At 36.6% G+C, this 119,841-nt stretch overlaps 1 protein-coding gene across 1 annotated transcript; it reads left to right on the top strand.

The window, feature by feature from the left end:
- The first annotated feature begins 14,925 nt into the window (after positions 1-14,925).
- DNAJC13 (DnaJ heat shock protein family (Hsp40) member C13) lies at positions 14,926-115,019 on the top strand. The gene is made up of 56 exons (XM_084902114.1): positions 14,926-15,178; positions 28,570-28,650; positions 36,204-36,279; positions 37,082-37,231; positions 37,614-37,655; positions 41,649-41,849; positions 43,332-43,538; positions 43,631-43,726; positions 44,262-44,353; positions 48,132-48,298; positions 48,407-48,486; positions 48,570-48,739; positions 49,167-49,266; positions 51,113-51,220; positions 52,176-52,331; positions 53,414-53,470; positions 55,462-55,583; positions 57,735-57,810; positions 58,073-58,168; positions 59,364-59,507; positions 62,914-62,996; positions 64,633-64,786; positions 65,508-65,611; positions 66,392-66,551; positions 67,922-67,984; positions 69,108-69,209; positions 70,695-70,799; positions 71,544-71,746; positions 72,805-72,889; positions 74,967-75,121; positions 75,819-75,864; positions 78,141-78,295; positions 79,664-79,865; positions 81,094-81,209; positions 82,182-82,260; positions 82,901-83,036; positions 83,975-84,159; positions 84,576-84,650; positions 87,049-87,168; positions 88,320-88,499; positions 89,188-89,355; positions 91,403-91,516; positions 92,761-92,877; positions 94,647-94,824; positions 96,578-96,669; positions 98,102-98,201; positions 99,348-99,422; positions 99,629-99,741; positions 100,465-100,634; positions 100,789-100,831; positions 101,260-101,433; positions 103,364-103,543; positions 104,021-104,161; positions 105,813-105,956; positions 108,577-108,676; positions 114,173-115,019. The coding sequence occupies exons 2-56, from the start codon at positions 28,583-28,585 to the stop codon at positions 114,277-114,279; spliced, it is 6,732 nt and encodes a 2,243-aa protein (XP_084758240.1). The 5' UTR covers positions 14,926-15,178; positions 28,570-28,582; the 3' UTR covers positions 114,280-115,019.
- Positions 115,020-119,841: the final 4,822 nt, after the last annotated feature.

Below are 119,841 nucleotides of genomic sequence, written 5' to 3'. Positions count from 1 at the left end.
TCGATATTTTTAAAATTCTGATTTCTTTATTTCATTTTAAAATTAAGAGATTTCACTTTGATAAAAGCTATTCATAGCCATGGTGAAATGATAATGTATTTTAATTGCTGCAAGTAGATCTGAATTTCTCAAGTGGTGAGGGAGACAGAAAAGTAGACTGAAGATGATGACCGACTGCCTCAGCTCCACACCAGCTTTAGGCCAAGTTGGAACAAATGTTTTAAAATCTAAAACCTTGGCTTTCATAATCTAGAAATGAGAGTCCCGACTCTTCACAGAAGTCACATCTAGTTCTCATGGTCTATGAGCAATGTGTTTTTTCATTTTGTACTCTGGATTGGTCATTGTCCAAGCAAACACATTAGTGAGCCTGAAATTTAGTCTTAACAATTATATTCTGCATTGAGCTTCAACTATCCAGTTAGTGGAAAACTTGATTTCCTTCATTGGTAGTGTTCTTCACCTCCTCAGGTTCAACTGAAAATCCCAGAGTGTACCTAATGGAAAGAGTCAGGTAAAGGTCCACTAGATTTCTGTCCACACTGGTCTTCAATCAGATCACTTCCATTCCCACATGGTGCTCTGAAGGTAGGCAGAGGGCATCGGTGCCATGACTCCCAAGGTCACACACTTGGAGCTCATCAGCCTGGCATTGTCCATTCTCATACTGGAGTGTTCCCTGCAGGCAGTGCTGGGATCTTCCACCAGCATAGAACCCGCTGCCCCCAGAACCCTACCCCATCTTTTAGTCTTACTCTCAGAAGCCCCCCTCTCCCTTGGATTCCACCTGTTAAACTCCAAGCACTTACCTCTTGTCCTCAATTTCTGCTTAATTCTTACTTAATGATCCCTGTGAATGACCCATGTCCTGTGTGGTTCAGGATTCGGGCTCTGGTGACATAGACAAGAAACAATAATTTGGAAATCGGAGGGGGGGGGGGGGGCAGGAAGAACCCAACCCAAGAGGAAGGACTCCACTAGTGTTCAGGCCTTGCCATCCTTTTATTCAGTTTGGGATACACTTATAGCCCTTAGGCAGGCAGTTCCAGTGACAGACAATCTTATCAGTAAGGACTTACATGACTATCTGGTTGGTAAATTGCTTCAGCTACCATTATCTCTACTACATAGTTAGTGCAGAGCTCTGACCTTTGCCAGGGCTCAAGGTTCACTAGCAGTTCAGGGCTCCTTGTCAACACCTCTCTGCTAGTGAAGACAATGGGAAGCTTCCAACAGCCCCTCAAGTGCAAGAATTTCATGCACGGGGCCTCTAGTACAAATTATAATCTACAAATGAAGAACCTTGTAGGTTAATTGGAATGGCCAGTGTTTGTTTCCCTCTTAGCTCTGTATATCTGTTTCCCCAAGAACACCTTCTTGAATGACTGCTTTAAAATTCTCTAATGCTAACTGCAATATCTTGGTCACCTCAGGACTGGTCTTAATTGTCTTTTCTCCTAAATATGGGCTATGTTTTTCTGTTTCTATGTATATAGGATAATTTTGGATTGTTTTAGACATTGTGATTGAGATATTTTAAGACTGGATTTTATTGTGTTTCTCTAGAAATTTGGGTGTGTTTTTTCTTTTTGTTTGTTTTAAACAGTCAGCCAAGTTGGCTGAACTCAAACTGCAAGCTGTCTCCCCTGCAGAGGGCAGCAGCTCAAATCTCAGTTCAGTTCTTTTAATCTAAATGAGACTGCTTGAAGTCTTCCCTGTGTATGGTTAGTTCAAATTGTGGGGGTCAGCCACAGAGTTTGTATATAGTTTTCCCTTTTTGGCTTTCAATTTTGGGGGATTTTCTTCTCACTTTTAGAGGCTGTATATGCCTTCAAACTCTGTCCTTAGTACTTCAAACTAGTAAAACTATGGATCCCCCTCCCCCCCGCAAAACACACACACACATAAACATTAGCTATTCCACCCCCATTCTCTGTTGTTTCATGACACAACCTTGAACATGACTACAGGCCAAGAGCCAGAAAAAATAAAATTTATTTTGTCCAACTGTTGATTCCCCTCTAGTACCTGCCTGCTTTTGATCCCTTCCAAGTATCTTCAATTAGAAGTATTTTGCCCAGAGTTTATAGTTGTCATCTGTGGAAGTTAGTCTCATAGGAGGCACATAACCATTACTGGAAGAAGATGTTCTCACTTGAATGGGAGGGGCTGATTTGAGGTTCTGTATAAGGGTGGGTTATAGCATCAGGTGCCCAGTGGTGTTTGTGGGCAGGAAGTGGTATGTCAGCAAGGGACATACAAAAAACTGAAGGGACTTTACCCTTGGCTGGAGTGAGTGTTTGAGCGACCTTAACTTTTTAAAACTTTTCCCTTCATGTCTGTGCTGTAAGTCCTGCATTACCTCAGCATCTGCTCTGTTTCTCCAGGGTACAGAGGCCCTGCCAGCCCTGCCTCCTTCCTCCTCCCCTTCTTTTTCAAATACTTGTGAGGTTGTTGGAAGACTCAACCACTAGTTTGTAGTTATAGGCTGACACCTACTGTCCATAAATGGTCTTTGCATGCTTGCTTTCATAATTGAAAAATACGATTCAAAATACAAATTATATTTTAATATTTCCTACGAATGAGAGAAATAGCAAATCTGGATTCTTTTATCCATAATCCAAAGATTTGCCTCCTTTGTTCTAAACCTCATATCTAGCTAAAATGCACTATCGCTATTTCTTTAACATTGGGCCAGGACTTGAGCTTTCATTGATCTAAAGAAAAATGTTGCTGAGGAAGTGGGTTATATCAGTCAAACACTGGTGTTGCTTATTACCTATATACAGTCTGAGGTTCATTAAGGCCTCCAGCTGTTGCCTGGGGGGGAAACACAACTTTTCCTCGTCCAAATTTAAAATCTGTGGTCACAAATGCAGAGGAGAAGGTAGAAAAAAGGTAGACCAAGACTTTGCAATTTCATTTCTCTTTTCCTGGAAACTGTTGTCCCCCATATCTTCCCCAGGTTCCGGCATTCAGATCTTAACTTAAATGTCACTTCCTAGAGAGCCTTTCTGCCCTCCCTCCACCCTATCCTATTTTTATTTCTTTACAGCACTTGTCTGTAACTGAAACTATTTGATTCATTTATTTTTCAAGGTGTCTATTGTCCTCCTCCACCACACCCCACCTTGCCTCCTGCCAAAGGTAAGGGCCATTTCCTTGTTCACTGCTACATTCTCTATACTTAGAACAGGACTTGATACATAATATTGGTTTAAAAATTTAATACATGCAATTATTTTGTGACATCAGTCACCTGCCAGCCTAGAGATTCTGTTTAGTTTGGTCTGCATTATGAATGCTCACCTCAAGCATCCCTGAACTACAGGGACTTCTGAGTTGACAGCACTGAGCTGGGAAGAACTTTATGAGCTGCCTGTCCTGGGAGTCCTCAAGGGTATTTTTTGTTGTTGTAATTGCTGAAGGAAAAGCCTACATAATAAAGAGCTAATATGCAAATTGTCCCCTTGACAGGGAGTTCAGGAGTTCAACCAGGGGGCAGGGGCCAACCAACCGCCTGGGGCCCCTCTCCATAGTTGCTGGCCTGATCATTCTGATTGGGGTGGGCTGGCCGGACCCCACCTATGCAAAAATTCATGCATCAGGCCTCTAGTATTTATATAAATATGTTGGCTTAACAGCAAATTTGATATTCTGAGGTCTAATAGGAACATTAATGTGACTGTCAGAAACTTGGAATCTGAACCCCAGGTTCAGAGGAACTCTGGAAGTAATTATTTCCAGAATTCCAGTTATAGGAAAGATGGTATAAGCACACTCCACACCTTCTCTCCTATTGAATATAATCATGACACCTGGACAGAATGCATGGGGAAACAGAATACTTTTTAGTCTGAAAAGTAAATAACAATAGGCAGATTGGGAAAGAACATCAGAATTCTGAATACCACCAATTTAAACTCAAATATATAAATACTATCCTTAATATATATTATCTGAACATGCTCATTTAAAAACAAGAACTCTCAGAATGGATAAGAAAATATAATCCAACTTCATGCCATCTACAAGAAACTCAGTTCAAGTATGATGTCCATTGATTAAAAGTAAAATGAGAGAAAAGTATATAGGATAGTATGTATCCCATATCAAACAAGTGTCACTTCATTCATCTGCACATTCATCAAATTTGTTGAAAATATTGATATAATAGGCTTAAGACATTATGCTGAACACTTCAAGGAACTAACTCATTGTTCTAAGAGCCATATTTAAGAATGAATTATATTAATCAGGAGAATAGATAATGGTACCTGGATCAGAGGGATAGGTAGAAATGGGGGCGGGGGGGGGGGGGGGGGAGAAATCCTACAATCCAAATCTTGAGGAAGCTTTTGATCCATAAAGGCAAAATTTCCTCCCATTCACCAAGATTTTCAAGCAAAGTAGTTAGTGGAAATAAAATGGGTAGAGCAAAATCAGTTGAATAAAGGATATAATATCTTTTATTGGGCTGCATACCCTTCTTTTAAATAAGCGCAATCAACAAAACCAAAGCAGAATATACACTAACCCACTGTGGTCGCCTGGAAAGTAATATTATAATTGGGAAAGAAGTTAAGACAAGGTTAGAAATTTTAACTGATGGTGGTGGTGGGGTATTATATGTATTTTCTGTTCTGTTTTGGGTTAAAACTAACCTTTTCTTTAATGTAGTATTGATGTTTATCTTTTCTATCCATCCCATGCTGATCCGGGGACCATCATCTGATTTGCTGACTAATATCATGCACTTTTAAATGTGTCTTTCAAGATTATGAGTTAGTTCCTCAAAATGTGCAGAACATAAAATCATACCTTAAACTTAGTAGATTTTCAATAATATTTTATGAATGAATGCATAAATGAATATGATATTTATTTGATGTGAGATACATGCTTCCTTCCCTATTGGGATTTGTAGATTCCAGTAACATTAAGTAATATATTGCTACAATCCTGGAAGAAGAATAGAAAACTCTTTCATAGTACTTTTTAAATGCCATATACTGTTCTAAGTATTTCGTGAATATTAACTGACTTATAATTTCAATCAAACATGAAAGATATTATCACTAGCCATGTTTTTTAGATGAGGAAGCAGAAGCATAAAGAGGTTTCATCACTTGTCAGACTCAAAAGACTGAATATTAAATGATTCCATTTAAATGGAATGTTAGAAAGAACAAATCCATAGAGACAGAAAGCAAATCAGAAGTTGCCTGAGACTGGAGTAGGAACAGTGTTTTCAGAGCAGTGCCTGGAAAAAAAAATAAGTACTCAATAAGCATCAGCTGCTGATATTGTGTAGGATTCTTTCCTGGAAAGGTATACAATTGAACCTAAGCAATGTCCATCATGAATTTACTGTCCTCCATTAAATTTGAGACTTCTCAACCCATATCATGCTCTTTTTCAATGCAACTGAATATAATCTTTTTTCCTATGCGACTTTAAATTTGTGTTTTCAACAGTGATTATATTGAATTCCTCAGGATTCTCTTATGCTGTTGGAAATTCTTTGATCTTTAAAATGTTTTTGAAGTACTTTCTTGCTTTTGGAGAGAGTTAAAAGGAGAAAGAAAAAACAAACAAACCCCATCTCATTTCTGGAGATAAAAAAAACTATAAAATAAAAGGAATGGGAAATGATCAAGTGAGATAGCCAAGTCCAACTCCAAGAGAGCCTGAAGATTTGGGATACAACATGACTAGAGGCTATTGCCATTAAAAGGATAAGAAATTTCAAATAAGATTGAAACGTGAAGACATCAACACCAGGATTGGGGGTAGCTATTCACAGGAAATCTTTCCAGACATTACACACGTGTTTATGTACTTTATTTTTGTTACGTGCTTGGCATATAGAATGTAGACTAATAAATTACACATATTAGACATCCTGTATATGCATATTACAAAATACAACTGTAGAAATACTCTAAACAATAAGGAAGACTACAATTTACTGCAGAATAAGAAACAACTATAGCAAATTGAATAATAAAAAAAAGTCAAGAAATATTCTTGCACATTATTTGAAATGACCTGTATCCAAGGATGTTAATTCCTGCTTTGTTTGTAAAAGTAAAAGATTGGAAAGAACCTAGATGTCTACCTAAATATCTTTTAACAGGAGAAAAGTCTAAGTACATGTTATCTATACAATGAAATAATTTTCAGCCTTCACAAGAATGAGGCAAATTATACAGACCAATTTCAAAGCTATATTGTGAATAAAGAATGTAAGATATTGAACTAGGAAACTATAGTTTACTACCACTTATGTAAAAATCAACTATATATATAGAAACATGTATATATATGTATATAGGTGTATATAGATATATGCATGTGTGTATGTATGTATACTTATATGTATATATATGTTTTTGGTCTGGCTACTTAAAACTTATATCCATATACACCCATATACAAATATATCCATTAACATGCATATATGTTATATATGCATGTAAGATGTTCTGACTAATGGAACAGTTGATGCTTTCTAATTCTCATTCTTGTAACATCAAAGAGTAGCTGGGATTAAAAAAACACAAAGAAAATTTTAAGTGCTATCAGTCTTAAGTGTTATTGGTTAGGGGTCTGAATTTAGCCTTTCTGGCACTTCAATGGAACAAATTATAACTCCAATATTAGTACTAATATTTGCAGCAGCATTTGCTGAGCTATTGCTATGTCCCAGGTACTTTTTCATAGAAGTGCACAGAAATCCTCACCATAACTCTATGAAGTACATAATACTTTTGTTCATTTTAACATGAGGGAACTGAGGCACAGGGAGACTAAGTTACTTGTCTCACTCTCTCCCTCTCTGAAGTGGGGATGGTGACTGTGTTTCACTCATCAAGGACAACGGACAGCCAGTAAGTACCATTTTTATCATCAAAGTTCTTATCTTAAATCAGCAGGACCCCTGCCAGGATAAATTTCTTGGCCATACTGAACACGGCATTTGATATGCCTGCCCCACCCTACCTCAGACAGCTTTACTGAGCCCTGGGAGGAGAACATTTGTGAAATGTGTTAGCATCTCAAAGGAAAATGAAATGCATTCTATGATTCTAAAATACTTAAGGCAGACAAGGTCTTACAATCTCAAAACAGGTGATATTACCGTTTACATGCCTGGTATTTGTATAACAAGAAAAAATCCCTTTTCTATTTGGATCTCATGCATTTTTTAGGAAAGCTAGTTCCCTTTCTACAGTAAGTATAGAGAAAACTCCAGTTGAGGGAAAATTGCAGCAGAAATTCCTAAGAGAGGTCCCAGGCACGAGAAAATAAGGAGTGTCTAAAAAAACAGAAAAAGATGACAAACAATTATAACTCCCCCTGACAACCAACAATCTCTATCTCTATTTCTATCTCTATCTCTATCTCTATCTCCAAGCCAAATTGTTTCATAGCCCCTCTATTCTCTTTTTTTAATTATTATTATTAATCCTTACTCAAGGATATTTTTTCCATGAATTTTTAGAGTGGAAGGGAGGGGGAGAGAGAGAAAAATACTGATGTGAGAGAGACACAACCATAGGTTGCCTTCCACATGCGCCCGGACTGGTGCTGGGGATCGAGCCTGCAACCAAGGTAGGTGCCTTGACAGGAATCAAACCCTGGACCCTTCAGTTCTCAGGCCAATGCTCCAACCACTGAGCCAAACTGGCTAAGGCTCATAGCCCTCTACTTTTCAATAAGGACATGGCTGGTTCAGAACAGGCTTAATTCTGAAAATTATGAAATATCCTAATGCTGGTATGTTTCTTATGGGAGATTATCAAAACATTTTACCCAAAGAGAACAAATTAGCAACCACCCTATTTTCTAGGCAAACTTCTTGCCTAGAGTATTGGAGGTTTTGCCCTTTGTTTTTGGACTCAGACTCCCTCTCCTGTAAAACCTAGACTTGTGAAATATGCAGCATTGATATTTTAGCAAAACATAAGCAAGAAAATGGTAGACTGTTGTGAGAGGGCACTGGGACTGCTCACCGAAGGCCTTTCTCAGCACAGTCAGCTCTGAACCATGAGCCAGAACACTGCTTACGGCAGCAGGAAGGTCCCAAGACATAAACATCTTCCCTCTCTAAATAGTGTGGCTCATGAAGAGAGTTGTATTGAGCAGAACAGAGTCAAAAGTGAAGAGCTGGGATAAAGACATTTATTGTATCTACTGACTTTTATAAATTCTGCTGTTAAGCCTTTACTCAGAGAGATGAGCCATGTTTTTGGCCTGGCTACTTAAAACCTCGTGATGCCTGAAAAAGGTGGAAAAGGGAGAAAACACCTCCCCCTTACCTCTTCTCCCCCCCCCCCCCCTTTTTTTTTGCACTAGCAATAGATATGTCAGCAAAAGGTATTGGTTTGTTTTCTTTGTTCTTTCTATCGGCAAAGTCTGTGTGCAGCTATTGTTTGCTGGCCTAACAAAAATGAAATCAAGGCTTTCACTGAACAGCCTTCTATTCTTCTGCCAAATGCTGAATCAACAGTCCAGCTTCTGCAACAGCTTGCTTTAATGATCCTAGACAGTTTCTGTTGGAGCCTTGCACAGTCACAAAGAGGAAAGAGGAGTAAGAGAAATCAGAAAGGTATAGAAACTGAATTGGCACTTTGAAGGCTATTTGGGCCCGTGTCAAATCAGCTCCTCAGGGAGGCACGAATGGAATTATTTATTAGCTTCCTACTTCATGTTTTGCAGTTATTTCACTTGTTAGCATATAAATTGATGCTTTATAAAATCCCCATCTTCCCATTGCAAAGAATGCATTTGGCCATTCTCCATACATCCTTCATAACCTCTTTGAAAATTTTGACTTGTTGGTTCTTAAGAATGTGATGACTCTGTCTAATAAGTATAGTCAAGGTTTTAAATTAGATAAGCAGCCCTCAATCCAGAGGCATGTTAGGGTCTGGGTATGGTACATGGTTCACTGTGGCCCCTTAAAAAGGCAGAACTGAAGTTCAGCTCTCACAGTCCAAGCTGCTAGAAGCTTGAGTAAACCCCCAGGACTATGAGTTAACAGTGGTGATTCATACTAACCGTGAAAGCATTCTGAGCTGGAGGGAATCAAACTTCCTTTGGGACTTTCAAGTCACACCCATCCTGTCCAGTTTGTGGCACTGGGTTTGCCATCTTCCAGGAAACCTGCAGTGGGAGAGATAATCGAGATCATAGTCACAAAGGGACAGCAGCAAGGAATGGTCGGTTGCCTTTTTCAACAAAAACCACTCTAACAGTCTGAAATTGGATAATCAAAATGCCACTCAAGGCAACAAGACTCTGACAAAAGAAAACATTAATTAGGATGCTTTTGTGATAAATGTTGGGTGAGTAATGAATGGACTATGTATGAGACCTCCTTAATCCTGTTGATGGGTCAATGCCTTTTGGTCATCTTTTATAGAAAAGATTCCTTGAGTAAAGTTGAGGGAATGATAAAAAGTGAAGCAAAAAGAAAAAATTAAAGCTGAAGAGTGAAAGAAAGAGAGAGCCAGTGAGAAAACTGTGCCTTGGGATACAGGTTTTATTTCCCCCTCCCCCTAGTTGAATAAGGGAGGCAACCAATCGATATAAGACATTTGTACTCCCCACCCTATGCAGTTTAATTTCAGTTGACTTCGTATTATTTTGCAGTTTCACTTCCCCCTTGTGATTTATTTGATTTCATAGAAACAGGCTATTTTCTTTCCATTTCTGTTACTCATGATTTAGGCCCCAAATGGGCTGGAAATGAGGGAGGCTGCAGATGAGGCTGTCATATTTCTGTTACTTAAAATTACAGATACATGGTATTTTTGGTGGAGATACTTTATCTTGAGGTCAAATTTTAATGAAAAGATAATCAGTATTATTAAATTGATGTTGATAAGAAAAAAAAAGCAAATTGTAGGCCCTTCCATGTTATTTCATGAAAATGCACTGAAAACAAAGTAAAATTATTTGTTTTTCCTTCATTTAAAAATCTCAATATACATTTTTAGTAGAAGTATAACCAGAAGTGACTCCAGAATAATCAAGGAAAGATAAAATCATGGCTATTAGAGCTTGTGGGTAAAGACCAGGGACTTTGAAATCCAAGAGACCTAGTTTGAATGGTTCTGTGGATTACTATAATAGTAATAAGACACTATGAGATGAATACTTTCTCAAAAGCCTTGGGTTCCTGACCTCTAAAATGGGATAATAACAGTGTGCTCCTTTAAGGGTTATGATGAAAATTAAATGAGACAATACACTGAAGTTCATACACAAAGTTATATTACACAAAATAATTTCTCAATAAATGATAGATATAAGACAGGATGATATATGACATGATATTTCTTTGAAAACTGGTCTGAAATTAACCAGAATTTTGGATTAACTAGAATTTTCCTTGGCTATTTGAGGTAGTTTAGAAAAACTTAATACTTTCTTTTGGAAGGTAATAAATAATGATTTACCGCATGTTGCTTGTTTCAGGACTAAGGCACCATGGAGCTATAATTTATTTTAATTTCTTACTATATTATTTATCAGGAACATTTTGCAAAACCTGAGCTTATTCATGATATATTATTTTTAAATACAGGCAATCTTCCAGTTACGTCAGACTTGACATATGTCGTTTCATGATTATGTCACCATCTCCCATTTACAGTCTACACTAATAACGAATTTGTTTGCTGACAGATTTTAATTTAGGAATAAAAACTACTTCATTTTCATTGGGCATGTGGAGGTATTATTGATATGAGAAAATGCTAAGTAACAGATTTACTATCTGAAAAGGGATTTACTATCGGGGAAAGGGAGGGAGGAAGAGACTGAACATAAACTGTGCACCTATGGATGAGGACAATGGGGGATGGGGAGGGGGCAGAGGGTGGGGTGGGAACCTGGTGGAGGGGGGAAGAAATGAGGAACCTTTGTAATAATATGAACAATAAAGATTGATTTAAAAAAAAAAAAAACAAAAAAAAAACAAAAAAAACTACTTCATTTTAATATCTATACTATTATAATAAAGGGGTAATATGCTAATTAGACCGGATATCTCCCAGAAATCTCCTGGATGTCCTTCTTGACAAAGCCATGGTGGTGGGGCCGAGGCAGAGGAAGTTAGGGGTGTGCAGGGGGGAGCAGTCAGGGGCGATAAGGCTGGCAGGGGAGCAGTTAGAGGCATCAGGCCACCAGACAGAGGTGGTTAGGGACGATCAGGCAGACAGGCAGGCAGGCAAGTGGTTAGGAACCAGCAGACCTGGACTGTTAGAGGAATGTTCGAGGGGTCCCAGATTGGAGGGTACAGGCCAGGCTGAGGGACCCCTCCTGTGTGCATGAATTTCGTGCACTGGGCCTCTAGTTTGTAGATAATCTTGAACTATCCATTTATCATATGTAGAAATAAAAATGACACCTTTTGCCCAGCTGGTGTGGCTCAATGGTTGAGCATCGACCTGTGAAGCAGGAGGACATGGATCAATTCCAGGTCAGGACATATGCAGGGGTTGCTGGCTCTATCCCCAGTAAGGGACATGCAAGAGGCAACCAATCAATGATTCTCTCTCATCATTGATGTTTCTATCTCTCTCTTCCTCTCCTTTACTATCTGAAATCATTAAAAATGTATTTTAAAAAATGACACCTTTGGGCATGAACTATATTACAATTTTTCATGAGTATTTCAGATATGGTTGTCAAGAATGAACACTGAACTTCCTGCTTTTTGGTAACAACAGATAGACTAAAGGATTTTCCAATTCAGATGTTGTTACTGGTTAATCCAAATCTCTCTGTTTACTTTATCATGGTTGTTAGTCCAAGGAAACTCAAGCACAAGGATTATAAAAACCCGCTGGAGACCCTGAGATTAACTATAGCAAAAAAAAAAAAAAAAAAAAAAAAAAAGCAAGTTATTGAGTGCTTAGTAGGCAGGTGCTCCAATAAATTATATTATTTATTTCTCATTATTGTCTCTTAAGGGAAATATAAATACCGTGTTTCCCCGAAAATAAGACATCCTCCGAAAATAAGACCTACTTACAGGTTTCCTTCTGAATGAAATATAAGGCATCCCCTGAAAATAAGGCCCTCCCTAGGCTAAACATGAGAGATTTGGTCCACTGATTCTAAAAGAAATGGAGTCACAAGAAATTTACCAGGAATTGGATTGTTATGATAATGTTCCAGAAGATGATGACATGATTGTCATGGAATAAATGAGTAAATTCTTGATACTGTAGGATTCACAGTTTGTCTGGTTTGTGTTGACAACTACCGTACTACCATACCATATACAGGTAATAAATTTCCTTTTTTTCATTTAACAATAAATGTGTACCGTATTCTTCTTCATGGAGAAACAAGACATCCCCTGAAAATAAGACCTAGCGCATCTTTGGGAGCAAAAATTAATGTAAGACACTGTCTTATTTTCGGGGAAAACAGGGTAGCTAATTTATAGATGAGGAAACTATGGTGCAAAGAGGGATAGCAAGGGGGACATGGGACTGATTTAACAGAATCGGGAAAGAGACAAGTCCTCCTATCCTTCCTGTCTCTTGTTTAATGTTACTGTTTTAAGAAGGGCACTACAAACTTGTGCAAATCTAATTAATGGCAACCAGGGGCTTTGGGAAAAGGCTTGAAACCACATCCTGTAAGCTACAGTTGAAAGCACTAGGAATATGGCTTTGGGGCTTTTGGAGATGAGATGTGGCTGGGTAGTGGGAAGGATAAGCAGAGGAGAGGGAAAGAGATAGGATAATTAGCTGTATTGGCAAATACTTAAAGGGATGTCACATAGAAGAAAAAGCAAACAAAAAAACTATTCATGAAAAAGAGGGCAAACTGAATACAAAGAGAGTGGTTTCTAAAACTGCAAAATGGAAAAAAAATGTCTGGGTTGGCAGGGAATTTCCTACTACAGGAGATGGGCAGGGAGAGGCCATTCATGATGCCTAAGGCTTCTCCCAACTCCCATGGTCAATTTTATCTGTGCCCAGTATTGAACAGGGAGGCAGTGTGGAGGTTTAATAATTCACCGGCCTTGATGTTTCAAGTCCTGTGACTAAATCTCTTCTCAACCGTTAGGAGTTGGGTGGTCTTGGGCAAGTCTTTTGCACACTCTGGGTCTGCTTCATCTATAACATAGAAATAATACACCTCACATCTACTTCTGAGATTATTGGAATGGTTTGCAACCTGTAGGATAAACACAGGCGTCTGTTTCCATGAGATAAGCCAAGAAGACCTCTTAATTTAGCCATCCTGTTTCTTTTTCCTTCTTTCTTTCTGCTCTACTTCTGGTTTTGTCTTCCCACACCCAGCTATTCCTAGTACCACCCCTTAGATGCACCTTATCTTAGGGCTGCAGTACAGGAAAGTCTAATGTAAATGCAGAGTTTTACTACCCCAAGGCAGGGCAAGAGTCAATAAAGCCAAGAAGGAAAGTCTGTAAGAACTACTGTCTACACTTTTCATCCTGCAATCGCCATCTCTGAAATACGAGCCAACCACTGAAAGGGATTCCAAAGAAATCACAACTTCGGGATTGGTCTGCAGAGTATTAAACTGCTATCAGAGACCTTTGCCCTCATAAAATAATGTATCCATGCAAGCCATTCTGTATGAACATATTTTGAAGTCTGCAGCAGAATCATCTTTTTTTTTTTTTTTTTTTTTTCTAATTATTGTCTTTAGAGTTCAGGTCTGAGAGTGGAGACTGAACTTCTTTAATTAAACCTTTACCCACAGGTTAACACACGACATCCTATTATTTCGGTCTCTCCCTCCTTCTCCCCCTCGCTCCCATAGGCTCAGGGAGATGGAATCAAGAGCACTCAGACTCTGGAGTCAGACTGCTTGGTTTCAAACACCAAGCCCACTACCGTGGGGTGGTACATCATTTTACCTGCAAAAAAAACTAGGATAACTATGATATGACAGAGTTGAAGATTAAGTAAGCTCTTGACACGTCACCCGCACACAATTAAATGGAGCTATCGGTATATCTTTCTGGCCCTGACGCCAATAAAAGGCCAAAAAACATCTCCCAAGCTTTGGTTTGGTGACTGCCCAGATCAACCAACGTTTAAATTCTTCTCTAAGGTTCTCTAAGGTTCACTATGAACCTTAGAGAACCTGCTGGCTTGCAATCCGGCCAGACAGGTGAGTAGTAGGCTTCGGCTTCAGACTACCTCCTGGATATAATCCGTGGCATTTGAAGTCAAGGTCCATGCTGCAGAAATGCTTGAACACAGAGGGTCAGCTGAAACCGGTTTGGCTCAGTGGATAGAGCGTCGTCTGCGGACTGAAGGGTCCCAGGTTCCATTCCGGTCAGGGGCATGTACATTGGTTATGGGTACATCCCTGGTGGGGGTGTGCAGGAGGCAGCTGGTCGATGTTTCTCTCTCATGGATGTTTCTGGCTTTCTATCCCTCTCCCTTCCTCGCTGTGAAAAATCAATAAAATTTATTTTAAAAAAGAAAAAACAAAACAAAAACAAAAACAGGGCGTCAGAGAATTAAGGAGTGCAACATCCTGGGCTGGTTCAGCAATAGCCCTCTAGCATCACAGCCACATGCAGAGGGGCGTGGCCATTCTCGCGTGCGTGCGTGCGTGCGCGCGAGCAGGGGAGAGTCCTTCCCAGCACGCGCCGCGGGGCGGGTCCCTTCTCGCGCGGCGTGGACTCCGGAACCCACATCCGGGCTCTCCCTCCATAGCATGTGTGCCTGAGGGCGGGGCCGGGTGGGTGGGCGGGACGGCAGAACCAGACTTTTCGGGGAAAGAGGACGCCCGGGGACTAGGAGGGCGGGGAAAATGCACGAGAGGGGGCGGGGCAGGAGGCGGAAAAGTTGGGGTCAGCTGACCGGGTCCCGTGATAACCGGGGAAGGAGACGCAGGCGCAGTAGAGCGCGGTCGCTCCCAGCCTGGGCGAAGATGGCGGCCTCCAGATTGAGCCTCTGAGAGGCAGAGGGAGGAGGCGGAGGGGGCGGGGAGGCAGCGCCGCCGCGGCACCAGGAACCCGCGGCCGCGGAGCCGCAGAGCCCCAGCGCGGGGAAAGGGGAAGTGGCCAGGGGGAGGAGGCCGGAGGTCGTCTCAGCCCACTCTGGACGCGCAGCCGGTGGCGGGAGGAGCTCGGGCTGGAGCCTCTCCAGCCTCCCGCAAGGTAAACCACTCTGTGGGCACCGGACTCTGGGGCTCTCGTTTACCTTCTCCCCACGCCGCGGGGGTTGGGTGGAGGAGAGGCTAAGGAGGCATGTGTCTTGGCCGCCGCAGCCTCCGGCTGCTCAGGAAAGCAATGACCCTCCCCCGCCAAGCTGCGGATCTGCTGTCTCCATGGGACCCTCGACACCCCCGGATCCCACTGACATTCGCCCCGGGCCATTCGTTCCGGGCGCTCCCTTGGTCAGCCCTACCCCGCCTTTTGTTTTTTATTTTATTTTATTTTATTTTTTTGCTTTGTTTTCTGGTTGTCTCTCCAGCTCGGCCTCTCTGCACATCTTGAACCCCACGCATCCCTTATCCCCTCTGGGCTCCGCCCTCGGGGTTCCCTGCCAGCCTCCTGCCCAGTCTGAGTGCTGTGCCTGACAGATGCTGGCAACTCCTGTTTCCTAGGCCCACCGACCCTCCTCTCTCCTCCCCCCCCCCCCCCAACACTCCCCACCCCACCCCCGTCCCGCATATACTTTGTCTTTCTTTGTTTAGTTTTGTTTCGTTTTGGTAGGAAATGGGAGGGCGCCCACTTCGTTTCTTCTCTAGTCTCCTCCTTTTCCAAAATCAAGTTTCTCCCCAAGGCTTTTTCCCCCCCTTTCTGCAGAGTAGCTTATCCACCCTGGCCTTTCCTTCGCTGCTGTGATTTTTGCCTCCGAATGCGGCCTTTGGAGTGGGTGAAGTAGCTCGGTGAAGTGGCTGTTAAAACACAGATGTGGTTGCTTTAAGTACCCTTAAGGAGAGTGCGTTTCCTTAAATTGTCTCCTTGTTTTTAGGGTGTTCAGTGAGCCACTCATGTCTGGAGATTGTTTCCTTTATCAGTTGCTTAGGGGGAGAAGAAAAGTTAAAAAAAAAAAAAATGTACCCCTGATGTGGCGGTGTCTCCTGAAACCATGCTTTGCTCCCTCTGTTTTTCCCTTTGACCCTGCCCTGAATCCTCTCAAAAAGGAGGGCCCTACCAGGTGCTGTTGCCTCTACCCTGCGAAGGGCTTTATAGGGTTCTGTTGAGCCTCTTGGAGAGTGGTGTCTTTGGGGGGGGAAAAAGTAAAGTTTCAGAATAGTTTTTCAGGACCTGCCCCAGTGATTGTCTTTCTTACTGTATTTTCTTTCTTGATGGCTCTGATAGATTTCTAGGTTTGAAAGTACTGTCTGCAGAGTTTGAGGAAATTGCTCACAGTGGGGTCAGGTTTTGTAGGATATACCTTGTATCCTTTGAGTCTAGGAGAATATGAAACAGGACTTGCCTTTAAAAAAAAGTAAAAAGAAATTTAGAAACTACCTGTCAAAAGTTTGGAATCCTAAGACTTGATTTCACTAATCTTTGGTTTCTGCAAAGTGCTTTATTGCTTGATATAACTTACATAACAGAAAGCCTCATTAACACTTTAAATGTACAATGAAACAATGTTTAAGAGGCTATGTCTCAAATTTGTGCATCTGGGTTGTTTTTTTTTTAATATGGTAATGGAACATTAAGACCTTTTTTAGATAATGTTACATTATACTCCTAGTTTGGAAATAGGAAGTAGAACATATTGAGGGAAGAAAGAGGGAGTCAGAAGGTTATTCAGAGAAATATAAAGAACTTTTATAGTCTAGTTTATGGAAAGTACCACCATTTGTATTCCACTGGGAGGCAATGGATATTCCTCTTTTTCTAAAGTGGTAGTAATAAGTAAAGAGTCCAAAAATTGATTTTTTTTTATATTGTGAAAAAGTTTTGGAGTTATGGATTATCACTGAAGATAATCATGAGTTATTTGTAAGAATTTAATGTTATCCATAAATAAGTAAAAGCTGGTTGCCTAGGTGACTATATTGGTGCCATTACATTTGTTAACAGGTTAATAGTGCAGCTTGGTTCTCAGTATTGTAGATACTAAATTATGGTATAAATAAAAAGGATCAGTTTTAAATAATTTGGCTCCATTCTTCAACCAGGTTTACTTACATGGGTGAATTTGAGGTTTCCATTGCACATAACTTTCACTTGTTTTCCTGATTGAGGTACTTAAGATGAGTAAAATACAGGCAGGCATACCTTGTTTGACAGCACTTCGCTTTACTGCACTTCACAGGTGTTGAGTTTTTTACAAATAGAAGGCAAGTTCCTCCATCAGCAAAAAGATTACTACATACTTTAATGCATACTCAATTGCCTTGGTGTGGAACCAAACCTGCGCTATCTCCGAGTTATGCCAGTAGAAGCAAGGCTATGCAGATAAACTGCAGTAAAAATTTGGTTGTTACTAATAGTTTTAGGTCTAAATGTTGACTGTAATGTTTAGAAGTAATTAAAGAGGACTTGTTTTGAAAGATAACCTGTAAGTCAGTGCTTCTCAATTTTATCAAAACCAATAAAAACCTCCTTTTTATTCCAAGTAATTGTAACACCTCTTTTACTATCCTGAAATCGTTTAGAAATAATATAACCACTGCCTTTGGCTCTGGGACAAGAGGAAGCTTTTAAAACAAAAAAACTGCACTGACTTCAAATTCATGGCTTGTTTTTTGAAATCTGTTAAAGAGCTGAGGCCACAGAACAAACCACTAGCCCCCAATTTAAGGACAGAAAGAGTAGACAGAATTCACATTCACTTTTCTTTTAGAATAGCTGACGGAGTGATGAAGGGTCAGTGTGTCTTCCTCCAATCTCTGTCCCACAAATCTCACTAAGTACTCCTGGAAAAGATTGGGGAGGGCCCTGGGGAGTATTTGTTGTTGTGCTGACATAGAGGAGAGGAACAGCGGCAAAGCTTTCAGGAGGGGCAGAAACTCTGCTTTGATTCTTCCTCTCTGTCCCTTCTATGGCACAAAATCCTTAAATCTTTTGAGGGAAGAGATTGCCCTGTTAATGAGCATTCATTGAGTTGGGGAAGCAAAAAAGGAGAAAGACACTTTTGGAGAAGGAACACTGAGCCCCAAACTGCTGCCAGGGGATCACACCTTTGAGGTCCAGGTACATCGAGTATGTATAAGACTGTTAATGATAGCACAGCAGAGACTGTATCCCCCAATCCCCTGCCACCAAGTTAAGCTTTGAATAACAAGTAAATGCAGAATACTACTAGGAGCAGAACAAGATATACAAAGAGGCACAGCACAAATTATAAGACATTGCTTTAGTAAACCAACCTCCACAGGAGCCACAAGCTATTGTGCAGGTATTTGAAGCTTCTGGCACACTGAAGATAATCACAGCAACAACCAATCATAAACCCAGCCCGACTCCTAAACAGATTAACACCCTGCACTAAAGACCTAGCAAAGAAAAGGCGTGCCCATTTCCATCACAAACATCATTTACCTTAGTCTCTGCTGTCCTTATGCAACATTTTCAGCTTTCAACAAAAAATTACAAGGCATGCAAAAAGCAAAAACATTCCCAAGAGAAAGAATAAATTTCAGAATTATACTTTAATATAGATGCTATCTGATAAGTGAATTTAAAATGATTATAATTAAATATGTAAGGTATAAACTGAAAAGTGGAAAACATGCAAGTTCAGATGGGTAATTTCAGTTGAAAGATGGAAACTATAAAAAATAACCAAAAGAAAACGTTAAAAATTTCATTACACAATAAAGAGATGTAGAAAACTTTTAGGCTCCTCAGTAGATTTGAACAACCAAGGGAAGAATCAATGAACTTTTAGATGTCAGTAGAAATTACCCAACAGAAACACATACACACATGCACACACACAAATTAAAAAAAAATAAAAAATCCAAGAGCTTGGGGGTAATATCACACATTTTAATATGTACATAATTAGAATCCTAGAGGGGAAGAAATATTGAAGTATCTAAGGAAATACAGAATTTTCCAAAATTAATGTCAGGCATCAGACCACAGGATCCAAGAAGCTTAGAGAACATGAAGCATGATAAATATCTGGCCCCTCGAAACACAAGCAAAACACACATAATATACTATATTCAATTTGATATAAACAAAGGACAAAGGAAATCTCGAAGGTAGCCAAAGTAAAGAAAAACATATACAGAGGAGCAAAGATAAACATTACAGCAGAGAAACTAAGCAAAGAAACATTAAATGGTAACTTCAAAGTTTTGAAAGAAAAAAAAAAACTGGAACAAAAATACCATTTAAAAACGAAGACAAAATATAGACACAAACAAAGCCAAGAGAACTCAAAGTATATCTTCATTTACATGATAGGTGCATTTCTGGAAAACATATGTATATTAAACTGGAAAAACATACTTTGTGGGATAGTTAATTATAAATAGGTGTTTTTGTGTGTGTGTTTTTTTAACCTATGTGAATGACCATTTGGATATTTGAAAGTTAATTGAGGACAGTTCTTTGATCTGAGATTGTCTTTACATTGAGGGGTATCTAGACCCATCAACTAAATAGTAGTAGTGTTTTTAATAATAGTGTCTTTTATGGGGCCCCAACCATTACTTTAATTCAAAATTTTAATCTGGTTTTCAGCCCATTTTTCTGCTTCAGCGGTGTTCACATGCTCAGCACATGCCAATCATAGCTCTTAGTCATGAAAATCATAGGAACTCCTTTGAGAATCAGATTTAGGGGATATTTTTGTCCCAAGTAACTTAAGCCAACATAGTTGTGATAATTTCTTCTAATTTAAGACAGTTATCTATGCAAAGGTAAATTTAAGTGGGGTTCATTCAGTAAAGGTAAACATCTAATTTGTTAATAGTTTTTTAAAGATAATCTTAACTTTATTGAACAGGCTACCTATTTGAGTTTTATTTGTACTTTTATGGACTACTTTTGAAAAGAGTGATGTCTTAAGACAGTAAAATCAGTGGGATTTTATAGTTCCAGCACTCTAAGTTGTCCTCAAGTAGATCACACTGCCTAAGCAGTATTCACAATTTGATCTTTTGATGAACAGATTAAAAACAAAACCCCTGAAACAATCTAAAATAATCATTTTAATGCTATTTTTGTCTAGCAGAGTTGTCAGAACATAATTGAAGGATTGATAAAGTTATGAATGTAGAAGACATTCTAATTCTATTCTAATTCTATTAAAATTTAAATTCTTGTACATGGATTTCAGACTTGTATTCTTTAGTCCTTTAGTGTATGGTGTTTCTCTCTCCCACAAACGTCTAGTCAAGATATAGAATGTATTTTGGATGTTTATCAAATCTCAGATTAGGTAAGCCCCACACCCCTCCAACCTTAGAGCTTCTGGGTTTAATTTTTAAAGTGGAATTTTACTTTTTTTTAAGTTAACTGATAGATTTGGGAGTGTTCTGTAAACTGCGAAGCACTGTTGCAGAGATAGGAATTACAGGGCTATTTCTGAGCCAAATTAGAAACCTATACATTGCTACTTTGTAGTGAGTTAAAGGGAAATTGTAACAATGTAAACTATTTGTCTTTTACTAAATATAGAGAACAATGTTTGGTTATTAGGATGCTTAAAACTTTAAGTTGTGTTTGTTATATGCTTAGGGAATTTTGTCCCCCACTGTGCATTTACTATAGTGATAGAAAAGCAGCTACAAGTTAAAATATGGCCATTGAAAACCTCTTTAACCCAAAAGGGTCTGTTTACAATAATAGAACAAGATTATTAAGTAGGTGTTTGTGAGCTGATAAATTTATTGAACTAATATAATTGGCTCTTGCATAAGTCAAGTTTTAAAAATAAATGAAATAGAAATTAGGTCTAAATTATGTAAATTATCAGTACCATTAATTTCATAGCCATGCTCAATTGAACTCGTTTCTTAGTTCTTTTCAGGTGAATATTTTTAAGTTTTGGAAAGGAAAGAGTCATAATTGTGCATATTGGAAATAATGTTATTTTTTTTTACAATCAGATTCATGTCTATTTTGTAATAAATATTCCCTCAGGTGAAATCAGTATACATATGATTAAAATATGAAGAGACATGTCTTTTTTCAATATTTGATGTATATTGAGTAGGTAAAGCCAACAAAATTAACTGTTAAGGTATATATGCTTGCCCTTTCCTCATTAAGATATTATTAACAGTGTTTCTTCAGATCTAGGGTTTGCTTTTGAATTTCTCTTACCCTTTAATTTTATGAACATATATCCAGTTTCTAATAGAAAAGGAATAGATTTTTTAAAAAGTAACATGGGGATCTTAGATAATGTTGTCCTATCCCATGGTGGTAGAAGGATTTTAAAAAATATTTTGATATGACAGATAATGCAAACGTTTCAGTGTTATAACTTCTGAGTAATTATTCGGAGATATGATTGCCACCTTAAATTTGATACTACCACTGGCTTTCTCTCCAACAACCCTATCTCTGGAATTAGGGATTCTTCAGCAAGAGAGCTAAAGTGAAATGTGCTAAAACCTTTGCAATCTATTTTATAGCTGTTTGACATAGGTTATTGTACACATTACATATACTGATTTCTTGTTTATTTAGGAGGAAATGCTTTTGCCTATACTTGAGTTACATATTAAAAATATGAAGCTGAAAATTAAAAACAGGTTAAAGTTTATAGCAGTTTTTCCCCATACACAGCACATTCTATCTAAGACAGACTAGTTGTAGCTTTTAATCTGGGTAAAAATTAATGTTCTGTTAACCATTCATATTTTTTTACCTTTTTTTTTTTTTGAAACTGAAGTAACTTGGTGATATAATTTACTTAGATTTTGAAGCCAGTTGCAAATAAAAGTAGGTCTTTAAGAAGCCAATAATAAGGGAGTCTCTCCTCAGTAATTACTCAAAATTAATCACTCAAAGGAGATTAGCCTTTGCCTTAGCAATGGTTCTTCCCCCTGTATTTTCAATAGGCTATTCCTTTCATGTGAATATCTACCACATTTTCAGATGTAGTTTTACAATGGAGCAGAAAAAGTATTTCTGTTGTAGAGTTAGGTCAGAAAATAAAGGCAAAGGCAATTTCTCCAACAGAAAAGTTTTCAGCTATAGTCAAGTTGGAAGAACTTTACAGTAGATACCCCTATACTCACCTCCAAAATTTTCACATTAACATTTCACTATACTTGCTTAATACATATCCATCTTTCCATCCATCTTAGGGGGATCTAAGTTTTTGATGCATTTCAAGACAAACTCTTGTTTCTAATTCATTACTTGAGAACAAAGTTGATGAAAGAGTTTATTCTTTCACTGGAGGCCCCGTGCAAGAAATTCATGCACTTGGGGGGTCCCTTGGCCTGTCCTGTGTCCTCTCACAGTGTGGGACCCTTTGGGGGATGTCCACCTGCCAGCTTAGGGGGATCAGGCCTAAGCTGGCAGTCAGACATCACTCTTGCAGTCTGAGATCCCTTGCTCCCTACCACCTGCCTGCACTTGCCAGCCGGGAGCCTGGCTCTCCTAGAGGGAGCACATTGACCACCAGGAGGCAGCTCCTGTGTTGAGCATCTGCCCCCTGATGGTCAAAGTGCATCATAGCAACAGTTCATTTGGCTGGTCATTCCTCTGTTCTGTCTATTTGCATATTAGGTTTTTATTATACAGGACAGGATATGTGGACTCAAAGTGGAAAAATTACTATCATACCTGCTTTCAAGAAGTTTTTGTATTTGTGTAAAAATCAGTTCCCGTTGGTCAAGCAAAATATGTTTTAAAGCATATTGCCTTTATTAATGCCAATTCATTCATTCACTAATGTATTATTTTATGAGTACTGTATACTCATTCATTTTTGGCTAAATGACTGTTAACCAACACAAGATACGTATATACACTTAATTTTACTTTTTGTACAAATTCTTTTGTTTAAGCCCAGCTACAATCTGGGTTCCTGTGATGTTAAGTCCTTTCATCTTGCTTTCTGTTCTTAGTGTCAATTTGATGTAGGTTTCTGCTTAGTGGACTCTCAAGTCCTGCAATTTTGTGACAAAATCATCTTCTACAACAGTGTTTCCCAAAGTGTGGTATGTGTACCCTCAGGGATACGGGAAGAGTTTGGTGGGGTACGCGTTGCACCGGAGTTTGGTGGGGATATGCACTGCACCGTGCTTAGCTGCACCTAATTCTACGTTCTCATGAGTACGAGGGGTACTCAGTGTTACAAAAATTATAGAAGGGGTACACATGTCAAAAGTTTGGGAAACGCTGTTCTACAAGATCATTCTCATTTTATTCATAAATGATTTTAAATGGATTCTCAGTTTTACTGCCAGTCATAAATTAGATAATATGAGAAAATTAAATATTGTTGGAAAGTATGATGCAAGGGAGTTCATTGAAAAAAGTGAATGTAGCCAAAATGTTGTATTGCCCTCAATTTGACTTTTTAACCCTTAGTGCAGTTCTCTCAAAAGAATAAACTGAGAAGTTGCAAAAAAGTTCTGTTGGTGTTGTAATCATAGGAAATAGAGTGAAAAGAACGAAAGTCGACTTGCAAAAATTGGAAATACTTTCAATGTGATTTAGTTTAAATAAACATGTGAACTTGAGTTTTTCTCATCAGAAAGATGGGTAGGTCTTTGAGAATTTCAAGTGGGACATTTGCAGAAGTAAAGGAGATGAAATTTAAATGATTAGTTTGAACAGAAAATTCTTGCTTAATTTAAATGGTATCTAAATTGGCAGGATGTCAAATGCTAGTGATATGGCATCTACCAAGGTCTCTTCCAACAATTTTTATCTTTTTTTTTTAGTTAGACAGTTTATTGCTATTTATATAATGTGCCTGTAAGTGATAATTGGCATGATCTGCTTGATGATTGAGCTGCTTGATAATGAAAATAGTGAAGATGTTCATCAATATTAATTGGAATTATGGTTGCTTAAGAGTTTTTGCCTGCAAGAACAACACTTAGAACCACTTTTAGAGTTTGTTAAAGAAATATGAAAGAGAAGATAATGAATAGAAGTTAAATTTTAAAATATTAAGTTGGTTTTATGTAAAGAAACATTTCCAATATTTAAGATTCCAAATGTCTTAAGTGGGGATATTTAAAATGCAGTAAATAAGATTGACTTGCAAAATAGTAGTCCTTTGTAGGGATAAAGTTGAAATAAAGAGACGCTTAAATGTCAGTTATAATTGACAAGGTAATATTTAAAAATTTCACTTATCATGTATTTGATCATATGTATTTTTTTCTTTTAAATGTTTTGGGAAATATAAATTTTAAAGAATAAAATAACAAAGTAATGACACCCTTTGTGTATTCCACCAATTTAAGAAAGATAATACTTTGGTGTATTGTTTAATGACTAAGTAAAAGCCATGAGTACTGATTAAATTGACATAAAACACTGTGCTTTTAAAGGTAGAAATTTTAGGTGATATACATTGATTAGTACAATGATTGAAATTAGTAGATAAAGAAGACTTAGAATCAAGTAATTTAATAATGATAACGTGCCCCCAGAATGCCTTAATATGTCCACAGAGTTCTATAAGTAATATTTTTATTGATGATTTCAGAGAGGAGGGAGAGGGAGAGAGAAAGAGAAACATCAGTGATCAGAGAATCATTGATTGGCTGCCTCCTGCACACCCACAATGGGGCTAGTGCCCACATCCCGGGCATATGTCTGAGTGGGAATTGAACTGTGACCTTCTGGTTCATAGGTCAATAATCAACCACTGTGCCATTCAGCCAGGCTATAAGTAAGCTTGAAAATAAAAGAGGTAATAGAATACTCAAAACAACTATTGCCTATCTGGGGTAATATACACTGAGTGGCCAGATTATTATGATCTCTGAACACATAATAAGCTGACCACTCAGTGTATATCTTATATAATAAAAAGCTAATTTGCAGATTTCCCCTCAACCAGGAGTTTGACCAGCAGGCAGGCTGACCAGTCGCCCATGTCCCCTCCCCCTGGCCAGGCTGGCCAGATCCCACCCATGCATGAATTCATGCACTAGCCAGATTATTATGCATCCAGAGATCATAATAATCTGGCCACTCAGTGCATTTAAAGTACAGTAATGATTATTATGTTGCAGTTAATAGTTTTGAGTGCTTATTCTGAGCCAAGCATCACACTAACTTCCTTTATTCAAGTTATCTCATTTAGTCCTCACCACAGCCCTTTGAGACCGGTATTGTCATCTACATTTTAGGAATTGAATCCGAAACCTTTTTGGTGCATGCACCAAATTTGTTTTAATTTTTCCTAAAAGATCTGATTGAGTTACATATTCTAAATCAGTGATAACCTATAAGGTCATTCTTTAGTTTTTGTTTGTTTTTAATTATTCTTAAATTTGCTTTGTTGTGAGATTATTTTGCTTCTTTCTCAACTCCTTATACCCCATCCCCACCCCTGGTCTCCTCAGGATATATTAGGCATCTCTGTTCTTTCTGGGTCATACCCTAAGTTCCCTGTGGCTGTCATTTAAAAATCTTTATTTTTTCTTCTCATTTTCATTTTAAAGTTTTCCAATGATATCAACCAGTCTTTACTCAAACACATTTTCTTGTTAGTTTTCCCAAGATAGGTCCTTGGTAGAGTCAGTCATTCCGATGTCTTAAGTTATGGACTAGGTATCCAAATTCCACTCTTCGATATCATTCATTACCTTTTCTGTTCTCCTTTTTCTTCCATTGTTCCAAACTTCAGTTACAGTAAAGGAAAAATATCTGTAGACCATTATTTTTTACTTTTTTGGGCATGTTCTCAGAAATCCTGTATTTTATCCAGCAAATGATTCAGAAGGCAGGGATAATGTTTGCTGGTTTAATAAGTTTTGGTTAGCTGACTATGTCATCCCAGATACACGGTTCAGAAAAAAAGAAAACACTCCAACTGGGAGGACTATATTTAGCTGTTTCCATACATACTTAGAAGGAGATGTCAGTTGACTGTTAAGAGAAATTTCCTCTCTGGTAACAATAAAGGTTTCTCTAAACTTGCTGTTACTTGTGGTTCTCTTACTATTCCTCAGAGCATGAATTGATGCTTGTTCAGAAAGTTTGGCAAAACCTTGTTGGGAGGAGTATCTCTTGAGAGAGCATCAGAATTTCCCATAAGTTTGCTGCATTTCACTCAGTCACTCAAATGCTTACTGAGCTCCTGTTTTTTTGTCAGACATTCTTATAGGCTCTGGGGATATATGTGTGATGTGAGATATATATAACGCATACATGCTTAATACAAAAATACCCCTCTCTGGATATTCTAGTAGGAATAGATGAAAGATAAATATAATAAATTGCACACTAAACTATGAAATGAAAGGTGCTATGGAGGAAAAATGAGAGGAGTGAAACGGAATAGAGAGTGTAGAATGAGGAGAATGGTTATAGTTTAAAACAAGATACCCTGTTTTCCCGAAAATAAGACAGTGTCTTATATTAATTTTTGCTCCCAAAGATGCGCTAGGTCTTATTTTCAGGGGATGTCTTGTTTCTCCATGAAGAAGAATACGGTACACACTTATTGTTAAATGAAAATAAAGGAAATTTATTACCTGTATATGGTACGGTAGTACGGTAGTTGTCAACACAAACCAGACAAACTGTGAATCCTACAGTATCAAGAATTTACTCATTTATTCAATGACAATCATGTCATCATCTTCTGGAACATCATCATAACAATCCAATTCCTGAATTTCCTGGTGAATTTCTTGTGACTCCATTTCTTTCAGAATCAGTGGACCAAATCTCTCATGTTTAGCCTAGGGGGGCCTTATTTTTGGGTGATGCCTTATATTTCACTCAGAAGGAAACCTGTAAATAGGTCTTATTTTCGGAGGATGTCTTATTTTTGGGGAAACACGGTAGTTAGGATATGCTCATTCTAAAGATGACATTTGAATACAGATTTGAGGTGAAGATGTGAGACATATAGGTATCTAGAGGAAGAGCATTCTACATAGAGTACAAAAGTCCTCATTAATGTGCTAATACAAAGACAAGTAGGAATGAAGAAAGCAATTTTTAAAACAATATAAACATGTTTTTACCACTCAAGTATATTACCAAGAGAAATGAAACATGTTTATGAAAACAATGTTTAGAGTGGTGTGATTGATAATAGCCAAAAAGTAGAAGCAACACCAATTTTCATCAACTGATAAATGGATAAACAAAAAGTGGTATTTTATATACACTAGAAGGAAACTAATTCATTCCAGAATACAGATAAACTTTGAAAATGTTATGCTAAGGGAAAGAAACCAATCACCACTTAATACATGATTCCAGTTATGTGAAATGTCCAAAATAGCAAACCCATAGCAACAGAAAGTAGATTAGTGGATGCCAGGTGCTGGGAGTAAAGGGGAATGGAGAGGATTTCTTTATGGAGTGATAAAAAAAAAAAAAATGTTCTAAAAATAGTGGTGTTCGTTGTAGAGCTCAATATACCTCCTCCCCCGACCCCCAAATTATACATTTTAAAACGGTGAATGTTATGGTATGTGAATTGTTTCAAAAATAGTTACAAAAATGTTATTTGAAAGAAAATGGTCTTATTCCAATTATTAAAAGAATACTTACTGGTTAAAAAAGTTAAATCAGTGTATAAAGATATAAAAAAAGAAAGCTTAATTGAATCATACAGGCTTGATCGACACCTAACTACTCCCCTGCTGGCCTAGTCGCCCACAAGTATCCTTCCCTGCCGGCCATCTTGTGGTTGCCCTTTGTGGTGACCATCTTGTGACGACGTCCTGCGATGCTATCTAAGCTTTTATTATATAGGATAGCTTGCCTTTAAAGTGACAGCAAAGGGCTGCCACTTAGCACCTCCACAAAAACCTTTCCCATTGGTTTATCAGTTGGCAAACATTTTCAGATGCCTATCATGTGCCAAGGCATTGTTTGGCAATGTGAGATTTAAACATTCATTTACTTGAACATTTTTTATTAGATCACTACACTTGGAATATAGAGGGCAGTTCTTATCCTCAGGAAGCCCAGTGCAGTGGAGGAGAGCAGACAGTCACAATATGGCTGTAATACAGAGGTGAATAGATCATTCCCTCTCCTTTAAAACCTATGGTCTAGTACTGTGGTCAGCAAACTGCGGCTCGAGAGCCACATGTGGCTCATGAGCCGCGGTTTGCCACTCTGTTGACTAATGAGTTTGCCAACCACTGGACTAAACTAAATGTTACTGTGTAAGTTGGAAGCTGTGAGGATTAGGCAGTTGTGGTATATTGTGTGCAAAGAGGTAAAGGGTAGTATATGACAGTGGCGGCAAACTCATTTGTCAATAGAGTGACAAACCGAGGCTCGCAAGCTGAATGTGGCTCGTGAGCCATGGCTTTGCCGACCACTGGTCCAGTAGAAAAAGTTGTGTCTTAAAATCAGTACCATATGGCAGGCTATAAAAGTATGATATGATTCAGGAAAAACTCTAGGGATAACTGTACTAAATTCTCACCCATATTTTTATCTTCCAGGTTTCAGCACAAAATGAACATAATCAGGGAAAATAAGGATCTGGCATGTTTCTACACAACAAAACATTCGTGGAGGGGAAAGTATGTATTTTTGTTGGTTTTATTTTCTTGTACTTCTATAAAGTATTATGTAAACATTATTCTTTCAATATTTTGAGTTGTATGACACAACTTATTAATGCCATTCAGCCCTCTCTTAAAAGCATCTGTGCATATTTCAAACCAAGATGCTACATTTGGAATACTTATTGCTCTTTTTTCTTTTGACATTTCTGGTTTTCTGTGTCTGTCTTGGCAAGGAGCTTGGTAAGAATTAAAAATAACAGAAGGAATAAGCCGGTTATCCAAACTCTTTTGATTGCTATCAGTTAATGTTGAGTTTATGCAGTAGTAACATAGTATTAACTTTATAACTTTGTCACCCATATTAGCCTGCATGTGATCAACAGATTTCCATGTCCATTTGACTGTCAGAGAAAATATATCAATAGTGCATCTTATAATCATTTTTAGGTGTGTAAAGAAATTTAAAAATTGGATTTCATCTTTTCTTTTCCATGGGAGGGAGCAGTGACATTTTTTTATTAGCTTTCCAGGTCAGACTAAGATGTAGTTGCTTTGTTTTCCTTTTATAAAAGAATGCTAATTCCTGCCCCTCAGATTGCTGTAAGGATTAAATGACATGATATGAAGTGTATGAAGGAGTATGCCACATTTTGACAAATAGGTGACTACATTATTCTAGATTAGGCCTCAGATAAAACATGACATATGTACAAAGCCATTAACTTTAGTGTTTGTTCTTAACTTCATTTTTTAGGGAACAGTGTGGTAACTTAGAATGGTGCAACATCTGAATTCTGTAGCGTTTCTGGTTTTCATAGGCAAACTGACTATAATTTTGAAAGATTTGAGTGTTTTATTTTATTTCCTTTTGGTAGTTCAATTGTATGAATGCCTAAAATAAACAGCATAATTGTTATCCTTGTAGAATACTTGTCTTGACTTTTTTATTTTTTCAATTAATTTCATTGAGCAAAGTTAGAAAATTGGCATACTTTGTCTAATTCTGTAAGCAGCCTTAGGTAGTTTGTGTATTTAAACGATCCTTACTTTTTCCTCAAGTGGTAGATTGCAGAGCAATCTAATAAAAGAGTAATATGCAAATTGACCATCACTACAACACACAAGTTGGCTGCCCCCAAGTAGACACAAGATGGCCACCACAAGATGGCCAGCAGGGGAGGGCAGTTGGGAGGCACCAGGCCTGCAAGGTAGGGAAGTTGTGGGTGATCAGGCCAGCAGGGGGGGACAGTTGAGAGGGACCAAGTCTGCAAGGGACAGCAGTTGGGGGCAATCAAGCCTGCAGGGAGGACAGTTAGAGGTGACCAGGCTGGCAGAGGAGGGAAGTTGGGGGTGACTGGGCCTGAAAGGGAGAGCAGTTGGGCAGGACCAGGTCTGCAGAGGAAGGCAGTTAGGGGCAAACAGGCTGGCAGGGGAGCAGGTAGGCATCAATCAGACCGTCAGGGGTGTGGGTAGGGGGTGATCAGGCTGGTAGGCAGAAGTGGTTAGGGGCAATCTGGAAGGCAGGCAGGCGAGCAGTTGGGAGCCAGCAGTCATGGATTGTGAGAGGACACCCCCTCAAGGGATGTCCGATTGCCCATCCGGGCAGTCGGACATCCCTTGAGGGGTCCCAGATTGGAGAAGGCTGGGCTGGACTGAGGGACACAAACCCACGTGCACGAATTTCATGCACCGGGCCTCTAGTCCTATATAATAAAAGGGCAGTATGCAAATTGACCCTAATAGCAGAACGACCGGCCGCTATGATGCACACTGACCACCAAGAGGCAGATGCTCAACACAGGAGCTGCCTCCTGGTGGCAGTGAGCTTCCACAGGGGGAGTGCTATTCAGCCAGAAGCTGGCCATGGCTGGCCAGCGCAGAGGCAGTTGTGGGAGCCTCTCCACAGCAGGGCTAAGGATGTCCAACTAATGGCTTAGGTCTCATCCCCCTGGGAGTGGGACTAAGCCAGTAGGGAAGCATCCCCTGAAGGGTCCTGGACTGTAAGAGGGCACAGGCCGGGCTGAGGCACCCCCTGCCCCGAGTGCATGAATTTTCATGCACCAGGCCTCCAGTCATATGTAACTTCTTTTTAATACAGTTGTATGCTGATGTATTAATTCTAAAGAACAAACTTACTGTGATATTTTTTGCTTTGTGAGCTTGTCGGTAATTGTGATCATCTGGAAAAAAATTTTTAATGTTCTTAGAAAGTAGTGACTAAGACTTTAAGACAATGCTCTTTTCTTCTTTTTTTATAATAATTTGGAACAAAACTATTTCTGTTCGCTAATCACAATTCCTTGCCTTCCTCATTCAAACCTTGAAACCTTTTTTCTTTTTGTATTTATAACAGCTTTATTAAGATATAATTTATGCAAAAAATTCACCCTTTTAAAATGTATAATTTAGTGGTTTTTAGAGTTGTGAACTATCTTCACTATTATCAAAACACCTTCATAAACACCAAAAAAAAAAAAAAAAAAAAGTCCTCCAAAAATATTAGCAATTACTTCCCTTTTCTTCCCAGTATCTGGCAGTTACTAATATACATTCTGTCTCTGGATTTCCTTATTTAGGACATCTCATGTAAATGAAATCATAAAATATGTGGTCTTTTTGAAAGACTATCTTCTTTCACTTAGCATCTTTTCAAGGTTTACCCCTGTTGTAATATGGTCAGTACTTCATTTCTTTTTATTTTCAAATGATACTCTGTTGTATAAATATGCCATATTTTTATCCTTTCATTAGTTAATGGGCATTTGTATGTTGCCGCTTATTTAGTATGAATAATGCTGCTATAAACATTAAGGTACAAGTTTGTGGATGATTCTATATTTCGTTTCCTTGGTATATACCTAGGAGTGGAATTGATGTTACATGGCGTTATATGGTAACGTGATGTTTAACTTTTTGAGGAAGAGCCAAGTGACTACAGCATTTTACTGTCCTATCATCAATGTATGAAGATTCCAATTTCTCCATATCCTTGCCAACACTTGTGATTGTCTTTTTTTATTTTAGCTATCCTACTGGCTATGAAATAGTATCTCATTGTTTATTTCCCTTATGACTAAACATCTTTTCACTACTTATTGGCCTTTTTTGGGTCTGTCATGAAATGTCGTTTATTCAGATAATTTACCCATTTTTAATTGGATTTATTTACCTTTTGAATGTTGTAAGAGTTCTCTATATATTCTGAATACAAATCCCTTATCAGATGCATGATTTGCAAATATTTTCTCCTATTCTGTGGGTTATCTTTTTACTTTCTTGATAGTATCTTTTGAAGCACTGAGTTTATTTTGATGATTTTTCAATTTATCTAATTTTTCTTTTGTCATTTTCACTTTTGTTATCGTATCTAAGAAATAATTACCTAATCTAAGGTCTCAAAGATTGACTCCTATGTTTTCTTAGAGTTTTATAGCTTTGATTTTGGGTTAATTTTTGTATATTATATGAAGTAGGGATCTGGCTTCATTCTTTTACATATGGATATCCAGTTGTTCCAGCACCATTTATTGAAAAGAGTATTCTTTCCCCATTGAATTGTTTAGACATTATTGTCAAAAACCAATTGACCATAGCCCTGGCTGAGTGGAGGATTGTCCCATACACTGAAAGGTTGCAGGTTTGATTCCCGTTCATAGCACATAACTAGGTTGCTGGTTCAATCCCTGGTTGGGGTGTGTACAGGAGGCAACAATTGGTGTTTCTCATATCAATGTTTCTTTTTCTCTCTTTCGTTCCTCTCTTTCTAAAATTAGCATATCCTTAGGTGAGGATTAAAAAAATCATTTTACCATAAATAAAAAATGTAAAGGTTTATTCCTGAACTCTCAGTTCTATTCTGTCGAAATATACCTATCTTTATGCCAGTACCATCCTGTCTTGATTACTGAAGCTTTGTACTAAGTTTGAAACTGGGAAGTTTGAGGTTCCAACTTTATTCATTTTCAAGATTATTTTGGCTGTTCTGGATTTCTTGCATTTCCATATGAATTCTAGAGTCAGCTCATCAACTTTACAAAAAAGGCATCTAGGATTTTGATAGGGATTGCATTACATCTGTAGGTTAATTAGGGAATTATTGCCAACTTAACAGTATTAAGTCTCTGTTCCATGAACAAGGGATGCCTTTCTGTTGTTTGGATCTTTAAAATTTCTTTCAACAGTGTTCAGTTGTTTTCAGAGCTAAAAAGCACTTTTCTTTGCATAAAATAGCAAAGTTTCCTTTTTGGCCTAAGCAAGCTATTTCTGATAGGAGGGAGCAGTGCAGATTCACCATGGAAAACTGGAATGAAGTTCAAAATACAGGTTTTAAATTTATTCTGGATGGAAATTACATCCAGTAAAATTTACCTATGGTCACTTATATTTGCATAGTTTAATTGTAGCAATCAGGGCTCTGAATATAAGAGTAGCATTTTAGTATCGGAACAGGATTTTAACTTCACGTAGGTGATCAGTCCATGAAATTCAATGGCAGAGCGCACTACCCTCATAGGTAGCCTATCCTCATAGATAGTCTGTATAATTGCTAGATAGAGTAAATTTTAAGAGTTCAGGGAGTGAAACTGATTTTTTCAGGTGGAGTTTGAGTAAAATCAGAGTAAAATCAGAGTTTGAGTAAAACTCCTCTGGCTATATTATCCCAATAATATAGCCAGAGGAATTACCAATTTGTCTTTTTTTTTAAAATATATTTTATTTTATTGCCAATTTGTCTTTTTGTTTTGTGTTTTAAATATGAATGTATGAGTCATAACTACTGGAAAGATAATGATACTAATTACAATTAGTTCAGAGACTATTGGAGTTTTGATCCACTTTCCCTATTACTCCATCAGCAGAATAATAGCAATAGGAATGGGTAACATTTATCAATTGTAAACGATAATCGACAAGCACTTTATGTGAATTATTTCTTATAATCTCCTTGTGAGAGATACACACACACACACACACACACACACACACATACACACATACATATAATGCCTATTATCAACATTTTCATGGGGGAAAGTGAAGCTTAGAGAGGTTAATCAAATTATCAGAGGACTTGAGGCCCGGTGCACGAAATTCGTGGTTGGTGGTGTGTGTGTCCTTCAGCCCAGCCTCTCCAATATGGGAAATCCCTCTCAAAATCCAGGACTCCTGGCTCCCAACAGCTCTCCTGCCTGCCTGATTGTCCCTAACCCCTTTTGCCTGCCAGCATGATCACTCCATAACCACTCCCCTGCCAGCCTAATTGACGCCTAACAGCTCCCCTGCTGGCCCAGTCGCCCCCAACTGCCCTCCCCTGCAGGCCTGGTCTCTACCAGTTGCCCTACTCTGCCAGCTCGGTTGTCCCCAACTGCCCTCCCCTACTGGCCTGGTCGTCCCTAACTGCCCTCCCCTGCAGGCCTTTTCGCCCCCAACTTCTCTTCCCTGCAGGTCTGTTTGCCCCCAACTGCCCTCCCCTGCAGGCCCAGTAACCCCCAACTGCCCTCCCTGCAGGCCTGTTCCCCCTCCCCCAATTGCCCTCCCTGCCAGCCCGGTCCCCCCCAACAATCCTCCCCTGCTGGCCCAGTCCTCCCCAACTGCCCTCCCCTGCTGACCCGGTCGCCCCCAACTGCCCTCCCCTGCCAGCCCAATTGCCCCCAACTGCCCTCCACTACAGGCCAGATCCCCCCCACCCCCCTAACTGCTCTCCCCTACAGGCCTGGTCCCAATTAACTGCCCTCCCCTGCAAGCCCAGTCTCCCCCACTGCCCTTCCCTGCAGGCCCAGTTCCACCCCAACTGCCCTCCCCTGCTGGCCTGATCGCCCACAACTACCCTCCCCTGCCAGCCATCTGTGGCAGCCATCTTTGACCACATGGGAGTGGCCATCTTGTGTGAGGGCGTGAGGGTCAATTTGCATATTACCTCTTTATTATATAGAATTTTGGTTTTTTTCCCTTAGATTAATGTTTTGCCTATTTTATTAATATCTCTGGATATTTTATTTCCAGAGAACAAATTCTTCAGTTTTAAATAAGGGTTTCTAATTCAGTTTTACTTTTATCATTATGGATTCCTCTCTTCTAAAGGATTACTGATCCGAACTTTTTTTTTACTTTAGATGTTTGTTATTTTAAATGAAGGAAGTGAATTGAGAAGTGAAAATTGCTTGTGTGTGGTGTATGTTTCCAACTTCTATAAAATTGCAACATTAAAAGTAATAGGTAGTTGCTTAAATAGAAATTATTAGGATTCCAGAATATGACCGTGACTGACCAGTTGCAGGTCATGGCTTTTCCTTTATATATCATGGTTTTGTTAAAAGGATATTTTGAAAGAATTAGTAGTGTACAGTGTTTTATTTTGTTTTTAATAAAGTTTTTCCATTTAAATCTTTTGGCCTCATCAGGTGATACTTTGCTAACTTTATGTATGCTAACAAAACAAGATTACTTGTATATATCATATTTTCCTACTTCAGGATCTCACAAGTTCACAGTAAAATGAGTGGTGGGTGAGTTTTAATACTAATAACATTAAAAAATATTTTATTAATTTTTTACAGAGAGGAAGGGAGAGTGATAGAGAGTTAGAAACATTGATGAGAGAGAAATATCTATCAGCTGCCTCCTGCACACCTCCTACTGGGGATGTGCCCACAACCAAGGTACATGCCCTTGACCAGAATCGAACCCGGGACCCTTGAGTCCGCAGGCCAATGCTCCATCCATTGAGCCAAACCGGTTTCGGCCTAATAACATTTAGAACTAGAAGCCCTGTACACGAAATTCATGCACGGGTGGGGGGTGGGGTTTGTCCCTCAGCCCATCCTGCACCCTCTCCAATTTGGGATCCCTCGAGTGACGTCCGACTGTCCTTTTATGCTCGATCCCACCGGTGGGATTGTTGGACACCCTTCTCACAATCTAGACAATCCAGGACTGCTGGCTCCCAACCACTCACCTGCCTGCCTGCCTGCCTGCCTGCCTGCCTGCCTGCCTGCCTGCCTGATTGCCCCTAACTGCTTCAGCCTGTCAGCCTGATCACCCCCTAACCACTCCCCTACCAGCCTGATCAACACCTAATTGCTCCCCTGCCGACCCGATTACTCCCAACTGCCCTCCCTGCCGGCCTGGTCACCCCCAACTGCCCTCCCCTGCTGTCCTGCTTGCCCCCAAATGCCCTCCCCTTTTGGCCCAGTAACTCCTAACTGCCCTCCCTTGCCAACCTGGTCTCTCTGCTCTCCCCTGCTGGCCTGGTTCCCCCCAACTGTCCTCCCCTGCTGTCCTGATAACTGTCCTCCCTTGCCTGCCATCGTGTGGCCACATGGGGGCATCCATCTTTGATCACATGGGGGGGGGCATCTTGTGTGTTGGAGTGACGGTCAATTTGCATATTACTCTTTTATTAGGATGTTAAAAAATGAGGGAATATAAAACTACATTATATATAGTCACAATCAATGGACATATTTCTGTTTATTTATTGAAATGTTCCTTTTGTGTTGATGTCATATATATTTTCTTGCAGAATATTTGTTTTAAGACTAAATTTAAGTACTTGTTTTTTTTTGTAGGTATAAGCGTGTCTTTTCTGTTGGAACCCATGCGATTACTACATATAATCCCAATACTTTAGAAGTAACAAATCAGGTAATCATGTTAGAAGCTGCTAGGTGTTTGAATTCCATTTGAATTTTAAAAGTTAGGCTATGATCCATAACTCCTTGGCTTGAAACAGATTAAAACTTGATGATAGGAATGCCAAATATGAAAGAGATTTCAATGCTCAGGACCAAAAATAAATTAATGAAATGGGAGGCAGGAAGAGAATGTGCTTATTTCTAGGCTCTAAACCTAATATCTTTTTGATATATTACTATCTATAGATTTTAGCCATCTTATGTAAAATTGATAAATTCTTTATATTTTTTAAGCCTTATTGTTAGTGTAATACAGACATACAGAAGTCACAAGTATAGTCACAAGGGTAGTAGTGGTTGGAAAATACTTGTCATGGAACCAGGGTTACTAATTGTAAAGTGAATACTAACCTGAACATGGATAAACATATTTATATATATTCTAGCTAATGTTAATTTTAAATTAGGCCTGTTTTACAGATTCCTCTTTTTGTTTTTAACATATTTGCAGGTAATAAAATATTCTCCAATGTGTTTTACTTCTATGTATTTATTTTAGATTGTTTGAATTAATGCCATTAATCAATAAAATGTGGATATGAATAGGATGTTTCATTGTTGTCTCTCATGATTGAAAGCTTTTAAAGGTTTTTGTTATAGAATTACTCTAAGATACAGCTTCTTCTAGACCTCAGTATTATTTTGTAAAATTTTTCTTATTTTATGATTGTCTAATTAAAGTAGGGAAAATAATAATTATATTATTACACTATATTATAGCACCAGGCCAAGTATTTCCTTTCTTTTGTTAGTGGCCTTATGGAGACATTTGCAGCATCAGTCCTGTTGGAAGAGGACAGGGAACAGAGTTCAACCTCACATTTCGTAAAGGCAGTGGAAAAAAGTCAGAAACTTTGAAATTTTCTACAGAGCACAGAACAGAACTTCTTACAGAAGCATTGGTAAGAACATTTCCATGTTAATAAACTAGATTTTTCTTCTTTATAAAATGAAAGTTATATTAAAGTAAGATATTAAATGTTCAGAGCTTCTGGTCTCACTATGCTTATGTCCTCTTATTGACCTTTAACACACTGAAACTGTCACTTTTCTCTATCTGAAAGAGGGGAAAATCCTATATAATTGATGGTTTTAGCCTTTTAAGTGTATATGTAGAACAAAGCAGTTATGTTTAATTACTGTTTCTTGTTTTTCATTAAAGTTCCACACACTTCCTATTAAATATCCTTTTTTAAATATCAAGATTACCAAGTTGTGATTTTACTTGTTCTGAATTCTTCCCAACCAATCTGTTATCAACTGTGGTTATATTTTCTCTTTCAGAGATTTAGGACTGATTTTTCAGAAGGAAAAATTACAGGAAGGGTAAGTATTTAAAATTTATTAATATACTGGAAGCCAAATGCAGGAAGATTCGTGCTAGAATGGGCCTTCCTTTCCCTGGCTGCTGGCACTGCCTTTTCACTCTGCTCTGCCCCGGAGCCGCCTCTTTCCACTCTGGCCCCAACTTCCCACACTGCCCAGAGGCCCTGAGAGACCTGGGGTGGGGTGGGACACCTGCATCATCGTCATGGGGACGAGGCAAGTGTCCCACCTGCCCCCAGTTGCTCAGTGTCTGTATGCAAATTAGCCACCATTTTTGTTGGGTTAATTTGCATACTCATTCTGACTGTGGGCCTAGCAGAGGTACAGTCAATTTACATGTTTGTCTATTTTTAGGTGAGATATTTTTATGTGTTCAAATGTTGCTCTTTATTGTAAAAATCATTCCATGACCTGTATATTCTTTTTCCGGCAAAGCTAAAGGGAAAAAAGAAAACACAGATTTAATGTCTCCTGATAGTACCTGTTAGAAAGATGAATGTGGTTTAATTGGAAAGTCAAATATCAGGATTAGACTGATAAAGCTGGTAGATGGGAAAAATCTTTAGGCAGAGAATTATGGGGCAAACAATGCTGTCACCATTCAGCTAGTCTTGATTTAGTATTCTAAACAGCAACAGTGACATCACACTGCTGACAGTACCTGTTGGAACATGCAGTAGCTCTTTTTTGGTGTGAGAGTTTCCAGTTTCAGAGCATGGAAATTGTAAGGTTTGGGTATATGAAAGTTGTCTTACTATTTATTTTTGCACTGGATCTGGCTGATAATGTAGTTTTCTGTGATGTACCAACAGCTTTGAGGAAGACATGCTTATTAGCTAGAATCTACTTAATTTTCCCCAGATTTTCTCTAGTCATGTTATGACAGCATTTAAACTAAATCCGAAACTTCTGGGCTAGGGAAATGGATGTTTATGCTCTTTTTACTCCCTTGAAATAGTGAAATTTTTTTTTTTTTTTTTTTTCATGAGAAGATATGCTTTTATAACTGAGGTTAGGAGGGGGCAGTGTTCAGAACTACAGCTTCTGGCAAAAGACAGGAACTGAATTCTGATATGGGCAGGCTTTTTAAAGCCCTCATCATCTACTGTTTTAACATCCCAGAAGCCTTACTGCTCAAGCAATTGGCTGGTTGCCATAGAACCATTAAGATAGTTTAATGGAAATGGCAAGCTGCTTGTTTCTTGTTCCCTGATGAGATAACAGATTTCTATAAATTATAATTTGATATTCTTTAGTTATTTTATGTTAGCAGGTAATCTTTCTGTATATCTCATCTGTTTAGCATCTTACAGTTTGATTTTTTTTTTAATAAGCTTTTTATATCAGTCAACTTCAACTTGATACTTTTTAAGACATTGGGGTGGAAACAATATCTCTAGAAGAGTGCTTGAAGGGGACAGTCCACTTGACTTTACATCTGGAATAAGTGGTACCTCCTCTTCCTCGCAAATGCTGGCTGGCCAAACTACACTCTTGCATAAGATGAATTTGGCCCTCAAACCTTCAAAATCGTCCCTAGATATACTCTAAATCAGGGTTTTCTAAATTTCTCTTTTGACCTTCACAGTCCTGAGGGATAATAGTGTTTCCAGTATCTCATTATGACAGTTAATTATCTGCTGGGAGGAATGGAGAATATCCTGCAGAGTGGGTTTGGGCATGTAAATAAGCATAGATTGGAAAAGTGCCACCTTTTTTGTGCCTTCCCTGCCACCTGACTCCTGGAGAGGTATGGCATACTCTCACCTTTCATTCAGAATCAAGGCTCTAAATATATTTTTGGGTTAATGCTGGCCCTTTTGTCTTCGTGCAGAGTTCCTCATATGGAACTACTAGAGGCCTGGTGCATGGGCTTCATGCACTGGTGGTGGGGGTGTGTGGCATGTGGGGATCGGCCCGCTGTGGGAGCACTGCTCATCCCAGGCAGCTGAGCAGCTATGGACCTGCCTTCTGAGAAGCTGCTCCCTGGTCCGGCATCTTCCGTGGAGTCTGAGCACTCACCTCTTTACAGGACCTGGTCAGGGCCGGGCCCAGGGACAATAGCACTGAGCGGCAGTGGAGTAGGCCTCAGTCCCTCAACTGCCACAAACCCGCCTCCCAGTCTCTGGGGTCAGCTCTGCAAGCCCAGTGGTGGCTTGCAGGCATCTGGAAGAAGCGGCAGAAAGTGAGGAAGAGCCCCTATGGCGAGGAGGCGACTATCGCAGCCCGGGTTCCTGCCTACTCATCCTGGTCAGCCCAGCGGTTCTCCCCTTGTGGGAGTGCACTGACCACTATGGGGCAGTTCCTGCGTTGAGCATCTGCCCCCTGGTGGTCAGTGCATATCATAGCAACTGGCCAACCAGTTGTTCTGGTCATTCTGCTATTCATTTGCTGGGCTTTATTATATTGGATAATGTGTGTGATTACCATCAACCAATAATGCTGAGGGGACTTGATGTGATAATATCCTATGAACCTCATTATGGGGTTTAGTGATGGGATGTTAGTGGCGGTGTTTATTATATAATGCCTTACTCTCTCGTTTGAACATCGACAAGATAATTTCTCTCTTATTTCAGTATTAGAAATAGTTGTACTTTTGAGCAATCAATTTATTTTTGCCTTGAGTCATGTAACTGACCATATTGATGGATAGGAAACTGTGGACTTTTTGTGTGGGCAAGGGGATACTCATTTCACATCTAACATTTTGTTATCCTTATATTCTCTGCCTGATTTTGCCTGTATTTTAAATAGATTTTCTGTATCATAAATTTTGATTAGTAGCCTCAACTAAACATTTATTTTTAATAACTTAAACTGGGTAGTAAGTGAATGTTGACCATTTTGATAATTTCTAATACTAGGTACTTCAACTTACGAAAGAATGTTATAGTCTAAATGGAGTTATACTTGCAAATAAGATCAACCGTCAAAGATAACTTCCCATTGGTATGATTAGAAAAGCTTAAGGTCAGACTGATGCTTCAGCTTTTTCTGTGCATGTAGAAAGAAAATCTATATTAATAGACTGAACTAGCTCAGGTTGTTTAAATTGAATACAATCTCTTCTCCAAAATGTGACTTAGCTCTTTTCTATATCTAACTTAAATAAACGAATCCATCAACAAAAGTTGAAATTTTTCCTCAATAAAATATTTTACAATAACATTTCTCTTTAAAATTTCCTTTATTTTCTTTTTATATATTTGCATAAGAATGACTTAAAATTGTTTTACAAAATATTATAACCCCAAACTTTGCTAATTTAATAAGGACAAATTTTCTTAAATTAGAGAGAACATTCTTTAAAAAAAAGAAGAAGAAGAAAAAAATTATATATATATATATATATATATATATTTTATGGATTTCAGAGAGGAAGAGAGTGAGGAAGAGAGATACAAACATCAATGATGAGAGAGAATCATTGATTGGCTGTCTACTGCACATCCCAACTAGGGATTGAGTTAGAAATCTGGGCATGTGCTCTTTTTTAAAATATTTTTTTATTGATTTTTTACCGAGAGGAAGAGAGAGGGATAGAGAGTTTGAAACATCGATGAGAGAGAATCATCGATCAGCTGCCTCTTGCACACCCCTACTGGGGATGTGCCCGAAACCAAGGTACGTGCCCTTGACCTGAATCCAACCCGGGACCCTTCAGTCCTCAGGCTGACGCTCTATCCATTGAGCCAAACCGGTTTCGGCCTGGGCATGTGCTCTTGACTGGAATTGAACCTGGGATCCTTCAGTTTGCAGGCTGATGGTTTATCCACTGAGCCAAACCGGCTAGGGCTAGAGTGAACATTCTTAATGAAGTAAACACAAACTTCCAAATAGCTAAAATTGTTGATAACAATTTGGATAATAGTTCTAAATAGAGTATTGTTTAGATTTCTGGTTGTTCCAGCAGTGACTGGTACATTAAATGTAACCTTATTTTATGGTAAGTGTATACATGAGCCTAAAATTGATATTATTTTTCTCTAGAGATATAACTGTTATAAGCATCATTGGAGTGATACAAGAAAACCTGTCATTTTGGAAGTAACTCCTGGAGGCATTGACCAGATCAGTCCTGCAACTAACAGAGTCCTCTGTTCCTATGACTACAGAAATATTGAGGGCTTTGTGGATCTCTCTGACTATCAAGGAGGGTTCTGTATAATTTATGGAGGATTTAGTAGACTGGTAAGTTGTCTTTTAAAAAGTCGTTTAAAAGGGGATATGAGCATTTGAAGGAAAATGGGGTCTTTCAACTTTATTTTGAAATTTTATTTGAGTCCTTTGGATTAAATATGGTATTAAGAGTTCAGACTTCTATACCAAAGAGCTTGAATCTCAATTAATTTGCAACTATTGGTTTTTTGTTGTGTTCTTTTTTGTTTTGTTTTGTTTTGTTTTGTTAATCCTCATCCGAGGATATTTTTTTCATTGATTTTTAGAGAGAGTGAAAGAGAGGGGGAGAGACAGACAGAAACATCGATGTGAGAGAGACACATAGATTAGTTGCTTCCTACACGTACCCTGACCAGGGCAGGGAAACTTGCAACCACGCTACATGCTCTTGACTGGAATTGAACCCGGAATCCTTCAGTCCGAGGGCCAACGCTCTATCCACTGAGCCAAACCAGCTAGGGCTGTTGTTTTTAATTTTAATCACTTTTAAAAATTTAATATATTTTTTATTGATTCAGAGGGGTAAGGGGGGAGAGAGAGAGATAGAAACATCAATGATGTGAGAGAATTATTGATCAGTTGTCTCCTACATGCCCCCTACTGGAGATCAAGCCTACAACTCAGGCATGTGCCTGATGGGAATCGAACCTTGATCTTTTGGTTCATAGTTTCACACTCAACCACTGAGCCACACTGGCCAGGCTAATCATCCCACTTTTTAAGCATACTCTGCCTCTTAAAAGGCTAACTAAAAGGAGTCAGTTCACTATAGTTAAAAGAGTATGACAGATTCATTCAACAAATCTTTATCTGGTACCTGCTATATCCATAGTGACTGTGATAAGGTGTTGGGAATAAAATCTATTTTTAGAACATAATCTGATCCTGTGTTTCTCTGCAAGAGAGCTATTGGCATTCAGGGCAGGACCATCCATTTTCATGAGTGGGACTCCACACCCTTTTCAGGATATTTAACATTTCTAGCCTCAGGCACCAAATGCAAGTAGCAATACCTTATTCTTGACCTTTGTAAATACACTACTAGAGGTTGGTTTGTAATATACATAGGCCAATGACTTGTAAACATGTAAACGTTCTTTCAAGAAAGCCCACTATATGTAAACATTAAATCAGAACTACCTCATTTGAAGCTGAAATCCTGTCCACTTAATGCCCACCAACCCCACTGGATTTTGCTGGGGTCCCTGGGGATCCTTTTGAAAGCCCCAGAGTGCTGTTGTCCACATAGGATGAAAATCACACTCTGAGTAGTTACAATTTCCATTCATTATTTGTAAGACTATATGCCAAACTTTGTGGTTTTAATTTAGTAATAATGTTTCATCCATAACACTGCTTATTTACTTCTGATAAGATGTTCTACCTTTCTTCCCTTTAGAATTGCTACTTCAGTCTCTTTCCTATGAATTGATTCAATATGGTTATATTTTAGTTATTTCAACCCTGACTTTTTAAATTTCAAAATTTGTGCAGCATTTATTTGCATCAGAGCAAAGAGAAGAAATTATCAAGAGTGCAATAGATCATGCTGGCAATTACATAGGTATTTCATTGCGGATCAGAAAAGAACCTTTAGAGTTTGAGCAATATTTGAATCTGCGCTTTGGAAAATACAGCACTGATGAAGCCATCACATCTTTAGCAGAGTTTGTAGTCCAAAAAATATCACCTAGACATTTGGTAAGACCTGTGTGTTGAAAGAAAAAATTTGTTCATCTGATTTTAATATTTTTCTTTAGTAACTTTTTAATATCTCTCAATTTTGTTTGAAGGAACCTGTAAAAAGACTGCTGGCACTCACAGAAACATGTTTAGTAGAACGTGACCCAGCAACTTATAATATTGCAACATTGAAACCTTTAGGAGAGGTAAGTTTCATCAATATTAGCTTAATAGGTTTTTGTTTTTTTTTTAAATTTATCAAGCTTTTGAGATTCTAGTATGTGAAATGCAGAGTGCTTCATCAAAGAGGAAAAACAAATATTTGTATCCAGAAATTCTATGTAATTTAGAAAAAGATAACATTATTAATTTGTATATTTAAAATGACCATTTAGTTTGCATTTCTTCCCATTGATAAATTAGAGTAAGTTTCTATTTTAATATTTTTTCCGTGCTTGAAGAATGGAAAACAGGAATAATCTGTATTCTTTACATTATTTATTGATCTTTAGAACAACAAATATTTTAAAATTTATTTTCAAAATATACAGTGAATTTTAATTAAATTAGTTATTTAATAATTGTATGAAAATTTGAATGAGAGTTAAGCAAGCTGCTCTTAAATTCTGATATTGTAAAGAAGCCACATTTTAAAATAGTGATTTTTCTAAAAATGATGTGTGGTTTTGAAACAAAATACCATAAAACTAAACAGCTTTTGAAATTTTTTGTTTTCATTAGGTATTTGCATTGGTTTGTGACTCAGAAAATCCACAACTCTTTACCATTGAATTTATAAAAGGGCAAATACGGAAATATTCTTCAACAGAGAGGTATTTTTTTTTTTAATTTGTTAAGCTTTTGAGATTCTAGTATGTGCAATGCAAAGTGCTTCATCAAAGAGGAAAAACAAAGATTTGTGTTCAGAACTTCTATGTAATTTAGAAAAAGATGACATTTAGTTGTATATTTAAAATGACCATTTAATTTTCAAATTCCTAAAGAGAATAAAAATGGTGACTTGGTTTTAAGTGAAATGATGAAAATAAAGTGTTTTTCTGAAATTTAAGCTTTTATATTTTTAAATATAAGTATATTTTAAAAAATTGTACCTGTCGCTTTCATTGTTAAATTGTTTTGATCACACCAGCAAGTTACTTTAATATGAATACTGTACTTAAATTAGATTTTATAAGTTAGTATTGTTAGGCTACTTACTAATTTTCCATTGGAGTAAGCCAACATATTACTGTGACTTGGCTGTTGACATTAAGACTTGTGAGATGCTATAGCTCATAAACTCGTAAGAGAGATAGAGAGAAAGAGAGAGAGAGAGAGAGAGAGAGAGAGAGAGAGAGAGAGAGAGAGAGAGAGAGAGAGAGAGAGAGAGAGACATCTATTGATAAAGCAAACACATTTATCACCCTGTGCTGCGAATGACTGGATCTCCCTTTATTAATCCGTTATCATGGGATTGGCAGTGTTTACCTTCCAAGCAATTCTTTCAGACTAAAGCTGTTCTTGAAAGTTAGTTGAAACAGTTCTCGTGTATTTTGCCACTGTATAATACAGCCTTATTATATTCACTTCCTATATATGACCAGTTTCTTACCTCCAAAAACTTTTGATCTAAAGTCTACAAAAATGGCAAATATTTTTTTCCTGTCCTAAATTTAAGGAAGAGAACTGCCGGGGACACACACACACACACACACACACACACACACACACACACACACGACGACACACACACGACACTGCGTCTAATTAGAGGAAGGATCTCAACACTTTGTAGCTTTAATTACATTATATTGTTTAATTTTGATAGTTGCCCTAGGAAGAAAGTACCAGTATTTCCAGTAAAGCTTACCTGCAGCAAGTAAAGGAATTTCTTTGTGATTTTGGAGTAGAAAGGATTTCTTAGCTATAATATCAAAAGCACAATTCATAAAAGAAAAATGTTGATTATTTAGACTGTCAGAATTTAAAACTTTGCCCAATAAGAAAAGGAAGAGTCAAGCCACGGACTGGAAGGAAATATTTGGATTTTCTAATAAAGGACTTGTGTCCACAATATATAAAGAACACTTTTAAACAATATTACATAAGAAAAAGACAATGATAAATGGGCAAAAGATTCAGATAGACACCTCATCAGAGAAGATATATGAATGATAAACACATGAAAAAATTGAGTTATTAGGGGGAAAAAATTAAAATCACTACATATCCACTAAAATGGGTAACATCAAAAAGACCAGCAGTGCCAATTGTTGGCAAAGTTGTGGAGAAACTGGAACTTGTAAACATTGCTGGTGGAATGTAAAAATTGAATCTGCTTTGAAAAATAATTTGGCAGTTTTGTAAAAGATTCAATATATATTTATTATGTGACCTAGCAATTTCATTCCTCATTATCTACCCAAGAAAAATGAAGCCCTGGCTGGTGTTGCTCAGTTGGTTGAGCATTGTTCCATGCACCTAGAGTTACCAGTCAGAGCACATGCCCAGGTTGCAGGCTTGATCCCTACTAGAGGGCATGGATCTCTCTCTCTCCCTCTTCCTCTTCCTCTCCCTCTCCCTCTCCCTCTCCCTCTCCCCTTCTCTCTTCCTATCTGAAAAATCAATAAGAACATTTTTTAAAATGCCCTAGCTGGTTTGGCTCAGCAGAGTGTCGGCCTGCAGACCAAAGGGTCCTGGGTTTGATTCTGGTCGAGGGCACATACCTCCATTGCAGGCTCCATCACCAGTCCTTAGGGATATGTGCTGTAGGCAACCAGTCAATGTGTGTCTCTCATATTGATGTTTCTCTCTTCCCCCTCCCTTCCACTCTCTAAAAATCAATGAAAAAGGATACTCAAGTGAGGGTTGAAAAAGAAAAAAAAATGAAAACATGCCCACACAAAGAATTGCATGTGAATGTTCATAATAACTACTTATAATAGCCCAAAATAGAAATATGTGCATCATTTGGTAAATAGATAGACAAAAATGATGTGCATCCATAAAATGGAATACTATCCTATACAATAAAAGGCTAATATGAAAATCGACCGAACGGTGAAATGACCAGTCGCTATGATATGCACTTACCACCAAGGGCAGGCACTCAATGCAGGAGCTTCCCCCTGGTGGTCAGTGCGCTACCGCAGGGGGAGCACCGCTCAGCCAGAAGCTGGGCTCATGGCCAGCAAGTGCAGTGGTGGTGGTGGAAGCCTTTCCTGCCTCTGTGGCTGTTGGGCCAGTGATCAGCCAACCTCCTGCGGTCCCCCCCTCCCTTCATCACTCTTGCACGAATTCGTGCACCAGGCCTCTAATAGTATCATACGGAGTATTTTCACTGCCTAAAAATCCTCTATTCTGTCAATTTATCCTTCCTTTTCCATTTAACTTTGGCAACCAGTGATCTTTTTATTGTCTCTGTAATTTTGCCTTTTTCCACAATGTCATTGTTGGTCTCATAAAGTTTGTAATCTTTTATTCACTTTTACAATCAAGTCTCCTTCATGTCTTGTCATGGCTTAATAGTTCATTTCTTTTTAGCTCTGTATAATATTGTTTGAACGTACTATGTTTTTCTGTATTTGTTCATCTGTTTGCTTCTCAGCTTTGACAAAGATGAATGTAAAGCTTCTGTAATGTCAGGGTGTGGCTTTTGGTGGACATAAGTTTTCAGTTCCTTTGGGTGAATATAAAAGAATATGATCACTGAATCGTAATGTAAGAGGATTTGGGTTTTGTAAGAAATTGCCAGTCTGCCTTACAAAAGTAGCTGTGCCATTTTTCATTCCCACTAGTGATGAATGAGAGGTCCTGTTGCTCCACATTCTCGTCAGCCTTTGGTGTTGCCATTGTTCCAGATTTTGGCCATTCTGATAGATGTGTAGGGGTATCTCATTTTTTAAAAATTAATTTTAATTTTTCTGTTGTAGAGCTTCTTTTCATGTACGTATTTGTCATCTGTATATTTTTAGTGATGTCTCTATTAAAACTTTGGAGTGTTTTTTAATTGGGGTGTTTTTCTTATTGTTGAGTTTTAAGTTTCTTGTATATTTTGGGTAGTAATCGTTGTTTACCATATATGTCTTTTATAAACATTTTCTCCCAGCCCGCAGCTTCTCTTTTCATCCCTTAACAAAGGTTCTTGAAAAAGCAAAACCATAGAGATAGAAAGCAGAGAGTAATTCCCTGGGCTAAGGATTTTTTTGCAAATGGGCACAAGGAAACTTTTTGGGGTGATAGAGGTGCACCAAAATGAGATGGTGGTGATGATTGAACAACTGTATAAGTTTACTAAAAATGATCAAAATGTGCATTTTAATTGGGTGAATTTTGTATTTGGAAGTTATACCTCAGTAAAATTGTTTAAAATAATCTTAAAAGACCCAGAAAAATGGTAAAGCTATAACAGTGCTTAAGTAACTTGTACAAGGTACATGACAGCAAAGTGAAGAGTTCGGAACTCCAAACTTTCTCCTAAAGCCCCTGTGTTTCTCCTTGTATCTAGTGTGCCCCTGAGCAACTTACCTGCTGACAGGTCTATGTTTCTTCTGAATTAGAATTCCCCTTAATTACCAATTGTAAAACCTTTTTATTTTTAACCTTACTTAGAGACTCCTTATTAGCAAGTTTGCTGGATGGAGTGAGAGCCTCTGGTAATAGAGATGTTTGTGTGAAAATGACATCAACCCATAAAGGTCAGCGATGGGGGTTACTAAGCATGCCTGTCGAAGAGGAAGTAGAGAGCCTTCATCTTAGATTCCTAGCTACACCTCCAAGTAAGTATTGATTTAAAAGTAATTGCATTTTCATCCATGTATTTAATAGACATTTAAAAATCAGGAATGCAAAACTAAGTCTTTTTCAACCTTTTTATCTCCTGACAGATGGGAACTTTGCAGATGCTGTATTCAGGTTCAATGCTAATATTTCATATAGCGGCGTTCTGCATGCAGTAACGCAGGATGTAAGATAAATTGTATCCTAAGTTATTCATTGTCATTAACTTTTAGTGTGGAAACTTTTTTGAAACAATCTTTCCTCACTTAGGGTCTCTTCTCAGAAAACAAAGAAAAGCTGATCAATAATGCCATAACAGCATTATTGTCCCAAGAGGGAGAGGTTGTTGCTTCCAATGCAGAACTGGAGAGTCAGTTCCAGGCTGTGAGGAGGCTTGTGGCTTCCAAAGCTGGTTTTCTAGCCTTTACTCAGCTTCCAAAGTAAGTTGTCTTCTGAAACAGAACTTCTTTTAGAATATTTTAATAATTGAAAATAACAGATAATCAACAGTTCACCTCTTTATAGCTGATTAAACTAGATACCTTTGTGTAGTGATGTGATAGTTTTTATTCATGAGAACTCAAAAGGAAGGTGAGTGGAACTGAACCAGTAATATTATTTACTCTTGTTGTAGTGAATTTGGGAAATTACATGCCCTTTTGTTTTAATTAACCTCAAAAACATATTCACCCTCAAAGAAAAAAAATTATTAAGGAAACTGATATATTCCATGGGTAGGATTTCAAATGTCATTGCTATAGTAATGCAATGGAAACTTAATGACTTACTGTTTTAGATTTTAATAGTAAAATAATAGAATAATGCTCTGGTATTGCTATAATATGCTTGTGGGGTTTTTGGTTCAAGGTTTCGGGAACGACTGGGAGTGAAGGTAGTAAAAGCACTCAAGAGGAGCCACAATGGAGTAATTCATGCAGCTGTTGACATGCTCTGTGCTCTCATGTGTGTAAGTAGTGCTTTTTATAGGAAACTTAATTAATTAAGTTCACTGATGGTTTCAATTTCCACAAAACCAGATTTTAATTTTACCATTGAAATTCAATGTTTCTGTATTTCTTAAATTGCTCTTATAGCCATTTATTTATGCAAATAAACATTTGTTTAGCACACCCTGTAAATTAGACATTATGCTAGAAATGCAAAGAACTTTAAAACAGAGTCCTTTTCGCCCTAGTCGGTTTGGCTCAGTGGATAGAGTGTTGGCCTGCGGCCTGAAGGTTCCTGGGTTCGATTCTGGCCAAGGGCACATGCCTGGGTTTAGGCTTCATCCCCGTAGGGGATGTGCAGGAGGCAGCTGATCAATGATTCTCATCATTGATGTTTCTATCTTTCTCCCTCTTTCCCTTCCTCTCAGAAATCAATAAAGAAATATACTTTAAAAGAGTCCCTTTCTTCCTTGAAATTGCTGACAGTCGAGTAAGGAAGGGATATGGGTACCATATAAAGTAGGTAGGGGCCATGGAATCACTAGAAAGCAGCACTTAAATTTGGTTTTGTGGTAAGGAGAAGTTAAAAGATTCTAGACAAATCTTTCTGGAAGACTTGACACTTGATCAGAATGTTGAAGGACAGGGAGGTATTTTTCAACTTTGAGAAATCTTTCCTGGAAGAGGGATTAGCATATACAAAGGCATGTTTGAGTAGCACCAAATATTTGAATATGGCTGGATCATAATGTGAGTATTGGCAGTGCATGGGATTAAGAATTTCAGCTAAAGATGTATGTGAAAAGTCATAAAAAAAAAACTTGTATCAGACAAAGAAGCTAGATTTGTTTCCTTTAGTAAGGAACAACTGAAAGGGAAGCAGTATCTGTCAGGTTTGAATTTTAAAAAGCTCTCAGGTGGCTTGTGGAGAATAGATTACAGGTAAACTCAGAGGCAGGAAGACTAGGTTACCATATCGGGATGCCAAGGTAGGATAGGGGCTAAAGAACATAGGTTTGGAAGCTGTTTGAGAGCTAAAGACCTAAGGTGGTGGCTTGTATGGGGGAAAGCAGTTTTTCTGTATAACTTTGAAATTTCTGATTTACCTCATTTTGTGTGTAGTATATGGTACTTTATTTCTTACATAAAATGTTTGAGGCAAGTTTAGTGGTCTAGAGTAACAATCATGTGTATGTACCTTATATTTATGCCCCAAATTGAATTTTATTTACTACTATAAATTCATTAAAAGAGTTAGTGGGGTAACTAGAACGTAAAATACAATAGTAGGAAACAAACACATTGACCCTCATTGCAGTTTAGGTTTGGGCTAAGCATTTTACATGAATTATCTCATTTAACTAATAATAGTACTCTGAAACAAGTACTACTACTATTCCCACTTTATAGCTGAGGACATTGAGACAGAGTTAAAGGTAAGCTATAGTCAATAGCAGAATAAGGATTTTAGCTCTAATCCTAGCATTCTGGAATCCTTTTTTTCTGTTATTCCAACAGTCAAAAGAAAATCACCTTGAGATAAAAAAAAGTATTTGTTGTTAATTTTGGTACTTGCTTTTCAATGCTAAGTTTTATATCAAATTTAAATTATAAAATTGGGGGAGTGGGAATGGGTGTTACTTGCCTTGTGGAAAGGAGATTTATGGCTTCTAAGGTAGTACCTTGTGTAGTACTATCCACAGTAACTTGATGGGAATATTATAGTCTCATCAGATCCAAGGAAATCATCACTTTTTCTCCTTGTCTTATCAATTCTTTGTTTAATGAATACTCTTTATTAATGACTTGTGTGTGATGCCAACAACATGGAAATGCTCATAAATTACCACTGTTTTTAATCAATAGCCCATGCATGATGATTATGACTTAAGACAAGAACAGCTCAACAAAGCTTCCCTTCTCTCTTCAAAGAAGTTTCTGGAAAACTTATTGGAGAAATTTAATTCCCATGTGGTAAGTTATAATTAAATTTATCGCAATGAGAGATACTAGATGTTATTGAAAAGTATTATAGAACTGCAACATGAACAGTTTTTGTAGATTTTTATTTTTGTTTGTATTATAGCCCCCAACTTTGGTTAGTATTTGGTCACAGTTCAGCTTGGTCAGTAATAATACAATACTGTTTTAGGACTATATCCATTCATCTGGAAGGGATGGATTGCAAAACTTTTAGATATTTACAATGATATTTCAGTTTTTTTGGGGGGTGGGGTGTGTATGTGTTTTTCTTTAAAATGTTATAAAATAAGCTGCTCTAAAAAAAAAATTAAGCCTAATCATTGTTCCTCAGTCACTGATTAGCAGTTTTGGAAAAGGGCAATCTATAACATCTTAGAAGGAACATGAAGAAATTGCCAGAGTTTTTTAAGAGTTGTCAGAGATTGCTTTTAAAGTAAGTGTGTGTGTGTGTGTGTGTGTGTGTGTGTGTGTGTGTGTAATTCGGAAAGGAGGGAGAGAGGTAGAAACATCAATGATAAGAGAAAATCATGGATTGGCTCACTCCTGTATACCCCCTCATGGGGATCAATCCGTAGCCTGGGCATGTGCCCTGACTGGAAATTGAACTGTAACCGCCCTGGTTCATAGGTCAACACTCAACCACTGAGCCACACTGGCTGGGCAGATATTTCTTTTAAAACAAATTCACAATAAATACTTATACATGTTTGAATAGTCTTCATTATTCTCTTGGAATTTGACGAGTTTAATTATTTCCTTTTGAGATATGGTAAGCAGTGGATTTGCTACATTAGTAAAACAAGTACTACTGTACTTCAAACTGAACATCTTGTTGAGAAATTATATGTTTACTTCTGACATAATAGAATAACAGTCAGAAACATTACTGCTAAGTTTTGAATGAAGTTATCTATCATAGTTATGGCAATACGTTTTTTTGTTTCAGGATCATGGGACTGGTGCCCTAGTTATTAGTTCACTCTTGGACTTCCTTACTTTTGCCCTCTGTGCTCCATATAGTGAGACAACGGAAGGGCAGCAGTTTGATATGCTCTTAGAAATGGTAGCATCCAATGGAAGAACCCTCTTTAAACTCTTTCAGGTAAGAGCTATTATTTTTATCAGATATAAGTAATCTTAAGAGCACCCCATTTGGGGGTCAGTTTGTTTTTAAAATAATGCATGAATGTTTCTGTAGTAATAATGATAAATATAGCTTAGCACATTATCATGTTAGGACATGATTGCACTGATTTCTTGATATTTTATGTAGAGCTCTATTGATTGTTTTTGATCACTATTTGTCCATTTTTTGCATATTAGAAGTGGTGAAAAACTCATTTTTTTCTGGGGTAGGCCCCAAAGTTCTCTTTCTTTACAAATTCTCAAATAATAACATGAGTATTAGCAGGGCTGTTCATAAACAAGGAAGCATTTATTACTTCTTATGATACTGTATTATTTTTATGTATATTTATGTGTATATGTTTGTGATAATTTTTCTAATTATATTATTTTCTATTTTAGTATTATTTGACATTTATCATTCAAATAAGTATAATACATATTGTTACTCAAATAAGTGTCAGCTATTTCCTATGAATATAAACTCTTTTTAGTATCTATAAGGCTCTATATTGTAAGAATACCTTTACTAATTTTACATATCTTTTACTAATTTTATGGCTTATACCTTTATAAAATTATGCATCTCCCTTAAGAGCAAAAACTAAATACAGGGGTGGGCAAAAGTAGGTTTATAGTTGTATATGAAGCAGTTTATTATTGAATTATTTATTAACTAGTAGCCTTGAGCACGAATCCATGCACCAGTAGCTTGACAGTAGCTCACTGCCACCCTCCTATAGCTCTCCACCCAATGCCCTACCCTCCTGTAGCTCCCTCTACCACCCACCCTCCTTAGCTTGCTGCCCTGCCCCCTCCTATAATTTCCACCTTCCACTTGTAGCTTGCTACCCCACCCTCCTGCTGATCCGTGATCTGGTCCTTATGTGGTCAGTCGTTAAGCTTCACAGTGTAAAGACCATTTGTATATTACACCTTTATTATATAGGATTGTTGCATTATTTATTGTATTACAACTGTAAACCTATTTTTTCCCACTCCTATATGTTGGAATAAAAATATTTCATTCTGTGATATGTTTCTTCCCCTATTATAAAGCATCCTTCCATGGCAATTATAAAGGGAGCTGGATTGGTTATGAAGGCAATAATAGAGGTAAGAACAATTCTGAAATTTTAAACTTACTTGAATGTTAAGTCATTATTTTAATTGAAGATGACAAAATTACCTTTAAATCTTATGGAAACATGAATTTTTCTGTGTAAGGAAAATAATTTTAAATCTCTATTCAGAAATTAGTTTAAAACAGTTACAGGAATAATTCCCATTAATAAACGAGGAGTTTCAAATTCTTCAGTGGGTTTAGGACAAATAAAGCTTTCTTTAATGAATATATGTATTTCAATTCTACATTATTTCTTTCATTTTTAAAGAATTAAAGATTCAAAATCTTTTCTCCATCCCTCCCTTCTTTTTTGGAGGGGAGAGTTGGTGGTGATGGTTTTGAAATCTTTACGTGTACTGAGCTTACATAGAAATCTATTAATGGAGTTAGTTGATGCAAAATGGCATCAAATAAGAATGGTAACAAAAGTTAGTTCCTCATGCTAAAGTGCACTTGTAATAAACCTCTAAGAGACATGACATTGTCAGACACAGGATATCATTTCTCTATTGTACAAGAGTTACTTTAACCGTCTATGTTCTTTAGAAATTGAGATCATAGCTATGAATGTCTGCTTGCATTCCGATGTTTACAGTGACATCAATCTAAATCTATTCTTTAGTTGTACTGTAGTAATTTGGATTAATGTATGGGTTTTGCCCTTTTTATAAAAAACCTCGGGGATTATATCTCATAAATATGTAGCTAAATAATAAGCACAGGACTAACATACTCAAGTAGCTGTTAAAAATTATGTAAAGGTATTTAACTGGTGGAAAATTTACATTTATTTGCATTTTTATTGTGAATATTCAACTGCTAATTTTCTCTCTCTAGTTAATTGGTCCTATGTTCTTTTAGCTTCCAAAATAAGTAGCCCAGGACAATTAGGATCAAGAGACTAAATAAAAAGTATATTCCTGACCCACCACTATATTGACATTCAGACAGAAATATTTGTTGAGTGCCAGTTATAATCAAAATGCTGACTTTGGCTTTAGTACAAGCCACACATGTCATAGTCATAGCTAGTGATAGAGCTGATGTCTGTTTATTTACACTGAAATCATGGCAAGTATCTTAAAATATTTTTTTTCTGATTGGAAAAGCGGTATATGATCTTTGAAGAAATATTATGATGTTCAGAAAAAAATACAAGGAACAAATAAAAATAAATCACCTGTGTTTTTAGAATCCAGACATAAATGCAATTAGCATTTTGGTAATTTTCCTCTAAGACTCTTTGCTATTCTAAATGATGTATGTACATACATATACGATGCATATATTTGCATATATGCTACATGGTAATTTTCCAAATTATATATGTACATATTCATACTGTATGTATATTTGTATACATACCACATATTCAGCTGTACTATATACTTGTACCTTTTTAAGTAACATTGTGAGCATTTTTATTTTTTGACAGATTGCCTTAAATTTAAAATTGCTAGCTTAATTTATAATTCTGTGATTACCTTTGATTAGTAGTCCTATCTGTCTTGTCGCCAAAGTGAGTCCATATAAGTAAAGCAAAATCAGAATAAAAAGAACTGCCCCTATATCACATAATTTTTTAAAAAAGAAAGAAATGTATTTACAATGAAAATGACTATGTTGTTAATAACAAAAACAAGGTAGGCTTGCAGATGCCTTTCAAAGAAGTTGCTAGTTAATTCTTCCCTTTGTTGGCTGTTATATACTTAGGGAAGGAACCCAATTTTAATACTAAATTAAGTAAAGCATAATTTGTAAGATAAATTTGTCTGGAAACATTTAAATCTCATTCCAAAGGCAACTAATATTTTTTTTAATTACTTGTACTAATCTGTTACTTTCCGGTAATTGAAGTTGCATTTTTAAATTTTTATTGTATATTGAGTACTTTTTCTAGAAATAAAAAATTAGTTTTATAAAATGAGGATAGCTTTCCTCAGATTGATGCTTTAGGGCTCATTTTACCCTTTTCCCAAAGGAAGGTGACAAAGAAATTGCTACAAAAATGCAAGAGCTTGCCCTCAGTGAAGGTGCCTTACCTCGACACTTGCATACTTCAATGTTTACAATAAGCTCAGATCAAAGGATGCTTACAAATAGGTAGGTTAAATTTAATTTGCTATACATTAACTTGCTGTAAAGAATGGATTCAGATATATTTCATAAAACAAACTGTTTCGATTACACAAATGTTTTTCTTTTGATTCACCTTGTTCTCCCTTTCCTTATAGAAGGATTCTGCCCAAATGATCATTGTTTCTGGTCCTGATAATGTAGGAGGAAATAATGAAATGTATTTGCTTTCCCCCCACTATCCTATAGTTTCAGGAACCCATAATCCTGGACTAGAACATGGGAAAGGATGCCTGGGAACTTAATAAATTAGGACCACATGTCCAGGCTTTTTTTTCCTTATACTTGTATCTGGCCACCCTGCATGCAGATGATCCTGTATTAAAATATCTTTGGTTAGTTAGGTACTCTACTTTAAGAATAAAGAAAACCTTAATATCTAACAGGCCTAACTTAGGGAAATTCTAAATCTCTTGTAAAAATTTATCCTTTGGCGAATCATCATTTTCATAATAATTATTCAGATATAAAGAAACATAAATACTTGTTTACCCGAGGCTATATAAATTCCAACCCTTTAAAACTTTATGGATTCCAAACATGTGACACTTTCAGATAAATATTTTAATCATGTTCTTTTTTACTTTTTACATAATAAATTGCTGGCTTATGTTTACTTTATGATTCTATATATTTCTTTTGTCACTCATGTCCAATTATTGAATGCCTTAGTATGTTGCCTTGCCAATAGTTTTCTGCTTTTATACTATTATGAGAAGCTGTCTGCATCCCTCACTTGTATATGTTAGCCATAAAAGTAGTCTCTGTGTTGCTTGAGAGGACAAAGAGATACATAAGGAAGGTCTTTCCTTGGTATATTGCCTCTGTTAACATTGCTAGACACCATCTTTCATTACAGTAGACTATTCGATGTCTTATTTCATTAAACACTCATGTTAGATGTTTGCTTGTTGTGTTCCTCTTTATTATACTTAATCAGTTACATTTATTTCCTACTGTGATTAATCACAGAATTGGAGAGCTGTCAAATTATTATAAAAATACCACATTTCCTTTTGATTGCTTTTGCAGTCTTATACAAATTGCTATTATAAAATGTTATTTTTTATCCCTAATTAAAGCCTTTTTAGGAATTATTAATATGATACTTACAAATACCAGTGAAGGAAATTACAAGTATAATTACAATTACTTCATTATATTAGCTTTCAAATAGGCACAGAAATGAATAGTTTCAGTAATGTTCATTTTTTTGGTGACAAAACAAAATTTTCTTATTAAAGTTTTTTCTTCTGGGAAAGTAACATCCATAAATATATATACTGGAGGTGATTATTTGGTTATTTTTCTCACAGTTTTATTCCCATTCTTACAGTAAATGGTATATAAACCCTGCCAAACAAAGCAGAAGGGTTAACAATGAATAAAATATATTCCCTACTCATGAGGAGCTTCTAGCCTAGAAGATAAAAGTCATCATGAGGATTAAGATAAATAAATGTCTAAGTCATAGAGTCACCATGGACCTATATTTTTACTTTGAACCAAAATATGCTTTTTAGTTCAACTGGGATGAGTAGGATAATCTGCTTCAAGAGCTTTAAGTGTTTGTCCAGGCTCCAAAACCAAAAATATTTACTATCTCTGACCTTGCCGAGAAGGTTATATTAGAACATAGTTGTAGAATTTTGTTCTTGTTCAGAATCCAGAGAAGACTAGAGTACTAGGATCACTATGTCTGGACTTTTATACAAACTAATTGTATGGCAAGGCTAATATATATATATACATATATATATGTGTGTATATATATATATTATTTTTTTATCTATTTCAAGACTTGTACAAACTAATTGTATCAAATTAATTTTTTTACTTTTATCTTTAAATGGGGTAAGAGCCTACTTCATGTTCAGGTCCATTGAAAATTAGTGTGTTTATCAAGAAAGCATTTTTATTTGGAGAAAATTCTAAAACATTAGCAATAGTTGCATTATTTCATATCTCCAAATTAAAATATTAATTTTTAATATTCAACATCAGAATGATTTTTTTTACTGTAGTCATATTTCTTATGTGATATTTTGTTTTTAAAAATTCCTTTCTGTTCTAGCTGAGATAAAGCAGCAAACCTTTCTCAACGTCTGCTTTTTTCAGACAGCTAAGTAGACATTTAGTGGGACTCTGGACAGCTGAAAATGTAACTGCAACAAACTTGTTGAAGCGCATTTTGGTAAGTCAGTTGAATAACTGGAAAGATTTATATATGCTTGCCCAATAAAATTTCATTGATAAGTTATTTATATTTTTCAAGGTTTTTTTTTTTTTAAAGACTGCTTTTAATTTAAAAGATACTTATCATAGCAGTTGCCATATAGTAAATGCTACCATTGAAAACTAAATCATAGTATTTATTTGGGTTTTGAAGGCTAAATTTTCTTTTGTGCAATTGTTTTGAAAATAGATTATGTCTTGTTTTTGTTTGTTGTTTTTAGCCTCCAGGCTTGCTGGCATACCTGGACAGCTCAGATTCAGTTCCTGAAAAGGATGCTGATCGGATGCATGTTAGAGATAATGTGAAAATAGCAATGGTAAATATAATTGTCCTAAGTATTTTTTTTTTTTTTTTAGAAGGAAAGAGTACTTTTGTTGAAAAAATTATAAACAAATAATTCACTACCTTGAATAGTAGTATTTGGAAAAGATATTACCAGCTTTATTGAAATAAAATTTATATCCCCCAAATTCACCTGTTTTAAGTATCAAATTTAATAATCTATATAATAAAAGAATAATATACTAATTAGACCAGGAGACCTTCTGGAAACTTTTTTGATGTTCTTCCAGACAAAGCCATGGTGGCGGGGCCAAGGCAGAGGTGGTTAGAGGTGATCAGGCCAGCAGGGAGAGCAGTTGGGAGCAATCAGGCCATCAGGAGAGGGCAGTTGGGGGATCAGGCTGGCCAGCAGAGGCGGTTAAGGGTGATTAAGCTGACAGGCAGAGTAGTTAGAGGTGATCAAGCAGGCAGGCAAGCAGTTAGGAGCCAGTGGTCCCAGATTGCAAGAGGGATGTCCGATTGCGGGATTGGGCCTAAACTGGCAGTTGGACATCCCCTAAGGGGTCCTGGATTGAAGAGAGTGCAGGCCGGTCTGAGGGACACCCCTCCACCCCACACACACCCTGTGCACAAATTTTGTGCATTGGGCCTCTAGTTTTTATTATATTTACAGAGTTTGCACCATCACTATAACTAATTTTATGAATAGTAATTGTTTTGTATACTTTGTTTTTCTAATTGAGCTTGTCACATTTTGGATTGATTTTTTTTTTTTTTTAATTCAAACGTGTAATGCAATGTTTTGCACAAAATTGATATTGTTGATGAAAGGGGCCAACACATGCAAAGATTAATTTAGTTCAGATTTTGTCTTGCAGAGCTATTTTAATTATTAAGGTTGGGGTGTCTGAGAATATTACTTAACATGTTTTAGGATATTTTGTTATTTACTGACTTATGTGTCATTTTTTTTCTGTACTCACCACATTTTTCTGCATCCACCTCCCAATTACATGTTGCCATCTTTAAAAGGAATCATCTTGAAAACTAAGTAGAAGGTTAAGATTTCTTTAACAAAAAAGTATAATTTATTGCAGAAATTATATTTTCACTGAGCCCTGACATTCAGTATTTATTTAATCATGTAAAATAGTGTGAATCAGGTTTAGTTACATTTTTATAATACATTTATAAATAGGACTGTGATGGATTTCAACATTATTTTACAGGATCAGTATGGAAAATTTAATAAAGTTCCAGAGTGGCAAAGACTAGCTGGAAAAGCTGCTAAAGAAGTTGAAAAATTTGCCAAAGAAAAAGTGGATCTTGTGTTGATGCATTGGAGAGATAGAATGGGTATTTCTCAAAAAGAGGTAAATAGAAAATCTGCTTCCAGAGTTCTGGCACTTTTGTATATTCTAGGTTCACTGTAGTTTTGCTGCTCACTGAGATGGCAGTCAGATATTTGTGACTGAATACTTGAAGAAATGTTGCCTAATTCTGATTCAGAGTTTGATGTGAATTTTTCTTAATTTATATATTTTTGAATAAATGATTAGAGTTTTAGTTAGGTATTTAATATGAAATTTATGATAAAATTTTACTCTTAATTTTCTTCCATTACTTTGAATTTTTATACTTTTTTCATTTATATGCATCTGTTTCCTTCTTCCTCTAAACTTTGTTTTGTAGCTATAAAAATAATGTTGCCCTTCCTATTTTTAAAATTATTTTTATATATTTCAGAGAGCTAGGGAGAGGGAGAGAAGTAGAAACGTCAATGATGAGAGAGAACCATTGATGGGTTACCTCCTGCATGACCCATATTGGGGATCTAGTACACAACCTGGGCATATGCCCTGACTGGAAATCAAACCATGACCTTCTTTCTGGTTTATAGGTCAACCTTCAACCACTAAGCCAATGCCGGCTGGGCCTACTTATATTTTAGAGAGAGAGGAATAGAAACATTGATGTGAGACAAACATTGAATTTTTGCCTCTAATATGCGCCCGACTAGGGGTCAAACCCATAACCTCATTATATGTTACCTGACTGGGAATCAAACCTGTGACCTTCTGCACAATGCTGCAACCACTTGAGCCATACCGGCCAGTGCTCCTGTTTAATTTTTTAATTCAGAGCTAGCCAAACAAGTGTTGTAGATATGGGATGCACATTTTTTGTGTGTTTTTTTTTTTTTTTTAATCCTCACCTAAGGATATTTTTCCATTGATTTTTAGAATGGAAGTGACATTCTAAAAATCATAAAGTGACAGTTTCAGTGTGTTAAAGGTCAATAAGAGGACATAAGTATAGTGAGACCAGAAGCTCTGAACATTTAATATCTTACTTTAATATAACTTTCATTTTAGAAAGAAGAAAAATCTAGTTTATTAACATGGAACTGTTCTTACCAATGCTTCTGTAAGAAGTTCTGTTCTGTGCTCTGTAGAAAATTTCAAAGTTTCTGACTTTTTTCCGCTGCCTTTACGAAATGTGAGGTTGAACTCTGTTCCCTGTCCTCTTCAAGTGGTTAAACCCATTTCTAAAATAACGTTTTTAAGCTACTGGATATAATTATGCTGAAAATAGGTTTTTGGCATCAGATTTGGCATCAGATTTCATATCTCACGTCTATTCAGCCTAAGCTTGAATCCAAAGCTGCTTTCTTTCTTTATTCAAACTATAGAGGAAGTATTTAGAAAGTCAGAGGTAGAAGAAGGGAGCGGTAAAAGAAATGGGTTCTGGAGAAAAGCTACAGAGATAAAAGAAAGAGGCCCTTACATATTAGGACACAAAAAAGGTAAAGCTAATTGGTCCTGAGGGAAGAGGGAACAGGAAAGACTCGGGCCTGCTCCCCAGAGGGAGAGTGCTCTAAAGCTATTTTAGCTAGAAACGTGGACAATATCTGGTATTAAAAGACAACAATTCAGAGCGAATTTATTTTTCATGTTAATAATGTTTAATTGGTTTGTTGGTTTCATTTACATGGGGTATTATCTAAAATGTTGAGCAAATAATGACACCAAATAGACAAATGTTGGTCAATAAATTATTTTGGTAGCATACTAATTATTTCTGCCAGAGTACTGTTTTCAACATTAATATTTTAATGAAATAATGAATAACTTTTGCAACTGTTTTATTTGTAAATATTAACACCACATATTGGAATGATTTTATACCATAGCTAAAGTCTGAAAATTAACCATTGTCAATATTAACTGGCAAGTCTTTGAAATTAAATACATTTCATATATAATCAGGATGTTTATGAAGTCATTTTTATATAAAACTAATGTCTTGGTTGGATTAATAACCTTCTGTTTATATATAAAATTATATGTTTATGAGATTTTTCTGTTTTGGGGTTTGTTTAGCTTTTGGGGCTTTGATTTAATAAGCCTGAGAATCTGAATCAGTCAGCCTAGGATTTGGAGAGCTATTTATCTTTTTGGTATAGCATTTACATTTTCATTACTCTACACTCCTAGCTTTTTATCCTGAGGGCAGGGAAAACTGAAGAAAATACTTCTTAGTTAAGTTTTTAAGGAAAGATTCTATTTTTATTTTATTCAAGTTCACCTTACTTAAGTTCACCTTATATTACTTGTCATGATAGTGCATAGAATTAAAATTTGTAGAAAACATTTTCTATTTTAGTTAATAGCTTTTGTATTTCAAAGAGCATTTACTTTTTAAAATGTCTACTCATTTTACCATTATTCTCTATATCATTTAATCTCTTTATTTTATATAATTTGCCATTTATTTAATGAAGTTGAGATTTTCATGTTTTAATCAATACTACTTCCACTTTTTGTTTATGTCACATTGAAGATAAAATTTTTATGTCTGAAATACATACAGGTTTTACTTGGAGTAGAGATTTTTAACCTGCAGCCCATTTATAGTCTTCAAGAAATCTTTAAAATCTTTCACTTCAGTTGTAAATCTTATATATGTGGGTTTTTTCCTGTAATGGTGGCCATAGCTTTTTGTGAATTCTTAAGTGAGTTTATAAATTCCTAAAATTTGAGTCTGAGAAGCAGCTGGGACATTTTTTCTGTCTTAAAGTGAAGGTGTTTTATATTGGTGACATACTTGTAAAATTTGTAGATAGCTTAGCAGATACAGACTCCCTCTATTTTCTTTAAAAAAAAATTATTTTTTCCTTTTTACAATTAAATTCAGGACAGAAACAATATGGTGAGTTTTAAGTTCCTGCTACATGTGTGAAATTCATATTTGCCTGGCATGTGGAGTTGTCTTTGATATTCTTTGTCTAATAAATTCAAGTCTCGCTTCACATGTGTCTGGATGTAGATACTTATTTCTTGTCCTTTAGTTATTTTAATTTGTTTTTGCTCTTCTTGACTTTGGTAGCAGTTTCATGACTTGTAATCTTCTTTATTCATTATTTTCCCATGGCTTCTGTATTAACTGCATGTAAATGTTTAAAACAAGTCATTGTTTTTTACTTTTATAAATTTTGTTAGTCGTCACTATAAATTTTAACTAAGTTTGGTGTTATAACTAAGTTTAGGCTACATTAAAATATTTCAGCAACACTAAAGAACTATATACTCACGAAGTATTATATTGTAATAAATCTAATATTCTATGCTCATATTTTATAGATTTTTTTTCAGTAATTTTGTTTCTACCAAAATTTGATGAAGGAAATACTTTTTGCCACTTACAAAGTTATGATCTTTTGGTTGAGCCTACTTGGTAGCCCCAGATTGAGCACTATGAAGTTTCTTTTTTTTCCAGAATGTAAACCAAAAGCCAGTAGTTCTTCGAAAGAGGAGACAAAGAATAAAAATAGAAGCAAATTGGGATCTCTTCTATTACAGGTAAACTTCAGGCTTTTTTTTTTCAATGTAGATTAAATTTGGCATTTCCATTAGAGAAGAATCATAACAGATTTTGTTGTTGTTGTTTTGTTTTGTCTTTTATTTGTTTGGAACTAGTGCTTTATGCCACAGGTATTTTTATGCTATTGAGGTCAGGAACTGTAACAACTAAGATTGGTATGACCTTTTACTGGTAACAGTAAAATTAAAGCCTTTTATAGAATGTTAGTAGACTGAGGAGCCTAAGTTATTTTTAAATGTTTAGTATGGTTTGTAAAACACTATTTAATTTTAAAACACTATTATGATTTAGAAATAACTGCTTTATAACTTGAAGACTTGTTGAGAATGGAGTCTTAAAAAAAGTGAGTGATGGAAACATAAGGAGTCTTAATGGAAAACGAGTATCCATGTTAGCTTATATGATATACTTTTTCAGCTTTTCTAATATGGTAACCCCTTCTTATTCTCATCTATTACCTCCCCTTATTCCTCTCCCCAACACACATATGCACACACAAAAGGACTCTTTTAAAAAATCATTTTGGGAAGTTTGCAAACCTTTTTTTGAGATAACTCATAGTACTCAGTCTGGAAGATGACCTATTGATTATATTTTGTCTAAAAGAGGAAAATAATGTGCTTTGAAAACTTCCCAAAGTACTTTTTTAAAAATATATTGTATGTATATAGTATATCAGAGGCCCGGTGCACAAAATTTGTGCACTGGGGTCTGGGGGATCCTCTCAGCCTGGCCCAGTGCCCTATCACAGTTTGGGAACCCTTGGGGGATGTCAACTGAGAGGTCTAAGCTGTCAGTCCAACATCCTTAGCGCTGCCACGGAGGTGTGCGGTGCTCCCCCTGGTGGTCAGTGCACATCATAGTGGCCAGTCAATCTGCAGTTTAACCTTTTATTATATCGATATGGGCCTTAAGATTATGCCTTAGGAATATCTCAATTGTGTTGTGCCCCCTAGCACTCTGATGCCATGCTTTCTAGGAGGGATTACAAACTGAAAGTGAATGTATATGAAGCCTATATATCCCCAATTCAGACTTGTGTCTAAATTTATTACAGTGGTTAAGTTATTCCAAAAATAAAAGGAAGATATTTTGAAAATAATCAGTCAGAACTTGGCAATTTATCAATATTCTTTTTTTTAAGTAGTTTATACAGTTCTAATGTAGAATGTTGTTCATCCCACACACTTCACAGCCAATAATCCAGAAGTTCTTATCTTCCCCAACTTGAAATTTGATATTTAATTATTTACTGGCTAGAATTTATATTAGCAATATATATATTGAAATTGAAATACCAGTTTTTTATTTTGAAATTCACACAGATTTGTTTTATAGTATGAGTTCAGTTCTCCCCCATCATTTTACTATGAAAATTTTCAAACATGTAGAAAGGGTGAAGTAATTTTAGAGTGAATAACTGTGTATCTATCACCAAAGTTCTACCATTAACATTTTAATATGCTTACTTTACAGAAATTTTATTTTATTTATTTATACTTGCTAAAGTTTATTAATTGTACTATTTTCTTGATTATTATAAGATATAGTAAAGGATATTTATAGATTTTTGTTTCCTGCTTATTGTTTCCTCCTGATTATATATATGTCTAGGTTTGGTCAGGACCATGCCAGATCAAACTTAATTTGGAATTTCAAAACACGAGAAGAATTGAGAGATAGTCTTGAATCTGAAATGAGAGCATTTAATATTGATAGAGAGCTTGGTAGTGCCAGTGTGATTGCCTGGAATCACCATGAATTTGAGGTAAAGTTTAATATTTATAGTATGTTAGTGTTTTTAATCATGTATTTTTGGAGTGTTTTAAGTTCATAGTTATGTAACATATATCCTTACCTTTCTCTCTTAATTTTATGGAGGAAACTTTGGAAAACTTTAATATTTGCAAAAGACAAAAAAATAAAAAATAAAAACAATTTTGTTCAAAATCTCGGCTTTGTACCTGAGAATCGTGTTTTAATAAATTCGATTCTATGCATTCTAGATCTGTTATTCGCTTGGTTTCTTTTTTTCCCCTTTAGATTCTTTCTCCATGGAAACGTAGTCTGTTCTCCTTGTTCTTTGTAGCTTGTTTAATTAATGTTTTGGTAATTCGATTGTGAATGTGGCCATATTTTGCTGTTTAAGTATATCATAAAATGATATATATCTAGTTGATGTGTTGGGAGATGAGGGAAGATCTGAAGTAGCTTGTCTGAGTTGGGCAAACTTATGTGTGGTGCAGGACCATTTACGGCTTGTTTGGTCATGGCAAGGTAAGAAGGGAAAGAAGAAGTTTATCCTTTAAAAGTGTTTTGATTCTTCTCTTAAGACTTCACGGACACTATGTAGTCCTGTGAATTTTAATTTAAAGGCTGTCTTATCAAGAAAAGAAAAAAAGCTCTGACAGAATTTAAGAAGTGATTATGTGGAAATAGCCAAAAATATATTGTAAACTAAAGTAATATAATTTGTTTTTATTAATAAGGTTAAATATGAGTGCCTGGCAGAGGAAATCAAAATAGGAGACTATTATCTGAGATTACTATTGGAAGAAGATGAGAATGAAGAAAGTGGATCAATTAAGAGATCGTAAGCTAGTCTTTATATCTTGCAGTAGTCTCCCCTTTTGTGCGCAATTTGAGTAGCATGGTAAAATCTTGTGCTGTCTCGCTCCATCCCATGAATCACCCCTTTGTCCTTTATACCCACTCTAGACGTTCGATGCACAAAATTTGTGCAAGGGTAGGCCTTCCTTTCCCTGGCTGCTGGCTTCACAGCCCTGGCCCCGCCCTCCACCCACACCTGCCTTGGCCTGGAGCTGCCTGCATCTGCTGCCACACACCTCCAAATTCTGTGAAGCACCCTCAGCACTCTCTCCCCCCCACCCCCCTTATCGATTGCCCTGCCAGTCAGTGGCCTAGGCCTCCCTCTGCAGGGCAATCATGGGGTGATGGTGGGCCTGGCTTTAGTGTGTGTTATAGCGTGGTCCTCTGGACGGTCATTCTGCTGTTCAGCTGTTGGTTGATTGGCATATTACACTTTTATTATTATAGATTGCATTTGCTCTCCACCCACTAGTCATTTAGTAACCACCTCCATTAACAGATATTTTGAGAGAGACCACGTTCATATAACTTAATTATACTATACACTATATTGTTATATTTTATTACTAGTAATTTTTAATCTCTTACTGTGCCTAATTTATAAATTAAACTTTATCAGAGGTTTGTATGTATTGGAAAAAAAGACAATATATAGGGTTTGTTACTATCTAATTTCAGGCATCCACTGGTGATCTTAAAACATACTATGTATATGTTTTTTCTGTTTGATGGCTAATTTTATTGTAAACTTTTTTAAATCTAGGTATGAATTTTTCAATGAGCTCTATCATCGTTTCCTGCTCACCCCAAAAGTAAACATGAAGTGTCTATGTTTACAAGCCCTTGCTATTGTTTATGGCAGATGTCATGAAGAAATAGGACCTTTTGCAGATACACGATATATCATTGGAATGTTAGAGAGGGTAAGATCTCTTAGGAAACTGCTTTTTTGTAGTGTCATTGTAGTACATGTTTGTATTTTCAAGATTACATTTAAATTCTATTTGATCACCTTGCTACCATAACTTTCTGCATGAGTTTTTTTTGTAACTTATACTTATTTATAGATAAGTAGGAAAATGACTAATGGGTTAGTACTTGTTTATTTTTTTTATTTGCTGCTTTTGAATGACTTAAGCGACCTCTTTTTCAATCTTTAAATATGGATGAGCTGGACAGGTGTGTAAAAGAGTTTTATGTACTTTGGCTTTTCCATTTTGGATAAATCTTAAATGATGCTAGCATACTAAATTTTAAAGTGTGGAGCTAGTAAATCTTTTCAGCACTATAGTTCTAATCAATAAAATGGAAACGAGTTAGCACCTTTTTATTTTAGAAAGTTTGTCATTTAACACTTGAGCATGGTAGGAGGAAAGATAAATTAGTCAGGTCATCCATGGTGTGGCTCAAATTTGAGTGTCACCTACTTGCTTCAGTGTGTACACTTTGTTTTTTTCATTTGTGTTTTCCTTCTTCCTATACCTAACAATTTAAATTTTAGAGAACTGCTTTAGAACCATTTCACCAATTTCGCAAATGTCCATCAATGCTTGTTAGAATTGCCTCAGCTATAGATTAGAATCTGATTCTGAGTAAGGTCACAAAAAATACCTAGAAAATAATAAAACCAGCTGAAAATCCTTATTGTTTGCTGTTACACCAAATTCTGAGTTACTCTAGTTCTGTGGTCGGCAAACTGTGGCTCGCGAACCACATACGACTCTTTGGCCCCTTGAGTATGGCTCTTCTACAAATTACCCATGGCCTGGGAGACTCTATTTTGAAGAAATGGCGATAGAAGTTTAAGTTTAAAAAATTTGGCTCTCAAAAGAAATTTCAATTGTACTGTTGATATTTGGCTCTGTTGACTAATGAGTTTGCCTACCACTGCTCTAATTGAATCTGAGTACTTGTGGCATAGCATTTGTATTTTAGGCATACACATTTTCCTTCTTGTTTGTATTTATCATGATGTGATTTATGTGAAACATCATTAATCAATTATTAGCTAGTTCACTTATTTTAATATTTACATATATTCTTAAAGCTATATGTTGACATAATCTCTTTATGACTTTTAAAATAGCCGCCTATATAGGGAGATTACAGAAGTTATATAAAATTGCAGAGAATGTAAAACATTGGAGGAATTGTAATAATTGATGGTCTTTGATTTTCTTAATGCTTAAAAGATGACATTATTTCTTACTGGCTGCTGGTTGATGTCCAATGATGGTAACATCTAACTTGTGTTTCTGTTCACTTCTGATTAAATTCTCATTTATTTCAATAGTGCACAGATAAACTTGAACGAGACAGATTGATCCTCTTCCTTAACAAATTGATCCTTAATAAGGTATAGTATTTCTGCATATATGTTATTATTTCCAAAATCACATGAGTGTGTAACAAAAAGATAAATTATTACAATTTAAGTTAATTATCCAGACATGGTAATTTTTTTAGATTAGAAAGTTTTGTGTACTCTCAGCTACTAGAGGGAAAAGTTTCTGTCAAATATTCTCTGTACATCCTACCCTAACATTATAGATACTGATTAAATTAATGATAATAAACTTCTTAGTGAAGAATAATGAGGGGTAAAATTGCTTGCTGATTTTTCTTTAGGATTAGATTTGAAGTAAAGTAAATACTCTACAGAAAGTGGAAACTTTTTAATTTATCAGTATACATTTTTAATTTATCAATATACATTTTCAAATAATTTGAAGATAAGAGTTACTTTAGCTCTTCATAGTTTATTTTTAAGACATTTAAATAGGTTTGTGCTGGTTTCTAACAGGAATTTAAAGTAATATTTATAACATTCACAATTGCATGATGTTGAAATAATATTTGAGGTTTTTTAAAAATAAATTTTTATATTAGTAACTTGCTTAGTTTTAGTCTTTTAGTAAATAATGCAAATACTTTAAAATGAAGTGTAATTAGTAAGTCCTAAGAAATTTTAATTTAAATTATAATCTCATCCTAACTTTTAAGAAATTACCAGTTTTATCTTACATTTACAAAAATATACTGGAACATTAAAAGGTTTTTTGATATGCCAGATTTTATTTCTGATTATAGAATAATTTGTTTATTAACAAAAAGGCCTGGTAAAATGCAGGATAATTGTAGGACCAGAGTTTATGTGGGTGTTATTCCTGCCAGCCTTTCATTTGTTTGCTTATTTTTATTTTGTTTGCTCAGAATATAGTTTAAGTAAAATATTTTTATGTGATATGTTTGTAATATAGCTTTAGCCTTTTTATTTTTGTCTAAATTCATGTTTTTTGAACACAGAATTCTGGAAATATCAATTAGTATCACTTGTATGTTAAGTTTTCCAGATTCCAATATGTACTACTACCTAAAAGGCTCTCTTAGGTAGTAGTACATATTGAAGAGAAAGGTTTAAATAGTAGTACATATTGAAGGGAAAGGTTTTACTATGTAAAAATGTTTTTGTCTCCTAGAAAAATGTTAAGGATCTCATGGATTCAAATGGAATTAGAATCCTTGTGGACTTACTTACCCTGGCACATCTTCATGTAAGCCGAGCGACGGTACCACTGCAAGTATGTATGTTTATCTATATTTTACAAGTTCTACATCCGTGGAATATACTTTTAGTATCAAAAGAATCTTAAAAATACGAAAATATGTCATTATATATGTCTATAAATGTATTGCTCCAATAAGTATAGTATTAATACACAGGAGATTAAGTCACACAAAAAAACGGGAAAACAACAGTGATGATAATTTTTATTTTTTTCAATGTCTCTTTGTCTTTTAAAGTAACTATAATGATAATGTGTCTTATTTTGAGGCAATGCAACCTTTAGGATTTAAACTGTATTCACCATTTATGTAACAAGAACTTTTAGCATTGACAGCCATGGAGAATATACATTGAATCTGGGGACCTTCTTGAAACCAGCCAGTAAGAGAACAGAGCTGCTAGTCTCTCTGAAAGGCCCCTTCTGATACCTAACTTACAGAAGGGATCTGTACTTGGCTCATTGGACATTACTTCCTTCTCCTCTCCCTCCCTGCCTTCTTCCCTTCTTTTCTGTGTTATGTTTTGTTTTAGTTTATGCTTTGTCTTTGTGCAGGGGAGTGTTTCATTTTAAATTTTGGCTAGAGTATGGACAGAAGTGTATTTGAATAGATGATGGCATTTTATTAGGTATGAATAATAGTAATCGTGATGCTTGTATAGCATGATAGTGTACCAAGTACTATTCTGGTACACATAATATGTTAACTCTTAAATACCCAACAACTCTCCCATTTTACAGACGAGGAAACAAAGAAACAGAGAGGCTAGGTATATTGCCCAAGGTCAGTGAATAAGGGACAGAGCCTAAGCTAGAACCCAGAAGTCTATGCTCTTGACCACTTTGTTATCCCTCTCAATATGAGTAACTAATAGCTAATTGTTAAGAGAGTATTTAAAAACCATATTTTAATAAAATATACTAATTAAATAAAATTCTATTTTAGGTTTTTATAAACATTGATAAATAAAATTATATAACAATGACCTGTAGTGGTGGTAATTGATTGAAATCTAAGTGTTTAAAACCACTGAAACTTTCCTGTCAGCATTTTAATTCTTGGATCAGATGCTTGTTGAAACTTTTAGTTGGAATGAATTTTTCCCTCAAAAGAAGAACTTTAGTATTTTGAGCATCATGGTTTAAGGTTAATGGTATATGCTTATTTTTATAGCTATTTGCAGTGTTCTTTGTTAGTAAAATTTTAGTGCCCTGGGAATTTATAAAGGACCATCAGGAATGTAGATATCTTTGAATTTGGCTTAGATTTTCAAGTGAATGTAAAACCCATTTACTTCTAATGCTTCTTAGAAAGCAAGTCACTTTTTTTTTTTTTACTATTAGGCTAGGCATTTAACTCTTACCTCTTAAAATAAGGTCTCTTAAAAATGTAGGTGAGTTTTTAAAGGAATAAAACCCAAGAAATTAGTACTATGTAACTTTTTGACAACTGCCCTCTTAAATTTCAGTCTTAAAAAAATAAATTATTTTAAAATTTAGAGCAATGTAATTGAAGCTGCTCCAGATATGAAAAGGGAGAGTGAAAAGGAATGGTACTTCGGCAGCGCAGACAAAGAAAGGAGTGGCCCGTATGGATTCCATGAGGTATGTGTCTCAGAGAAAGTTTTCATGAAAGTCTTAGCCCTTCTTATTTCCCTGTGCTTAGCACACATAGAGATATTGGAATATTTTAACACTATAATTTGAATTAGTGTCATCAGCTCCAAGGGTTCTGCCTTTCCATTTCCACATGAAGGATTAGATGGTTTGCATTTCTAAAGAAACACACACACACACACACACAAAATGATGTCTTCAAATCTTAGTGTTTAAAAGCAGTTGTTAATGGAAGTAGCAGACTTTTAATGAATTATCTTGATAATTATGTCAAACTACAAATCTTTTTTATTATATGAATAGGAAGTTTTAATATGTAGTTTGAAGTTTATTAAAAACTGCCTGTATAGTCCAAAGGCAATTTCTTTCTTAACATCTGCTGTTTGATCCTGCACTCCCATTCTTAGCCTCCCAGACTCAGAATTTAGCCAAAGAGTTTTATAGAACACCAAGCCTTTTGTTTGCATAATTTGGTCATTTTACATTCTGCCTACTGTTTTTATTTTTTCCAATGTTTCTTTATACTCATTGGTTAACCAGCTAAATCGTTATTTTCTTATTAATAGCCAAATTTGGGTTCCTAAAGGCCTGTCAACAAAAGTTTGCTGTTATTCTTTAATAGTAAACTTCGATATTTCATAGTTTAGTATGTGTTTACTATAAAAATAGAAAGCATTAGAAAACCCTTTCATTTTGCTTTGTCTGTAATAATGATGTCTTGCTTTCATTTAGATGCAAGAAATGTGGACCAAAGGAATGTTAAATGCAAAGACCAGATGCTGGGCTCAAGGCATGGATGGATGGCGACCACTACAGGCAATCCCTCAGCTTAAGTGGTGTCTGTTAGCCAGTGGACAGGCTGTGCTAAATGAAACTGACCTTGCTACCCTTATATTGAACATGTTGATCACAATGTGTGGATATTTTCCAAGCAGGTAAAATGTAATTGAACATTTCCATGGTTAGCAGGGACTCTTAATTATCTTCTTCCCATTTGTAAGGATGCTCCTCTGTGATGGCATGGGAGTACTTTGGTGATTTAAAGCAATAGTATTCCAATTGTGGCCTTGGGGGAATGCTGCTTTGAATTTTGGAGCTTTTTTTGGAAAAATATATTAGGAAATAATCTGTGAATTATTTTGGTAAAGTAGCTAAAAGCATCTTTCTCTGAAAAACTACAAATAAGGATACTACATTGAGGCTTACTAGCTGCATTCTAGCAATGGTAACAGTTGCCATTCATATGAATCAGGTATAAACTGTTGAAATAAACACACTGCAGTCTGTAGACAGTGGCAGGTGCCAGCTCCTGACCTGTCAGGTTAGCCACTCCTGGTATAGGAACATGAGTCTAGGCTCACATCTTGCCCCACCTGACGAGTGAAGGTGAGACTTTGTTATCCAATGATAATCATAATTATGACCCTTTAATGAGACATTTTAATCTTATAAAATATTTGCATGTACATCAATTTATTATGCTATAGATATTTGTGATGGAAATTACTGAGGAACAGTCAATTTTATAACCAGGCTTTAATGTTTTAGTTCTCTTTAAAATTCAGATCAGACTTAAAATGGCGAATAGTCATTAGAATAATATAGCGTTGAATTAAGGTTCTTGGAAAACATTAAGAGTAGATAAATTGTTTAAATTTATGTGACTTAGTTTGATATGCCCTTTTGGGGGGGAATCTCCACTGACAGTGTTGGACAACACCAAGTTTAATCAATTAAATAATAAATAAGAGTCTCTGGCTCTTCTAGGGTACTGTTTTTCAAGGAAATCTTATGGAAGGAAATGAAGTCATATTAAGCAGCCAAATAGATTTAAACCAAAATACCTAATCATGTTCCCAGCTGTATGAGAGCTTAGTCTTCATTAACAAAAAAAGTAAGGTAATATGCTTCATGCTTAGTAGAATGTCATATGCTCTGATCATATAAATTTTAATGAAAATATTAAAAGTTGACCTTAGAAAATATTTTCTAGAGATCAAGATAATGCCATCATTCGGCCTCTACCCAGAGTGAAAAGACTGCTCTCAGACAATGCTTGCCTTCCCCATATTATTCAGGTGAGTTACTCTTATGTTTCCAAATTAGGAATACTATTTTAAGAATCATTTTCCTTATTTAATTTTACTAGGAACCCCAGTCATTGTTTCTTTTTAGTCTATTCCATTTTCAAAAAGCCTGAATCCTGAATTACATTTACTTTGCTTACTGATAATTGAGTTGATGTTCTGAATAGACTGTGGAAGATTGTGTATCCAAGAATGTAAATATGGGAAGACTCCAGAATTATTCTCAAAGGGTTTTAGTTATTATCCATTCTTAAAATCACATCATTATAATAACTTAAAGGAGTTCTACTCTGATTTGCTGTGGGCTTTTCTGTTGTGGACATTTCTGTTCAGATGCTTAAGTGAAAGTGCACTGCAGTTACTGTTCCTTATCTTCCACTACCTCCCCACCCCCAGCCCAGAGGACTGTGCTGCTGTATGTGTGACCTGGTGGGAGAGGCTTTTGTTTTCTATTCTGGACCCTCTTGGCATGTCTGTGAAGGACCGTACCTGAAAATCTAACTCTCCCACATGTTTTTCCAATACCTATGCAACTGAAAGGAAAGAAGTAATGCAAACACTGTTGAATTTCAGGCCCAGAAAGAATGAGTAAAAAACAAATTTTAAAAGATTTGGTCAGCATATTGTGAAACTTTGTGGGGGAAAGATCTATTTTAATTAACCAAACACCTTTAGTAATATCTAAATAATTAAAATTATTTAAAAGAATTTTAATACTAAAAGTAGTTCTTTTTAACAATCTATGCCTCCTATTTTTTTTTAAAAAAAAATATTTAGTTAAAAAATATTTTTGAGAAGCTGTTTTGTTTTTCTTTAATTTTCTATGTTCTGGAAGACCTCAGTCTTGCTAAGCACAATTAGGCAGTAGTAGTTTTCAGGAACATTATCTATATTGGTTGGTACAGATTTTTGCACTTCATTTGATTTTAAGAGCAATCACCAGTTTTACCATTGGATATAGCTTCAGAATTTTTAGACTGGTCTTAGATACCTCTAAGATACCAGTAAATGTCCAAGTCTTCTGGTATAGTCACAATTTCAACTACTTTAGAATTTTGCCTGCTAATTCCCAAATTTTGTTAAAAGTGTTGTCAAATCATGTGTTACTGTATCTCAATTTTTCCATGAAAAAAATGTCCTAGTACTAAACACCTTTTTAAACACAGAGAAATTTAAATTAAAGACATAAAACTATTCAGTCTCATATCTGAATCTAAAACTTTGACCTAATCTGAGCTAGTACTTTTGTTTTAAATTTACTTATTTTACTAGAAACATTTGACTTCAAATTGGAGATACTTTGGAAGTAATTGTTTATAGAAAATTGACATACCACTTTTAAGCTAAAACTTACTATATTTATCAAATATTTATTCTAGCAATGTTTATGACTTTTTCCCCCCGAGATTCATTACTATTATCTCAGATGCCAGTATTGCCAGCTCAGATTTCTAAGACCACACCTTTTGGCACTTTCTAGTAGTAGAAATAACTACTGATATTTGGTTACCCTCTTGTCCTCTACCTGCATGTGTAGCTCTGTTGTTTACTGCTGTTTTACTGATGGCGTTCTCTGCTCCTTGAGTTATTAAGTCTTCTTTGGGGGATACTTCACAGCCACTCAACTGAAAATAACCCAAAGGATTGCTGCTTTTTTTTCTTCTTCTTCTTTCTTTTGTCACAAGATTCCTGCACAAGAAACAATTTTAACAGCTTTAGGCATGTTTGGACTTTTTATGAATAAATTTTGATCAATTCTAATATTTTATATCTCTGCATTAACTATTGTAAAATGAATCATCTTCAAATCTTTTTAGAATCTCACATCTGAATCTAAAACTTTGACCTCCTAATCTGAGCTAGTACTTACTCTTGTTTTAAGTTTATTTTATTTCATTTTTTTTGCTAGTAATATTTGATAGACAAGCTTACTGAATCCCGTGGATTTTTATTTTGTAACTGGATATAAGAACATATAACCTCAGTACAAGAACACATAAACCTAAAATGAATGATGATATTGCAAATTTTTTATAACCCAATAACAAAAACATTTTTTCTTTTTTAGCTATTGCTGACCTTTGACCCTATCCTTGTTGAGAAGGTTGCTATTTTGTTATACCATATCATGCAAGATAACCCACAGTTACCTCGTCTTTATCTTACTGGAGTATTTTTCTTTATCATGATGTATACAGGTTCCAATGTGCTTCCTGTAGCTCGGTAAGAACTCTAATAGCAATCTGTTTAAAATTATTGTTTGAATTGTACCTGGATTGATTTGTGTATGTGTACGTCATTTCTTTCATTAAACTTTTCATTATAAAAGTAGTTTATATGTCTGAAAACTTAGAAATTAGAAGAATAGGGGAAAGTTACTAATATTTTACCACTTACCACTTTTATCACATCTAACTTAAGGATTTTATCACCTAGTATTTTAATATACATATTTAATGTAACCATATTCCTATTGTGCATGCAATTTTGTATTTTGTTCTTCTTAAATTTGGATACTTTGTGCTATTGTTGAGTACCTCAGTTGATTATTGTCCTGATGTGCCAAGGTTGCAGGTTCGATCCCCAGTCAGAGCACATACAGGAAGCAACCAGTAGATGCATGAATGGGTGGAAAAATGGGTCGATGTTTCCCTCTCCTTCTCCCTCTCAATAAATACAGTAAAAATAAATAATTTCAAAAATTGGATAATTTTTCACGTTATTATTTAGCCTTAATATGACCATAGTTTAAAAACCTTTCTGTTCATTTAAGTTCTTGTATTAATGAGAAAATAAACATTTGGCAATCTGCATTTACAAGTTATGGCTTTTACTTAGATAGAAAGACCTCATTTTTAAAAATCTAAGGTTACTAAATCTAAATCAGTTCCTGTGTCTGATAAGTAATCTTTTCCCCTAGATTTTTGAAGTACACACATGCCAAACAGGCTTTCAAGTCAGAGGAGGTAAGCAAGATGAATCCTCTACATGCATGTTTCACACTGGGTAAGATGTGTTGGCAACAAAGCTTCCTGAGCTATGTATGTTTACTAGATTAGGAGCACTTGAGGGCAGGTGTTGTTTTAGTACATTCTTACTGTCCCTTATGGTACATCACACACAGTCTCAGCTAATACTTTTTAATGAAAAAAATATTGCCCATTAGATTTCATATTGGAAATTGAAGATGTGGATTATAACATGACACCACTGTGATTGTAATTTGTTCCCTTTGTGTAAAATTTAGATTAATGTTCAGAAATAGTTCATTATATACCCGAGTCCCATATAATCAATTAACATTCAGTATGACTTGAACTTCTTTTGTTCAGATTCCAAGATGGTGCTTTTTTTAGGCACTTGCCATTTTACTGAGGAGGGAAAATAGGAATCCAGAAAAAAAATGACTTATTCAACCTGAAACTTTAAATATACATTTGCAGAGATATTTGTTGTCAACACATAACTGAAGTATGTTTCAAATTTTGTGGAGGCTTTTTTCATGGAGCATTGGTTTTCAGATTTTTTTAAGAGCAGAAGAATAAACCAAAACCAGATCATAGTTTAAGAGACTAATCAAGGAATGTTAGACCACTTTGACACTATCAAACTGCATGTTTTAAAGAGTAGCCAGTGAAGCTCTACAACATAGTCTGTCTCTCTGATAATATTAAAGTGATGCCCATGCCAGTGCCATTTTCACAGCTTTATACAAATGGAAAATGAAAATATAAAAAAGTTTTCAAAAATTGCCTCTAATGACATTACCTTAATGTAGCTTTAGGAATTTTGGGCATCTTTTTTTTCCTTTTTGTTGTGCAGTTATTCATATGTAATCTTATTTTCAAATTTTATATGAGAAACTATATATGTCATTTCATCTAACAACATTTAGAATAATTACAACAAAATAGTGTTTTTTTATAGCAGAACTCTGGATATAGGAATTACTAAATAATAGTATAGTAAAGAACAGAACAAGCAATTCTTCAGCCAAAAGTTTAACAGATAATAAATGTATGGTTTTTATTAGCAAAAGACCTAAAAATATCTATAATCTAATTTTTCTTTGCACTAAGTGATAAAACCATGTCTGGGTTTTTTCCCTGGGCCATTGCCAAATCTTAAAGAAATGATATGTCCTCAGTTTGCCTAGAAGGAAATAGAGAAGTTCATATTGTCTTTAGGATTTTATTTCCATCAGGCAGAAAAATGGGTTTAAAAATTTAGTATGATTAAGTGTGATCATTACCCTGACTTCATTTGGCCAGCCAGAAAATATTGAGTTTTTAATATAGTTAATTATACTTACTTTGAATAGGAATTCTTCATCTAAGTTCTAGCCACCGTTCATGCCTACAGACTCATTTAGACAGGGGTGGGGAACCTTTTTTTCTGCCAAGGCCCATTTGGATATTTATAACATCACTTGTAGGCTATATAGAATTATCAATTTAAAAATTAGCCTGCTATATTTATATTCGGTCGAACATTTAATTAACTCACCCCTAATGCCTTTTCAGGGCCAGACTAAATTATTTTGTGGGCCTTATATTGCTTGAGGGCCTGATATTCCCCATTCCTGCTTTAAGATCTTGATTTTCTGGATTTACTAATTTTATATATATATATATATATATATATATATATATATATATTTTTTTTTTTTTGGCTTTTTACAGAAAGGAAGGGAGAAAGGGATAGAGAGTTAGAAACATCGATGAGAGAAACATCAATCAGCTGCCTCCTGCACACCCCCTACTGGGGATGTGCCCGAAACCAAGGTACATGCCCTTGACCAGAATTGAACCTGGGACCCTTCAGTCTGCAGGCTGATGCTCTTATCCACTGAGTCAAACCAGTCAGGGCTGGATTTACTAGCTTGTTTTTTAAAACAAGCAGGTACATGTGGGAACTGCAGTGAACGATGTAACAATAACTGATGTCAATCTCTTTCACATCTTTCTGTGTTATCCCTCACTATTGTTCATGGTCAAAGGCCAGTTGGCAGCCTTGGCACCTGAGGAGGTTAAGACTGCTGCCGGAATGGAGGTGTTAGTTCACCTTGGAGATCTTGTCAAGTCACTTTAAAAAAAGAAACATTTCACTTCACATTTTGCCATGTTTCTATCTAAATTTCCAAAGCACAAAAGCATTTTTTTTCTAGTTTTTTTTAAAAATGTTTGTGAAAAAGGTGAAAGATAGCTTTACTGTTTCTGACTACATTTTGTTTTGTTTTAAGTCAAAAGGACAAGATATTTTTCAAAGAAGTATACTTGGGCACATTCTACCAGAAGCAATGGTTTGTTACTTAGAAAATTATGATTCTGAAAAGTTTTCTGAGATTTTTCTTGGAGAATTTGACACACCAGAAGCAATCTGGAGCAGTGAAATGAGGTAAGTACTCAGTTGATTGTATTTTATACTCAGAATCTTTGCCCCTTGCTGTCTGATTAGACTCTTATGAAAAGACCTGCTTTTACGACTGGCATAATCTGAAGCTCCAGCAGTCATTGATGTCAAATCAAGCAACAAGTCCATAAGCTTTTTTCAATTTTTGACATGATTGGACAAAATTACTGTGACCTAGAGCTTTGTATAAAGGTGTAGACCCTGTTATCATTGATACTTTTTAAGTCAGTTTGTAGAACTGGTACAATTTTAGGCAGTCAACTAATATATATTTATGGAATATGTGGAGATAAAATCAAAACACAGTTCTTGGGTATTTGGAAATAGAACTGTATTCCACTAATTAAAAATTATGCCCATTAAACTGAACCATACCAGAGAGATTCTAAATTTATTTTCGAATGAGGGCTCCATAGCCAGAACATTTTGACCTTAATCTGGAGATTAGGTTTCCTAACGAATCTCCTTGTTAGGAGAGAATGCCATAGGAAAAGCTGATGGAAACGTAGAACAAGGAGAAGCCCAGAAGCAGATGTCAGTGTACAGGAAAGACTTGACGCTTGAGTGTTCCAGTGTCAGGGCCAGTTCTGTGGAGAACCTCTCAGTCCTCTCAGCTGGACGCCAGTTGTCCTTCTGAGTCAATCCTTCACTCTCCTTTGGCTGACTTCACACTCACAATGCCACCTGCTGGTTATCATTTGTATCCTCCTATAGGTTGACCTATAGGTTTGGCATGTGCTAGCCACCAATTTGAATATATTCTGTATGTTTATCATATTTTTCTTTAGGAAAAAATACATAGGAATATAAAGAAGTTTACAACACAGTTTTTCTATGTAATTTTTTCCCCCTGAAATTTATTGTTATGCCTCCCCCATCTAAAAGATGTAACTCTCAGAGTACTGATCAAATCACATTTCTGCTTAGCTGAGGGCCAGATCCCAGATTGTGGTGAAATTGACCAAAGTAAATACCAAGCAGTGAGCTTTTTGGGATGATAGCTAATTGAGTTCCCTGGCTATGCCCATGTGCTGCATGCAGACTTCTTACCATTTGACCATCTCATGACTGATTTTTCAGTAGCAATGACTTATAATAGGAAGGACTGGTAATATCAGCCTTTCTTTTTGTAGTCTTCTTTGTAGGTAGGTATTACAAATAAGTTTAAATCCATTGAAAGTTTTTACATAAGTTTAAAATACCCTGAGTAACATTCTCTGGGTATTCTAAGCAAACGAATTACTCTAAAGAAGGTCCATGTAATTATTTTGCATGATTACCTATCTTAACCTTTTCTTTAAAATCAAATAATCCTTTCGTAATGCGTGGATGTTTTTATAATTGTAATTGTAGGCGCCTCATGATAGAGAAGATCGCTGCCCATCTTGCTGATTTCACTCCTCGTCTTCAGAGTAACACGAGAGCACTTTATCAATATTGTCCTATCCCAGTTATCAACTATCCACAACTCGAAAATGAGCTATTTTGTAATATTTATTACCTCAAACAACTTTGTGATACACTCCGATTTCCAGATTGGCCAATTAAAGACCCGGTAAGTTAGATTAATTTGTGCCTTCTTAAAGTATAAAAAATAGCCTCTAATCATTTCTGGGTATTCCATCTGTGCTAGAAGGTTACTAGCTTCCTGAAGTGTTTGCTCTTACTCTAAGCACCATGTAAAGGATAGTTCAGTATATTTAGGTGCACACCAAATTGAAAGATTTTTTTTTTTTTTTGAGGGAGTATTAGGAGCTTTATAATCTTGACCTTCTGTGACAGAAATGAAACAAACTTAATTTCATGTACATCACACGATTGTTACTATAATAGCTTCGTGGAAGCTTGTCTCTAGAGCAGATTAAGTTCTACAGATGTTGGAGTAAGCTGGTGTGGGACTGCGAATCAGTTTGGCCTTAGGCAGTAGTACTACTAATATTTATAATAGCAACTTTCATGTGGTAGGAGATTATGTGAGAATTTACGTTAGAAACAGAGCACAATTCTCCTAGCACACATCTGAAGCAGTATGTGTGACATACTTATTTGATTAGTGGTATCTACTGCCTGCCTGTCCACAGTGTCCTTGGGACCCCTCCAGTATGAGCCCTTGCATATCTGCCTGAAGCCTGGAATAAAGTAGGCCTGGCTACCTTGTTGGATTATTATTGTGGCAAAGGGTATACCATTATCTTCACCATCAAAAGGTTTCAGAACAGTTGCCATTTGTACCATCAGGCACTGCCTCTTTATAGTGCTCTGACCACATGAAGGCATGTAGATTCTGCTACTTGTTCAGGATTCAACTTGAGATAATTGAAAAAGTTTGGGCTTTTTAGTCAGACCTAGGTTTGAATTCAGCTCCATCACTTATTAACTGGGAAATATGTAGCTATCTCTCAAAATCTCAATGTTTTCATGTATTACTAGATTTTTATACATGCCCAAGTTTCAGGCTTGATCCCCAGTAGGGGTCGAGCAGAAGGCAGTTGATCAATTTTTCTCATCAATGTTTTTCCCTCTGTCCCTCTTTCTCCTTCCTCTCCTCCCATTCTCTCTATCTAAAAAAATCAATAAAAATATATTTTAAAAATAGATAGTCCTGTAACAAATATCTTGCTATTCAACAGTGTTTTGGTTAATTGTGTTTCTGAAAGCTGTTAATTGGATAGTCTAGAAATGTCAGTTTAAATAAATATAACAAGGATTTTGTGGCTTACAAGTTATATTCTGAAATAGTTTTATTCTGAAATAGATATAAATTTTAATCTTCTGTCTTTAAGGTTAAACTTCTAAAAGATACCCTTGATGCCTGGAAGAAGGAAGTAGAAAAGAAGCCACCTACTATGTCAATAGATGATGCCTATGAAGTGCTTAATATTTCTCAAGGACAGGGACCGTGAGTTGTTTTCAGTATTATCTTTTCCCTTCCTCTTGCTGTTCCTGTTAGGTGTGAGGAAGAGGTTTTATAGCAATACTAGAGGCCTGGTACCTGTGGTCCCTTGGCCTGGCCTGTGCCTTTTTGCAATCCAGGATCTCTCAGGGGATGTTGGACTGCCAGTTTCAGCCCAATCCCCACAAGCCAGGCTTAGAGACCCCATTGACGCACGAATCTGTGCACCAGGCATCTAGTATACATATAAGATCTTTGGTTAATTTCTTCCTGCACTCCCCTTCCCACCTTTCTCCTTTCCTCTGAAGGAGACCATCAGTCTGTTCCATGTTTCCATGCCTATGATTTCTGCACCTGCATTGAGAATCTGCCCCGTGATGGTCAATGCACATCATAGCGACTGGTTGAATGGTCAAACAGTCACTTAGGCTTTTATATAAATAGATGTCTGAGACACTAAATGACAGATGCTTTGGAAAGATTGCAGATTCACTTTATCAGTGAAATTTTACAGTAGAATAGATATGTAGAGAAAAATAGTTTAAAAGACATTTTCTTAAGTATAAAGCAGAATGTCTACATTTTGGGGAAGGTTGATACTTAAAATGACCTAAGAATTATAGAGTTAAAAGTAGTATTTTGGAAAATTTTAAAATAATTTCTTAGTTCTTCAAACCCCAAATATTGTTTTGTAATTATAAGTGAATGATAATTTTATAGAGGAAAATTTTAGGTTTTATCTTTTACATGAAAAGATAATATATAAAGGATAATTTAAAATTTAACTGGGTTTGATTTGACACCTTATATATGATCATATACACTGAGTGTCCAGATTATTATGTGTTCAGAGATCATAATAATCTGGCCACTCAGTGTATAGTAAAGTAAGGTTCTTAAAGTACCATTTTAAATGATCATGTAAATATTTTTCCTTGCACCCTACTGTATTCATAAAATAATTTTCCTATTTAACAGGCACGATGAGAGCAAGATAAGAAAAGCTTACTTCAGACTTGCACAAAAGTACCACCCTGATAAGAATCCAGAAGGAAGAGTATGTACTACCTGTGGAATTAGGGCTTTGGGATTGGCTTCCTTTTACTCTGTTACTGTTTTAGACAGAAATAAGATATATTCATTCTCTGTGTCAGTATCTGCCTCTAATGTCCAGGGTGTGTTTAACTTCAAGCCCATGTTTTGTGCATGAGTGGCCTCCCTCAGTTTACCAAAAGCACTACCCTTGAGACTATCAACTTAGGGATTTTATTCACATGGCTGATTTAAGTATTAAATGAGATAATGTATGTAAAGCACTTAACAAAGGGCCTGCCATAGTACTCAATAAATAGTAATTCTTATATTTATTTTTATAATAATTTAGGAACTATCTTTAGTATATAGCAGCTTAATATCATATTTATGGTGTAAACCATTGAGGAAGACATTTTCATTAAACGGTATCGAGATCATTGAATAGCTGTTTTGAAGGGGCTGGGAGTGGGGGTGGGGGATTTCACCTTAAAAGTATACCAGATAGATTACAGTTGGAATGAATACCTTCATGTAAAACAAAACAGAGGGAAAAAATAATAACTAAAGCAGTTATTGGTAAAATACAAACTAGCTGTGTTCTATTTCAGTTTTGATTTGAGATATTCCAAATTAAAAGTTAATTATCTCTGATTTATATACAGGATATGTTTGAGAAAGTAAATAAAGCATATGAATTTTTATGTACCAAATCAGCAAAAATAGTGGATGGACCAGATCCAGAAAATATAATTTTAATTCTGAAAACGCAGAGCATTCTCTTCAACCGTCATAAAGAAGGTAAGCATGTGTTTTCATATTTTCGTATAACCTCCATCTGATTCTACCATGTGACTTTCTGAATATTAAAATTAGAATATTAAAATATTCTACAGCATATTTTAATAGATTTATAAAAATTGCAAAAGGCTCTTGAAATTGTATTTTAGTTACAGCAAAAGAGTAGTTTTTCATAGGAAAGTTCAAAAAGGTGCTTATTTTATATCTTAAGTTTTTCAATATTTTGCATTTCCAACAAGATTTCAGTATTCCTTCTGATTTTTTATCTTGAACCATTTAGCAGCAAACATATTAAATGAGATCTAAAAGGGGTCTGATTCAAAGATGATTCAGTGTTCTTAAATCACATATAAAAGACTCTGCCTATCATAAGTCCAAAAGCTCTAAAGGTTGAAAATGCCAGTGTGTTTTGGTCTTTAAAAGAGCAATAGAAACTTTTAAAATGACCATATACTTCCTATTAACCTTTTAAATGTTTGTTTTTATGATAACTTTTGAAATAGAAAAGTGCACTTGTTATTCAGAGAATAAAATATAAAAGATTCATTCATTTAAATCAAATGTCTACCTGGCCTACGTGGCTCAATTGTTCAGCTTCTGTGACTAGATGAAAAGTTGCAAAAATCATATGGGACAACATAGAAAGTCAATATGCTGCGAAGGATCAAACACTAAATTCAATTAATCTATCAGAAAATGTTTTTACTAGTGGAAACATTTTAGAGAAATCAACCAAACAAATTTGCTAGAAAAGAAAAGATCTAGGGGATTTGTAATTGTTTTAATTTATTTTTATAAAATAGAATTAGGAGACATTTAAGATACTGAATATTTTACTATTTTTTAATGCAATGTAATTGAGCAGTGTCTAAATTAACTTTAGACACAGTTTTTGTTTTGTTTGTTGTTTTCCCAACACTAACCTTTCATTATTTCAGATTTACAGCCTTATAAATATGCAGGATACCCCATGCTGATTAGAACTATAACCATGGAAACTTCAGATGACCTCCTTTTCTCAAAAGAATCGCCTTTGTTGCCTGCTGCGGTAGAACTGGCTTTCCACACTGTCAACTGCTCAGCCCTCAATGCTGAAGAGCTCCGAAGGGAGAATGGAATTGAGGTAATATGGATGCCTTGGAGTTTACTTTCTGCCTAGTTTAGATACATTGTATGACTCCTGGCAATAGAGAATTCACCAAATACAAATACTTGGTATAGTTTATATAATTTATGCCAACAGATAACAATGTTACATTCTCTATATTCTGATACCAAAATTAAAGGTAGAAATGCATCTTTATTTCATGTGAATTGGAGAGTATTATATTCAAAAATGATAAACTTAATATTACTTGCAAAGTAGCTTATTGGGACCACTTAAAAAGAAACTTTAGGAGCCCTTTGTTTACTTGTTTATTTAACAAATATTAATTAAGCAAACATTTACTTAACCAAGTATCTAATATTCCTACTAGAAAAGGCTTTTCAGACTTCAAGTCAGAATGGCAACTTAATGGTTGGCTTCTTTCTCTGCAGGTGTTACAAGAGGCATTTAGTCGCTGTGTGGCTGTCTTGAATCGTTCTAGTAAACCAAGTGACATGTCAGTACAGGTGAGGCTAGTTTCTGATGTTTTACTGAAAACCTTTGGTGTGGAGTACACAAATTACTCTGATCTCTGCTTTCTTCACATGGCATTCTTCCTGTTTCTGTGGTGTGCGTGTGTGTGTGTGTGTGTGTGTGTGTGTGTGTGTGTGTGTGTGTATACGCGCTTGCGCCTGCCTGTCTGTCTAAATTTTCTCCTATTATAAGGACACATACTTTATTGCATTAGAGTCCATCCTAATGACCTTATCTTAACTAGTACATCTATAAAGATGCTATTTCCAAATAAGTTCACATTCTCAGGTACTTGGGGGTTAAGACTTAAACATATCTTATAGAGAACACATTTGACCCATAATTAATATTGCAAGAAAGAGAGAAAATCAGGAAAGAATAAGGTACACTGTAAGGGAAAGTTTCAGGAAATAGAGCTCACAAATCCAGAAACTTTTAAGTAATAAAAGTAAAGGGAAAACCTGAAAAATGTCTTGAGTAACAAACACCAAATAACACTCCACACTGCAGCAAGAGTTAAACCAAAAATGCCTTTGATTTCTAGGTGTTCATTTTGAATTCTGCTACATTGCCAAATTCATTTATTAAGTCTAGTAATTTTTTGGTGGAGTCTAGGGTTTTCTATGTACACTACCATGTCATCTGCAAATAATGACAACTTTACTTTCTCCTTTCAAATTTGGATGCCTTTTATTTTTTTTTTTGTCTGATCGCTATGGGTAAAACTTTCAGTACTATGTTGAATAAGAGCGATGAAAGTGTACATCCCTGTCTTGTTCCTGTTCTTAGGGAAAACATTTTTGGTTTTTACCCATTGAGTATGATGTTGGCTGGAGGTTTGCCATATATGGCCTTTATTATGTTGAACTCTGATCCCTCTATTCCCACTTTGCTGAGAGTTTTTATAAAAATAGGTGTTGGATTTTGTTGAATGCTTTTTCTGTGTCAGTTGATATGATCATGTGGTTTTTGTCTTTCAATTTAGTTATGTGATATATCACATGTATTGATTGTGAATATTGTACCAGCCTTGCATCCATAGAATAAATCCCACATGGTCATGGTGTATTTTATGCATTAACAACAAAATAAAACGTATGGTTCCAAGAGAATTATACTATACCCTAACTCAGACTTTATGAGAACCACTTGGAGCGCTCTTTAAACCTTGGGTTCTGAGCATCGCCTCCCCGTCCCCTGCCCACAGAGTTTCTGATTCAGTGGGTCTGGCACAGGGGCCTGAAAAGATGCTTTTTTATCAGATTCTCAGGTGCTGATGGTCTGTATATCACACTTTAATAGCCACTGCACTAAATTGTTTGTGATCTGTTGGCTTTATTTTTTCTCTTAAGATAGAGAATAATATAATGACCCATTATGTCCCCATTACCTAGTTTCAAATATTTGCCATTTTGCCATTCTTAATTCATTTCTACCCCTGCCTAATTTCCTTTTCTGTGTCCTGCCCCCAACCATGGTTATGGTTATAATAGCTGAATTCTTTGATAGAAATTCCATCAAGAATTAATTAAGATCATTATAGAATGCATCTTGTTATGCCAGGAAAATTTAGAACATAAAACAATTGAGTATAAGTTTTTTTAGTTTCAGCCTCTACTTTGAAGTACAGTACATAAATAGAACTCTGGTTCTACAATGTTAATACTCTGGACAAAAATATTTAATCTAGAGATTGGCAAACTTTTTTTTTTTTTTTTTAATTCTCATCCAAGGATTTTTTTCCCCCCATTATTTTTTAGAGAGAGTAAAAGGGAGGGAGGAGAGAGAGAAAAAAACATTGATGTGAGAGAGTCAGATCGATTGGTTGCCTTCTGCACCAGCCCTGATTGGGGCCAGTATTGAAACTGCAACTCAAGTATGTGCCCCGAATGGGAATTGAATCGGCAATCCTTCCATGAGTGGGCTGATGCTCTAACCATTGAGAAACACCAGCCTGGGCAGCAAAAAGGCCATAAAGTAAACATTTGAGGCTTTCAGGCTACATACAGTCTCTGTTGAACTTTTTTATGGCTGTTTTTGTTTTTGTTTTTTGCTTTGTTTTTTGTTTTGTGTTTTTTTTGTTTTGTTTTTTTTTTAGTAACTCTTAAAAAAAAAAAAAAAAAAAAAAGTGAAAACCTTAACTTCCTGGCCATATAAAGACAGCCCAAGGTTGATTTGGCCATGTACCATAGTGGCCATGATATGGCAACCTTGCATCTATAGAAAATCTTAACCAGAAATACTAGTGACTTAATAGAAATATTCTATTTGATTTTGGAGTGTTATATATATCATTAAATATTCACACATCTTTGCTGATTTGATTCCCACTATCTTAAGCAAGGAATGCAGAGGTGACTTCTTTTTTTTGCTCTGTTGTGTTGTCTGCAGGTATGTGGACACATAAGCAAATGCTATAGTGTGGCTGCTCAGTTTGAAGAATGCCGAGAGAAGATTACAGAAATGCCTGGCATCATCAAGGATCTCTGTCGGGTGCTATATTTTGGCAAGGTAGAGTTCACCTTTAATGCTTTCTGATAGAACCGGCAATGAGTTTTCTTGTCAAGTAGCCAGTCTCAGGTTTTTAAAGTTGTTTTCTCTAAATTATTATTATTTTTCTTTTAATTATCACCCAAGAATATGTTTTCATTGATCTTTAGAGAGAGAGAGAGAAACATTGACATGAGAGAGAAACTTGATCAGTTGCTTCCCGCATATTCCCCGACTGGAGATAGAACCCATAACCTAGTTATGTGCCCTGATCAGGAATCAGACCTGCAACCTTTGGTGCATAGGCCAACGCTTCAACCAACTGGCCGAAGCGAAGCCCTAATTATCTTTAAGTAAATTACTTGGCTCTCTAATAGCGTTTTTCACAGAAGCATTGCTTCAATGAAAACTTTTGTTCCTAAGCTGGCCCACAAAGAATGAGACTAGTGACAGAGCTAAAGAGAAATGGGTTTCATCTGAGTATTAAGAGAAAGATAGGGAAGAAAGAGATTAGTATTAATAAATCTCATGAGAGTAAAGTACCTCATAAAACCTGAAACTTAGCCACGTCACTGCCTCATGGGAAGAAAGTCCAATTTAGAGATCTGAAAGTTGACTGTTTCCTCTTACTCCAGTACTGCTGAGGGAGAGATTTCTTGGGTGACTGACAGTGTGAGAGATGTACTGGAATAGAACAGGATTGGAGTGCTGATTCTGAGCTAGAAATAAGGGAATATGATGAAAACATGCCCTCAACTATATTTACTTGATGTCTTTAGAAGTACTTAGCAAGAACAAACGGAATGACAGAAGTAAATTTGTATAACAGCACTAAAGATATTGATAAACTTAAGTTGGTTGGCATGTGAATTGCTGTTAATTACCTTGTTACGTTTTTTAGAAATTAAAATTGAATAAGTGAAATGAAGAAAATGATTCCCAAGTTTCTGAGCACTAGCCTCAAAGATAGTAATTCTGTGTTTTGTCACAGGGTCACTTTTAATTTGGATTTTAAAGGATATAGGATTCAAATTTAAACTGGAAATAAAAATAGAAGAGGAAGTAAATATTTTGCATAATAAGATAGCTAGCTTGACATACATTCACATCCAATTTCTCTTGGGAGCTTCTTTTTAACTCTATAATTAATTCAATTATTCTTATTCTCTCAGACTATTCCACGGGTGGCCGCTCTTGGGGTAGAGTGTGTCAGTTCTTTTGCTGTGGATTTCTGGCTACAGACACACCTGTTTCAAGCTGGAATTTTGTGGTATATGCTTGGTTATCTGTTTAATTATGACTACACACTGGAAGAGAGTGGCATTCAGAAAAGTGAAGAAACAAACCAGCAGGTAACTTGAACACTGCTTATATATTGCATTTAAAATCAAGCCATAGGTTAATGTGAAGCAAAGCTTCAGCTATCCAGAACCCCCAAGGCATGCACTGTTTTTCAGAGATAAACTAAGTTTATTGCTCTTTAATCCTCCTATTCTTTTTATCTTAACTAGGATTCAAGGCAAAGGAATTTGTAGTAGCATATACTGGATACATCTTAATTTTTTCTTGATTACTCAGCATCACCTGTAGAATTGCAAAATTATGGTTTTGTAACACAGGAAAAGATAACGATACTGTTGGGACTAGCTCTCCAAACACTTGAGTGCTTTCCTGAATTTTACATATATATTTTTTTTCTATCTATACTTTTGTACTTACTGTCATTCATTATTCATCCTGTTATTTGTATGTGTCTTTAGCAGTCAAATCTACCTCCTGTTCCCGCCCTACCCCCAGATGTGCTTCTTTCAGTTATCTACAAGATACTGTTTTGGTATAAATGAACTCACAGATTCTGATGCTCTTTTGTATAGGTACAAGAGTAACCTCTAATGCATAAATTCATTAATATTAGTGGTAGGGACTCCTGTGCCTTTTTTGGTTGTTATCTTTCTGCTTTTTAAGTGTGTCCCATATAGTTAATTGGGTTATTAATGTAAGATAGCAGGTCTACTTTAATGTCTTAATTTTTTTAAACAGGAAGTAGCCAACAGCCTTGCCAAATTGAGTGTGCGTGCTCTCAGTCGCCTTGGAGGGTATCTGCCTGAAGAAGAAGCAACTCCAGAAAATCCAACCATCAGGAAAAGTTTGTCTGGCATGCTGACACCCTATGTTGCTAGAAAACTTGCTGTAGTTAGTACTACTGAGGTATGTGCTTTACAGGTAGCCTGGGTTGTGATGAATATTGCAAAATCCTCTAAATAATACAGGAACATAAAAAGTTGAATGCTGCAGGGAAACTAAAAATTGACAGTGTTTATATGCTTGTTCTCTCAGCCAAGAAATTTAGTTTATTGTGTATTGATGCTAATGACCTATCTCTACAAGAGCAGTTTTTTGTAAGTGTAAATTAACTTTGTTTCAGTTGTGGAGCTACCATAATTGTGTGTGTTTTATTCTGACCTGAGAACTTTATTTTATTTTATTGATTTTTAGAGAGAGAAACATTGGTCAGTTGCCTCCTGTACGTGCCCTAACCAGGGATCAAACCCACAACCTTTTGGTGCACAGGACCACGCTCCACCAGCTGAGCCACCCAGCCAGGGCAGAACCACCATAATTCTTAACTAATCTTGTCCCTTGGAATTATAAGGGACTGGACTGGAGTGGTGTTTCACAGTGGGCAGAGGGAGTCAATTTTTAGTTGTTTCTCAGCTTTCTCTTATTTGGGCGTAGTTTTGAAGTCCCAAAAGTAAATGCACACACACACATGCGTTCATGACAAAAATAGCATGACCTTGGCAGACTCTCCAACTTATTTGGCTGCTTATGTGAAGATCACTGAGAAACAATCTACAAATTAGAGATTGTTAATTAGAGAATTAACCTATAGATAATTGTTAATTAGAGAATTAACCTATAGATATCCATTAAATAGACTACTGTGAAGCCTTAAATTGTAAAGGTATATTTAAAGGCATTCGAAGATGTTTAAAGTGTTTCAAGTGAAAAGACTAAACCCATTTTTGTATTAAAAAGAAATGAAAGATGAATGAATCTGTACCAATCTGCTTATGTGTAGTTATCTCTGAATGGCAGGATTGCAGGCTATTTTTATATTATTTTTATATTCTCTAGTGATTGTCTAATACTTTTGTTAAAAAAAAAAAAAAAAAAAGCCCTCAGGGTTTTAAATGTATTTTTAGAACTTACAAATAGCTTCTTTGTTTTTAATCCAATCTGAATGGGTCTGGTTCCAGTGCTGGGCATTGCTTTTTGGTGCCCCTCAACAAGAGGGAAGAGCTTTAGACTTTTCTAAAAAAAAGTCTTTCTTTTTCTGGATTTAGTCACTCTTTCTTCTTTTTCTGGATTTTGAGTTTATTGATGTGATGGGTTTTGCTGACTGAAAACTAGCAAGTTGTTGATTAACTACTACAGGAAAAAAGAACTAGTAGCACTTCAAAATGTTGGCCTGAACTTCACCTGGACATATTAAATGCTTATTTTTAAACGGATAGCTCTCAAAGTTTTACAGTTTTCCTACTAATATATATTTTTTGTCATTTTCTTAACATTTGAAAACAAGGGTTGGATTAACCCCTGCTTTCCTCCTTGCATAGAGCTCTATAAATGTAAAATGTAAAACAGTGTTACTGAAACATATAAAGGAAAGTCAAATGTCTATGCATAGTTACTATAGAGGAGAGCTAAGTAGAGGGGAGCATAATGGATAGGGAAGTAGTCACAGCTATGTCTGCTGAACTGTTTCCTGAAATTTGGAATTAGGGCTTGGCCTAGAAAAGCGGAACTGACTCTGCCCATACATTTATTTTCCTTCCTATAGGAGTATGCTTCATAAAGATTTAGATTTTTGTTTTCAAATAAATGTGTATAAAGGCAGTATGATTCTGTTTAAGCCTATGTTTCCTGAGTTTATTAAATGCTTTAACACAGATATATTGTGTAATTTTCACCAAAGCAGAGCCAATGTTAAGTCAGACAGATTCAAATTTGAATCCTTGTTTTACTACGTAAGGATTGTGAGACCTGGAACAAATAGTTTGCCCTCTCTCAGCCTTAATTTTTCTCAGGTGCACATGGATAGTATTATCAGACTTTTTAGAATTATCGAGATGCCTGTTATTGAGCTCTGTTCTACTTAAAGCACCCATTACCAAATGTAATAGACAATTTTAGTAAACGATAACTTCAATGCATTTTTACTAAATGTTACAAAACTTATTCTGTTTCCTAGATTTTGAAGATGCTTAACAGCAACACAGAGAACCCCTATTTGATATGGAACAATTCTACAAGGGCAGAGCTACTTGAATTTCTTGAATCCCAACAAGAAAACATGATTAAAAAAGTAAGTTACTGTTTTTAAGTTTATTGGGTCACTAACTCTGATGAAATCTCTGGAAATGTAACTTAGCATTGACAAAGCAGAAGCCCATTTCTCCAATTAAGCCTATATATAGCTTTTTGCCACCTAATATTTAAGAATACTAGTAGCACTTAAAGAATTTAAGAATACTTCTTTTATATTTAATAATACATTGAGATTTTTCTGTTGTTTTTGTTACCACTAATATATACCTGTCTTCTATTTTAACCAGTTTTTGCACCCAGAAGCCCTGCTAATTATTCTTTTCATCCTCTATTTTCCAGTATATCAAAATTGCTTTTGGTATCAAAATTGAATAATTTCTCCTACTCTGACACCTTTCAGTGGAGAAGCTGTTAAACCATTAAATACAACAAAAAACAACCATAGGATGAAAAATATGGAGAAAACCTGGATAGTACATATACTAAATGATTGGGTTTTGACTTTTTTTGTTGTTAATTCTTACCCAAGGATATTTTTCATGGATTTTTAGACACAGAAGAGGGAGGGAGGGAGAAAGGAAAAGAAGGAAGGAGAAGAGGAGGGAGGGAGAAAGAAATTGATTGGTTGTCTATTATACACACCCTGACCAGAGATCGAACCCACAACCTAGGTATACAGCTGACCAGGAATTGAACCTGCACCTGCAACCTTTTTGCTGTATGGGATGATACTCCAACCAACTGAGCCCCCCAGCCAGGGCTCTCCCATTTCTCTTTTCTGTCTTTTTACTTTTTCTTAAATGGAAATTCTTCTTGATTTGTTAACCTGTTTATTTAAACAGCACTTCATTTAATATATTACTTTTAAACCAATAAAAATGTCACCCTATACCTGACTAGGCCCAATGCCTGCTGAATGGAGTGAGAAGAACCAAGTGTCATACTTGCTTTATGAACACTAGCTCTAAGACACTTCATTGGCTGACCTTTGTGATCTTTTGAAATTTTAAAATGAGTAATAATATTAGTCTTTGACTAGAAAATAACAACTCTACATCCATTCCAGAATCCATATTACTACTTAATAAACCTTATAATTGCAATTGCAATGGGTGCTGTCTCTGTAACCCACCACATTTTTTCCCTCTGAAAAATGAGTGAGTCTTTTAAGTTACTTATCTGATGCTGTTAAACTGAATATGTAGAAAGATTTATAATCCAGATACTATTGATTCTGATGTATATCTAATAGTCTATATTCTTTTTTTTTTTTTTTTAAAGGGTGATTGTGACAAAACTTACGGATCAGAATTTGTCTATAGTGATCACGCCAAAGAACTTATTGTAGGCGAGATTTTTGTTAGGGTGTATAATGAAGTCCCTACTTTCCAGCTAGAGGTAAGCTCTCTGTTAGTTTTGTCTGATACTTTTGCCCATTTTACCACACTGTGTACAGAGAAATAATTCCTGTTCTTTGCCAAATGCTTTATAGCAGCCTGGCTATGGGATGGGGTGACCATTGATAATGTATAAGCCTCTTTATTTTGAAAGTTGAAGAATTTAATTTTGAGAATTCAGTACTAAGTTAATCCTTACCCAGCTTTTCCTTATGTTATGGTATCCTACTGTCATGGCTATATGCCTTCAACTTACTAGTCTCTCAAGGAAGTGCAAGGTCATTTGTGCACTCAACTCCGTCATGTAAAATATCCTTCTCTGGCCAGTTATTAGACGAAAATAAGAAAATACAGGTGGAGAACAAATATTTATTTTTTTTTAAATGATTGGGGTCATATCAGATTGTCAGTTCCAGAAGCAAATTGAGGAGCATCTTTTTCTTCTTAGTGCTTAGAGATTGTGTAGGAATATTTTGTTATAGGTTTTTTTTGTTTGTTTGTTTTGTTTTGGAGAGGATGGCCAAGAGGATTTGGTGATTAATTGGTTTTTAAGGAGGGAAGAAGTGAAGCTTTGTTTTAGACTTCGCTCTTAGCAGAAAAGGAATTTACTAAATCATAATGTGTATTATTTAGCTATTAGGCTGAATGAATTCAGTGACTTTAAAGACCCCTTTGAAAACTAAACTTTGAATATATATTCTAAATATATATAATTTTAAAATGTTAAAATATAACCAAATTGTAGAAGTTACATCTAATGTTATTCATTAACTTTTATTGGTAAAGATAAGTGGTACTGTAATCTCAGCATTGTTATACTTAAGTTCTCATGGTAGTATATTTGATCTCTAATGTATTAGGACAGAAAATGTTGAGAAACACTTCATAATGTGACTGAGTTTTATTTCCCCTTCCCCCAGCTTTTTTTTTTTTTTTTTTTAATATTTTTTTTATTGATTTTGTACAGAGAGGAAGGGAGAGATATAGAGAGTTTGAAACATTGATGAGAGAGTCATCGATCAGCTGCCTCTTGCACACCCCCTACTGGGGACATGCCCACAACCAAGGTACATGCCCTTGACTGGAATCGAACCCGGGACCTTTCAATCCCCAAGCCGACGCTCTATCCATTGAGCCAAACCGGTTTTGGCCCCAGTTTGTTTTTAAGTCATCATCCAAGGACATATTCCCCCCTCCCCCATTGGTTCTAGAGCAGGGGTCTTCAAACTACGGCCCGTGGGCCACATGCGGCCTGCAGAGGAGTCTGATCCTGCCCGCCAGGTTTTTTGGGCAGTGAGTGCAGCCGAGGTGTTACAGTAGGAATTAGTAGTTCATATAGTCCGGCCCTCCAGCTCTCTGAGGGACCGTGATCTGGCCCCCACTTTAAAAAGTTTGAAGACCCCTGTTCTAGAGTGAGAGGAAGGGAGGGAGAGAAACATCAATGTGTGACAGAAACATCAATCAGTTGCTTCCTGTATGAGCCCTGACCAGGTATTGAACCCAAAACCTGGGTTTGTGCTCTGACGGTGAATCGAATCCATGACCCTTTGATGCACAGGATGATGTTCTACCCACTTAGCAATACCTTCCAGGGTTTTCCTCCCATTTTTAATCCATAGGTATGTTTATGTGTATGTACAATCACTTAGTAGCTTGAGTTTTTTGCTGCTGTTTGGTTGGTTGTTTTTTTTTTTTTTTTGCTATGGAGTCTTTGTTATACATTATTTCTGAAGTCACACATGTCTTTAAATACATCTCCACTCAACTTAGGTTCCAAAAGCGTTTGCTGCAAGTCTCTTGGATTACATAGGCTCACAGGCCCAGTACCTCCACACATTCATGGCCATCACACATGCTGCAAAAGTGGAGTCAGAACAACACGGAGACCGCTTGCCAAGAGTGGAAATGGCTTTGGAGGCTCTGAGAAATGTCATAAAATATAACCCAGGTGTGTGACTGCATCCTTCATCAGTTAGATCCTTATAATAATGGGCCTGAAAAACCCAGTTCTCAGTTTTATCAGGGAAAATTACTTGGTTATAATGCTATACCTGACATAACTTTAAGAGGACTTGACCCCATAATATTTTTATCTGTAAGCAGTAGGCTGGAAAGATAGGTCAAAGCACCATGGTTATAAGTGTCTCAGTGAGTTGAAAAGGCAGAATCAATTGATAGTGTAAAACTTCATATTGATGACATAAGTTGATATACAAAATGTAAGTGCTTAAATTAGATTTATTAGGTGATGTAATTTTGTCTCTTCTGGTCCTTAATACAGTGCCATATGCATATGGACACTCATAGTTTTGAAAAACTGAAGTGGTTGGTGTATAAAATTTGTAATAATGAAAATGTGAAATTTTTCATTTTTAAACATCTTTAAGAAGACATTTCCAAATACATCATCACTCTTGCCTGACTCTAAAGGAGACAGATGAATGAAAATCTAAATGCTTCTTCTAATTCTAGCTTTGATAACAAATATAGAATATAAAACTTCATATAAATGTAATTTACATTACCATTAATTATCTTCCAGATACTTTTTTTGCTCTTTTCAATATATATTATAATACTATTAAAATTCTGACTTTTTGTTTATTGTCAACAAATTAGTCCAATAAAACAACAGTAATGAAATGTTTTTAGGAATTTAGTAATTTCCATGGTATATATTGGGATGTTATTAAAACATCCCAATGTATATCATGGAAATTACATACTCTGAGGAAAACCTTTTTTTATTGTTGTAGTTGGCATAGTAGAATGGTAGCAGTGGCGTATTAGGTACAAATAATTGCAGTAAAGCAGACTATTGATTTGGAACTTACAAAAATAGAGGAAGGGCTTGCACAGAAACTGTTTGGATAGCATCTATAAAGTTCTTGTATCAGGATCACATGCTCACTTGTAATTTAGAAATATGGTTTATGTGTCATTGATGTATTTTTAATAATTGTTACCTGTTAAGTGGTTTACAAGTGAATTTAAAAGCAACTTACTTATAGAATACTTTCAGATCCTTTAAGCTGAGGGATCATAGTGAATTATGGGGTCTCAAAAGATTACAAATTACACTATATGTTTTACTACTATGCAATAAAAGGAAATACATGCTGAACAAAACCTTAATATTTAATGTTTTTGTTTTATTGACAAGATGGGAGTGAATATGTGGGATTGTGGTTTGAGGTGGGTAGGAATGGAAATAAGTTTTACATATTTTCACAAGTATCCCTGTAATATATGCATATTAGTTGTTTGTTTGTAGTGTAGTCCTCAGGTGGCAGCGTCCTAACTCAGTCTTAATTAAAAGCCAAATGATGTTAACACTTTCCCAAAATATAATTAAGCTGGGGTGAGTAGGGTAGCAGTTCCAAGGTCAAGAGATAAAGAGTATAATTACCACTGTATACCTTTTATTTTTGAGTTCTGTTAGATAAATTTCTTGTTTTTAGTTTGAGGCTAAGGGTGGGGATGGAAATGGAAACAAAACGAACATAAGAAACTCTACTAGATTAGTCTTGCCTGATACTTACTGTGGCTTAGAGATACTTTATTCACATCATATCACAAATATTGAGAAAAGCTTAACAGACCCTTAATTGACAGTAAACAATAGTGTGTATTGGTTTTCTGAATGTTTGAAATTTAGGACATCTCTTAGAAAAAAATAACATATTATTCTTTTTCCTTAGGCTCTGAAAGTGAATGCATTGGGCACTTTAAATTAATATTTTCTCTTCTCCGAGTCCATGGAGCTGGTCAAGTGCAGCAATTGGCTTTGGAGGTAAAAAAAATGTACTAAAGTATGTTGCCTTTCCTGCCACTTACTATGTATGGTGAGAAACTTGGTTAATCACCATCTGAAGCTGAATGGAAGTTTACATGTTTATTGTGTCGTTTTTTATTTTTCATTTTGTCTTCAAGTTGAGTGTGGATGTGCTTTTTAAATTTTGAATTAATTTACTCATTTTGAAGATCAAATGTTATGCAGTCATAACATTTTCAAGATCATATTCAGCTGCCATTGTCTATTATGCATTGAAATACATTATATATTGTCATGTAGTGTGGGTTTAAAAGTTGACTTTACTCGGATGTTTGGAATTAAGAAAAAGTGTCAGGGTTTCTCTGATATTTCTGTGTCCCCACAGAGAGACATTTGAGATCAGGGTACTCTGCTGGCTACACACTAGGTTTGTGTTCCAGAGAAAGGACAAACACCAAATTTAGCCCTGCAGTAATGAGTTAATGATTGGGTTAAAAAAAAAAAAAAAAAGTTAAATTAGTCAAAAAGCTTATTAACAAGCATGTTCTTTTCTTTTGATTTTAATCGTTTAAAAATACATATTTTTATTGATTTCAGAGAGGAAGGGAGAGGGAGAGAAAGGTAGAAACATTTATCAGCTGCTTCCTGCATGCCCCCCAATAGAGATCGAGCCCAAACTTGGGCATGTGCCCTTGACTTGGGACTCTTCATTCTGCAGGCTGATGCTCTCTCCACTGAGCCAAACCAGCTAGGCAACAAGCATGTTCTTTTAATTGAAATGCATGCTTCTGAACTTAATTCCATGAAGTACCCTGTAACATTTTAAATAAACATTATTAAATCTATGATACGTTGCATTGAGGTACTGACCACATGGTTCAAGTTAAGTGACATTCATCTTTAGATGTCTACCATAAAAGTTAGGCTTGAGAAGTCATCCTCTTCGAAAGAAAAATATGCCCCATTACTCTAGAATGGAGAGTTAGTCTGTTGTGCTGGCCCCGAAAGACATTTACTTTCTCCTTCTAAAAGCAAAGTCCCAGTGGGGAGGATTATCATCTTCCTACCCCAAGTCTGCAGCTGGAAAACAGTGCACTCCCCAAAGTTACAGAGCGTGTAGGACTGAAGGCTTCTTATAAGCCTCAAGATTGTGAATTGGTGCTAAAATATTTTTTAGGTCATTATACTTAATTCTTACCTCTAAATTAGTAGGAAGCTAATGTACAAAATATGGATATGAGCATTAGCATTTTCTTTCTCAAAAGAGCAAATAATAAAGCCAATCTTTAAAATTAAACTATTCTCTAAATATTAAAGATTTTGTCCTCCAAACATTTTTTCTCACTTTTGTGAAGCCTTATATTTATTTAGGTCTAGCTAACTTGAGTTAATTTGATTTAGGTCAGAAATTATTTCCAAAAATCTTAATATCCTGTTGATTAATTTACAGGTTGTAAATATAGTGACATCGAACCAAGATTGTGTCACCAATATTGCTGAATCAATGGTTTTGTCCAATTTATTGGCTCTTCTACATTCATTACCATCAAGTACGTATATTCACAAGTGGTATTTTAGAAACCATAGCACAGCCAACCCATGGAGGGGCGCAGTTACACAAGTGATGTAAAGCCTCTAACGTGGCTTTGTCCATATTTAGTTTCAGAAGATTTTAAGTGATATGTTAGATTTGTCTTCCTAGTTATGGTTTTCCACTAAATTATTAAAATTATTTCATATTTCCCATGTCAGAGGTTGAAAGTTGGATGTGAGAGAGATCCAAGTAAAGGAAATTAACAGGTTTGCTAAGTATAAGCAACCCATGAGCAATTGAGGATTGGCTAATATTCCATGGTTTATTTACAAGCATAATTGGTCTTGGATGATAGAAAAAAGTGCTTAAGATAAAAATTACCCTGTATTCAGCCTGGAATTGAATTCTTCATTATTTGTTCTCTACTGATTTAATGCTGATAGATGCTGTTGCCAACAAAATGAGATCTATTTTTTAAAAATACACCAAGCTGATTTTTTTGAATATAACACCTACTAATTAGTATTGTTCTCCTGCATGTTTACGTAGCTCACTCCAGATAATCAGCCTTTGTTGTTTTAGTCTTTGCCTAATAGGAAGCAGCTTCCATCCTCTTTGCCAACTGTTTACTTCTTTGGTCACCTGTCTGTCATGGCTATAAGGTCAAGTCCAGTAGCCCTAAATAATTCTATGACAAGGAGTGGGAGGTGCACAGACTGTCCAGAAGGATGCTGTTAGGTCTTAGATTGAAATAGTGTCTTGCAACTGCTACTTTCTGCTCATTTCTCTGAGATAATAGTACCCGGTGAAAATCTTAGATACCTGATCAGAGTGTCCTCGGGTGTTGGGATGTGAAAAAATTTTGTTTATGCTGGTAGGAAGACAAGCATATTAGTTATGAATATGCACTTTGGAGTCAGATTGACCTCTATACAAAATTGAGCTATGCCACTTACTGAATGTGAAACCATGGACTGGTTAAACTCAGCCTTAGCTTTCTCATTCATAATACGCCATGATAATGTCTGTCTCACTGGTTATTGTGAAGATCTAAGTGTAATAACCTGTTAGAGCACCTGGTTCTGTGCCTGGCACAGAATTGATACCCAGTAAATGTAAGCTTATTGCTGATGCATTCCTTGAAACATCTTTTCATCTGCAGGTCGCCAGCTTGTTCTGGAAACTCTGTATGCTTTGACATCAAGTACAAAAATAATTAAAGAAGCAATGGCAAAAGGTAATGTATGGAGTGCTTTCTCATCCAGTAATGTTCAATAATGATGACACTTTGTATAGTTTATAAACTATAAAAATGTTTTGGAAGGCTTATGGTTTTAAAAAATATCAATTGCATTGAGTTAAAATAAGGTTGAAAATGAATTCTACTGAAAATTTTATATTTTTATGTATAGTATAAATACTAATTCTTTTTTTCTTTCATAGGAGCTTTGATTTATTTATTAGATATGTTCTGCAATTCAACACATCCACAGGTTCGAGCCCAAACAGCGGAACTTTTTGCTAAAATGACAGCAGATAAACTAATAGGTCCAAAGGTGAGCACAGAATAGGTTCTTAGGAAGAAATTAATTATTAAAGCTCTGTCACTTTGATATTGATTTCATAAAGTTTACCAAAATCCAAGAAGGTTAGGGTAAGGAAATGATGATGTGAAGGCTGGAAGATTGACATAACTGAAATTTGTACTTATTATGCCTCACATTAATTTTCAGTTTGTGTGGATGTGTTTTTTTTTTAAAGTTTCTTTTAAAATCCTTTATGGAAAAAGTCACAGTATAATATAAAACATGGTATAGCAAAATAAATGCATTAAAAATACTTGTAGGGCACAAAGCATGAGAAAATTTTATTTTTGAGGGTGGGGGAGCATGGAGTAGAGTTGTGGGGGATAAACCAGCCAAGGGTGTTCTGGGCAGAAGGAACGGCTTGTGCAGGGCATGGTCCCGAAGGGAAGGGTGTGGTCTGGGAACTTTGTACACCAGGAAACTGAATTTTTTAGTTTCTTAAATTTGAGGCAGAGCATGGAAATGAAACTAGATAGGTAAGTAGGAGCAGGTCATAATAAGGCTTGTTAAAGTTACCTTTGCATAAACAGAGATTTACTTGTTGACCCAGTTTGATTTTTGGATAATAGTGACGGCTCATATCAGCTATAACACAAATTATAGCAATAGTCTATCTTAGCGAGATATAAAACAAGTGAAATATTGAGATGTTTCCAATAGGTTTTTTTGTTTTTCTCAAACCTCCTCATATAGGTTCGACTTACATTAATGAAATTTCTGCCAAGCGTTTTCATGGATGCCATGAGAGACAGCCCTGAAGCTGCTGTCCATATATTTGAAGGAACTCATGAAAATCCAGAGTTAATTTGGAATGATAGTTCCAGAGATAAAGTGTCCACAACAGTTAGAGAAATGATGCTAGAGTAAGTAGGATATGGATCATACCTTTGGCCTTGAGGTGAAATCACCAGAAAGGGCATATGTCTTCTCCATTGTCAGCTCTCTGAGACTTACTCTAAAGGCTAATGAAAGTATATCCTATGACTGAAGTTTAACATCCCCATTTTTCCCCCCAAGGCACTTTAAAAATCAGCGAGACAACCCGGATGTAAACTGGAAGGTAAATATACTTTCATTCAGAGAAAGGAATTTTGCATTTTTTTTGTTATATTTTAAAATCTCTGCTGAGTTTAATGCCATCCTCTTAGATCCTTGGTCATTAAAATAGTGTTGGGAGGGACAGGCCAATTAAGGTCAGCTACTTCCTCTGGCAAATAAGATTTTAAACCTAAAACTAGGAATTCTCATTTTTAAAGTAAGTAGCTAATCAAACCACCTTTTCTGAATTTTATTAAGAGATAATAAAACTTACAAAATTATGATTTGATTAACTACTTTAAAAATGAGATTATATTAATATAATTTGATTATATTAATGACTAAGAACTACTTAATTTCATAATGATGTCTTTAATAGTTTGGATATATTGAGTAATGTACAGCTAATGATGACCAAGGACTTGACTCTGCTTCTTTCTCTATTTCAAGTTGCCTGAAGATTTTACTGTGGTGTTTGGAGAAGCAGAGGGTGAACTTGCTGTTGGAGGAGTTTTCTTGAGAATCTTTATTGCACAACCAGCTTGGGTTCTAAGAAAACCTAGAGAATTTCTTATTGCACTACTAGAAAAATTAACTGAGCTCCTGGAGAAGAACAATCCTCATGTAAGCTTCAATCATCAAATAGTTTGCCAAATACACTGAGTGTTTCTGTTACAGCACGCTCCTCACTGACTGTGCATTAAGAATTAACTGCCTCTTTCAATAAAGCAGCCACATTTAAATTCAAACAGGCCCATCTTTTTTTCAGCATGTTCTAAAGTGAAAGTCCTTGGTAAAATGGTTATTTTTGAACCACAGTTATAGGTGTCTATACTGAGAAGATGCTCTTTCTGACCATTGGAGAAGCTGGGAAAGAAGGTTTCTGCCATCCCATTACCAGTGACTATTTAATTTTAAGGGGAAACCTAACTGTTCAGTGTAGAAATTTAAATGGAAATGCTCTGCTAGGCCATTTTCTTTACTCAGCTTTGCATATATGGCAGGAATGACCTAGTTACAGAAATTGACAGAGTAGTAACTGTATGGGTGAACTCTGCCTGTGAGAAAGTAGCCTTGGTCTTGGTTTGGTGAATTAGAAATCTTGATAATATGTAAGGTTCTGTTATTTGTAAAGATTGAAAAATAATTGAGGCACATACATAATTGTTAGAAGCTGGTTGTAGAGAGGTTAAGAGCCTGAGTTGTCTTGTTAGATGGTCCTGAACTCCAGTTCGAGTTCTATTACTGACTAAGCTCTGTGACCTCAAGTAATATCTCATGATGGCTTCAGTTGCCTCATTTTTGGGGAATCACAGCACCATCATGAAGGCTGAGGTTTTAATGGGCTTTGATAAATATGTGGTGCAGTTTGCATAATGCCTGGCATGTATTGAGTACTTAGAAATTATTAGCTAAGCAAAACTTGTATTAGTATAGAAATATTTACATATGTCTATTTCCAGAGTCGTTTTCTCTTTACTGGGATTGTTATTACATATAGCTTGTTTAAATAATGAAATCTTTAAAATAGAAACTTGGAAAGGTAAAAAGCATACTACAATTTTCTCCTATGTCACTTTTCTTTTTGGCACATCCCAATTTCCATGTTTACTTATGATATGTTTTGTGTGTGTGTGTACACATATATATATATGTATATTTATATTTGCATATAATGTTATGTTAATATGTCTTCACAATCCATTTTGCACAATAGAAAGTGCATTATGGCATCCTGATATGTTAAATAGTAAGATTTTTTTGTAGAGCTGGGGAAAACACTTCATTATTCTTCATTTTTCTAAAACTGATCTCTGATACATTTCTATAACATTATCTAAAATTTTCTAGTACTACCTTACACCTGCAATAGCAATGAGATGTGACCTTGCCCAGTGAAAGACTGCTGAGATTAAGATCTCACTCTTTAAAAAAAAATTTATATTGATTTCAGAGAGGCAGGAAGAGGGAGAGGGGAATAGAAACATCAGTGATGATAAAGAATCATTGATTTGGCTGCCTCCTGCACATCCTGCTCCGGGGACTGAGCCTGCAACCCAGGCATATGCCCTGACCGGGAATCGAACCGTGACCTTCTGGTTCATTGGTTGATGCTCAACCACTGAATCACTCCAGCCAGGCAATACCGCTTTTTTTTTTTTTTTTTTTTTTTTTTTAATGATTTTTTTTTTAGAGATAAGAAGGGAGAGAGATATAGAGGTAGAAACATCTGTGAGAAACATCAATCGGGTGCTTCCTGCTTGCCTTCTACTGGGCATGTGCCCTGGCAGGGAATCAAACCAGTGACCTCTCAGTTCTTGGTTCTATGCTTAATTACTGAGCCACACTAGCCGGGAGCTATGACATCCTTCAAGTCTTTTGAATTCATGCCTTTTATCAAGATGGGGAAATTTGTTCTTAGAAGATTTGTGACTCAGTTTTCAAGTATTAGTACATAGAATTTGTGGATCCCTAGTTTTGAACACCAAATAAGTGTGAAGGATGTTTAGAACTGTGCCAATATTTTATAGTTTGTTTATTTTATACATTCCAGGGAGAAACTCTGGAAACTTTGACAATGGCTACAGTATGTCTCTTCAATGCACAGCCTCAGCTAGCTGATCAAGTTCCACCATTGGGCCATCTTCCTAAAGTTATCCAGGCGATGAATCACAGGAACAATGCCATTCCTAAGAGTGCCATTCGGGTTATCCATGCCCTGTCTGAAAATGAGGTATTGAAGAATCCATTTAGTAGATTATAATTCTAGAATTTATGCTTCCTCTTCCTAATGTCCAGTGTGGTATGAACCCCTTTCCTATTGTGTGTCTTTCTGCATCTGAGCTACATGATACTGTAGTAGTTCTTAAGCCGGTTTAATGATATTATTAACCCTTTGCACTCCGAACCATTCTGGACATTGGCTACCAGCTACTCTACCCTACTTTGTGGCGGAGTGTGTTGAAATAACTCAATTCCCCGTAATCACTAATAAACTGCAATGTCCCCTCAGAGGGGACATCCGAGTGATATGCTAGAATTCCGATGTCCCCTGAGAGGGGACAGCGGAGTGCAAAGGGTTAATAGAAGACTGAATTTGATTAAGTTCATTATTAAGGTTGAACTGAATGTAGATTTTTCATGTCTTTTATTTTTATGGGATCTATTGTGCTGAATAAAGTGTTGTAACAATCTCTTTTTGGGCACTTAGTTGTGTGTTCGAGCCATGGCATCTTTAGAGACCATTGGTCCACTGATGAATGGAATGAAAAAGCGACCAGATGTTGTTGGTCTAGCTTGCGAAGCAATTAATCGAATGTTTCAGAAGGAGCAGAGTGAATTAGTAGCACAAGTAAGTGACTTCCAGATTCAGCACTGTTTTATGAAAGCAAACATACCAGACACAAAAGTTTTTACTTCACAGCACTCCTTGGTGTTTCTGATTGAGGTTTGGCAGAAGAGTTAACTTGTGGGTTGTACATGTATGATTTTATACACACACATACACAGGCACAACTATATATGTACACAGACAAGGTGGAGCAGCTGCCAAACATCTTACCAATGTTTAAAGTTTTGGTTATCTACCTAATCATTTATCCTTAGCTTGTTTTGTAAAATTTGCTGTATCCTTTTTGGAAAATTTTGTTTATTCATTTGTTTCTGAAGTCATATTTAAGAAACAAGCCATGGTTTTGTCCTTTTCTTTTTTTCTTATTTTAAAAATATATTTTACTGATTTTTTACAGAGAGGAAGAGAGAGGGATAGAAAGTCAGAAACATCTATGAGAGAGAAATATCGATCAGTTGCCTCTTGCACACTCCCTACTGGGAATGTGCCTGCAACCAAAGGTACATGCCCTTGACTGTAATCGAACCCGGGACCTTTCAGTCCGCAGGCTGATGCTCTATCCACCGAGCCAAACTGGTTTTGGCAAGGTTTTGTCCTTTTCAAATAAAATATATTTAACCTACCTAATGAAAATAAGACTTGTTGGGTATTAACATAGAGAGACACTGAAGGAACAAAAAACACAAAAGAAATTAGAAAGCATTATGACAGTGATCTTCCTAAAATATAACTTTTAATATAACTGGGTCACAACCTTTTAACAGTTTCTCTATCTGCCAGGTGACCCAAGTGACATCTGACATCCTTAGCCTGAACACACAGACCTACATCTTTTTTATGTGTCTTCTTATTCTCCCAATCCCCCTTTCCCCTCAAATTTCCTCTTCCTCATTTAGACAAGTTAGAGGTCCTGGGTTCATCTCAGTTATAATTGGCCTGGAGGGTTTGTTCTGGAAAGAACATGAGTTAGTTATACCACTTGATGACTCTGTGACCTCAGGCATGACACTTAACCTCACAACGCTCAGATTACGAATCTGTAAAATAAAGTTAAGACTGCCTCACAGGGTTGTTATAAAAATATTGGTAAAAAGGTATACTCACTAATGTTAATTACTTCCACCTCTAACCTTTGAGTTTTGGAGCAGGCATCGAAAAGTTTGTGAAACCAGGGTGTTATTTAGCTTTTATTAGGCTGATAGGAACTGTATGATGAATGCAAAGGTTGATATTTTGAGAAAAACATATTAAGATACTTCAAATATTGTTGCCTGTCAATGTGATGTCAGTAGAGGAGGCAGCCCAGTGCAGGGCTGAAAGCTCCGGCTTTGCCTTTGAACATCGAGCTCTAGATTCAGTCACTGCTGGCTCTGTGACTATCAGCATGTTTCACCCTCTGTGCACTGACTTTTTTTCCATCAGTAATAATGCTTATGTCATGGGAAGATTAAATAAAATAATCAATGTGTATTTAGAATAGTCTAGATTAAACTCTTACTGAATAAGAATGCCATTATCATTAAATACTTAAAAAGTCTTCACCTGGCATTAAAATAATGCAGGGATGGTCCAGGGGGTGAAATTATTTCTTCAATGAATGGTTTACATTTTTGCAGCATATACATATACTTAATATTATATTGTCTTCTAGGCCCTGAAAGCAGATTTGGTGCCGTACCTCTTGAAATTACTTGAAGGCATTGGCCTCGAAAATCTGGACAGTCCAGCAGCCACTAAAGCTCAGATTGTTAAAGCCCTCAAGGCCATGACTCGAAGCCTGCAGCATGGAGAACAGGTGAGCGCACAGGGTGACTGATCTGCCAGTTTCAGCAAGGCCTTCTCACAGCTCAGGGTCTTGGCTCAGGTTCCACGCACAGGGGTGGTTCTCTTGGCTATTGCCAGCTGATCACAAGACCAAGGATGGACTCGCAGGGCTCTCTTCTAGCCAGTGAGAAAACACAAACCAGACACTCCTGCAGTCGCCCAGGAAGATTCTTTTTCTATGTAGTAACAGCATGTTGTCCATTTCAGGAAGAAAAATGTGATGAAATTCTTCAGCAGTGAAGAATAATGAGTATTTAGTATTGTTGAAGTTTAACTTTCACTTCTAGGAGTTATTGTTGGATAGTCATAATCACATTTATGAAACATCCCATAATGCCATATAAAAGATACAGAGCATCAATTTAGTTTCATCTTCTTTATTTATTAGCACATATAAAGAGTTGGTTTTATTTTTGTTGTTACATAGATATACTTCATACATATGCTGATTTCAAGCCCATTCAGTAATTTAATATTCCTCTTTGGTTTCATTGGTTAAGTTGCTTCTGAGGAATTTCTCATTCAGTGTTATTGCATAGCCCTGTCTACTAATTCTCTCTCTCTCTTTCTCTCTCTTTGAAGTTGAGGTAAAATTTAGGTAACATGAAATTAATCATTTTAAAGTGAACAATTAATTGGTGTGTAGTGACTCCCATTAAGTAGTGACTCCCCATTTCTCCTTCCCACCAGCCTCTGGGAGCCCCACTCTGTTTTCTATGAATTCTGTTTCAGTTATTTCATGTAAGTGAAATCTGTGTGATCTTTGGTGTCTGGCTCCTATCACTTATATGTTCTTGAGGTTTATCCATGTTGTAACATATATCAGTGCTTTCCTTTTTCAGGCTAAGTAATCATCCATTGTGTATATATGCCATAATTTGTTTATCTGTTCATTTATTTGATGGACATTGTTTTTACCTACCAATACTTTTTATAGGTTTAAATTGACTTGGAGCTTTCCTTTAAGGTACCTATTCACTGTTTGTGTGTTCCAACTAAAGAAACATTTTTATGCCATATTCCGTTCTATCAGTGTCATCATTTGAACAATTTAAAATGATATTAAAGGAGAGAGAACATGTGTTGCTGCAGTTATTAACTATAAGTTTATGTAAAGAATTTGGGGTGAGGGACAGGCTTGCCTGTGGGTGCTCTGAATGCCAAGTACAGCCACTCCTGTGTGCCATATGCAGGCAGTTCTCTTCCCCTGTCCTGTCTCAGGACTCCTGTTGATGAAATTAGCAGAGTAACCCTGACATCACCTTCCACTTCCAAGGGGAGGAGAGAAGTAGGATTGTTTCCAAAGTAGGAGCTCCTCCACCACCTTCACAACCAATCACTTGCACTATTGCTTCTTTCCAAGGTGGAAAGGGAATTTCTTGGACTCACATGGCCCCATGTGCAGCCCTACTTTATGCTTACCATGACATTATCTGGTGCTGTCTCTCCTACTAGACTGTAAGCATTTCAAAGACAGGCTGTCTTTCTCATGCAACACGTTCAGTAAATACTTGATATGGACATTGATATGAAAAGATAATCTTCAAATTGGAATATCCTAAACTTTTTTAAAAAAAATCTCTGTCACACAGAAAGAAATAGACATTATATCAGTAGACATTTACACACATGTTATTTTTACTTATACTAGAGGCCCAGTGCATGGATTCATGCACCAGTGGGGCACCTCGACCTGGCCTGCACCCTCTCGCAATCTGGTACTCCTCAGGGGATGTCAGACTGCTGGTTTTGGCCTGATCCCTGCAGACCAGGCTGAGGGACCCCATTGGTACAAGAATCCATGCATTGGGTCTCTGGTATGCATATAAGATCTTTGGTTAATCTTTTCCCTCCCTCCTCCTCTGAGATTCATCAGTTTGTTCCATGTTTTCATGCCTGTGCGTTGAGCATCTGCCCCATGTTGGTCAGTGTGCATCATAGCTACTGGTTGAATAGTTGAATGAGCAATCACTTAGGCTTTTATATATATAGATGTGTGTGTGTGTGTGTGTGTGTGTGTGTGTGTGTATGTGTGTGTGTGTGTGTGTGTACACGTCACAGAACATTTATTCATTTACATGTGATACTCAGATGCTTTCTATATGAATCTTTTTTATTTTCTGAAATGTGTGGATCACAATCCTCTTAATTGATTTCATAACCATCTAATAAGTCACAACCTGCAATTTGAAAGACTCCTATGAGTTTTAGCTGTAAATTTTAGCTTGAGTTTGCAGCATCTTCTCCCCATGTCCCTTTCTCAGTAGTCCTTTATGAGCCCATACCACACTGTCAGACAGTTGTTACTATAACAAGAAAATCTTTCTGCCAAATTACATGCAGATCAGTAGTTTGTAGGTTCAAATAATAGAGTCCAAGAGGGAAGGCTGACTTGGATCTTCTTTGTGTCTGGTTTAATGAGATGTACCTGGTGTAGAGTTTGAGGGATGCTAGGTTTTAGTCCATCTTTGATTTTACTTCAGCTGGCCTTCGTCCTTTTGTCTTGGAAGTTTACTTTTCTCTTTAGTTCTGTCTTTCAATATCCATCCCTTACTTTATTTATATTGAAAGAGTTTCCTTTCCTTCCCTAGGTAAATGAAATCCTGTCTCGTTCTTCAGTCTGGAGTGCCTTCAAAGATCAGAAACATGATTTATTTATTTCTGACACCCAAACAGCAGGATACCTCACAGGTAAATCCCACCTAATTGGTTACCCTAAGACATATGCAAAAGCCACTTGGACCTTCCTTTTGCCCTGACTAGACCATAAATAGCATTTGGAAGCTTTCTAAGCTCAACTATGCTGGAGGTGCTGTGGGCATGCAATGACCTCAGGTTTCAGCTCTGGACAGCATGTGACCTGCTGTGTGCTAACTGGATCATAGACTCTGCTCAATTTTAATCAAAGTAATTAATGGTGTCATAGGTTATATTTGGAGCATGGCTATTTTAAAATGTTTATATTAAACACTAGAGGCCCAGTGTATGAAATTTGTGCACAAGTAAGGTCCCTAGGCCTGGCCGGTGATCAGTGCTGGTCAGGGCCTTCCAGCTGCCAGCCAAACTCTCCCTTCCCCAGCTGCCAGCTCCTGGCCAGGGGCTAGCCAGGGCCTTCCTTTGTTCCACACTGCCCCCTGCTGAACATAGCGAGCAAGCAATCTCCTGGTTGAACTCCCATGGGGATAATTTGCATATTAGGCTTTTATAGATTTTAAATTTTGGAGAAATATCTAATCAGAACTAACAGAAACATGGTATCATCCTTCCATTTCTGTCAAAGTAAGTTGAGGTTTCTAATATGTACACTTATATGTGAAGTATTTTTCTTCTACATTTCTAGTGATTCATCTGTACTTTTAATAAATATTTTTGGATAGTCCTCTCAGGGGAGGAAATAGCTGGGTACCGTGAAGGGAAGGATGTTTACTGCTTAGGGATCAAAAGGAAATGTAGCCGAAACTGGTTTGGTTCAGTGGATAGAGCGTCAGCCTGCGGACTGAAAGGTCCCAGGTTCGATTCCGGTCAAGGGCACGTACCTTGGTTGCGGGCACATCCCCAGTGTGAGGTGTGCAAGAGGCAGCTGATCAGTGTTTCTCATCAATGTTTCTAACTCTCTTATCCCTCTCAATTCCTCTCTGTAAAAATCAATAAAATATATATATTTTTTAAAATGGTAATTTGACATACTAATTGCAAAATAATTTTACAATACTCATTTTCATATTGGCTTTTGTTTAAAAAGAAACTCCCAGCATTGTATTGCTATGTGCTGAAAATGAAATAGTCTCTGGTATAAAAGGTTTTAGTTGAAATTAACCTTAAGAAAATGAGGTGGTTCTTGCTGTCGGCCCGAAGTTGTGGTTGACTCTTGAACAATGTGGGTTTGAACTGTGCAGGCCCAGTTATACGTGGATTGTTTACAGTTAACCCTGGAAGCTCAAATGACCATGTTGTTCAAGGGTCAATGTCAAGGTTGGGATCTGTGATTGAGGAGGGCCAGGTATAGGTGTACTTGGAATTTCAACCGTGAGGAAAGTCAGTACTCCTAACCCCTCACTTCTCAAGGTTCAACAGTATATTTTAAAAATGTCACCACTGCCGAAACCGGTTTGGCTCAGTGGATAGAGTGTCAGCTTGGGGACTGAAGGGTCCCGGGTTCGATTCCGGTCAAGGGCATGTACCTTGGTAGCGGGCATATCCCCAGTAGGGGGTGTGCAGGAGGCAGCTGATCGATGACTCTCTCTCATCAATGTTTCTGACTCTCTATCTCTCTCCCTTCCTCTCTGTACAAAATCAATAAAATATATTTAAAAAAAAAGTCACCACTGAATCCTCTAATCAAAGATGATGTGGGTACATTAAGAGAAAAAGATTATTATCTAGTGTTTCTCACATCAGTGTAATTGTTTTAATCATCCTTTTTGCTAGTATAGAAGATTATAAATCATAAAGACTGAATCTTGAGTATTCAGAAATGAGGACTTGGGAGGATGTTTTGCTTGGTTTTGATTTTAGACTTGGTTGTGATAAAACCACTCCCCCCATTGTGACCACTTTAATATTAATCCACTAGAATTCTTAAGCAGAGCCTACAATTTGTAAACGAGGTGCTTTGGCTGCAGGTGGTGTTTGCACATTGAGGAACAGAGTGCCACAGATTTCCCTCCCCGTCCTCTGCTTTCCATGGAGAGAAGTCCCTGGACTATGGTCGTGCTCTGTTCCACATCTCTCTTAAATTGGGGATAGAGCCATAGCTTCTAGTTAGGAACATCAAAAACTTTACCTCTTTAGACTCTTTTCCCTAAAGTTTACAGACTCATTTTTTTTGTGGCATTGTAGTCATTACTTTGTATATGGGATGCTTTGATTGGAAAATCTGCCTTATTCTAGCTAAGTGTAAACTTATTTAAAATTGGGCCTAAAAGTAGTAAGGTTTGGATTGTAAGCTTCCTTGCAGGGAGGCCTCTTTTTGTTCTCCATTCTAGTTCACATTCATTGATTTGACTGGATGTGATAAAAGACTGCAAATGGTCTTTGCTACTGACACAGAAGAGCTAGGGGTTTATCTTTAGAGACCTAGACTTCCTTTAGAAACCATTTTGGTCCTCACCGTCATACAAATCCCCTAGCATGTGTAGAAAAGATCAGGGAGTAAGGATTCCTATCTGTGCCTTTCCTTTGACTTGATCCCAGGGTGACTTCTGAAATGAGGTGAGAGCAGCAGCTTGAGTTGCAGGGTGTGAAGGGAGGGTTAGGGATGAAGAAAGGCTGCTGTTTATAAACTTTAAGTTGTTAGGCTGCTTGAGGAGCAGCAAGTTATACCCAGATCCAGTCTAACCTCAGCCTGGAAAGGCCTGGTGTCACTGTGACCATGCTGATAGCCACTGCTGCAGCCTGCGGGCATGTCAGCACCTAAGAGCTGGAATTGGACAGGAAAAAACTTTACTGGTGCATGTTAATTTAATTAGAGACAAGTGGGACAGTTAACTTGGCTTCCTAAGGTCATTAAAGGGACAGAGGGTACAGTTATTGGGCCTCTCTTCAAACCAGTCCATTAGTACTTTGCACAGTAGGTTTTTATTATCTTTTGCTTTTTTTTTTTTTCCACTCCTGTCCAAGCCAGGATGTTGACAATGTTAGCAAGTATGAGCGTTGTCAGGAGGGACCCCTGAGGTCAGTGTCTGTTCATTGAAGGACAGTGCTGCTGCGGCCAAGCCTCCTTTTTCTGTTTTCCCTGCTGAGAAGCCCGTGTTCGTTGTTACCAAAGCTCATGTTCCTTCCACTGCTCCGTCATGGGCAGTTCCCTTTTGGGGTGCTCTTTAAGTCTCCATCTTTTTTTATTCTTTTCAGTCTGACAGTCTTGCACACTGTTGCCATCTGCTGAGTTTCTGGCAACCCCTCCTCTTTCCTCCTGCCTTTTGCTGGAGAGCACACTGCCTGTCCCATGCTTGTGGCCAGACTGTAACGCCTAGCCCCTGGACACCAGACACGTCTTCACGGAGGCTGGGGTGTGAGCGTCTCAGACTTTGTTTACAGAATATTTTGCAATTAGTCTGTCTTCCTAATGAGGCAGGTTATAGGGCTAGAGTAGTCTGGATAATCTTCAAGACCATCATTCACAATTTAGATTTTAGCTCAGAAGTTCCCAAACTTTCTTATTTCACATTTTTTCCATCTATTCCCTAAGACCAAAAGAAAAAGCTAATGGTTAAGTTTACTAAGTAGTTATGTCCAACACCTCGCACGCTGTTTGTATGGTGTCCAGCAGATGCCTCTATATCTCAGATTAAAACTCTGCAGCAGTGTCCCGTGGGTTTGCCCCGTGCCTCAGCCCACAGGTTGAGGACCACAGCCTTAGTCCACTCTCTGTACGTACCATTCATGATTTGGTCTCATGATCTACTTGTTTGATGGGAACCAAGTTGAGCCCACAATCAGAAGTGCTCAGGAATTGTACCCATCTGGAATGTGGAGGGTTTTATTCCTAAGGGTGCATCTTTGGTGAGATCTGTTTGCTAGTTTCCTGGTAATCTCACTGCTGCCTGAGGTTCCAGAGCGATAGGGTGATGGGCCGTGGTGGGCAGTGTGAGGTCTTCTCTTGAGCAGGCCGTGTCCTGGTTGGTGGAAGGCAGGGGCTGGTAGGCAGGTTCGCTGGGCCTTAAAGGGGAAAATCCTTTTTCTGAGATTTCTGAGTTGAAGGTTTTGAGGGCTTAGGTACCTGCGTGGCATGTCACAGCTCCCCCAGGCTGTTTCTGTGGCGCAGTAGCCACATGCAAGACGTAGTGTCGGCTCAGCGGAACAAGCCGTGCAAAGCTTGTAAGGATGAAAAACAAGGTGGTCTGAATTGGGCCCCCTTTTCTGCATCTGTCCCTGTTATGCTTAGTCCCCATCAAACTGCTCTGCTGTTTACACTTCCTCACAACTTCCCTTGCTGCTTATATTTCTTTTTTCCCCTCAGGTGTCTCTCCTTCCCTTCTAACTGGCAGCAGCCCCCTTCACCTCAGGAGCGGACTTTAGATCCGCTCTGCCAGGCAGCTTACTAACTTCTGTGTAGCTCTCTGACGCAGGTAGAGAACCATTTTGCTAAATGCATGCTACTTCCACTGCCTTTCTGGTCCTAACGCTTCAATGTTCTCTAGCTGTTTGCTTTTTTCCTATAATTTCCGCTATAAGTATTGCTTACCATATTTTCCGGCATATAAGACGGCTACTGTGTTCTAGTAAAAAGCCTGCTCAGACTGGCCAGAGTCAGAGAGGCGGTCTATTAAAAAAAGAACTGGTGTTGCCTCGGAAGTGGGGGGTAGTCTTACACAGCGAATATAGGCCTGAACCTGTTTTAACTGTAAAATTAGGGGGTCGTCTTATATGCCGGAAAATACGTAGTTTTCGTTTTATGCTACAGTGGGTCTTGTAAGTGAAGTACTCTGTGCAGTTTGTGCAGAGTCAGGTGAGATTAAATGTCTGCCATGTTTTAGAGAAAGTGGAGGGCCTCCAGCCATTCCGTGCTTCCAGGACACATCCTGATGGAGGCTGGCAGGGGAGCATTTTCATGCAGCGGAGACACTGAGAGTCCAGGCAGACCATGAACTAAACTCGTGAGACTTTTCCCAGAGCACTCTTGTTTTGACTCATACATGTCCTGAGCCTGCCTTTCCTTTCTGAGACCTTGGTGGAGCAACCCTTGTTCATTTGGTCTTACTTGTTATAACAGCTTTTTTTTTTTCTTTTTCTTTTTCTCTTTTTTCACCAAATGAAAATAGGTTAACTTGATGGATAGAAGTGTTTTGTTTTGTTGGGAATTTCATCAAGTGTGAGTTTTGGATGGACTGAGTTTCTTTCCTGTTTGTCACACTCCCCCTTTTTTTAATATTTGACATAGCCATCCTTCAGTGCCCAGGATTTTTTTGAAAAACAACTTCCCAGATGTGAGGAGGGAAATTTTTCCATATTTCCACAGCAGTGTTACTGTCCAGCAGAAATTTTGGAATCATTTTTAATCTTGTCACATAGTAAAGACAGCAGCATTTTCATGGTTTATGTAGCTATTTGTTAAGGCCTAGTTGTATCTTTAGATAATTCTCTTAGGTCATCAGCTTCTTGTGATGGGGTTCTACCTTTTTGTAAAGGTCCCAGTTTTCATGTGACTGTGCTCTCTAGAAGGTGTGTGTTTTCCTTTCTCTCTTGCAGGACCTGGAGTTGCTGGCTACCTTACCGCAGGCACATCCTCGTCAGTCATGTCTAACCTGCCGCCTCCCGTAGACCACGAGGCAGGCGACCTTGGCTATCAGACTTGAAATCTTCGTGAGAGACATTACACTGAAAGGCCAGTCGGTGCCCAGTCCACATTCCTCCAGCTGATACGTTGAAGCAAACTCTTACTGCCTTCCTCCTGATTTCATGACAGTGTTATTCCTTTTTCTATGAATATATTTTTATTTAGGAAAAGTCAGTGATTCCAGTTGTATCACACTATAAGAAAGCACTCTGTGGATCAATTCTTGTGGGTACCCAAGAATTTCTTTCTTGATGTATGTAAGCACATTTTGCTCCTTTATATCTGTTTACAAGACTGTGAATCAAAAAGACAAAACCTTCCTAGTTTTTATAATGTGTTTTTTTTGTTTTTGTTAATTAGTGTGACTGTTAGGTTGAACTACAGTCTACAGAAATTGGGCTAAGTCACTCGTTCCTGGAAAAGGGCATTTTCCTCTCCTGAATCGAGTCCACCCGGCTGGCCTCCTCTCATGGTCGAACACTATTAGGGCTTGTCCCTGCATCTGTTCTCTGGTCCCCTCCCGAGGCTCACAGTCCACATTGTATGTACAACTGGCTCCAAATTGAATGAGAAAGGAGCTTGAGCAAAAAATTTAAGAACAGATGTCAAGATGTTCGGTAGGAGATTAGTGTAATTGTGAAATGTTCTATACATTATCAAATATATAAAACTTTCTATATTGAATGTACATTATACAGATCATTCATATGTGTACATAAAATTTTAAAATAAAGGGAATTGACTGCTTTGTTAATGAGATATATTTGTTCTAGTTTAATTTTTCCCTTGGATTGCCTCATATGTCTTTATTTCTGAGACAGAATTAGCAGTGGTAGAAAACAGACTTTACCTCACATTCACAGCTCCTCATACAGCCACAGTGACATACTGATCATTTCTAATTCCATTAATATTTTAGCCATAACTAACTTTCCAGGAATAGACAGTGTCTCATTTATTTTTTATACAGTATTCAGGAATGGGTCGAGCTGTTAATAAATAATGTGTGTGAAAGACATTAATTCCAAAATTTTTATGAGGAGAGAATTTAAAGATGAGAGGCTATTTTAAATAACACCAGTTTCAGCATGTAGATCTTATAATATGACCAAAACTACAAGAAAACATAAACATGTAAAATATATATTGTACAAATGCTTCTTAAAGAATGAAGAAATACCCAGACTTCCAAGTTGCCTTTGAAAACAAGAACCCGTTTGCTCCGCAGTCAGTGTGTGAAACCTGGGCTGGAGACCTCATCCTATCATAAATTGCTAATTTAAAATTTTCCATCAGACTTATCAACTTTCAAAGATTATGAAGCCATGTAAGTATTTTTATATATAAGTAGGGTTTTAGTTTCCATAACACTTTGTCATAAATATATGTTCATGGAAAGAGATTACAATAGCTAACTTGGGAGGAGTAGGTGTTTTGGAGAACATAATCAACACAAACATTTTTCCTTAAATAGTATATGACTATTAAATGATATTTAAAGGCCCATTAAATTTATAAACATTGATGTTTGAATTTCGATAATCATCTTTATTAAACATTTACTGTATGCCATGCATCGTATGAAGTATTATACATGCATAACCTCATTTAATCCTCAGAGCAAACCTCTGGGCTTGATAATGATATAATTCCCATCTTCCAGGTGAAGAGCATGAGAGAGGCAAAGCAACTTACCAAAAAGCTCACTATTAGTAAGTAACAGAGTAAAAAAATCAAAACTATTTTCCTTGCCAACAACATCTGTGTTCTGAGCTCCTCTCCTAAGAAAGCAGCAATCTCCAGCAAATGTATAAGACTGGGGAAGCTGAGTTTTTTGTTTTTAAACTTTTTTTTTTTATTATTATAAAAAATAGATACAAAAAACCTCACTGGACAGATTAATGAATCATTACAAGGGAAATCACCCTTGAAACTGTCACCCAGGTCAAGGACCTTGCCATCCCTCATCAAAATCTCAGCCTCTCCCTCCAAAAATGACCACCTATCTGACTCTCCCTTGTGTCCCTTCAGGGTTTATCCCCTAGACACTACAGTTTGGTCTGGCCCTTTTTCTTTTTTAAACATAGCTCTGAGTCTTAATCTTCTGGCTCCAGAACCCCATTAGAGAGAACATGATGAAAGTCTGTAAGGATTAACCATTGAAGATGCCACCATTGTTATAGAGAAAGCAGTGAAAGCCATCAAGTCCGAAACAATAAATTCCTTCTGAAGAAACTGCCTTGATGCTGTGCATGACTTCACAGGATTTATGGCAGGGCCGATCAAGGAAATCATGACAGATTGTGGATGTGGAGAAGGTGGGTGGTGAAGGGCTTCAGGATATGGATCTTGGAGAAATTCAAGAGCTCATAGATTCCACACCAGAAGAATTCACAGAAGATGAGTTGATGGAGTTGAGTGTTTCTGAGCCAGTGCCAGGCTGTGAAGAAGATAAAAGCAGCAGCCAGAAAAAAATGGACATCAATCGGGCAGAAGGTTTCTGATGATTCAAGACTGCTTTTGGCTTTTATGACATGGACCCTTCTAGGATACAGGTGCTGAGACAAAAGCAAATGGTGGAGGGTTGGTAGCATATAGAAACGTTTTTAGAGAAGTGAATAAAGTGAGACAGAAATTGCCATGTATTTATTTAAACTTAAACCTCGTATGCCTGCCCTTTACACCTCCTCTTGTACCTCCTCCATTTCTTCCACCTCTGCCGCCCGCCGAAGAGGCAGCCGCCGACCTCTTCCTCCTCCTCCTCAGCCTGTTCAACATGGAGATGTAAGGATGAAAACCTTTATGATAATCCACCTCCACTTGCTGAGTAACAAATGGTCATTATATTGTACAATGAATAAACTTACTGTTTCAACTTCATCTGTTTTCATGTGGCAGGAACTATGTGAGGCTTTGTGTGGTCATTGTCGTCATGGCCAAAGTATTTTCATTGTGTAGAACATCAAGCACAAGATGTATATGAGAGTGGATAGCCTACCTTACACAGGCAAGGTGAGTGATGTCATATATATAAAATTAATCACGTGTTTTCTTATTTCATAACTTTGCTTTTGAAGGATCACACTACATACTCTTTAATTGGAGAAACTGCATACCAGAGTATCATCACAGGTAAGTGTTTCTTTGTGTGTGTGTGTGTGTGTGTGTGTGTTTTAATATAACAATGTTTCCAATACTACATGGCTGTACTACTGTGTGCCATGAGAATTTTACAACGATGCTTTCATTGTTATATAGACTGTGCTGTCATAAACAATTGCATTGATTACCCTAGGCTACCGTAAAGGAATCCGATTGCTGTTTCTTCATTATTAATTCAGGAATTGTTATGCCTGAAAATAAGTGTGAATTTTTTTTTCACATCTTTTAATTTTTGATAATTGTGTTAGTAAAAGGTATAACATCAGCAGTGTTTTGTATCATGTAAAACAATATTGATGTACCATATTCTTCCATGTGTAAGACGCCCCCCACTTTTCCAACCAAAAATTAAGAAGTCAATATTTTGAACATAAAACAGAACACGCTTTTATTTAGTAATTACTGCAGGTAATGTTTGCACACCACTACTATATTATGCAGCCTATCACTTTATATGTGATGCCTCTGTTGCATCACTGCTCTCTTCATCGCTATTAGATCCAGACATATCATCTTCAACTTCTATTGTATCACTGCTGTCTTCTGAGTCACTGTCTATATATGTGAGATTAGCCTCATAAACTGGTGGCATTTTCTGAGCTAACTTTGTTCGTGTTCTCATGGCCAACCCTTCTCGTGGAATTTTGCCACTCCTGTAAAATCAACACTGTTCATTTTGCTTGTAAACAGTTTTGCCTGACTTTGAACTAGCCACTCTGGCACTGCTCCATAGTCCAAGTCTTAAGCCTCTGCTCCAAGTTTGCCCATTTTGCTGGTTTTCCTCTTAAGGCCTTCTTTTTTTCTTTTTTTTTTCTTTTTTGGGCCATCTCAGGGAGTTGTTCTTCCTGTTTTCTCCAGTGTGGTCATACACTCAGTGGGAGGAGGTCCAAATTGTCTCTCTGCAGCTCTGCTTCCATGCTCTTTTGCATAGCTAATTACATTCAGTTTGAATTTTGCAGAGTAAAACAATCACCGATACTTATCTTTTTATTTTTTGACATCTTTATGGGCTCAGAATGCTCTGGTTCCTGTTACAGCTGCACACTCTCCACCTCCAATTAGGGCATCAGCTGATATCAGTAATAGTAAGGCTCATGATTGGAAGAAGCCTGTTTGACAGTGTAGGGGCAGACACTTGGCTGCCTCCTTGGCTGACTTCCGTGTATAAGATGCCCCTCAATTTTCAGTCTTAATGATTTTAGAAAAAATATAGTGTCTTATACATGGAAAAGTGTGGTACTAACATGATTTATTCTGTAAACAGGTGACATAAACTTACAGTACCAATAAGTATGATACTCTACATTTTAAGACTTTCTTAGCATTTTTTCTCTAACTTACCTTATTGTAAAAATACAGTATTTAATATGAATAACATACAAAATATATGTTAATCAACTGTTTTTGGTGAGGCTTACAGTCAACAGTAAGCTATTAGTAAAATTTTGGGGGAGTCCAAAGTTACACACACATTTTCAACTGTGGGGTGTTGGTGCCCCAACTCCTGTGTTATTCAAGGGTCATCTGTATCTTTATTGAAGTTAAAAATGTTCCATCTTCTTCAGTCTAGTTTCTGAATCTATTTTTTTTAAATTGCTTAATGTGATAAAATACACATAACATAAACTTTGTAATCTAAACCAGTGATTTTCAATCTTTTTTATCTGATGGCACACAAATGACAAAAATTCTATGGTATATCAACATATATTCATCGCCGATCTGACAAAAAAGAGGTATAGTTTTCATTAATTCACACTGGACAGTTACTGTGTTAGCTATTGTCATTTTCTTTCAAGTGGTTGTGTGGACTTAAGAGTTGAATTCTGTGTCTCACTTGTGGTTTTGTCACCCGGTCTGTTTAAATGAGAGTAAGGGAGAGGCAGCTAGTTATGCCAGAGCCAGCTTGAGCTCTGGAGTGGGGGCCATCCTGGCTAGTTTGTCTCTTAATGTGTGACCTTAAATGGGGGTCATAATACGTCCCTCGCAGTGGTTTCCTGTAGATCTGGGGAGTAACTTTGCAAGAGAAGAGGAAGACCCAGATATGTTAATGAAAGTCTTAGTTATATGTAACTAGGAACTAATGCTTATGCTTACATTTTTAACATTGAGAAGGTATATAGTTTATATAACAAGGTTAACACAGTCACTGTTTCCAGTTCTCCAATGACCGTAAATGTAAAATCTAATGCCTGTGAGGAACATGTGCCTCGTTTCCTGGCCCTTGCAAGTCTGGCAGTGTCTGTGAGCAGGAAGGAGGAACCCATATCCTTAGTCATCTGATTTCAGGCCAAAGTTTATGAAGATGTGGCTTAAATTAGTGAAGGAATGAGTCATTTGTCTTCAAAAAGAAAGGTCATATGGAAGCAATTCTGCAAATATTTAGTTGCAGATAAATTCATTGAGGTTACTTCAACTA

Source organism: Pipistrellus hanaki (genome assembly GCF_964339955.1).
Source record: "Pipistrellus hanaki genome assembly, chromosome: 13".
In the NCBI taxonomy this organism is placed as follows: Eukaryota; Metazoa; Chordata; class Mammalia; order Chiroptera; family Vespertilionidae; genus Pipistrellus; species Pipistrellus hanaki.
This window is presented reverse-complemented; position numbering and strand designations above follow the sequence as displayed.

What these genes read in the sequence shown, in the direction of transcription:
- DNAJC13 (XM_084902114.1), top strand. Translation starts at nt 28,583, where the DNA reads ATGAACATAATCAGGGAAAATAAGGATCTGGCATGTTTCTACACAACA. An exon ending in CAAAGGATGCTTACAAATAG is followed by an intron (nt 55,584 to 57,734) that starts GTAGGTTAAATT and finishes TGCTTTTTTCAG; the next exon opens with ACAGCTAAGTAGACATTTAG. An exon ending in AGGCTTTCAAGTCAGAGGAG is followed by an intron (nt 75,865 to 78,140) that starts GTAAGCAAGATG and finishes TTTTGTTTTAAG; the next exon opens with TCAAAAGGACAAGATATTTT.